General features: G+C 33.5%; 15 protein-coding genes, 1 long non-coding RNA gene and 1 pseudogene across 17 annotated transcripts in view; 4 read left to right on the top strand and 13 right to left on the bottom strand.

Annotated features, from left to right (window-relative positions):
- Positions 1–22,089: 22,089 nt before the first annotated feature.
- LOC115702967 (DNA-directed RNA polymerases II, IV and V subunit 3) lies at positions 22,090–25,217 on the bottom strand. The gene is made up of 3 exons (XM_030630442.2): positions 24,567–25,217; positions 24,004–24,241; positions 22,090–22,611 (listed from the first exon to the last, which is right to left on the bottom strand). The coding sequence occupies exons 1-3, from the start codon at positions 25,010–25,012 to the stop codon at positions 22,339–22,341; spliced, it is 957 nt and encodes a 318-aa protein (XP_030486302.1). The 5' UTR covers positions 25,013–25,217; the 3' UTR covers positions 22,090–22,338.
- A 2,742-nt stretch (positions 25,218–27,959) lies between these two features.
- LOC115702528 (uncharacterized) lies at positions 27,960–29,960 on the bottom strand. The gene is made up of 2 exons (XM_061105916.1): positions 28,868–29,960; positions 27,960–28,735 (listed from the first exon to the last, which is right to left on the bottom strand). The coding sequence occupies exons 1-2, from the start codon at positions 29,958–29,960 to the stop codon at positions 27,960–27,962; spliced, it is 1,869 nt and encodes a 622-aa protein (XP_060961899.1).
- Positions 29,961–35,103: 5,143 nt separating this feature from the next.
- LOC115702589 (uncharacterized) lies at positions 35,104–37,300 on the bottom strand. The gene is made up of 2 exons (XM_061106840.1): positions 36,112–37,300; positions 35,104–36,020 (listed from the first exon to the last, which is right to left on the bottom strand). Exons 1-2 carry the CDS (start codon positions 36,926–36,928, stop codon positions 35,242–35,244), a joined length of 1,596 nt encoding a protein of 531 aa, XP_060962823.1. The 5' UTR covers positions 36,929–37,300; the 3' UTR covers positions 35,104–35,241.
- Positions 37,301–37,313: 13 nt separating this feature from the next.
- Positions 37,314–40,528, bottom strand: LOC133032087 (uncharacterized; annotated as a pseudogene).
- Positions 40,529–41,828: 1,300 nt separating this feature from the next.
- On the bottom strand, positions 41,829–44,296 carry LOC115702636 (uncharacterized). The gene is made up of 2 exons (XM_061106838.1): positions 42,951–44,296; positions 41,829–42,864 (listed from the first exon to the last, which is right to left on the bottom strand). Exons 1-2 carry the CDS (start codon positions 43,996–43,998, stop codon positions 42,086–42,088), a joined length of 1,827 nt encoding a protein of 608 aa, XP_060962821.1. The 5' UTR covers positions 43,999–44,296; the 3' UTR covers positions 41,829–42,085.
- Positions 44,297–55,221: 10,925 nt separating this feature from the next.
- LOC115702530 (uncharacterized) lies at positions 55,222–57,066 on the bottom strand. Its single transcript, XM_061105619.1, has 2 exons — positions 56,203–57,066; positions 55,222–56,107 (listed from the first exon to the last, which is right to left on the bottom strand). Exons 1-2 carry the CDS (start codon positions 57,032–57,034, stop codon positions 55,329–55,331), a joined length of 1,611 nt encoding a protein of 536 aa, XP_060961602.1. The 5' UTR covers positions 57,035–57,066; the 3' UTR covers positions 55,222–55,328.
- A 1,571-nt stretch (positions 57,067–58,637) lies between these two features.
- On the bottom strand, positions 58,638–63,644 carry LOC115702968 (cyclase-like protein 2). The gene is made up of 7 exons (XM_030630443.2): positions 63,125–63,644; positions 62,209–62,253; positions 61,981–62,053; positions 61,618–61,715; positions 59,654–59,724; positions 59,055–59,192; positions 58,638–58,887 (listed from the first exon to the last, which is right to left on the bottom strand). Exons 1-6 carry the CDS (start codon positions 63,537–63,539, stop codon positions 59,067–59,069), a joined length of 828 nt encoding a protein of 275 aa, XP_030486303.2. The 5' UTR covers positions 63,540–63,644; the 3' UTR covers positions 58,638–58,887; positions 59,055–59,066.
- Positions 63,645–70,300: 6,656 nt separating this feature from the next.
- LOC115702969 (probable LRR receptor-like serine/threonine-protein kinase IRK) lies at positions 70,301–71,831 on the top strand. The gene has a single exon (XM_061106837.1). The coding sequence runs from the start codon at positions 70,590–70,592 to the stop codon at positions 71,739–71,741; it is 1,152 nt and encodes a 383-aa protein (XP_060962820.1). The 5' UTR covers positions 70,301–70,589; the 3' UTR covers positions 71,742–71,831.
- A 5,294-nt stretch (positions 71,832–77,125) lies between these two features.
- Positions 77,126–78,651, bottom strand: LOC115702998 (ADP-ribosylation factor 1). Its single transcript, XM_030630474.2, has 5 exons — positions 78,189–78,651; positions 77,942–78,012; positions 77,717–77,836; positions 77,480–77,598; positions 77,126–77,346 (listed from the first exon to the last, which is right to left on the bottom strand). Exons 1-5 carry the CDS (start codon positions 78,334–78,336, stop codon positions 77,235–77,237), a joined length of 570 nt encoding a protein of 189 aa, XP_030486334.2. The 5' UTR covers positions 78,337–78,651; the 3' UTR covers positions 77,126–77,234.
- A 145-nt stretch (positions 78,652–78,796) lies between these two features.
- On the bottom strand, positions 78,797–80,584 carry LOC115703001 (stress enhanced protein 1, chloroplastic). Its single transcript, XM_030630476.2, has 4 exons — positions 80,395–80,584; positions 80,207–80,302; positions 79,241–79,419; positions 78,797–79,112 (listed from the first exon to the last, which is right to left on the bottom strand). Exons 1-4 carry the CDS (start codon positions 80,441–80,443, stop codon positions 79,008–79,010), a joined length of 429 nt encoding a protein of 142 aa, XP_030486336.2. The 5' UTR covers positions 80,444–80,584; the 3' UTR covers positions 78,797–79,007.
- A 4,630-nt stretch (positions 80,585–85,214) lies between these two features.
- On the top strand, positions 85,215–89,577 carry LOC115702973 (sodium/proton antiporter 1). Its single transcript, XM_030630448.2, has 10 exons — positions 85,215–85,536; positions 86,147–86,320; positions 86,450–86,578; positions 86,828–87,004; positions 87,159–87,265; positions 87,677–87,797; positions 88,074–88,135; positions 88,243–88,545; positions 88,690–88,984; positions 89,077–89,577. The coding sequence occupies exons 1-10, from the start codon at positions 85,303–85,305 to the stop codon at positions 89,200–89,202; spliced, it is 1,728 nt and encodes a 575-aa protein (XP_030486308.2). The 5' UTR covers positions 85,215–85,302; the 3' UTR covers positions 89,203–89,577.
- Positions 89,578–95,454: 5,877 nt separating this feature from the next.
- LOC115703006 (D-3-phosphoglycerate dehydrogenase 1, chloroplastic) lies at positions 95,455–98,608 on the bottom strand. The gene is made up of 5 exons (XM_030630479.2): positions 97,852–98,608; positions 96,854–97,230; positions 96,660–96,770; positions 96,479–96,574; positions 95,455–96,288 (listed from the first exon to the last, which is right to left on the bottom strand). The coding sequence occupies exons 1-5, from the start codon at positions 98,393–98,395 to the stop codon at positions 95,617–95,619; spliced, it is 1,800 nt and encodes a 599-aa protein (XP_030486339.2). The 5' UTR covers positions 98,396–98,608; the 3' UTR covers positions 95,455–95,616.
- A 6,779-nt stretch (positions 98,609–105,387) lies between these two features.
- Positions 105,388–106,745, bottom strand: LOC115702378 (probable carbohydrate esterase At4g34215). Its single transcript, XM_030629848.2, has 3 exons — positions 106,569–106,745; positions 105,933–106,474; positions 105,388–105,844 (listed from the first exon to the last, which is right to left on the bottom strand). Exons 1-3 carry the CDS (start codon positions 106,702–106,704, stop codon positions 105,641–105,643), a joined length of 882 nt encoding a protein of 293 aa, XP_030485708.2. The 5' UTR covers positions 106,705–106,745; the 3' UTR covers positions 105,388–105,640.
- Positions 106,746–109,933: 3,188 nt separating this feature from the next.
- LOC115702990 (probable carbohydrate esterase At4g34215) lies at positions 109,934–112,665 on the bottom strand. Of its 2 annotated transcripts, XM_030630463.2 has the most exons (3): positions 111,911–112,665; positions 111,380–111,621; positions 109,934–110,269 (listed from the first exon to the last, which is right to left on the bottom strand). In XM_030630463.2, the coding sequence occupies exons 1-3, from the start codon at positions 112,475–112,477 to the stop codon at positions 110,266–110,268; spliced, it is 813 nt and encodes a 270-aa protein (XP_030486323.2). In that variant the 5' UTR covers positions 112,478–112,665; the 3' UTR covers positions 109,934–110,265. The 2 variants fall into 2 exon arrangements, with proteins under 2 accessions (XP_030486323.2, XP_030486322.2); XM_030630462.2 differs by having other exon boundaries at positions 109,934–111,621.
- A 7,999-nt stretch (positions 112,666–120,664) lies between these two features.
- Positions 120,665–123,210, top strand: LOC115715181 (uncharacterized). Its single transcript, XR_009685284.1, has 4 exons — positions 120,665–121,249; positions 121,607–121,744; positions 121,838–121,923; positions 122,839–123,210. It is a non-coding gene; the product is annotated as an uncharacterized LOC115715181 (long non-coding RNA).
- A 531-nt stretch (positions 123,211–123,741) lies between these two features.
- Positions 123,742–127,528, bottom strand: LOC115702970 (probable LRR receptor-like serine/threonine-protein kinase At4g37250). The gene is made up of 2 exons (XM_030630445.2): positions 125,517–127,528; positions 123,742–124,570 (listed from the first exon to the last, which is right to left on the bottom strand). The coding sequence occupies exons 1-2, from the start codon at positions 127,183–127,185 to the stop codon at positions 123,891–123,893; spliced, it is 2,349 nt and encodes a 782-aa protein (XP_030486305.2). The 5' UTR covers positions 127,186–127,528; the 3' UTR covers positions 123,742–123,890.
- A 14,248-nt stretch (positions 127,529–141,776) lies between these two features.
- Positions 141,777–143,294, top strand: part of LOC115702989 (protein TIC 21, chloroplastic) — a 5,191-nt gene continuing 3,673 nt past the window's right edge. The window contains exons 1-2 of the mRNA XM_030630461.2: positions 141,777–142,336; positions 142,657–142,914. Coding sequence (XP_030486321.2) covers positions 142,022–142,336; positions 142,657–142,914 — 573 coding nt within the window. The 5' untranslated portion in view covers positions 141,777–142,021. The remainder of the gene's footprint in view (positions 142,337–142,656; positions 142,915–143,294) is intronic.

Below are 143,294 nucleotides of genomic sequence, written 5' to 3'. Positions count from 1 at the left end.
TAGTCCTAGAGGTGGCGGCACTCTTCCATCAACAGACTTCTCGAGGTTCATCGTTACTCCCAAAGGACCCCAAAAAGATGCTTTCTCCAACTCGGAGGTGGTCTACATAGATAAGGAAGAAGCAACCCCACTAGAACGCAAGCGAAAGGACAGGCTGTTGTCTCTGGATCCTCAAAGAAATTCAATTCATCCAGGACGCCTTTTGAGAGTACTGATGATCCAGGAATCCCTTCTTAAGCAACTGTTTTTTTGCGTATCTTGTCCATCCCTTTAACTCCTGTGCACTTGATGAAGCTCACTTGCAGCTCCAGATAGCCAAGCACAACTTTTCTATTGATGAGAAAGCTAAGGGAAATGTCGAAGTGAAGGCTTTGAGGACATGGTTCATGGACAACCAAATGGTCCTCTTTGAGGGGAGTACACTGGCCGGGTATGGGACTTGAACTTGGATCCCATGACAGACTCATTCTCCAACTTCTTGGAGTCTTCCTTGGCTCCCTTTGCATCAGAAATAATGAGCTATTTTGTCTTTGACTTAGTCCAACTTCCTACCAAAAGATTTGCTGCCTGTGCCTCATCCAACCCAATCTACCAGATTCATAATATGAGTGTAGTTCTAATCTCGGTGAGTCCTTGTACATCTTGTGTAAAGCCCGCTTAGTTTAATTTGGAAATTAGCAGTTAATTATGATTAATTATGAAATTATTTATAGCCATTTAAATAATTATTTATACTGTTATTATTGAATTCTGAGATGCATTTTTATGTCAGTTAGTAGTTTTCATAATTTTGTATTTCCGGTGTCTGGAATACATGGAACTCGGTGTTTGGCTCAGTAAAATCACAACTTAGTATGTTAGTAGATTGGGACGGTTTATTAGACATTGGGAATGTCGGGAATGGCCGGGAATTTGGAATTTCCCAAAATACCCCCTTTAGTGTTAGTTATGCTATTTTAGTGAGAAGGGGCAAAATGGTCATTTTGCCCCATTGTTATTTTGTCCTTTTGTGGAATTTATGTTGTGAAAATATGTGATTATGTGGGTTTATTATTTATTGTGTTGGCTGAAATGAGTTAATAAAACCATTATTTTATCCACTTTTTCAAAAAATAAGAAATTGAAAAAAAAAGAAGAAGCATATCTCTCTCTCTCTTCAAACTCTCTCTCTCGTTTTTCCCTTAAGAACCCAGCTAGGGTTGGTGAATTTGCTGCTTCATCTATGGATTTCAATCAAATTCTTTGTGATCTTTAATCTAGGTAAGGTCCTTAGCTCTTTCCTTCTTATTTTCTTGAATTGTAAGAAAAGAAATCATGCATGTAATGGAGTTTAGGCTTGTTCATTGTGGTCGTGGTTGTTTTGTTGTTGATCTCTCGAAATTAGAATATGATTTAGAATGTTGATTCAAGCAGGATTGTGTTGGTGATTTGTTGGTTTTATCAAGCTATGAAATTTTTACTCAAAACTATGTTTTTTCAAAGAAATTGATGAATCAAATTCTTTGCTCTTATTGTTGTTGCTTGTTGTTGTTTTCTGAGATTATTTTATGCATATCTAGGAAGATTTGAGTTGGTTTGGATGCTTGTTTGTTAGATTTAACCAAGTTTGAGTTTTGAACTCAAAGCTTGGAGCTTTAATGGTGGATTTTGATTTTGTGCATGAAGCTTTGTTTTATCACTTGGAAAATGTTTATTAGGGTCTAATTAAAGGTGTCCGGAAAGTTTGGTTGAGTTTGGAAACGTTTTGGTTGGAGAATTGATTTTTGTGGGTTTTCTCAGTAAAATCAGCTGTCCGTTTTACATTGCTTGTAAAACCGATTACTTGATTTTGCAAGAGGGTGAGAAATTCCGCTTTTCTCAACCGGTCGTTTCGTGCTAGTTTCGGGTTTTCAAAGCGCTTTGTTTTCTCGCTAGTTTGGGGTATTTTTGTATTAAGTTACAGTAGGTTAAGTTTGGTTTTAAAACCTTTGTCCCCGTTGTGTTTTAGCGTGTCACTTATCGATGTTGTGATTTTTACTTGGTTAGAGCCCCGTAATCCGCCGTGCGCAGTTCCACAGTTGACCGCACACCCGACCCGAATCCGAGGTAAGATTAGTATAACAAGATGCACATGTAGATTACATGTTTAGCGAGCATGTAGGAAGCCCGTTAGATTACATTAGTTATGTATGTTGGATTCGAACCATCCAACCCCGTCACGTCTAAGATGCCGGAGTATGACGACCAGAATGGAGTATGACCGGCTCGACCGATCAGCCGACACTTGGTTGGTGGTTCAACATCATTGACGTATCCCGTCGGTACAGCCGGAGTATGACCAAGATGGAGTATGACCGGTGCGCCCGATCAGGTGGATATAGTAACACGTCGGTACAGCCGCAGTATGACCAGAATGGAGTATGACCGGCTCGACCGATCGTGTTGTTACGTGTCAATAGTACCGTCCCTATGAACGTTCGTAACTCGGCACCATGTTGGACATGACAAGAAGTGGCTCGCACCATGTTGGACACGGCGGCAGCACGGACTCGCATCGTGTTGGACACGGACGAGTTAGTGGTTATGATCGTGGTATGGGCGTCTGATCATAACCGGGATTATGTATGAGTATTATTATGCTTTTCTTACTGAGTCTGTCGACTCACAGTTCTACGTTTATGTGTAGGTAAAGGCAAGGCTAAAGCTGATGGACCGTGAGCGAGCTTGTGAAGATTGTACATGTCGGGGCGGTTAGGCCTGGAGCGTACGATCATCCGGGTCGGGCCGAGGCCGATTTTGTGGATCGGTCGCTAGGCGACATTTATTTTGTGTATCAGTTAAACAGTTAAATCTTTTTGTAAATGATTTTATAATCGGGATCCCGAGTCTTTTGTAATATTATTTTATAAGTTTAATTAAAAAGCAAAAATTTTAATTAATCACGTTTTTCCATAAACCTCGTTGATTAGCAACGAGCAGCACAGTATGTTTAAAAATCACGTAATACGCCTATGTTAGTTAGGGTGTTACATCTTGCTACTTGTTTACTTGTTATTTTATTTTGCTAACTGTGGTGTTCAAAATAAACAGATTATTGTTGCTGAAGCCGGCCCCCTATCAAAGACTTTAATAGATCAAGGATATGTTGTTGTGGCTCAAGGTGGTATTATACTAAGGTGCTCAAGAAGTTCAAGGAGGTTGAGGAGCAAGGAGAGGTACTTAGTGACAAAATCTTGGTGGAGAAGGCACTATGGGAACATGACCAAAAGGCTGTAGATGAGGCCAAGTCTACTCTTCGCGAAGCTCAAACCCATCAAGTCTATTTTTTGTTAAATGAGTTATATTTTAACTTTTTATTCGTATTTATTTGCATCTCCATTAGAGATACTCTAAATAATCTATATCCTTTTAGTTATAAGCCACTAAGGCTAGCAGGAAAAAAGAAAAAAATATGAGTTCAAACCCTAAACTGTAAATTGTAATATTATTGTGCAATACTCAACAAAAAAAAAAAAAAAAAAAAAAAATCCTTTTAGTTTCACCTTTAAATCCTTACCTAGCTCTTGTTAATTCAGTAAGTACTTTCTTTAACTTTTTTCTCTGTTCAATATTTGCATAACTATTTCAAAGTAAGCTTCCAAAAAAAAAGTACATAACTATTTGTATTTTTTTATGGAAGATTTTTTATTTATTTTGGAAGGTGGAGTTATCATCTTATCATCTCGAAGGGTGAAATGCTAATTTTGTTATGCATGTGATTTTCACATGGCATTAGCTGTGTGCATGGTCAAATATATTTGGAAGCATCTAATTCAATTTTTTTTAAACTGTTAGTGGATTAATTTATCATTTTTTATGCTAAGCATGGCTTCAAAACACAGTAAATCAGGATAATAATAATAACAATAATTATAATATTAATATATAATTAAGGGCAGAATACCTCGATAGTCAATTTATATCATATCAAAGTCTTTACAAGAATGAGTGTGCCGTTATTGTAATTTGTTATTATCTTTTACGACTTTTTAAGTGGGCAAAATTTTATTATATGATTTACCAAACACATTTTGCGGTCAAAACTTGTCCTTGTCCAAATTATTATAGTATATAGTCATTCTTTATTTCATTAAAAAAAATAGTCATTCTTTAGTACGTAGTTGGTTTGTGTATTTGCTCATTTAATAAGATTTTTGCTTTTAAATTAAGATTTTTGCTTTTAAATTTTGATATGTAATAAATTATGTTTTTTTGAATTTTGTTGTTCGTTAAAAATTCTCTTGAATTATTGAGATTGTTGAATTTAATGATTTTTGTACAATTTTATTTAATTTTAGTAATTCGGTAATTGTTACTAAATTATGCTTCCCAGACTTTAATATCTATCAAATCATGTTTTTCAAACTTTGACATGTACCAAATCATGCCCCTTAATTTTTATTCATGTTAGATTTTCTTTACTAAAGTTAGATAAAAATTCTTATATCTAATAATTTCAATAATTCAAATGAAATTTTTAACGACCTTAAAAGTTCAAAGATGTGCATATCAAAGTTTGAGAGATAAATATCCTAATTAGCCTAAAATTAGTACACATAAAAATTATAGGCTAGATAGGAAAACATGACATTTCTTGCTTCATTCTCATCCCAACTCAGCCACTTATGTTTCCTAAAACTCTCTTATATTGTTTTCCTTAAGGATGCACACGGAATGGAGAATTGGCGGGAAATGCTCTCCCGTCCCCATTCCCACCCCCACTTATATTTTTCATCAAGAATGGGGCGAAGAATCATATTGGAAGCGAGGAGGCAGGGAATCCCTTAATAAAAATTTAACTATATATAAATATATTAAATTACATAAAAATTAAAATGTTACAAATTAATTATTCAATAAACTAATTATTATTCAAAACACAACTTAAAAATTATAAAAATGATAATAATATAAAAAAAATACAAACATAACTTACAAATTATAAAATATTATTAGAAATATAAAATAAAATACTAAACGGATGCCTTTTGAGATAATTAGTGTGATCTCCGTTCCCGCCTTATTTAACATTCCGGGAAATAAATAATTCCTGTTCTTGTCCCATTCTTTATTTAGACGGAAAATTCTCGTTCCATTAGGAGCGGCTTCCGCGGAGCCATCCCCATACAAGAAATATGAATCCTTACTTATACATATTAATTAAATTTAATTATGTACTACTTATTGGATTAGAGCAGAGGTAAAGTAATGTGAAAGTTGGTGATACCCCATTTGTACAAACATAAAGTTTAAATTCCCTTGGCCATTCCTATGAGTGGAGATTCATTATGCTCATTTCAGTGGATTCTTTTTATTTTTAATTTTTTAAAAAGGAAATGTTTATAGCAGATTCTTCTATAGGGTATCTTCACCTTAATCCTTTCATTTGTTCTCTTTGCTTTTCTTTTTAACCTTCATCTTCATCTTCTTTTCATTTTAATTTATTTTTTGGGATAGCAATAAAAGGAAAAGTTTATATTGCTTTATTCACGTGTTATATGCTAATATATTATTTTATGTAATCGATGAAAGTATACAGTACATGCAAATACAAGAACCCATTAAAATTAACACTTTTCCTATCCAAAGACAGAAAACCCTAAACAAATAATTTTGCACACTCTTTCTAGTTTTTTATATGTTAATTACAACTTCTTCTTACAATCTCTTAATTAATGTTTACATTTGAAATCACATGGCGTAATATTTTTTTTCATAACGATATTCGTTATAGTTACAGTATCATTCCTGTAAATATTTGAAATTTTTTGAATAGTTTACAATGTCAAAAATAGAGTTCTTGATATTCCAGTTTATCACACGCGTTCAAAAAATTTCAAACGTATTTTCAACACAGTAAATTATGAGATTTTTTTTTTAAAAATCTCCAAGAATAATATAAGTATAACAAATACTATTATGAAAAAAAATTCGACATGTATTTTTCGAACACGAAAATTAACTAAAAAATTATAATAAAAGTTTAATAACACTCCTCTTTCTATATAAACACATGTTACTATAGCCAAGTCTTAAAATTGGATATATTTTTCTTTTGGACATATTGCTAAAATGTAGTGAATGAAGAGGAGGGAAAAAAAAAAGTAGCAACCTAGCCTTGCATATTTTAAATAATGCTTTTTATTATGACTTGTGCTAGACCTACTCACCTACATTAGTTAAGTTATGTAATTTTTACCAATATATATAAAAGTCTTTCAAAAAAAGAAAAATAAAAGAAAGAGTAGAGAAGGAAGTAAGGAGAGAAAGACATTATTGGGTTTTTTTTATTTATTTATTTATATATGGTTTTGGTTGAAATTTGATGGAGCACTCAAACTCAACCGATAAAAGGCAAAAAGGCAAAAGGTGGGAGTGATTTTGAATTTGGGAGACAAAATCTTTGATTTTGGGAAGATTGTCTATGTGGTGGTCTTTTTTCTTTCTTTCTTTCTTTTATTTATTTTTTGAAATTTAATAATAAACTTAAGATTTTTAAAATTTCAAAATTTCTTTTTCCTCTTTTTGTTTCTCTACTTTAAGGTTGGTAGAGTACAGATGGTATAGTAGATGCATGCTAGTAGTGATGATGATTTCATGAAAGAGAAAGAGAAATGTGTTTTCAAAGGGAAACAGCTTGCCACCAAAGACCAAAATCCATATATGAAGAGTGAGTTTGGTCCCCACACCAATAATTGTAGAATAATATTATGGGCTTTACTTAAGTTTGCCCAACTTAAAAAAATTTAAAAATAAACTTTCTTTTTTGACTTAGTCTCTTTCTCTTTCTCTCTCTCTCTCTAAAAATCTCCCATTCTTTTTCTTTTCTCATAGTAGAAGCTGTTCATCATTAAATAAAATCACATGACTATTTCAATTTTGGACCAAAATACCCTTTTCAGTAAAAATTTCTTATTCTTCTTCTTCTTCTCTTGGTTACTTACAGCTGTATTAATTCAAAGGAAAGAAAGGACCATACGAGCTTGTGGGTCCCTTTTCTCTCAAAGAGATTTTCTTTGTAGAAGTTGAAAATTACTTCCCATGCAGTGACGAGTGACTCTTCACTCTAGTGCTACTGAAACACATGAAACTCAGCTTTATTTTCTACCATTTAGCTCGTAAAAGTAAATAGTAAAAAAAAAGTTATTGTTCTTCATAGGCAATTTACGAAGCATCATGACATGGGTTGATGTCCAACAGATAAAGAAAAAAAAAAGAGAGAGAAAATAAGCTTTGTTTTTTGTTCTTGAAATTGTATTTTAAAAAATGAAAAAATAAAAAAAATAGTTTTTAAAAATTTCCAAAATACAAGTCACGTTTTATTGATGTTTTCTAAAAATAATTTTTATTTTTATTTGTATTTTTTAAAAGTACTTTAATACTTACAGACTCTTATATGAATAGGACTCGACCTGACTCGGACTTATATCCGAACTCAGACTTGGATCCCAAATCTTGGCCTTGGACCCAGATCTGGATCCCGACACCGAACCCAAACCCCGAATCTAGACCCGTACCTGACCGCATACCCTAGTTTTGTATCCAAATCAAGGCTCAAAGCCCGATGTTGGACCTATAACTTTGGACTCAAATCCTAGCGCTGTACCCTGAACCCTGGCCTTGGCCCTAGACCCCAGACCCAAACCCTAGCCCTAGACTTGGAGTCGTACTTTGGCCCCGACCTTAGACGCGGACCCCTAACCCTGACCTTGAAGAGAGAGAAAGTGGTGAGAGATAAAATGAAGAGAGAAAGTGATGACAAAGAAAATCACCTAATGATAGTGTGAGAAAATAATGAGAGAAAAAATAATGTGTGAAAATAATGAGAGAGAGAAAGTGATGAGAGAGAAAATGAGGGGTGAGAAAGTGATGAGAGAAAATAATGAGAGAAAGTGATGTGATAGAAAATAATAAGAAAAATAATGTGGGATAAAAAATAAAAACAATCAAAATTCTTGTATTTATTTTTGTAATTTTGCTTTTTTTTAAAAATAGCAATCCGCTCCTAATTGTTGATAAGAGCCTTTTAGGCTCTAAAATTGTTATTTTTTTCATAATTAGATGATGTTATTTTTTTGGTAATTTTAGTGTTTTTCATCTTTTTTGAATTATTCGAGTTTTGGAAGAAAATTGATTTTTATGAGTAAAAATTAATAGATTTAGTATTTTTAAGGCTAGGTGATGTTAGCAGATGAAATGACGCGCCAAAATAATATTTTCTTAGAGTTTCATAAGTCCATGAAAAGTCAAAACCCGTGGAGTGTCGCTACAACGAAGGTTGAAGGTTTGCCGCAGCAAGCGAAAAGAAAAAATAAAAAATAAAGAAAAATGGATTGTTGCCACGGCCACAAGAAGGCTTCGTCGCATCGAGGACTCTGTTGCCGAAGCGAAGGGTCCTGCTCATCGCGGCGAGGAGGCGATTACTGGAAAAATTCAAATTTTATCTTTTCTTTAGTGAGATATTTTCAAGCATTATAAATAAGACTTTTAAAGTACGAATTTTAGAACTTTTTAGATACGAAATTGAGAGAGAAACTCAGAGAGAGAGAGCAAGGAAAAGACGGAGATTGCGACTTTGAGTGTTCTTCATTATAGTTTTTTTTCTTCTCCTTAAACTCTTACTATTTATTATGGTTTTCATTATAATATCTAGTTCCGAGTAATTTCTTTTTAGTTAAGAGTTCAAAACTTAAGACATGAATTTTTAATTTCTATGATGAATGTTAATTTTTAGTTTCTATTATATCAAACTGCTTCTATTTTTCTATGTTCAATGTCATGATTATTATTTTAATTTTGTTTAGATGATCACTAAACTAAGTTTTACTTTAATCTATTACCATTTTAGGATTAATATTCACCTAATTCAAAAATGTGTCAGCAATTCTCCAAAAGAATTTTTCTCCAAAGTGTAACGATCCAAGAACTTTTATTATTATTTACACTATCGACAATACAAGGATTAAGCGGTGTATGTTAGATTTGGGGGCCTCCATTAATGTTATGCCTTTCTATGTACTCATTCGCGAGCTCCCATGATCTCGTTTTGATAATATATCAAGGTTCTTGAACTAAAGGACGATGTCTCATTCTGTGTTTTTGACTAATTTGGATTCATTGGTTGAATTATATTTTGGGATTTGAGTAATTGATGGCAACATCCCAAGTTGATTATCAACCTAGGCGCTAGGCTCTATTTCTAGGGGCTCGGATTTATAATTATCTCCCCGAGTTGGCTTGAATCTTAATTATTCCTGATGACAGAAAATATACTCGAAGCACTTTTTGGTGAACTTAATTAGAAACAGCCCAGGTTGATAATATTTCAACCTGGGTGCTGGGTCCCATTTCTGACTAAGGGCTTTACTCAAGGCGAAGGAATTGATTACACTGAAATCTTCTCACCTGTAATTAGGGGTGTGCATAAATCGATCCAATCCAATAACAACTGACCGATCCAATCACAACCGACCGCCAAACATTGGATATCCAATTGTGATCAGATCAAATTGGATGCTATTTTTGAATATTCAATTGGATCGGATGTTGGATGGAGTGTCTAAAAATCCAATACATCCAACATCTAATTAAATTAATTAGTATTTTCATTTAGTTTGGATGAGTAATTAGATTTTATAATGTTATACGTAAAATATATATATGTATACATAAAAATTAACATTAAAATTTTACTCTTTTTTTCTTAGATTACATGGATCCAGTCTAATCCAGTACACATTGGACCTAAAATATTGGCGGGATCTGATCCGATCTAAAAATACTAGTCTAAAATATTGAATAAATTCAAGTTGAACCAATAAATATATATGAAATATATCCAATGGATATTGGATCGATTGGATGACTGAAATTAATTAGATCGGATCAGATGGTAAAATATAACATCCAATATATAATTGGATCAGATCTGGATGGGTCTAAAAATATTGGATGCGATCCAATAAACACTCTTACCTGTAATAGAGTACGAGATGATAATATTGATGTTGTCTTTAGGAGCCATTATAAATTATGCCTATGACAAAAAAAAAAAAAGATTATTTTATAAAAATGATGTTGTGTTAAAAAAAGTGTGGGAATTTACAGATATATTCTTTTAATTACATATATAATTATTTATTTTTATGTGGCAACAATATAATTATAGGACCATATATATTGTATGTAGATGGGATCATATTATGCATGGTTGAAGATTAGACATGTCTATAAAAATACAAAGAGTAGTAGGGGAGGAGTAATAGTTTTGAAACGCGGACCATGCATGTCTTACTATGTTTGCCTGGTTGTCTCTTAATTGATAATTATATGTAATCTTTAATTTCCATTGGATGATTTGCATTTGAAAATACAAAATGTGTACTATATCTCACCCAACATAAAAGCGTAGCCACAAACAAAGCCTGAATTTATAGATAACGACCTGTTATAAGCCCCAAAAAAGCGTTTATATATTTTTACCATTTTTTTTAATTTTATTTACAGAAAATATACGGTATTTTTATGTTGAACTCTTGTTAATTTGTTATTGATTTTTTTATTATATATATATATGTTATTTTTTGTTATTATTTTGATGTTATTTAAATGTTACTTTTATATAGTTTTCTTGTTGTTTTGATGTTATTTCTATAAAAAACCGTAAAAAATATATATATATAAAAAATTAAACGTAAAAATGTAGTTTTTTTACAAAAAATTATGCCTTATATAATTATCCTTATAATTTATGCACCTTTGCAATTAAACCATTATTCACCACATTACTTAAACAAGTAACTTATAGAATAAATACTTAAATTTAATTTTTAGTTACAGATAAATATTAATTAAGTTTAATTTTTTTTTGTTGATTATTAAGTGTTACGTCAATAGTCAATTGTGAATCCTTAATTAGTCAAAATCATTAATTTTATTTTATATTTAAAAATGGCATGTGCATATAACATGTCGTTATATTTAAAAATGATTTCATACTTAATCATCAGATACTTAAAAAAAGTTATAAAAATATAATTTACTACCGTCAGTTATTTATCTGTGAGAATTAAATTTAAGTATTTAAGCAACAAATTATTCTAATTAAACCATTTTTTTTATACTACATTAAATTTTGAAATTCAATAATTTTTCCATGAAAAAGGTTTGTATTATATTGATTATAATTATAGCCTATCGTACTTTGTATTTATGGATGTTAATTTTAACTTATTAATCGAATTTAGTGTTCTATATATATAAAAAAAACTTCATATAGCATATTGCTTATATAAAAAAATCGTGCCAATAGGGTGCTCAACATCTTAAATTGTCATGGTTGTTGTAATTTAGTGTTAGGTTATTTTTATCTAGCTATATTTTAATTTACATGTGATATGTATCTAAGGTGTTGCATATTTAAGTTTCTCCATTTAGAGTTATTCTAAAATTCCTATTACAATTTCTTAACTTTTGTGTTCTAAAACAAATGTGAGATATTTTTTTCGACGACGATGCTCGTTATAGTTATAACATCATTCTCTTAATTTTTTTTTTAAATTAATTTATAGTGTCTATAATAAGTTTGTAAGCACTCGTAGTAAATTAGAATACTGAAAACTCTATTTTAAGTACGATAAACTATTCGAATTTTACAGAGATAATATTATAACTATAACAATTATCTCTATAAAAAATATTCTGACATATAATTTTAAGCGCAAAAATTAACTAGGAGATTGTAATAAGAAAATATAATTATAACACCCCTATATTAATTGGTATGGTGTTAGTTTGACAAATTTTTCCACAATATAAATGTGACAGTCAGTAGTCCCGTGATCTGTAAGGGGAAACACCGGGTAAGCTGTGCAATCCCACACCGCCTGGGGAAGGTCAAGTGGGATGATTCTGAGACTGTGTAGGTATGGGATTACACAGTTGAAGAGGGCTTAAATGGATTGATTGATACTACCTATATCAACAAGGTGCATCTTGTTTTTCGGTAGCCCATCTCGAAAGAACTCCATAGTTAAGCGTGCTTGGCCTGGAGCAATTTCAAGGATGGGTGACCTCCTGAGAAGTTTTCCTAGGATGCGTGCGAGTGAGGACAAAGCACGCTGAAAACACTCGTGTTGGTCTGTAGGGTCAGTCATCAGTCCATGAAGCAGCCAGAGTGACGTACTCGTGTATAAGAGCCATTCATTCCGTGGGTGTAAGGACCCAATGGAGGCTTGAAGCGGGGACGTTACAATAAAACACATTATTGATATAATGAAAATGTATTGAATATAATTAATTAAATGGTCGGAGGCCTCAGGGGGCTGTGACAATGGCATATGCAACTATGAATGGCCCCCACAGCACCCAACCCCAATGCACTAGTGTCACATATTTATATGTATATATCAGAAGCCTGATCGATGAAGCTGCACAAAAAAAATGCACATCCAATGCGTGAACCATATAATTGTGTGGAAGCCAAAATCATCCCTTTACTAAGCTACTCCTTCACTTGGCTTGGCCCCTGCAAATATTATCTCTTCTCTTAATTACTTACCAACACTTGTATGTAGTACAATTGATACTATACCCAATTGGCATCCAATGTGTCTATATATTATTATTGTTATTATGTTATTTTCCTTTATCTCTCTCACTGGTCACAATCTTGTCAAAATGCCAAAAACCCAAACCCATATATCAGCTCGATCGGACTCCCTGTCCTCTTCCTGGGCCCAACCTCATATATATATAATCACTTGACTGTATCTACACATATATATATATATTTTCATATGGAAAAACACTTTTGAGTTATGTTTGTATACATTACAACCTGTAATGTTTTTTCCATCAGTACAAGTCGCTGGGGTGTGATAAATAATAATGTAATAATGCATGTACGTACGTGTCTCTCTCAATGTGTGTAGGCCATATATAATTCTATCAAATCTAAATTGATTATATGATTTATTTTACAATAATAATATAATATTTATTTAAATATTGCGGACATATATATAGTTATTGCTGTATATAAGCTTGGAGAAATATTTAGTGTATATATATATGAGCTAGAAGCCGTACACTTACAAAATATGTGATAATTAAGTTGGTTGTTTTTTTTGTAGTGATCATAGGCTTATAATTTTTCTTGAATATTTGATTAATTTAATTTATTAATAGATTTTTATTACTTGTGTTTTCTGTGATGAACAGTGGAAAATATTGTATAGGCAATGGCAGATTTAGGATTTAAAGTTTGAGGACATAATTATATGTTTTTGGTGAGAATTGAACGACCACTATCATGTATATATATAATCCAACTTAATTATTACACTAAAATTAATATTATATCTATAAATATTATCTTTTATTACAAATATATATCGTAATTAACTAAAATAAATATATATTTTTTTTTTGATATTTTTTTTCAAAAGGGGACTGTCGCGCCTCTTTTATATGGGTCCGCTCCTGTGTATAAGTATAAAGTTAGAAGAGAGATGAAGCTGGAGCCAGGCTGTGTAATTAAATAATGTGAGAAATATATGTATATATATATATATAGGCCAACAAACGTACTAAATGAACTGAGCTCAAATTGTTTTGCCACACCACAGCTTTTGCAATCTTTTACTTGTTATAAATATATCTCAATAAATAATGGAAGCTCATAAAAGCTTATACAAACTTGTAAATTCAATGTGATTTTTCTTCTTCTTCTTCTTATTCTTAGAGAGATTTTAATACTCTATTTATGATTTATTTGAATAATTAATAATAAAGGTATTGTTTGAGATAAGGGGGAAATTGGAAAAGTAGCATGAATTGATTATACATCATTATACGAATATACAAAAATTGAATATTGTATTTATTGCTGTTCATAGTTATAACGTGGTCCTTCCTTATAGAGTGAAATTATTAATAAATAAATTGTAACTAAATGAATGAAGTTTTATCTTGTTTAAGTAGAAGAAATTGATTGGTGAGAAGAACTTTTTAGAGAGAAAGAGTGGGGTCAAATGTAGTGAGAGAAGAAAAGGACAAGAGAAGTATTAGGTGGTTGGTTTTAGGGATAGAGATGGGATGTCCTAAATCTGAGAAACTGCAAGCATGTCTGGCTTCTCAGACAAAGATTTGGGTATCTTTTCACAGGCCTACACACTCACCCAATTCCTATCTTTGGACCAACATATTTTTTTTATAGCCTCTACAAATTTGTCTTTTCTTTTTGTTCTGCCTCATCATACCTATACCATACATAAAGTCAAATTTTATTATTCTTATAAACTTCTTTTTAGAAGAGTGTAGAAAGATAGTATGTATAAGTATAAGTGAAGTTCATTAATTAGTTCATGTAAAGAAGAAAAAGAGAAAAAAAATGCATTGGTAATAGAAGCACAAATAAAGCTTATTAGATCATGGGGCTGGTGGCGGCGATATTGGTTTAGTAGACTCACCTATGCTTATGGTTAGAATGTGGAAGTGTAATTAAGAAAGTATCATAAAGTGAAGTGTGTGATAAAATTTATCAAGTTCCCTCTCAAAATTAATTCATAACGAATGAAGTAAGTTAATAATTATATATTAGAATGTAAATACGTGGTTAAATTATAACACAGTAAAACTTCTATTTAAGAATACTCTATTCAAGAATAACCTCTAATTTGTTATAAAAAAATCAAGTCTCGATTTGGGCCAGTTATAAATAAGAATAACCTCTAAAATGTAATTAGTTATACATTTTTTAAGTCCCGTATTAACAAAGTATACCTCTATATAAAAATAATTACATCTTAATAAAATATATACATGTATTTTGTAAATTTATTTATGTAAAATTAATAATTTTATTTTAAATTATAATACATGTATGAAATTATATTTACTCTAAAATATTTCTATTATGATATAATATTAATGATTATTTATTGTTATTATTGTTACATTGATATTTTCTTTGTTTTTTAATTTTTTTATAGTGTAACTCTATTTAGTTATAACCTCTCAATTAGAATATATTTTATTTGGTCCCAAGTGTATTCTTGGGTAGAGGTTCTACTGTATGTGAAATTTAACATTATTTTAATTTTAAATTTAATTTTTTTAGAAAATATAAATAATACTTATAATAATATGACACATCTCCAATACATGAGTAAAAAATGTATAAAATTTGACACAAAATATAATAAAATAATATATTTAGCACATTTTGTTTTTGCAATTGTGCTTCAATACATAATATCAAATTAAGATTCAAATTAACACAAAAGTAAAAAATAATTATTATTAATGATAATCAATAAATTAAATATATATTTAAAAAATAATGGCTAATTAAAAAAAATGCATTTCTCTTTTAAAAATCAACTTTCATTAATCAAAGCAAATTAGCCAAAGGATTGTAATTGAGGGACAAAAACAAAACACTAAAATAGGCCACTTGAAATATATAAAACAAGAACTAAGTAGAAGATAACGAATAACTTTATTTGCAAATCATTTAACAAAATGTAAAATAATGTTATTAGTCCACAAGAAACTTCAAGAGTCCTAAACTAAAAGTCCAAACTCAGAAAGCATAAAAATATCACTCTAAATTGCTTGAACAGACACAATAATGAATTGGTTTCTAGAATCATGCTTATTCATCATTCAAACTTAACACTTCCTTTATTTCAATCTCTAGATTAACAACACCAACTCTATCATTCGAGAGAGCCTCAATGACCAACCCATCATGAACTCGAGCTAAGCACCCAACCCCAAACTTCCTTTCCTATTGAAAAATTTCCCTGTTGACATTAGCTTTGACCAGATTAAGAGAAGGTGAATTCCAGTGCTCTTAAGCCATATTAATTGCAATACCAAAAAATAATGACAACCCTTTACGATTTTGAGCTCAAGAATACTGATCAAGAGAGTTTCTAGCTAACTGAACTACAACATTTGCAGAGAAAGTTTTTTCATTCTAAACTACATCATTTCGCACCAGCCAAATAGACCACATTATCATAGCAACCTTCTCCAATTCACCCACACCTGCCTGATTATATTTTTAATAAAAACTTAATACTTTTGTTAACTTTTTACACCTATAATAATAATTTTCCCCTTAATATATTGGAGCAAATTTGTAAATTTAGTGCAAATATAATATTTTCTCATTTTTTGAGCACATTTAGCACAAATTTTATACCATTTATTGGGATAGTCTAATACTAAATGATGTGGCATTGTTTTTTAAAATAATAAATTTCCGTTAATAAAACTATTTGATTAAATTTGGCTAAAAATAATAATTTTTTGGTGTAATAACCCTCATATATGACAATCTCCAATGAATAATGAAAATTTTAGTGCTAAATTTAGCTAAAAAATAAATGAATGTTATATTTAACTTAAATTTTACAATTATGTTCCAAATGCATAAAGGTAAAGTAATCTATATTTCAATAGAAAAGTATAAAAAGAGTTTTTAAAATTGTCAAAATTTCATTGGAAATATATAAAAATTATATTAAATATATAAATAAAAATATAAATGTCATTAATTACAATGAGTGGCAAATGAGTAAATAAAAAGTAATATTTATTGTGGTATGAAATTTAACTCATATATGCTACATTTTGTATTAAATTTGTCATAACTTTTAGACTATCTCTAATGGATGATGTAAATGTTATACTAAATTTAGCTCAAAATCAATGCTATATTTGATTAGCTAGGGGTAAAATAAAGAGAAATACTTAAAGATATTAGTGGTGCTTAACACATTTCTCAGTGTCATATTGCTATTAGTGCAATTAAGTATATATTCTCATATAACTTAAGATAATATTATCTAGATAATATCGCTAACTGATTGTAGAACGCCACCTCTAGATGGTGCTAGACACCACTGGTGTCAAATAACAATACTCTAAAATAAACTTTATTTTAAAAGAAAGTTGTAAGAAATATCAATAAAAACATTAAGTTTTTATTGAATGTATATAAAATTATATTAAATATATAAATAAAAGTATAAAAGCATCTTCAATAGAGTACTATAAAGATTGAGTATATGTATGTTTTAGCACATGCTCATAAAATTAAATTCTAATGGTAGTGTATAATATAGTTTAAATTTGACATAAAATATAAAATAGACCAAATTTTATTCCACACTAAATATTACTTTTCTATTTACTATTTTACTACTCATTAATACCTTTAATAACTTTTTACATCTTATTTACGAGAAATGCTAAAAGGCAACACTGCTGGTGCCTGACACTTTTCTGGAGTTCATATCGTTATTGGTGTAATTAAGTATCAAGTCTCATATAATTTAATTTAATAACTTTTAAAGAGCATCACTAACTAATTGTAGGGTGACACCTCTAGATGATACCAGGCATCACTGATGCTTAATAACAATGCTCTTCATTTACATATTTAATAGAATTTTTATACATTTTTAATCAAAATTTAATGTATTTATTGACTTCTTTATACATTTTTATCAAAAATAAAGTTGATTTATTCCTAATGCATCAGAGTATAATTGTAAAATTTCAGTTAAATATAACATTGACTCATTTTTGAGTTAAATTTAGTATAAATTTTATACTGACTATTAGAGATGATCCAAAAAGCTATTAGTTATATTAATGAGTCACAAAATAGTAAATAAAAGTGATATTTATTGTAGTGTAAAATTTAACTCATGTTATATTTTGTGTCAATTTTGACACAATTTTTAACCTGTGTTAAATTTAGATTATTTTTACACTACTATTATAATTGTATGAACATATACTAATGTGTATATATATATATATATACTATATTATAGCACTACATTGAAAATACTTTTATGTGCCAAATTTAATCACATTATACACTACTATTAAAATTTAATTTTCATGGGCTAAAAAAATGCATGTACAACACATTTATATAAGTCCATTAGAGATGTCAACTAACAATTTTTGCTTTTAAATGACTATGAAGAGCACAAGTTCAAATTTTAATTAATTTTGATTGATATGTTACTGAATATTATAAATATATTGCTTTTTTTTTAAACAATTTTTTTTTTCTAAACTAAATATATCGAAACTTGAATTGCATATGTCTCATATGAGGGCCACAAGTAATTAATTTTGCCAATAATTGGGTCCACGTAGAATAAATTGAAAGCGAAAAACCTCTACACATATACAACTTTATTTTTTGGTCCCAACATCTTAGTTAAACAACATTAAATATGGAAAATGGACCCTTCCTTTATTTATTTAATTTTTTCTTTTTTTTTTTCAAAAGAAGGAAAAAAAAATAGTATGGAATCATAGAGTTATAAATGTACATTAAAAATTTACTGCATACCCATTTAAGAAGGCATTATTGCTTAGGCTGACATGTTCACGAGTCCAGCAAATCATAGATAAATAAGAAGAAGAGATTGAACCATTGAAATAGTTTCGAAAACTTATGTCTTTATCCCTAAAGATGATGAGTAGTAATTAATATGCCAAGAAATAAATAATAATAATTGAGTTGTATTATATGTACACTTTAAAAAAGCATATTCAATGTGAAATTGTATTGTCCCAGAAAAGAAAAGAAAAGAAAAACATAAATTTGCATAGGAATTTAAAAGTTGTTCTTCTTTATTGATTGTTTTTTTTTTTTCACTTGGTAATTTATTTTATTCACTCCATTGGCAATAGTATACAACTTTACATGCTTTAATTTTCTACTAAAGTTAGAAAGAAAAACAATAAATAAATAAATAATGGATGCTAAGCTAGTTAGCTAAATTATAACAAGTAAGTCAAAAATAGAATCACTGTGCCCCCACATAGAAAAAGGTATTAATATCAAGAGATTGGATCAACCCCATTTTCTCATTACTTCATTCATATTCTTATAACATATATAGAGTTAAAACAAATAAAGATATAGAAAATGATAGTGACTTTACAATAGTAATGTCTCCAAATATCTGACACCACATCCACATGTAGTTTTGAGAATGGTAAAAAATGAAATAAAAAAAAACCCCATGATATTTGTATACATTTAAATAGGAAAAAGAAAAAAGAAGTATGGGTTTTTTTTTATAGGTAAATTGTTTAGTTTTTTTTTTTTAGGCTTTGGTCCTACAAAGATAAGGAAACCCGTGATTATATTCATAGTACATATTATTGAGTACCCCTCTTGGTTCTGATCTTGATGATTTATGTGTTAGCCAAAAAGGTCTAATTTGTGACCAAGTCTTACAATTTCATGGATTTAGTAATTATTGTTCAATTCTTTGTGTGTAAAAAAACTTAGATTTTACCACATTTACTTCTTGTTTTAGATAAACTATAAGTTGTTTATCATTGGAAAGAAGTAGCTTGTAAAAAATATGTGGTGAAAAGTGAGCTGAGTGTGCTTGGTAAAGAATTGAGAAAATGTTTCACCATGAAGTGAATAAGTAAATAAATATATATAGTTTAGAATTTTACAGTAGAGAAAGTTAAAAAACTGAATTGATCAAGATTGGTATTGTTGTTCCTTTAAAGGAATGAAATGAATTAAGTTGTGGTGATTCTCGTGAACAATAATAATTTGAGAAAGTATTGAGTGGCTCTCGCAATGGCCTACCTCTTAAACCAGTCCAAAACCCATTCAATCACATTTTTAACCTATTACATCAACAACCTTATTTTGTATCTAAAATAACAATGGTGGTGAATTTGATCATCTCTTGTGTAGATTCAAATAAAATAAGGTGAAATTTTATGGTGCACTCCTTTTTTGTTTTCCACATCTACATAATTTTAATTTTTTTTATATGACCATGGACAATATAGGTTATTTAAGTTATCTTGTAAATTTTTAAAAAATTTAAAAAAATTGAACGTGCGGAAAAAAAAATTAAATAGTTTCTTGCCCGTTCGTTTCTTTTATTTTATACACGTGTAAAATAAATCGTTTGAGAATTAGTTTTTATAAGCCCATTTATACCTATTTGATAAATAAGCTGGCCCGTTTAGGTCCGGTATGGATCTGGCCCAACACGAATAGTCTGTACTTATGGCTGGGTTGGACTTACTTTAAAAGTATGGGCCAAGCCCAACCCAACCCGTTTCATAAAATGAGTTAGGTCAAACTCACATAAAAAAGTAAACTTTTATAAAAACGGGTTGGGCTGGATCGAGCCGCCAAATGTACAACTTTAGGGTGAAGTATTACATTTTATAAGGTTAAGGTAGCTTAGCCACCAATTACTCGATATTTATCTATAACTACACATAAAGTAAATATATTTTAGCCAAAATAAATACAAATTTAGATATTTCAGTTGTAATTTTTCTTATTTAATAATATTTTGAAGACAAACACAAGTTTTACTATTCAATTTTTATGTAGATTTATTATTATTTTAATTATAATAGATTTCAATAGATTTTTAAATTTTTAGTCAATTAATAGTTTTTTTTAGATATAGATAATTCATGTTTTTTATTACTTCATGATTTAAAAAACAAGGAAACCCAAGTAAAAATTGGAGTATTTAGGTAAATATGAAAAACATAAAACTAATTTACATAAATATGATAAAGAAATTGAATAAGAAAAAATATGACATTTAAAATAAAAACTTAAGATATATAAAATATGCCACTTTGAATTACCATAAAAAATATTAAAATTCCTTTTATATTTTTTTTTTTAAATAAAGTAAATGAAACTACAGTGATCGTCGGAGTTGTCACTAGAGCCAAAAAGTTGTCGGATTTTGCTGTCAGTACCGGAAAAGTCACTAGAGTAGCTGTCGGTGTCGGAAAAGTCACCAGAGTTACTTCAGGTACTCGAAAAGTCATCAGAATTGGTATTGTCGCTGGAAAAATCAACAAAAAAATCACTAAAAAACTAATTTCTTCGTCAAGAGCAATGGTCCAAAAGGGTGTCCCATTGAATTGTAGCCTCAATATTCGGAAAAGAATCCAACCATTCCTCATTCTTGAAAATTCTATCAAGCTTTGAAAAAAAATTCTAATTGAGTTATCTTACTTATTTGACCAAGTAAAGAAAGAACTAGAAGAACACATCTCATCAGCAAAGTGTAAAGCTAACCAATTTTGAGCACCCACCATTTCTTCCACAGTAGCTTCCCTACCACCTACTCTGTCCCCAAAATCAAAAAATGTATTGAAAGTCCCCCATGAGAAGCAAATCCTACCTTCTACCACTGCACTAGAATAGCTATTCCAACCAAAAAACTCATTTGACAACATCCCCTTAATCTTCTCGTTAGATAACTTGGTTTCTAATAATGCTACCAGTACCAAACCAACTTTTTTCACTCTGCAGAGATCCAAAATGAAACTTTGTTTGGTCCTTTTATTAAGTACCCTAATGTTCTAACACACCACATTGCAAAATTGTATTAGTAAAAAGCAGAGAATGTGTCTTTCTATTCAAAGTTAAAAAACAAAAATTTATTTATTTATTTGTGATAAAAGTACGAAAATATTAAGCAAACTAAAATGTAAATAATAATAATAATAATAATAATAATAATAATAATAATAATAATAATAATAATAATAATAATAATAATAACATTTTCATACATTTACTTAAAAAAAATGATTTGGTATTCAAATTGTTAGAGTAAACAATTTAATACTTTATTTAGTCATAAATTTAGGCATAATTCAAGTTCATATTTTTCATTTTTCTTATAACAAACATATTAAAGAACTCTGGTAAGAAACAAGCAAAATTAATTCGATATTTAAATGTAGAAAAGAAAAAAGCATGAGAACTTTTAAAAACATGCATTTGTTTCATGGTAGAGGCACTCAAAGAATCCCATCAAGAGAGAAAAAAAAAATAAGAAAGAAAGAAAAGAGAGAGCAAGTTGGATTTGGATAAGGTGTGAAAGAACTATTTTGTAAGAAACCCAGATAAACAACATCCAAGATTGTCATGTTAGTTATCCCAATTGGAAGAAGATGAAATTGTTCAGATCTAGAGGCAACATTTAAACTCCCATAAAAGTAGGCTATCTATCGATGCAAGCCATAAAATATGTGGATTCATCATTCATTGCCCATATGTTTTTACATCAAAGTGATAGATAGCAAAGCCCCCCATTGAGATGTCTCGCAGAAAATAATTAATACCAAAAGCACAGAATAAGTACATTGCAGTTGATGAAGCATAATCTATGAACAAAGTTCCACAACGCAAAAGGGTGTCAGCTGAATTTCCATAAACCTACAAAAGTCAATTGAAAACTTGGAACCAGCGGGATCATATCATCCTCCTCGCAAGTGAGCACCCAATTCGCCAAATTGATCATCAGCCTCTACTGTATCATCTGAGAGACGTACTGCGTCAAGCTTTTGTTTCAGGATTTCAATGGCATGAATCACAAGCTGAGAAGCTTTAACTGCACCGGTTGTCTCGACAGTGAAAATGAAGCTATCTTCTTTGGCAGTGATATCAACAAGCCCAGGTTTCCCCATAGCTTCAGCTTTTTTGATCACTTCATCATCGTAAGTGTACGCCTCAGCATCGTACACACACACCTAAAAGGATAATTCAACAACCAATTTAATTGCTTTATTAAATAATGAAAAAGTTATATGGCTATGCAGAATAATTCAAGTGAAAACAACTACGACAAACGACAACAATATGCAAACAAACCGATGCCTCCTAGTTGGCCTAAACTAGCGGGAAATATAATTCAATCATTTTACCAATCTACTCTCACAAGTCCACAATATTTAAAATTTGTTGCTCCTGATTATACTTCAAAAGACAGACTGGAAGCTACTGTGAGCTTGCTAGAACATCAGAATTGGTTTCCCCTATAATTTCCTAGGACAACAATTTTCCAAATTAAGTGATCAAAATACTGCAAAAATCTGGAAAGATGACAGGTGTTGCTCAAATATGACTCATTTCTCAAATAGTTGTGTTTAAGGAAACATCATCAGCAGAGACCCAATAGCAATTTTAACTTAGAAAGAATAGCTAAAAATGAGGGCAGAAGTAGAACCAATTTTTAAGGAAGTACATTTAAATTGAAAATAAACAACTATCAATTACTTTTCTCAATACCTCACACAAGTAAGAAAACATCATTTGAGTCCCAATAACAATTTTATCCTTCGGAATGAATAGCCCAAATGAGGGAAGAAGCAGTGAATTTAAGTGTTTAAAATGAATACTGTTCTCATCATGAAAATATGTAATTTTTAAGCCCACACAACATGTGATGTTCTGTACAAGCTCCTACTTTTGACATGTATCTAAACCAAAATTTTGATAGAACGCTATAGATAGTATTTCCTGCCAGCTAATACTTTTAAAATAAGAACAACACTACATGTGGAAATTTATGTCAGCTCCTACGTTTGGTATAAGTGTTAAAGAAAATTTGAAAGAGGATTGACTAAACTCAGACAAGTTCGATAAGATTTTCTCATGGCAATCAAAACCCAGAGGGTAATTCATTATGAAATCATGGGGAAGAGAATTATTATAATTGGTACATTTCAACAAGAAGACATCTTCACAACTAAAGTTAAATGCACACATTGCACAGTGGAAGGCCTCTAAAACTAAATACGCAAGACTACCACATAGAAAATATGATTCTCCACTTCTTCTATCACCTGATTCCACTAAACTAAACAATGAAACTTATGATCATGCAACGCAAGTAAAACCCAGTACTTTCATTATTTCATAATACAACTAATTAAGTATAGCAGTAGGCATATGGCTACAAAAACTGAAACGAAATTAATATTTCACACAAAAGCCTCTCTAACAGACCCTCTCCAGGGGAACGATTTCATTAGAAAAAAAGTAATGAATTTTGACATTGCCACAACAAAACATTTTAAAATCCAGTTACTACAGATAACTATAAAAATAGAGAACAATGACAAAAGATACAAGCAGGGAACCTGATGGGTTTCGGGATCAAGCTCAAATACTCTGGTGGGGCTACTTTCAACCCAACTTCTTTTCTCCTCCAGCGTTAAAGTTTCCATCAGCTCCTCATTGATTCTGATGTCTGGTTCATACATAAAACTAACAGTTGCCGCAGGCGACCACTTTGCATGATCTTTGCCAATCCCTTTTCTGGCTATGGCTCTTAGCCTCAGTTCTTGTCCACGACGTAACTTTACAATGATAACCCCCCTTCAACCACAAAATATCCAATTGAAAATATAAGAATAGTTACATCGTAACAAATGTAAATCGAAATGTTTTCCAGAAAATACATTTAAAAATGAAGTCACCCTCTTCACATTGTCTGTATTTAGTTTTTATAGACAATAATAATATTGAAATGCACAAAATTTTAATCACACAAAATTTCATTTTCCCCTTTTGCTATGGAAAGGGAAGAAAAAAGGAAGAGCATTCAAACTGTAAAGTACAAATATTTAGGGCAACTATTAGTAGAATATACATCTATGTACACTGAAACATATTGGAAAAAAGAGAGAAAGCAGAAGAATACCTATTCTCGTTGGATTCGTTACCAGCTGAGTCAGAGAAGTCAACTGGGACAACGGTGTGGTCAGGGGTGACGAGGTCCTTACTGGTAACATCTAGGGTTCGATCTTCAATGCACCTGCAGCGAAGAGTAAACTCGACAGAGCAAAACTCACACTGGCCATCACCATCACAGGCGTCGCAATCACGTGAGAAGCGCATAGACATGGCGCGGTCACTGGTGAGTGGGATGAGGCCAAGACGGTGGGCAATGAACTCGTCGTTGAGAACGGAAGAGTTGACCTCGATCTCCACGAGGTCAATAGCAATGGTGGGCACCTCGGCGATCATTATGCGACGGAGTGCGTTGGCCATGCTGGCGTCGGTGTCTCGGAGCTCGAACTTGAGGTAATCGTCCTTCATTTCTCGGATCTTGACCTTGGGAAACCTCTGGTACGATTTTCCTTCCATAATTTTGGTGATGGTGGAACCCTAAGGGGTTCGAATTAGATTTCTGAGCTCTGAAATTGGGAATTTTGTGGTGTGTGTCGTACTGAAAAGGGTTCTTAAAACCCAAACAAAGGGTTTTGGCCTTTCAATCGATTACCACGACGTGTCACTTAAACTTAAAGCTGTCGTTTTGACCTTCAACAAATGTTTGATTTTTACCTCTTTCAAAAAAATATTTAATACTGAATAATATTATGCACTTTTTGAGTTAGTTCGTTACGCGAAGTCGTATTGTATTAAATAATAAATAATATTATATTTAGATAAAGTAATGTATTGTATTAGTTATTACGACCAAAATTTTTAATACAATGAATATTGTATTATTTAACATAATAACAAATAGTCCGTATTAACTTATATTATAATGTTTACAAAGAATTTGAGGTCAACACCAATCTCCGACGTGGACCCAACTCGAGACCCGAACCCAAACTCAGGACCCGGTACCCAAACTCGGGACCCAGACCTAGACTTGGACTTGAACCCGAGACCCGAACCCAAACCAGGAGCCAAACCCCAGACTTGGACCCCTGACCCAGACCCGAATCTGAACCCAGAACCTGGGACCTGAACCCGAACCTAAATTGCGGGACCCGAACCTGGACATAGGCCCAGACCCGAGACCTGAACACGAGACCCGAGATCTAGACCCAAACCCGAACGCGAGACCCAAACCCAACTCGGACTCGGGACCCAGACCAAAACCCAAATCTGAACCCGGACTTGGACCCTAGACCCGAGACCTGCGACCCGTGCCCAAGACCCCGACCCGAACTTGGGACCCAGGACCCGGACTCGAACCTGGATCCAGACCCGTAGTTGGTGTTGGGGTCGAGTGTATTGAAAATATATTATAACGCCCTTACACAATCTATTAATACAAGTCAATACCAAACATAGTATTGTATTAAATAATACTAATACAATATAATATAATACAATCCAACACAATGCAATACAATACGACATACCAAACGAGCCCTTTAAAGATGTACCGATACATTGTTATCTGTTTTGAAATTTAAGAGGATTTTTAAGCTAATTTTTTTATTGACATCTTACACAATTTTAAGAAATTAAAAAAAAAATTAATACGCCAAAAATAAGTTCAAATTGTCTATTGTATTTGTACGTGTGACTCTTTCATTTTATATATGTGTAAAATTAGATTGTTTGAATATTATTTTTTACATTGTAAATTATTCTAAATTTTTCAAAATTTTACAATATATCTTAAATAATTGTAACATACAAAAAAAAATAGACTATATTTATCCTAGATGGCGAAACAAATAAGTACACCTCTTTTAGAGGGATGCAGAATCATCATATAATATAAATAATAAACAAATACTTATTTGGTTAAATAGCAGAAGTACCAAAGTTTTGAGTTTGTAAACGACATAAACCTAATAATTTTTTTAGCGGCATAAGTACCCAATGTTTGTAAAACTATAATTTTTCTCTAGTTTCGTAATCTATTTTGATTTTATTAAAAGAAGATTTTGAAGTAACTGTACATGTTTTCATCCACACTGAATTATTTAGAATTTATATGTCTTGTTTGTGACAAGGGTAAATACCATTTTAAACCCTGTGTTTTGTAAAAGTTACCATTGGACCATCTGTTTTGTTAAATGACAAAATGGACCATATATTTTCTAAAATTGTAAAAATAGGACCATTAGCTCAATTTTTAACAATTTTATTTTTTAATATAATCAACTTTAAGATAATTTCTAACATGAACCGATATAGAAAATGTAACTAGTTTTGTCACAACATCTCTAGATCAGATTATTATTAAGTTTTATTTTGACAAAAAATCAGTTCAGGGTCCTCTTTGTATAATTTTGGAAAATACAAGGTCCATTTTGTTATTTAACAAAACGAATGGTCCAATTGATAACTTTTATAAAATATAGGATCTAAAATAGTATTTACCCCTGTGACAATAACATAGCTTGTACTAACAAAATTGAAGGAAAATTATTATAGTTTTACAAACATTAAGTACTTATGCCGTTAAAAAAATAATTGGGTCTATGATACTTATAAATTCAAAACTTTAATTTCTTATGCTGCTATTTATCCAATTTATTTTATTTTCTAAACTTTGTTATAAATAATATTCTGCAGCCAAATTATTAGCGACTTAAATATTTTCCTCAAATTTAAATATTAATAATTTATGGGACTTTAATTAGATTTTATTAGATTTTTATTAAATAATTGGCAATTTTATTTCTTACCACTATTATATTTTATACCCCAAAATTTTACTACTGCCACATTGTGCTCCTAGAATTTTTGTTAAATAGAAGAGGCACGAGTTGTTAAATAAAAAAGGGTAAATACCATTTTAGACTCTCTGTTTTACAAAAGTTACCAATTGGACCCTGTATTTTGTTAAATAACAAAATGGACCCTGTATTTTCTAAAATAGTATAAATAGGACCCTGAATTGATTTTTTGTCAAAATAAAGTTTAATTATAATCCGATCTAAAAGTGCTATGACAAAACTGTTTACATTTTTTCTATCTGTTCGTATTAAGTATTGTCTTCAAGTTGGTTGTATTAAAAAAAAAAGTTGCAAAAATTAAGCTCAGGGTCTTATTTTTACTATTTTAGAAAATACAGGGTCTATTTTGTCATTTAACAAAACACAGGGTCCAATCTGTAACTTTTGCAAAACACAGGGTCCAAAATGGTATTTACCCAATAAAAAATAGAATAGATAAGAACTTCTATTTTCTTATTAATATTATTTTAAATAAAATCACATAAATTTATCTTTAAGAGAACAAATTACATTGAAAAGCTCATTGATTTTCTATAGTTTATAATTACTTTATTTGCTATAAAATGAATCATTTCATTTGTGATCATACAGACAAGTCCATCTTATTTCTTACAAACAACTCCTCCATCTATTCCACTACCACAACTTAAGCTTGGTAGATCTAAATCTTCCAATATATTTTCTTCTTTACTATTAATACCCTTAAACCTTGCAACAACACAATCAGTGGCAAACAGATTTGAAGTTTTGAACTCTTTATCTCCTCCCATTATAGGCATTTTGGCCCCAACATTAACAAGACTCTTGTAGTTTGGCCTATATGTTTGGCCCAACACACCAGTTACTTTGCTACTTAAAGATAAAAACTTGAATCCGAGGTCGAGATGGGCAAAAGTATCATCTTTCGTTATACCATAATTGTGAATCCTTGAGTCCTCTTCAGTTATAGGCACAACTTTTGCTGTGATTCTAAATATTCTTTCGAACCCAACTATCACATTGTTAGTGTCATCATCTCTTATAACAGAAATGCTTGGGACATTACTCGATTGCCATCGAGCACCTTTAGATTCTGATAGCGTAATTGGCTCACCATCGAATGAGATGAAGAGACGATCAACTGAGTCATCCCATCTATCTGTTTTAAGTGCGCCAATGAATAATTGGTGCTTACCAAAGAGAATTCCAATGGATTGAACCCAAGTAAAGTCTCTTTTCATATTTAAGTTATGTTTGCCAATGAAGTGAGCATTTATATGAAGGTTTGAATCAGATAACAGGCAAAAGTCGTGATCTTTCTTGCCATGGAAGTAGAAAGTGATGCCATCTCCACCTATGAAACGAGGATCTTGACACACTGCTCCAGGTTGATCACATTCTGTATTTGGACAAAAGTATATAATATTATCAAATCTGGATTATATATACAAAAAACGGTTTTACTTTATGAGAATAACATGCATTAATTAAAAGAATTATTTAATTAAAAATTTTCTTTTGAGAGACTTACTACAAACTGGCTTGCATGTTACACATTCGACCTCACATCCACTAGGGCAAGAGTTGGGACATACATGTTCAGTATTGTAACATTGAGGATAGTTCTTGTTCCTACATCTAGCCCTCTTAACACCATCACCATCAGATTGGGTTGGAGGAGGATAAGGCGTATGAGGTGTTGGTGATGATGGAGATGGATTCAATGGTGATGGTGTGGTTGGTGTTGTTGGAGATGGAGTAGGGTTAGGTGGTGTTGGAAAAGGTGTTGTCGGTGAGGGTGTTGTTGGACTAGGACTAGAGGGTGTTGTAGAAGGTGATGGTGTTGGGGGTGTTGGATAAGGTGTCAACGGTGGTGGAGAAGGTATTGTTGGTGATGGTGTTGGAGAAGGTTTTGTTGGTGATGGGGATGGAGTTACTGGTGGTGATGGTGTTGATGGTTTGGGGGGTGTTGGATAAGGTGTCGGAGTTGATGGTATTGGAGATGGTGTTGTTGGTGATGGAGTATTAGGAGATGGTGTTGTGGGTGATGGTGTTGGGGGTTTTGGAGAAGGTGTTGTGGGTGATGGTGTTGGGGGTTTTGGAGAAGGTGTTGTGGGGGATGGTGTTGGGGATTTTGGAGAAGGTGTTGGGGGTTTTGGAGAAGGTTTTGTGGGTGATGGTGTTGAGGGTTTTGGTGAAGGTGTTACAGGTTTTGGAGTAGAAGGTGATGGTGTTGGGGGTTTTGGAGAAGATGTTATTGGCGATGGAGTAGTAGGGGATGTTGGAGGATAAGGTAATTCTGGGGTAGTGGTTGGAGGTGTTGGAGTGGATGATGAAGGAATAGTAGGAGGAGTGGGATATACTGGCGGAGAGTTTGTATCAGGCAGATTAGGGCTTGATGCCCCAACACATATCGGTTTGCAAGAAACACACTCAACAGTGCACTCGTCAGGACAAAACTTGGGACAAACATGTTCCAAATTATAACAATGCTTGTACATTTTTGTCATGCATCTTGCATGGCTTGGGTTCTTAGCGATTCCAGGAGGTGTTGCTTCCACCACTACTTGGAATAGCACCAAGATGAGAATTGAGATTGTGAGATGTGGGCTATGTTGAGCCATATTTGAGACAACTTTCTCTATATGCTTTGCTTTGGAAGTTTGTGTTAGTGTGATAATTTTCATTACCGATCAGTTTCCTTTTATTTATAGTCCCAAAAGGGAATGTACCTAGCTAAGAGGACTCTATGCCTTATAGTTCGGATCATAACAACACAAATACTACAATATAATAAAAATGGTTTCACGTGGTTTTCTAAGAAAGTCAAACCATATATATATATATCTTGACCTCAAATAATATAGATTTTGTTTTTCTTGTATCATATATTTTAGTTTAGAGTTACGTTGTTTTAGTCTTAAATTAATTGGTATCACTTGGGAACCAAGACTACACAAAATGATATCACTTTTAGCAAATGCTACGACTCTTCTCTTCGTTAACAAATGCATCTAAATTGAGAAATGTTAAAGGACACTAGTAGTGTCTAGCATCTTTTTAAGGACACTAGTAGTGTCTAGCATCTTTTTATGTCAGTATCGCTATTGGTTCAACTAAGTATCGGATCCCACATAGTTTAATATAATAATTTTTAGTCAGTATCGCTAATCAATCGCAACGTGACATGTCGAGAAGGTGCTAGGCACCACTAGTGCATAATAACAATGCTCCATCTAAATTATATTCAATTTATTGGGAACATAAGCTAACAAATTAATTATATAATGTATATATGCCGATTAAGACAACCATAATGGACCTGGACATGGATTGTGAATTGTGATGATAGAATATATATTACATTATACATTCTGTGGTGGTTCTTAGTTGAATTATTTTCTTTAACATTAATGCACTCTTATATTATCTAGCTATCTCTTCATTATCTGCGCTTGAATATGTTACGCCAAGTGTTACCTTTACAACTAATAATCATTTTTTATGGACTAGCTAGAGCTCATGATATGATATATGGAAAATCACAAACAACTTTTAGAACCAAACCAATGAATGATAATAAGTATTAGAGCATATTAGGCACCAGTGGTGCCTAGCACCTTCTCGACATGTCGCATTGCGATTGACTAGCGATACTACCTAAAAACTATTATATTAAATTATATGGGACCCGATACTTAGTTAAACCAATAGCGATATTAACACATAGGAAGGTGCTATGCACCACTAGTGCCCTTTAGCATTTCTCTAAGTATTAATATAGATGGTACCAATTATGGCTAGATATATCCTCACTTTCCAGTTTCCAATTCCGCAAATTATAATATATCTCTCAAGTATATTCCGCACCAGGTAATACTCAATATCTTCACACTTAATGATTGGTTAGTGATAATATTCTCTTCAAGTTATTTTTTTAAGTTATATAGGACCCGATACTTAGTTAAACAAATAATTATGTGATACTAATTAAGAAAGATACTAAACACCAACAATATACATATTAGCAATTCTCATTTATTTAATATCAAGATAGATGTTATTTTTGAATATGTTACTTATGTATGTACATATAATTTGGTTCTTTATATATTTGAAAGTAATTGTGTAATTATTAGAATAATAATTACATAATACAGTAATTACACTTTATTTTCAAATATAAAATGTGTTTGGATGTGATTGACAAAATAATGTGTTTTAGATATGCAGATCCCACATGAGAAATTGAAGCAAACTTACCACCTATAGTAATTTGGTGATTACCATGATACGGTGTTGCAGAGTCAACGGGATTCAAATCTAGGGCGAAGTGATGAGAAGATTCAGAGTCCATATACCAAGCGAGATTAGTGATGGCATTCGAGAAAGGGGGAGTGGGTAACAAAGGAGAGGGTTGGATGAAGGTTGTGTGTGTTGGATTATATTTTACCAATATCTAGATTTACTAACAAGTATATTTTTAACATCCTAAATATGAACTTCTAAAACGATGAAAATTAAACATATGTAAAGTATGAGAAACCTTACATTGGTTTCAGCAGAATTAAATGACTCATTCCACTGAGATCTCTAACCCTTGTTCCTTTTCTCTCGTAGAGTATAATCAAGATCTGAGCCAGACACTCCTTCAGTTGTTTATATTCTTCACAGTCTTACACACTATGATTGAGGACTAATTTTGTATGGCTGGGCATGTACTCAATCACCAAGGCTCGAATTTTAATGATGAAGAACACTATAGGATTTCAAAATATTATAGAGAGAAAAAAAAGTCTTAAAATACTAGTTGTCCGACAGAATGAAAACTAGGTTTAGTAGCATTAGTTGGATAATGAGACTATTCTTTTCTTTTTATACTAATTCACTTAGGGTTAGGATTGAATTATTTGGAATAAAAAATGATAAAATAATAGCAAAAATAAGACTATAGTGGTCGGCCATATGTGGGCCCAACACTAGTTATATTTCTGCCATTTATCTATTATTTCCCAAATACCATATTTTGCAATTCTAATCGTATAAATGCCAAAAATATTTATTTGATAATTAAAATTAATTATCAAATAAAATTATCATTTATATTATTTATTAATTAGACTCCACAAAGTCTCTTAATTAACAAATAAATCCTAAAATCTTATTTCTTCACAATCAAGCCATATCTTAGTGAAAAATACATAAACTAGACATAGTCTAATTTTAGAATTATAATTGATTAATTAAAATTAATTAACTGCGTCTTACAAGCAGTTTGTCTCAACTATATATAACCGAGCTTCCAATAAGCAGATCTAGAAATTTACCAAATAAATTCTTTAACTTATTAATTCCTCCTTGCACCACTATAGATTTGGAATTGCACTCTCAATTATATAGAACGCTCTATATGTTCCACGAAATAGATACGCTATGAGATTATATATTTGTTATAATCCTAGTAATCAATGATCCTCTATAGATGATCTATATTGAGTAGGGACAAATTTACTGTTACACCCTTCAATGTATTTTATCCTTAAAACACTTAGCTACCTATAAATGATATTCTAGTGAAATAATATAATCACTGAAATGAGTACTCAACCACTTATCTCTATTAAGCCAAGCTCAAAGGAAATCATTGTTTCACTTTTATGTCTAGATAGAAACTATAGATTTCGTATCTATGATTAGCGCTCCCACTCAATTAAACTACCATGTTCTTAATCTATATGTCACGAGAAGAACCATTTGGTCAACTTTAACGAACCGATTTAAGAACACAAATAATGCAACTGAACTAGAACCTAACCATCTCAGGATTGAGATCACTTGATCTAAGATCAACTAGATGATATTGAATTGAATAGATATTACGGTAAGTTTATTATATCTGATTCAAGTTCAATATCGGTCCCTTCTGATGCATACTCCATTCATCCAACCTAAGCTTACTTTAACCAATGCCCTGGAAAGGACATGGCACTTATCCATGGTGCAAGTAAACTACATTGTAGATTATCCTATCAGTCAAATCATGTGTACTGATAAATTATAGGAATACATTTAATCACACAATCTTGATTACTTTCCACTGTGTTGAGAATACAATAAACAAGAATATCAGTGTGATAAGGATTTGAATGAACTTATAAATCAAATAAATAAATAGTCACATGAACCAAATAACACATTAAATAAGTAATAAAAATAAATATGTTTCCTTATTGATAATTGAATAGAAAATATTACATTGAAATAGAATTTTATTTAGGACACAAAGTCCAACAGTATGGAGGGTGGATGTGGATGGAGTGGCTATTGTGGCTGTTGTTGGGTGAAATAGGCATTGAATGGGCGTGGGGATTGTGCTGATGGTTGAAAGCCAGTGTGATGGTAACACATCATGGCAGTGTGGCTCATTTTAAAACAAATTTGGCATTTGGGTAGTCTTGTTTGTGGACAAGAACTTGAAGAAAGCCATGGATTTTGGGATCTCGGATGAGATTGATATGGACTTTGTGGGTTATGAAATGAGGGCAGTGTAGATGGGAAATTTTAGTTTAATTGAGGAGGATAACAGAAAGTGAAGGGAGATTGTTGAGAAGGTGTTTTTGGTCTCTGTTTTGGAATAAAGAAAAATTGGCTTGAAGGGAGCTAATCGATGCAACTGCTATTTCACGTTCCAGGCGAGCTTCATAGCTTAGTAAAAGAGCGTGAACTTCTTCAACAGTGGGTTTGACAGGTCTGGTCAAGATCGGAGTCACAAAGACATTATACTCTCGTTTTAGACCATTTAAAAGGTAAGTCAAATGATCTTGGGAAGAGATTGATTCATCAACATATGCGAGGGTGTTACAAAGTGATTTTAGCTTCTGTAAATATGTTGAAGCAGTAAGACCTTCTTCTTCAAGTTTTGTAAGGCTATTTGAAAATCTGAGCTCCGAGCAAACAAAGCTATTATTTATGTTCTCTCAAGGGAGACCCATATTTTGCAGTTGTGTTAAGACATACTATTTGTTGCCCAAGCATGGAATCGAAGATGGAGGCGTAGAGCCAACTCATGAGATGTCAATTGTAGCGATGCCACACTGTGAATGTCGGATCCGTCAGGTTCGAAGTTGGATCTGGAAAATTGTGAAGGACAAGCAACAATATTGTCAATATAACCTTCAAGGCCATTGGCAATGATAATATTTGGAATTTTCATTCTCCAAACAATTAGAATCATCAAGTTTGACTGAAATGGTTTGGTTAAATGCAGGGAAGTTTGAAGGTAGAGAAGAAAAAGAGGGTGTCGAGAAAGTAAGGGAGGAGAAGATGGGTGAGGCGACTGCATTACTAAGGTTTTGTGAGTTAATGATGGTAGGATTTTGAAGGAGATTTTGGGTATTTTCATCTTCCATTTGTAGGGTAGAGCTAGTACAATTTATTGATGCCATGAGGAGCTGTTTGGCTCTGATACCATATCAGAAGAAAGCAATTATATTTCTATTCATTGAAGAGAAAAGGTACACAGTACACATGACACCACATAAGTAATACTAAAGGCCAAATATCAATTTTTATTACTTATTTCTCAGAATATAAAAATCTCCATACATTTCCACACCAATGATCACATTTGATAAACGTCATAAACTAAAATGCAGAGAAAATAATTTGTAGTACAGAGAATATAAAAAATTTGAACAAATTAAACAATCATAATATATAAATAAGAGAAATACATAAAAACTTATTTCATTCATATTAATATTGTTTAAAATAAAATTATATAAATTCATCTCTAAGAGAACAGATTACACTGAATAGTCTCATTGACTTTCCATTTTATGTAATTATTTTATTTGCTGAAAAATGAATATATTACCATTTGTGACAATATAGAGAAAATCAATCTCATTTCTTGCATACAACTCCTTGTCCGTTTATTCCACTACCACAACTTAAGCTTGGTAGTTCTAAACCTTCCAAAGTATCTTCTTCTTTATTGTTAATACCCTTAAACCTTGCAACAACACAATCAGTGGCAAACAAATTTGAAGTTTTAAAATCTCTTTCTCCTCCCATTATAGGCATTTTTGCCCCAACATTCACACGACTAGTGTAGTCTGGCCTATATGTTTGGCCTAACACACCAGTTACTTCATTACTTAAAGAGAAGAACTTGAATCTGAGTTCGAGATGGGCAAATGTATCCTCTTTCGTTATACCATAATTATGAATCCTTGAGTCCTCTTCAGTTATAGGCACAACCTTTGCTGTGATTCTAAGGATTCTATCAACCTCCACCATGACATTATTAGTGTCAACACCTCTTACTACAAAAATGCTTGGGACATTGTTGGATTGCCACCGAGCACCTTTAGATTCTGGTAGGATAATTGGCTCACCATCGAAGGTGATGAAGAGACGGTCAACTGAGTCATCCCATGTATCAGTTTTAAGTGCGCCAATGGAGAGTCGGTGCTTACCGAAGAGAATTCCAATTGATTGAACCCAAGTGAAGTCTCTTTTCATATTTGAGTTACGCTTTCCAATGAAGTGGGCATTTATATGGAGGTTAGAATCAGATAATAGGCAAAAGTCGTGATCTTTCTTGCCATGGAAGTAGAAAGTGATACCATCCCCGCCTATGAAACGAGGATCTTGGCACACTGCTCCAGGTTGGTCACATTCTGCATTTGCCAAAAAATATATAGTAGTATTAAAGAAATTACTCTTTGGTATAAGAATTACTTAATAAAAAATCTATTTCGGGAGACTTACTACAAACTGGCTTGCAGGTTACACAGTCGACTTCACATCCACCAGGACAGGCATTGGGACATATATGTTCAGTATTGTAACATTGAGGATAGTTCTTATTCCAACATCTAGCCCTTTTGACTCCAGCATCATCAGATTGGGTTGGAGGAGGATAAGGTGTATGAGTTGTTGGTGATGGTGGAGATGGAGTAGGGGTAGGTGGTGTTGGAGAAGGTGTTGTTGGTGATGGAATAGTGGGGGATGGTGTTACCGATGGTGATGGTTTTGGGGGTGTTGGATAAGGTGTCGATGGTGATGGTGTTGGAGTGGTGGGAGATGGCGTTGATGGTGTTAGGGGTTTTGGAGAAGGTGTTACAGGTGATGGCGTTGGGGGTTTTGGAGTAGAAGGTGATGGTTTTGGTGTTTTTGGTGACGGAGTAGTAGGCGATGTTGGAGGATAAGGTGATGGTGTTACTGGTGATGGTGATGGTTTTGGGTGTTTTGGAGTAGAAGGTGATGGCTTTGGGTGTTTTGGGGAAGGCGTTGCGGGTGATGGAGTACTAGGGGATGGTTTTTGGGGTTTTGGAGTAGAAGGTGATGGTTTCGGGTCTTTTGGGGATGGTGTTGCTGGTGGTGAAGTAGTAGGCGATGCTGGAGGATAAGGTGATGGTGTTGGGAGTGTTCCAGATGGTGCTGTTGGTGTTGGAGTAGTAGGTATTGTTGGAGGATAAGGGATTTCGGGGGTAGTTGGATAAGGAGTTGGAGCTGCAGCAACCATTATATGGTGTAGCCCTAAGAGGAGGGCTACAACAATGAGATGTGGGCTATATTGAGCCATTTGAGATAACTTTCTCTATGTGCTTTGGTTTAAGGGGGTTTACGAGTGAGTATGATTTTTCATTGTTGAGTCTCCTTTATTTATAGTCACCATGGGAATGTACCTAAGATGACTGTTTGCCTTCTATTTCGGATCATAATAGCACTATCTCAATATATAATATAATTTCAAGTGGGAATTTGTGAAAGTCAAACCATCTTCACCTTAAATATTATGTATCTTTTATCTAGTTTTAAAGTCATCTTAAATTGAAACTGACATCACTTGGGAATCAAGACTACACAGAATGAAACTTTTAGCAAATGGTACGACTCATTTAGTCTTTAACAAATGCAACTTGATATAATTCTCAAATATGTTGGGACAATAAGCAAAACAAATTAAATGTAGGGATATTGGCGGCTAAACCACCTGAACTTTACGGTTTGTAACACTTAACCACAAAAACTGAATTTTTGGCGGCTAAACTACCTAAACCTTGGTTCCGTTTTGCTCTGCACACCTCCGTCTAAAAATCACAGTTAAGTGCCACGGTGGACTGCCTACGTGTACATACTTGTACACGTGGCAAGTTTTTAGTGGTCCACGTAATATTAATTTTAAAAAATAATTATTAATATTAAAAAATAAAAATAAAAAATCAGAAAATAAAAATTAAAAATATTTTTTTTTTACTTTTTTTTCTTTTTCTTTTTCCTTTTCTTTTCTTTTTTTTTTCTTCCTCTTTCTTCTTCTTTTTCTACACAACTCCCAGCTCTCTCTCTCTCTCTCTCGTCTCACCAGTTAGGGGCAGCACCAAAGTCAAAAGCCATGGAAGGAGTATTATTCCAGAAAGTATTCCGGCAGGGAAATCACTCAAATTCATAAAGGTAAAATTTAAGTTTTCTATGTAGATTTACATGAACAAACTAGGGCAAAGAAAATCCAGTAAAACCAGATTAGCATAGCAACAAACATTCACATCAATTACTTTTCAATATTGAAAACTTAAAACTAGCCATCCCAATCAAAAGTATTTTATATGAATTTAATGTTGAGGAGTTTACCAACCAAAAATTAAGGCTCATATCTGGTAGCCTCCACCGCGAGCATTCTCATCTTCTTGAACATGAGCGGTCAAGTAAACCCTAGGGAAGTCAGAATCATCGAAGGTCTTCTCCTTCGTTAACTTCTCGACATCCACCTTCTTGAGGACAGTGCGTCTGATCGGGGGACGGTTTCGGCGCTGGTTTAATGTCATCGACGGTCTCAGGATCGGAGGTGGGCACACAGGCCTGGAGCTTAGTCGTCGCCGGACACTCCAGCCGGTACTCGAGAGCATTGGGAACAACCAACCTGTATTCGGGGCTCGCGCAGGGCCCAGTTATCTCCCATGGCTTCTTGAAGTACCGTTTCAGTGTTTGTATAAGAGAAGTGGTGAGACGAGACAGAGAGAAAGATAGGGCTGGGAGTTGTGTAGAAAAAGAAGAAGAAAGAGGAAGAAAAAAAAAGGAAAAAAAAAAAAAGAAAAGAAAAGGAAAAAGAAAAAGTAAAAAAAAAATATTTTTTAATTTTTATTTTCTGATTTTTTTAATTATTATTTATAATTATTTTTTAAATTAATATTACGTGGACCACTGAAAACTTGCCACGTGTACAAGTGTGTACACGTGGGACCCCACCGCGCACTTAACTGTGATTTTGACGGAGTGTGCGAGCAAAACTAACCGGGTTTAGGTAGTTTAGCCGCCAAAATTTCGGTTTTTGTGGTTAAGTGTTACAAACCGTAAAGTTTAGGTGGTTTAGCCGCCAATATCCCTTAAATGTATGTATGTATGTATATATGCCGATTAATTAAGACTTTCTTTATGAGCTTGAATATGTTCCACCAACGTTTACTCATTTTTTTTTAGGACTGAAGCTAAGCTCATATGATATGGTAAATTACAAGCCATTAGGACCATGAGATGAGTGGTATAAGTTAATTATAGATGATAAACTATTATATATTGGTCTAACATGGCCAGATCGATTCTCACTTTCCAATTCCTTTTGAAGCAAATTATACGTACATCACTTCCTACCCAAGTATATAAAGCATTATATCTGTTTTCTTCACAAAAAAAAAAAATAAGTATATAAAGCATTATTTTTCAAAATATATATATAAAGTATTATTTAAATATTTTTCTTTTGAAAATAAGCAATTTTTAAATATTAGTTTGATATCATGATCTATTTTTCTTTTCTGATGTGTTTAAGTATATAGAAAATGACTAAGCTTTTATTTTTACTTATAATAATTAGAAGTATAAGATAAGTATAAGTTATTTTTATAGTTTGGATAACTATTATATAAAAATTTTATTTTAATAAATTTTTTTTGAATATCATTAAAAAATAATCTTTTGTGAGTAAACTAAGAATTATTTAAATTATTTTAATTTTATAAATAACTTCTCAAAAGTCCATTTAGGAGAAGCTACAAATCCTAACTTTTTCTAAAATAGTTTTTAAATTAAATAATATTTTATTTTTTATATCCAAACACTCTTAGAAGTAATTTTTTATTCTAAAAGCTAAAAAAGAACTTATAAAAACTAAGTCAAACAAGGCCTTATGTTTAGTTTAGGAGAAAAGAGGAAAAAAGAAAATAAAAGAAAAATGGATAGAAGATTTTGTTTGGTAACGAAGAAAGTTGAACAAACGGAAAAATAGACAGAAAAATATTACTGGGTCCCAAAAAAAATTAATTTTGAGAATTAATAAAACAAACACATTAAACTAATATAGTGAGTGGGAGAAGGAATAAATGTCAATGTAACCTAGGACATCCATTATTGATTAACACCGAAGGAGTATAGACTAGTCTCGAGACGGCTTAAATTTCATCTCTCTAAGGAAGGTATGTGTCTATACTATTGTTCAAAGTTGATCTCTTGAATAAGATAAGAAGAAGTAATAAGATAAGAAGAAGTGATGTATTTTAGTGTGACACCGACCCTTAAGGCGGTGTACTAAGTTAAGTCATAGAATCTAAAATAATGGTTACACTCACAAAGTGTAACTAAGCTTCGTGTGGTTAGTTGTTAACTTGGTCAAAAAGCAGTATTTTATATATTAAAAAGAAAATATGAGACATTTAAATTTATTCAAAATAACAAATATGAGAATTGTCTCATATCAATGAAATTGACTCGATACCGACCATAAATCGGCAATCAATTGTCAAAGAGTTTTATCGTGGAATAACACTTAAACAAAATTTTATGTATTTTACTTGTATGTGCTCATGAATCACGTTTATAGACTTATAGTAATTTTGAAATGATATTTATTATTCAAGTATAACCATTATATCATTTTATTTATTTCAAAAATATCTACTATGTCAAATTCTTTTAATGTTTTACTAGCAATTGAAAAACTAATCTAATCTGAGTGGAAATCTAATCTGACATAATGATGGTTTGTGAGAACCACAAAATTTTTTCTTACTGAGTTGTCTTTGTAAAAAATTATGCATTGCACATGATTACGCTAATGTATGAGGCAGAGACACATGAGTCTATCGTAGACAAGAGGACTCAAGTTAGCATTATTCTTGAGTCGCTCACTCATTGTTTCAAAGTGTTCACGATAAGCTGTGTAATGAACAAGTTATAGTTCAACATGACTCTATAGTTGAACGAGTTGATTATGTTGAAAACCTTAACAAAGATAAGTCCAAGAAATGTGAGTCAAACAACATTAAAGCAAAGTTCATCTCTCTTTCTTATTCGAATAAGAAAATGAAACGGGACGGTAGGGATAGCAGTAACAAGCCCAAGCCGAAAGGCAAAATGGCACCTAAAGCCAAAAAGAATAAAGTCGGCCCTAAGTCTAAAAACAAAAAGGTAAAAGACAATTGTTTCTATTGTGGCAAAAAATGTATATTGTGATTGGAAAGGTGATAAATTTTTATATTGTTAAAATGTTATTGTAATTATTTTGTATTGTTATAGATTGTTTTTAGTTGTTATTTGTAAGTTTGAATTGTTTGGTAACGTTTAATTAGTTGTTATGAAATTTTCATCATAAATTTCAATGCTTTAATTTATGTGATTGCTGATTATTTTGATAGTCAATTCATCTATTACTTTCCTTAGAAAAGAATAAAGAACATGAGATATCTCGAAAAAACTCTCAAAGATGGAATCACCGTACATATATTATTGCTATAAATTCTGATTGCATGCATACATAATTTTGTTTTGTAATAAATTTTAAACTATATAACAGTACTTTTTAGAGTTTGGATCAAAAAAGCATAACAATGAATTCAAAGATTTGTTATCTTTACAATGTGAATATTGGTTAGCAAACTTATTAATTACTATATTATATAATGCTTTTTTTTTTTTGTGTGTGTGTTGTAACATATTATTAGACTTAGAATTTTCTTTTTTTGTGTTGTAACATATTATTAGAATTAGATTTTTTTTCTTACATATTATTAGACTTAGATTTTATTTTTTTTGTGTGTCGTAGCATAATTGTGGTAAATTTTGTGTATATGTATATATATAAACTTGTCATTTTTTCAAAATATAAGTTTATAAAAATATTTTTAATGTGTGTTACAATAACATTAATTAAATAAATTAAAATATTAACTACAAAACATTTAAATTAGAATAAATATAAATAAAAATATATTAAACTAAACAAATTCCAATTCATAAATATAAATATTAATTTTATAAAAAGTAAAATAAAGACATATATGCCTTCGGTTAAAATAACCAAAGACATAGATCCCTCGTATGTCTTCATCATTTATTTCAATACTTATGTCTTCGCCTTAATAATCATTTGTTCCAACAAAATAATCTCGAAGATAAAATGGGTTTTTCTAGTTGTGGTAAAAAAAATTATTTGTAGTAGCAAGAACATGTGATATTGAACGTAAGTGAACAAATTAAACAATCATAATAGTACTATAGATAAGAAAGATTGATAAAAACTTATGTCTTTCACATTAATATTATTTAAAATAAAATTATATAAATTCATCTTTAAGAGAACAAATTACACTGAATAGTCTCATTGACTTTCCATGTTTTATAATGACTTTATTTGCTGAAAAATGAACATCAATTACCATTTGTAACTGTATAGAGGGAGTGATCTATCTCATCATTTTTTGCAGACAACTCCTTGTCCGTTTATTCCACTACCACAACTTAAGCTCGGTAGATCTAAACCTTCTAAAGTATCTTCATCTTTATTGTTGATTCCATTAAACCTTGCAACAACACAATCAGTAGCAAACAAGTTTGAAGTTTTAAAGTCTCTTTCTCCACCCATTACAGGCATTTTTGCTCCAACATTCACACGACTCGTGTAGTCTGGCCTATATGTTTGGCCTAACACACCAGTTACTTCGTTACTTAAAGAGAAGAACTTGAATCTAAGTTCGAGATGGGCAAAGGTATCCTCTTTCGTTATACCATAGTTGTGAATCCTTGATTCCTCTGCAGTTATAGGCACAACCTTTGCAGTGATTCTAAGCATTCTATCAATCTCCACCATGATATTGTTAGTGTCAACACCTCTTACTACAAAAACACTTGGGGCATTGTTGGATTGCCATCGAGCACCTTTGGATTCTTGTAGGATAATTGGCTCACCATCAAAGGTGATGAAGAGACGGTCAACTGAGTCATCCCATGTATCAGTTTTAAGTGCACCAATGGAGAGTTGGTGCTTACCGAAGAGAATTCCAATTGATTGAACCCAAGTGAAGTCTCTTTTCATATTTGAGTTACGCTTGCCAATGAAATGGGCATTTATATGGAGGTTAGAATCAGATAGCAGACAAAAATCGTTATCTTTCTTACCATGGAAGTAGAAAGTGATGCCATCTCCACCTATGAAACGAGGATCTTGGCACACTGCTCCAGGTTGGTCACATTCTACATCCAGCCAAAATTATATAATATTATTAAATTTAGCTAATACATATATAAAAAGAAATAATACTTTTTGTGAGAAAACTTACTACAAACTGGCTTGCAGGTTACACAGTCGACCTCACATCCACCAGGGCAAGAGTTGGGACATACATGTTCAGTATTGTAACATTGAGGATAGTTCCTATTCCAACATCTAGCCCTCTTAACTCCAGCATCGGATTGGGTTGGAGGAGGATAAGGTGTTTGAGTTGTTGGTGATGGTGGAGATGGAGTAGGGGTAGGTGGTGTTGGTGATGGTGGAGATGGAGTAGGGGTAGGTGGTGTTGGTGACGGGGTAGTGGGGGATGGTTTTGGGGGTGATGGTGTCGGAGTGGTGGGAGATGGAGTTGGGGGTTTTGGAGAAGGAGTTGTTGGTGATGGAGTAGTAGGAGATGGTGGAGGATATGGTGATGGTGTTGTGGGTTTTGGAGAAGGTGTTGTGGGTGATGGTGTTGGGGGTTTAGGAGAAGGTGTCGTGGGTGATGGTGTTGGGGGTTTTGGAGAAGGTGTTGTGGGTGATGGTGTTGGGGGTTTAGGAGAAGGTGTCGTGGGTGATGGTGTTGGGGGTTTTGGAGAAGGTGTCGTGGGTGATGGTGTTGGGGGTTTTGGAGAAGGTGTTGTGGGTGATGGTGTTGGTGTTGGGGGTTTTGGAGAAGGTGTTGTTGGAGGATAAGGTGACGGTGTTGGGACTTTTGGAGAAGGTTTTATGGGTGATGGAGTACTAGGTGATGGCTTTGGGTTTTTTGGAGTAGAAGGCGATGGCTCTGGGTGTTTTGGAGTAGAAGGTGATGGTTTGTGGGGTTTTGGAGAAGGTGTTGGTTTTGGGGGTTTCGGAGTAGAAGGTGATGGTTTTGGAGCTTTTGGGGATGGTGTTACTACTGGTGGTGAAGTAGTAGGAGGTGATGGTGTTGGGAGTGTTGGAGAAGGTGTTGTTGGTATTGGGAGTGTTGGAGAAGGTGTTGTTGGTGTTGGAGTGGTAGGTGTAGTTGGAGGATAAGGAATTTCTGTTGGATAAGGAGTTGGAGCTGCAGCAACCATTATTTGGAGTAGTCCCAAGAGGGCTACAACAATGAGATGTGGGCTATATTGAGCCATTTGAGACAACTTTCTCTATGTTCTTCGCTTTAGGGTTTATTATGAGTACTGAGTGTGATTTTTCATTTCCTGACTTTCCTTTATTTATAGTCACCATGGGAGTGTATCCTAAGATGATTGTATGCATGCCTTCTATTTCGGATCATAAGAATAACACTCATCTCAATATAAAATTGGGTTTCACGTGGCACTTTGTGAAAGTCAATCCATTTTCAATAATTCATATATATAGTTTTAAAAGTTATGTTGCGTTCGACTGAAATTGGCATCACTTGGGAACCAAGACTACACAAAATAATAACACTTTTAGCAAATGGTACGACTCGTCTATATATTAATCTTTAAGAAATACAATTTGATTTTATTCCAAATATGTATATATATATAAAGAAATATCTTACATTAATTATCTTCTGTTACTGGGCTTGAATATATATGTTCCACCAAGTCCAAGTAATTGAAGTGTTACCTTTACAACTTTTAATCATTGTTTTCTGATTAAAGCATATGGTATGGGAAATCACAAGCAATTAGAACCATGAATGAATATAAGTTAATTATAGATATGATATTATTGGTTTAACATGGCCAGACCGATCCTTACTTTCCAATCCCATTTGAAGCAAATTATGTATCACTCCGCTGCCCAACTGAAGCATTATTTAACTATAATTTAATTCTGGTTATTGTTATTTTTTTTGTTTGAAATGTACGTACTCACATATAATTTGATGGGTTTTTATTTAAAAATATATTTACAAAAAAAAATTCAAATTATTTAATAATTACATAATTCACCATAAATATATCTTTTTATCTATAATATATCTCATATATTTTGTAATCAATTAAGTGAAGTAAACATGTAGTCATTAATTATAAAAAAGTTGCTTCATTAAATATAAGAGTCCCTTGTTTCATTTTTTTTTTTTTTATATTTTTGTTTATTAATTTAGCATTCATAATAATGTATTAATATATAATACTTAAAAAATTCAAGAAAAAAACGATATAATTTAAACAAATGAATAAAATTGTATACTAACAAAATTTTGTTTATATTAATTAATATCAATATTTAATTATTATAATTATGTTTATATTATAATTTTTAATGTATTATGTTTATTATAACAATATTTTAAAAAGTATTAATGATGTAATATTTTTTATTATAAAATAAAAGTTTATTATCTATTTTTAAATAATTTATTACAATTGTTTTGTGTGGTAAATCAGAAAAATTATATTCCTCAAACAATAATCAATTACAAACACCAATGCCAGCAAAACTATTAATTACAAATTGTTTTTACGCACTCTCTTCAGTATTGGAACCTTGTTGTGGCCCCAAAGAGCTTCGATTCTTGCCTTGCAAATACAATAAACCGTAACAGCCACCATACAAGTATAGACTTTGCGCCTAAATCTGTTTTCATTTCAACTTTTCACCCAGTTAAGCAGCCCCTGAATTCAAGTACTACCACCCTTAAAACCAAGTTAATCTTTAATTAACAGCTTCAAGAATTTTCTTACTATAACAGCAATCAAAAAACAAATGCTTACAAGATTCCACTTTATCCCTGCAGATTATCATCTGAATGATCAAGCTTCACACAAATAACAACAATGGAAAACTGATATTGCATAACTTCCATGAGAGAAAACTATTTTTAACAGATTTTTGGTATGAGCAACCTTCTTCCAATACCAACTCGCATCCCTCATACTCCCACCAATCTTTATCTTTTATATAAACCGAGTTTACCCATTTAACCCACAAGTTATCTTTTTTTAAAGAAGTAACCCAAACATGTTTTTCTATAGCACCAATTTCCACAAGGCAATATCCTTGAAGCCTAAACCTCCTTGCTTTGTAGGCTTGCAGAGACCTGACCAAGCCACTTTTTCGAGCCCTGAAGACTCCTCCTTTTCTGTCCAAAGGAAGGGACAACAAATTTGAGTTGTTAGAGAGTCTCACATTGATAATGTGTTGAAACTAAATACCATATATAAAATGTATGGGCTACAACTACTCCACTCATCGCCAATTAACCCCATTCACCTTATCTTAAATTTTAACATGAGCAATTTTCTTTATAGTTCTTTTCGGCATAATGATTAGTTGAGACCAATAAGCATTAAGGACAGAATTAATAAGAACAATTCTTTCAGCATAAGATAAGTTTTGAGAGCTCCATGTTCTAATTCTAGTAGACATTTTTTCTATCAAGCACTCACCGTAAGCAAAGGACAACTTTTTAGAACAAATTTTCATGCCAAGATACATAAAAAGAAACGAACCTCTAGCAAAGCCAGACAAGTCTATGATTCTTTCAGCCTCCACAAAATTCTTACCTCCTAGAGAAAGCTTCTGATTTTCTTTTGCTAGCACCAAGAACAAAAGTTGTCCAAAAACAACTTCAACCCCTGAAGAAATAACAACATGGCAACTTTAAAATAACTCTTACAAAAGAGTAAAAGGCCATCCGCTAAACACATATGTGTGACATTGAGTCTTTGACGTCTCATAGGGAAATTGAAATAAGCTATGTTGGTAATTTTATCTAAGATTTTGGAAAGATACTCCATACTCATCACAAACAAGAGAGGAGACATTGAGTCTCCTTGCCTTAATCCTCTTTTTGATTGAAGGTATCCATGAGGAGTACCATTAATCATGAAACAAAATCTAGGTGTGGAGATGCAAACCATAATCAGATTAATGAACTTATCTTGAAAATTCAAGGCCTCCATTATTTTCAGGATAAATTCTCAATCAATAGTATCGTAAGCTTTTTGGAGATCAATTTTGAAAAGGCAAGCAAATTTAGCACCTTTCCGTTCATAGCCACACACAAACCAAAGTGGCTTTGTGAGCGATTTTTCTTCCTTTTACAAAGCCACTTTGGTTCTATGAAATAATACTCGGAAGAACCTCTCTAAGTCTGGCACAAATCGTTTTTGTAGCTATTTTATAGATCACATTGCAATGGTTGAGAATATTCCCGTATGTATAGCCACTGAGTCTATAAATTTGCTACTTCAAAGGATAATAACATTGTTTAAGGTGCCATGACATATTATGGCATGATGGATGAAATATAAGAGCTAGATTATACATTGTTCTGAATTGCCCTTTTAAAATATGAATAGGTAGACGTCAATGTTGGAATTAGGACTGACGAGTTTGAATTTACTTTGATTGATCTAAATAAGAAAGGAAGCAAGAACGATCCTCGTCATGGCTACGTACCAAGCAGTGCAAGTATTTTACATACCAGATCCAGATAATGGTAAATGGTCTATTATTTTATCGACGCCAAAATGAAAGTTTGTAGAGAATAAAAATAATGGTAAAAATGATCATTTAAGTCATTATTGTTTCATTGTTGGACAACAGGTCAATGAACAAATTTAGGATGTTCATCATGACATTGACATGGACAATGATGAATACAGAAAAAATGATATCGGGGAAGGAATTTAAGTTGACTGTGATTTGATCCAAAAGAAATGATATCGAGGATTTAACGAATAAAGGAGAGTATTTCAAGTTCTTTGACCTAGAGCCTCTCAACACCAACAACGACAAAAATAAGCAAAAAAATTGTTGACAAATTGGTAGAATGGTTGAGTGCAATGAATCATAAATCTTAGATGTTCTTCACTTCTTGGAATGTCGGGTAAGTACAACTACGTACTATCTAAGGACTATTTAAAATTTAATTTCATTTTTTTAAAATTAAAACATAATACTTTCTTATTGATTTCTTAGGAAACATTGAATGCTTGAGAACGTTTGTGCAGGGAAGATTATTCATTTTGGATCCTTTAAAAGGACATAAACGCTACAAAGATACTTTTCGATTTTCCTTTTCAAGTTGAATTTTATTAAATTTATACTAATTAATTGAATCTAATATAAATTATTGAATGTAGGGCATTTGAAAAGGTCGGTGGGTGGTTCCAATGAGTTACTGAAACTACATCTTCGGTTATTACAAAATAATTGAAGACATAGGTAGAAAGATCGAAGACGTAGGGTATTTACTCACTCGATTTCCATCTTCGACTCCACCTATGTCTTTGATTATTTTGTAACAACTGAAGAGATAGGCCCCTCATACGTCTTCAATGTTTTTGGGACCTATGTTTTTACCTTAATAGTCTTCGGTAGCAAGATTTTTTTAACAGAATTAATAAACTAGTCTAATAACTGAAGATAAAATCTAATTTTCTAGTTGTGAAACCTCGTGATAGTCATTTGCTCTCGATCATTGCTCCTAACATAAAAATAACATAAAATTATACAAATGTCATCTCCTCTCGGTCTCGATCAATATACAACTAACATAAAAATATTCTTATTTTAAATGCAAATATAAATTATTTTATAAAACAATGTGTTTTAAAGTAAAGTTGACCATAACAAGGTTTCATGATAAATTTTTTGAAAATAAAAATTATTATAAGTAAATAATATTTTCATTTTTAAGTTTTATTGCACACACCTAAAAAAAATAGACTAATTGGCCAAGACAATACCTCGATCAACCATAAAAAATGCTAATTTTAGGACAATTAAACCAAAATAACATTTTCATGCGCTTGTGGGTTGCTTGTTAGATAATGAGGTCTTTTTCGAGACAAGACTAATCTCCAATGCAAACTAATTGCAATTTGTCATTCAAAATCTGGATAAAAAAAGTTACAGCCAAGAAAAAAGGGTTTTATACCCAACTTACATGAGAAAACCAGCAGAAAAAAGACAATTCAAAGGTAAAGAAAAACTCCCAGCAATTCCCTCAATGGTTTTCCATCTTAACAAACTCTTGTAACCACTTGGGTCTTACGCGCACTCTAGGTTCACGCGCCTTATCTACGCCTGCCTCCATGCTTTCTCTGGTATCGTTGGAGCTTGGTGCGTTCCTTGGCTGCAATTCGATTGGAAGTTCTTCCTGCTGCCAGCCTCTTAATCGATCCACTATCACTTCTTCCTTCAACTGGACTGGGCTAGACAATTGGGCTTGGGCCGGCCCAACACTGCTCCCCTCTTCGACAACAACCTTGTCCTCAAGGTTGACAGCTCCATACATTTGCTCAAATTCAGCGAGATCCTCCCAAGTCGCATCTTCCATGGCACTTAATGACCATTGCACCAGCACTTGTTGCTGCCCTTTGTGCATTCGTGAGGAAAGAATCGCTAATGGTAGCATGACTGGTTTGTTGCTGACACTTAGTTCTGGAAGAGAGTAGCAAATCGGTGGGTTTGGCCCATAAAATGGTTTCAGCACCGATACATGAAATGTGGGGTGTATTCTACTGCCTTCCGGTAATGCGAGTGTATATGCCACAGGTCCAACTTGAGCAACAATGGAAAATGGGCCAAAGTACCTCTTAGAGAGTTTGGGATGTAACCGTTGAGCCACTGTAGCTTGCCTGTATGGCTGAAGCTTCACGAGAACCAGATCCCCAATTTTAAACTGAATGTCACGGCGTTTCTTGTTTGCTTGTTGTGTCATTCTATTTCTGGCTTGCTGCAGATTGGTAGTTAACTGACGTAGTATTGCATCTCGAGTAAGTAAGTCCTCCTCTACTGCCTGGATTCTTGTGATGCCTCTGGTGTAAGCTGGGATAGTAGGGGGAGTGCGACCATAAACAGCTTGGAATGGAGTCATACCAATTGCTGAATGTTGACTAGTATTATAGTGGTATTCCGCCCATGAGAGATATTTACTCCACATCTTCGGGTTGTCAGCTGTAAATGCCCTCAAATATTGTTCCAAGTAACGGTTGGTAACTTCTGTTTGCCCATCTGTTTGTGGATGATAGGAGGAACTCATCTTCAACCTTGTTCCCATCAACTCAAACAATTTTTTCCAAAAGGCACTCGTAAAAATTGGATCACGATCTGAGACAATCGATCTCGGCATACCGTGTAACTTAATGACCATGTTAGCAAACAACTCCGCCACTTTTGTTGCTGTGTAGTTACTTGGAAGAGCGCCAAAGTGGGCATATTTAGTAAAACGGTCCACTACCACCAAGATGTTCGAAACTCCCGCTGATTTCGGTAACCCGACTATGAAATCCATGGATAAATCTTCCCAAACTCTTTCGGGCAGCTCTAAAGGTTGCAGTAAACCATATGGTGTTGTGGGCGAATACTTGATCATTTGACATATAACACATCGTTGGACAAACTTTTGCACTTCCGTTCGCATTCCAGGCCAAAAAAAATTTGCACTCAAACGAATGAAGGTTCGATTAGGTCCTGCATGACCCCCCATCGGTGTTTCATGAAACTCACGCATGAGTTCTTGTTTGAGATGAGAGTTGGAGCTAATCCTGATGCGATGTTTGTAATAAAGTAACTCGTCCCTGACTGTGAATGGTGTATCGCGAAGCTGACCCTTCTCCCACTGTTCATGTAATTTTCGGAGCTCTGGACAGGTAGTATTTTCTTGCCTTATTGTTTCTAAAAGTTCAAAAGAAGCTGCGGATTGAGCTGCTGCCAAGATAGAAACTGGACCCTCAAATTGGCGAGATAAACCATCTGCTGCTGAATTCGTTCTACCGGTCTTATACTCTATTGTAAAATGGAATCCCAGTAATTTCCGAAGAAATTGTTGTTGCTCAGGTGTTTGGATCACTTGGGTGAGTAACTCCTTCAAACTCTTATGGTCTGTTCTTATGACAAACTGGCGTCCCAACAGATATTGTCTCCACTTAGTGACCGCTTCTACCACTGCTCTGAGCTCTCGTAAGTAAGCCGATGTGCCCAGAAATTTTGGCCCCAGTTTTTTGCTAAAAAATGCTATCGGATGACCCTCTTGCATCAACACTGCGCCTAAGCCCACATTCGATGCATCAGCTTCAATGATAAATTGTTTGGTGAAGTCCGGCAGTGCCAAAACCGGCGTTTCTGTCATGGCTGTTTTCAGTTGTATAAATGCCTTCAAAGCCTCTGCTGTCCAAGAAAAATTGTCCTTCTTTAAAAGCTCTGTCAAAGGTGCGGCAATGGAAGCGTAATGTGCAACAAATCGGCGGTAATAACCCGTCAATCCGAGAAACCCACGTAGCTGCTTGAGTGTTTTCGGTTGAGGCCATTGAACCATGGCTTCAATCTTGGATGAGTCGGCTTGCACACCGTTGGCTGAAACTAAATGCCCAAGATATTCAATCTGTGGTTGAAAGAAAGTGCACTTGCTAGCCTTGGCAAAAAAACAATGAGTTCGTAATAGCTGAAACACCATCCTCAAATGTGAAACGTGCTCTTCCATTGACTTACTGTACACCAAAATATCATCAAAGAAAACAATAACACAGTGACGGAGGAGAGGCTGAAATAACCGGTTCATAGTGGCTTGGAATGTAGATGGCGCATTCGTGAGGCCGAAAGGCATGACGAGAAATTCATAATGTCCCTCATGAGTGCGGAACGCTGTTTTGTGAATATCTTTCGGGTCCATACGGATTTGATGATACCCTGCACGCAGATCCAATTTCGAAAAAGTGGTAGCACCTCCCAACTCATCTAATAATTCGTCTATTGTCGGAATAGGGAAGCGATCTTTGATAGTAATATTGTTGAGGGCTCGGTAATCAACACAGAAACGCCAGGATCCGTCTTTCTTTTTTACAAGTAGCACTGGGGAAGAATAAGGGCTGTTACTCGGTCTAATAAACCTCCACTCCTCCATTTCCCGAACCAATTGTTCAATAATGTCCTTCTGAAAGTATGGGTAGCGGTATGGTCTGACATTTACAGGTTGTGATTGTGGCTGTAGAAAAATTCGATGGTCCGAACTGCGGTGCGGTGGTAGTGTTTTTGGCTCTGAAAAAATGTCTTCAAATTCAGTAAGTAAGGCTCGACCTTGTTCGGGCAGTGTAGAATCTATCTTCATTATCGGTTCTTCTGTTTTGTGATCCTCCGGGGAGACAGCTGCCAGCAAAAACACATCTCGCACGTCTCCATCCCGAATTAGTGTGTGTAATTTTGAAATGGACAGCTGCTGAGTTGTTGGAGCAGACGATCCCGCTAATTTCACCACCTTCCCTTTCCATTCAAATTCCATTGTCAATGCCTTGTGGTCATGAAGACAAGGGCCCAATGTTTGTAACCATTGCATACCAAGCACAACATCCAGTCCCCAAATTGGTAACACAAACAAATCTACAACAAACTTATGTCCTTGTAAGCTTAACTCAACTCCCAAACAAACCTGTGAACACCATAGAGAATTTCCATTTCCCATATATACTTTAAATTTTTTTGTGTCAGAACACTGTAATCCCAGCCGAAGTGCCAACTCTTCTTGAATAAAATTGTTGTTACTCCCAGTGTCAATCAATACTTCTAGCGATTCAGAACCGTGTTGAGCAATGATACGAAAAATACGAGGATTGGCAGCATTAGAAAGTGCATTCAAACTGACCTCTTCAGCCACTGTTTCAGAGCAATCAGAGAGAATCTCCATAGCCGTTTCGATGTGCGCATCCTCCTCCTCCTCCTGGGCACACAGTATGAGCACCCGATTCTTACATTTGTGTCCCGCACTAAATTTCTCATCACATGTGAAACATAGACCCTTCTCACGCTTCTCCTTAAGTTCCGCTGGAGATAATCGTTTGACCGGTAATGCTGGTTGATGTGCCTTAGGAATCGGTGATGGTGTGATAGTTGTGGTTGTAGCTGCCTTCGGTGATGCTGGAAAGCTGTTCTGAATTGAGGGCGATGGAGTAACTCTCGGAGGCCATTGAGGGCGATATCCATCACCACGAGCTCGAGTGAGGATGTCATCATGGCGATCCTCATATAGTTGTGCCTTCGCCATGGCGTCTGCGAGATCGAATGGTTTAGACAATAATAGTTCTCTTCGAATTTCTGTTTTCAGGCCCCAAACAAAGTAATTCAGAAAGTAGTGATCGGGAACACCCGAAATCTGAGTCATCAACTGTTCAAATTCCTCCCGAAACGTCGATACTCTCCCTGTTTGCACCAACTTAGCAATTTTTCCCAGTGGATCATCATAAATGGATGTGCCGAACCTCAACCGTAATGCTCGCAAGAACGACTCCCAATCTGCGAATCCGCCCCCCTTCTCCATCCATTGATACCAAGTGGACGGAGTTCCTTCAAGATGAAAAGCAACCATAGCCAATCGCACAGATGGATCCACCTGATGGAGATCAAAGAACTTGTTCATCTTATAAATCCATTCTTCGACCCCTGCCCCTTCGAATCTGGGTACCTTGACCCTCATCACTTTCAATATGGAATTCACCTCACGAGTCTCAGTGTTGGAATTCGAACGGTGTATGGTCGCCGACTCTGTTGCGTGATTGGAATTACCGAATTCCCCCTGTGGTTTAGACGCTGAAAACTGAAGCTGGTCCACACGAATATCCAAACGAGCCACCTGTTCATCCAATTTCTCAGATACTTTGGTGAATTGTTCTTCGGTATGCTTGTGGAGGCTGGCCTCCAAGGCTTGAATCATTGCTGCAAGTTCCTCGTTCTTCATGCTGAAAATCAATGAAAGCACCAGTGTTAGATAATGAGGTCTTTTTCGAGACAAGACTAATCTCCAATGCAAACTAATTGCAATTTGTCATTCAAAATCTGGATAAAAAAAGTTACAGCCAAGAAAAAAGGGTTTTATACCCAACTTACATGAGAAAACCAGCAGAAAAAAGACAATTCAAAGGTAAAGAAAAACTCCCAGCAATTCCCTCAATGGTTTTCCATCTTAACAAACTCTTGTAACCACTTGGGTCTTACGCGCACCCTAGGTTCACGCGCCTTATCTACGCCTGCCTCCATGCTTTCTCTGGTATCGTTGGAGCTTGGTGCGTTCCTTGGCTGCAATTCGGTTGGAAGTTCTTCCTGCTGCCAGCCTCTTAATCGATCCACTATCACTTCTTCCTTCAACTGGACTGGGCTAGACAATTGGGCTTGGGCCGGCCCAACATTGCTCTTTTGCTCGTTCTTGCTAGTCTCATTCTAGTGTAGATGTTAGAAGCTAGACTAAAACTGAATTCTTTTCTTGGTGGCTGGATCTATCAAGCTGGGTAGGAAAGGGTATGTTAGAGGAGGCAGCTATGGTTGCCTGGGGTATTTGGCAACCAAGGAACAGAATAATTTAGAATCAAAAATCTTTTGCGGTTGCTGCTATTGTTTTCTCATCTAGACACTCTCTTGATTAATATCGTTTTGCTCAATCTAAGAAAGATGATCCTTTACTGTTATTTCAAGATAATGATAAAGTTTTTAAACATTGGTCCACACCTGTTATTAATTATATCAAGGTCAATGTCGATGGAACACTTTTTAAAGAGTGTGGGTGTTTCGAGATAGGTGCTTGCAGTCATGATGGTAAGTTGATTGTGGCTTTTAATAAAGGCTTTGAGGGTCGAGTTCAACCTGAAGTGGCAAAAATTATTGGCATCAAGAAAACTCTTTGTTGGATTGATCGTTTTTCTAATTGGAAAAATGTCATCTTATAGAAATTGATAGCTTGGTTTGTGTTCAAGCTATTCTGAGTTTTGTTTCTATATGTCTTTCTAGTTTAGTCTTATTGTTTTTTATTGTAAGACTTTGTTAAAGCGTTTGTCTCATATCTTTTTATGTTTTTTAAATGATCTGCTAACAAGGTCGTTTATTATATGCCGCAGATTCTTATTTTTTTCCAAGTCGTACTATTCAAGAGTCTTTTGTCTCTTGGCTAATTTTTCAGTTAGTTTAATGAAAGTTGATATCTTTATTCATAAAAAAATTAAAATATTTTGCATAGGAATATTTATATTTATTATTACATTTATATATAATATTACTATATTAATTTATATATAAGTTATCTATAATTTTTAATTTTATTGTATGAGTAAACATTAAATATTGATTTTGTTTTTTTATTTATTTTTAATTGTGAATTGATTCATCTCTAAATTAAGGGCGGTTTTGTATGTTTTTATAAGCACAAAGCCAAAAGGTGTCCTAATATGAGTTTCACTTCCTCTTTTAATGATACTTCTCACATTTGACTAAAATGATAAATGACCAATGTAAATGAACAAATTATACATCACATGTAAAGAAATTAGCTAATCTAATCGTATATAAGAGAGATAGAAAAAAACCTTATGCCTTTCTTATTAATATATTGCTTAAAATAATATATATATATATATATAAATATATATAAGTTCATCTTTAGGAGAACAAATTACAATGAATAGTCTCATTAACTTTCCATATTTTTGTAATTACTTTATTTGCTGAAAAATGAATATTACCATTTATGAAAATATAAAGAAAGTTCATCTCATTTCTTGCAGACAACTCCTTGTCCATTTATTCCACTGCCACAACGTAAACTTGGTAGATCTAAACCTTCCAAAGTATCTTCATCTTCATTGTTGATTCCATTAAACCTTGCAACAGCACAATCAGTGGCAAACAAGTTTGAAGTTTTAAAGTCTCTTTCTCCACCCATTACAGGCATTTTTGCCCCAACATTCATACGACTCGTGTAGTCTGGCCTATATGTTTGGCCTAACACACCACTTACTTCGTTACTTAAAGAGAAGAACTTGAATCTAAGTTCGAGATGGGCAAAAGTATCCTCTTTCGTTATACCATAATTGTGAATTTTTGAGTCCTCCTTAGTTATAGGCACAACATTTGCTGTAATTCTAAGGACTCTATCAACCTCCACCATCACATTGTTGGTGTTAACACCTCTTGCTACAAAAATTCTTGGGACACTATTGGATTGCCACTTAGCACCTTTAGATTCTGGTAGGATAATTGGCTCACCATCGAAGGTGATGAAGAGACGGTCAACTGAGTCATCCCATGTTTCTGTTTTAAGTGCGCCAATGGAGAGTTGGTGCTTACCAAAGAGAATTCCAATTGATTGAACCCAAGTGAAATCTCTTTTCATATTCGAGTTACGTTTTCCAATGAAATGTGCATTTATATGGAGGTTAGAGTCAGATAATAGGCAAAAGTCGTGATCTTTCTTGCCATGAAAGTAGAAAGTGATGCCATCCCCACCTATGAAACGAGGATCTTGACACACTGCTCCAGGTTGGTCACATTCTGTATTTGGCAAAAAGGATATAATATTATCAATTCTATCTTATATATACCAAAACAAATACTTTTAATAAAAAGAAATATTTTGGAAAACTTACTACAAACTGGCTTGCAAGTAACACAATCAACCTCACATCCACCAGGGCAAGAGTTGGGACATACATGTTCAGTATTGTAACATTGAGGATAGTTCTTGTTCCAACATTTAGCTCTCTTGACTCCAGCACCATCAGATTGGGTTGGGGTAGGATAAGGAGTATGAGGTGTTGGTGATGATGGAGATGGAGGTGTGGAAGGGGTTGTCGGAGATGGAGTAGGGGTAGGTGGTGCTGGTGATGGCGTTACCGGTGGTGACGGTTTTGGGGGTGTTGGATAAGGTGTCGATGGTGATGGTGTTGGAGTGGTGGGAGATGGCGTTGATGGTGTTGGAGGTTTTGGAGAAGGTGTTACAGGTGATGGCGTTGGGGGTTTTGGAGAAGGTGTTGTGGGTGATGGTGTTGTGGGTTTTGGAGAAGGTGTTGTTGGAGGATAAGGTGACGGTGTTGGGACTTTTGGAGAAGGTTTTGTGGGTGATGGAGTACTAGGTGATGGCTTTGGGTTTTTTGGAGTAGAAGGCGATGGCTCTGGGTGTTTTGGAGTAGAAGGTGATGGTTTGTGGGGTTTTGGAGAAGGTGTTGGTTTAGGGGGTTTTGGAGTAGAAGGTGATGGTTTTGGAGCTTTTGGGGATGGTGTTATTGGTGGTGAAATAGTAGGAGGTGATGGTGTTGGGAGTGTTGGAGAAGGTGTTGTTGGTGTTGGAGCAGTTGGTATTGTTGGAGGATAAGGGATTTCGGGGGTAGTTGGATAAGGAGTTGGAGCTGCAGCAACCATTATTTGGAGTAGCCCTAAGAGGAGGGCAATGAAAATGAGATGTGGGCTATATTGAGCCATTTGAGACAACTTTCTTTATGTGCTTTGCTTTGGGGTTTATGAGTGAGTGATTTTTTCATTGTTGAGTCTCCTCCATTTATAGTCACCATGGGTGTACTTAAGATGATGATTGAAAATTGGGTTTCACGTGGCACTTTGTGAAAGTCAAACCATTTTCAATAATTCATATATAGTTTTAAAGTTATGTTGCTTTGGACTGAAATTGGCATCACTTGGTAACCAAGACTACACAAAATGAAAACACTTTTATCAAATGATACGACTCGTCTATTCTTTTAACAAATGCAACTTGATTATTCCCATATGTTGGGACCTAGACATATGGATGTATACACCTTACCTTGCTTTCTATATATATCCTGACTTTCCAATCCCATTTGAAGCAAATTATGTATCACTCTGCTGCCCAAGTGAAGCATTAGTTAAATACTATTTTAACTTATTATTTAGTTTGAGATGTATGTACAAGCAGGGGCGGACCCACATTGTAGCGAGGGGGGACGACTGCAGGCGACTTTAGCGAGAAAAAAAAAATCGAGAAAAAAATGTATATATATTTTAATTAGTTACAACATATATTTGTATTAAATAGGTTAGAGGGTAAAGGTTCAAATCCCACTAACTACACTTTATATTTTCTTTTTAAAATTTATTTACGCCCCCCTGCAGGCGACTTTAGCGAGAAAAAAAAAATCGAGAAAAAAATGTATATGTATTTTAATTAGTTACAACATATATTTGTATTAAATAGGTTAGAGGGTAAAGGTTCAAATCCCACTAACTACACTTTATATTTTCTTTTTAAAATTTATTTACGCCCCCCCCCCCCCCCCTCACTTTAAATTTTGGGTCCGCCAGTGTGTACAAGAGCTCTAGAGCTAAAATAACTTAATCTTTAAATTAGAAAGAGAAGATTATAAAATTTAACTTCTCCAACAAGTGAATTAAACTTTAACTATTTTACATATTTTTAATAATTTAGTTTTGACGATGTTAAGTGTGATTCTATTAAAAAAAAATGTCGATGTAATTATAATTTTATGTACATACCAATGTAAGTTAAATAATTAACTTGGTTGGCTATTACTTAGCAGAAAACTCTTATTCTTATTTTTCTACAAGCTGTGTACTTCAATTAAAAGATTGTTTCTCTGAAGTGCGTCCTATTGTTTAGTTTCTTACTATACCAAAAAAAAAATACTAAATACTAAATATATTTATATATATAAACGTATATATATTAAAGTCAAACGGTACCAAAAGATATGTTAGTGACTAATGAAGTCAATATTAAAAAATACATAATTTCCATTTTCTAATATAATGATATCATTACAATATTTGAATGTATTATAGTTATTTTTAAGTAATGATACCTCAACCCAACATATATACGTGAAATTAATTTATATAGTATTAACATAAAAGTTTTTTCAACCAATATACACAAAGAATTTATCATTTAAAATCGACCAGCTACTCAGAATTATATGCCATGTCAAAGTGCCCATAAGTGTATTACCATCTATTTGAAACTAATCATAATCATAAATCTGAGACCATCAATTAACTCCATCTGTACATGGTCAAAAGAAAACTCGAATAACAAAAGCAACATTTTCTCATTGCAGATTTGCACAAATCCCACAATTTCAATGTTCCATTATAATTTATGTCACTGATCAGTTCAACGATACAGACTGCCTAAGATTATTCTAGTTGATAGTAGTATCCATCAAACCAGTCTTTATTTTTATTTACATGTGAAAAGAAAATGTAGAAACCAAGTGGAATATTCAGCTTCGAAGCCCGTTTGAATCGCCATGTCTCATCCAGGAGTCTAGCATTGCTTCCTGAAACAAATTTAATATTTAGTCCTAATCTCCCACATAAACTTTACAATGCCTGCATAGTATGAACAGAAAGGGCATGAAAGTTGTACAGCCAAGGATAGAGATGGTCCCTGATTACCAAGGTGATGGTTAAAAAGTATGGCCCTTGAGAAAAATGTAGAACTTACTGAGAAAGCAAATCATTTGATGAGAATGCATCTTATGGGCGATCCTTCTGCGCCTTTCAATCTCAGTGGCAAACAGTGGATAGAATAAATTCCTGGCTGAATATTATCAAGTTTTAGTCCTTCCACAAGGATGATTTCCTGCAGAATTGGAGGTGTTAGTGCTAATCTTTTCACTTATATTTACTCTTGCACCAAAAACCAATTTAGAAAAATCGGTCCTTTTGAAGAAATAAACCCATTCCTGTGGTGGAACCAATTCTTAATGAAACATAAGACCACACATTTAAATTGGACAGATATAGCACATAAATCATATGTAATGCATTTATCAGATAATCACAGTTTACTCTCATCAACTGCCCAAAATTGCAACCCTGGGTGAAATCGGAACACTATTTTGTGAAATTTCAATTTCAAGATGCAAATAGAATCAAGTGGTAAAGGATAGCAATAAAAACACCTACACAGACACAACAACCTTGAAAGTAAAAAGGTAGATGGCAAAAAGAAAAAGATTTTCATTGATAGATTAAAATGAAGTCTCAAATGATACTGATAATTTGATCATCTTAACTCTGAAGCATTAAACTCTTTCTTACCCTTTCTTTTAGAAAAACAAGATGAGAAGGAATCAAATCATCATAGGCAGCAACAGATAAGTAATCAATTCCTGCATTTCATGACAGAATTAGTATCAAATCAAGATGAATGATGCGTTAAAAAGAATAGAATAGTGAATACATCAGAAAATAGCATTACATGGATAACATCTTATATTCATAGGTCAATTTGGATAAGCCACTAGATGGTTGAAAAAAGGGATTTTGTTAATTGTTCAGTTGCCAACTTGCCATAGAAATGATAGACCTCCAATTTGTTATACCTACACTAGGCAGGGTAAATCAGGCAATTGAGATGCTTGCAGCTAGAGTCAGTTTTGTACTAGTGTGAGGTAATGGGTGCTAACATAATTCCTTATGGTGTCGTTGTGCATGTGAATTGGGGAATTTATATTCAGAGTATAGGGAATTAATAGAGCATGCAGAAATTCGACTTGTTGAGAGTTTTTCTCTAAGGGAGAGCCCAAGTCTCTTGAATTCCTGGTGTTATTGTCATTTTCCTTGAATAACAACTCCCGATTTCAGTCCATCATATTGCGTTAGGATCCCACATTGGTCAAGTATAGGATTGGTTAGTACTTACTTGGGCACCCTCCTCTCTTAGGCTAGCTTTTGGGAGTGAGTTCTACCCAAGTGGTTGTATCAAGTGGTATCAGAGTCATGCACCCTCAAGTGGGACCGACATCGCGGAAGGGGCGACTTGCGGATTAGGCCCAGAGTAGGCCACTATAGAGTGGGCCGTTGTGAACATCGACTCCAAGGGGTGTAATGTTAGAGCACTCACATCAGCTCTTTTAAAATACCTTTATATGTAATAATTGAACTAAAAATGGTCAAATGGCTCCTACATCATATGAGCTACTTTAAAGTTATTTTGAAGAATGGTACTATAGTTTCTCAATGTAACTACAACTATTCGAGCTATACTTATTTTATTATTATTTGACTCTCTCACTCCTCTCTCATACCATCTCTTTATTTATTTTACTGATTTTTCTCCATTATTTAATATAAATGTGTATTGAAAATAATAATGTTTAAATGATGTGGAGATAAAAATAGAGAAATTGATGTATGATGTAATATAAAAGTTTGAGGTAAAATAGAAAAAATAGAATTTTGGTGAGGTATTATAAAGAGTAGAATAGAAAAGTTGTTGGGAGTACTCTTAGGATCCCACATTGGCCAAGTATGGGATTGGTTAGTACTTAGTAGCATATAACTACTTGGACACCCTCCTCTCTTACTTAGATTCCTTTGTGAGACAACAAATTTTTTAGCTCGGTAGAAACAAAATGCTTTCTTAAATCTCAATTTAAAAAGATATTATGGCAGCAAGTTGTTAGAAAGAAAATATTGTATCAAAAGAAATATTTGGCTATGTTATGTACATAAGTAATGGAAAAAGATACAGATTTTTGGGAAGATTGTTGGCTTGGAGAAAAACTATAAGGAAAGGTTTGAAGCATCCTTAGTCAGATCACAATAACATAATGAGTCAATTTTAATCTTTTCTAAATCAGATTCTTTGTGGTCTGAGTACTAATTGTTAGGGATTTTCAGTTTTTTTTTATGAAAAACTTTTAAGTTATTAATGTCCTTGTAGCTTCAGATTAGAGTGTGTTGTACAATTGTAAAAATAATTGGATCATTTGTTGATTTTTAAAATTATTTCGGACAAGAATTGTCACCATCCTTATAAAATAAATAAAGATACAATATTCCATTTTTTATTTTCATTTTTTTTTTACAAAGATTTATTAGTAATTACAAGTACAAACATGACCTTGGAGAGTTCTTGCGTTTAGTTATATTTTAAGCAAACTCCACTACAATTTGATAGTGACATTACTGCTGGTTCCAGACATGCACAATATGCTTGACACAGTCTATAATCTAAATCTTATAACACCAAGAAAACAAGAAACGCATCAAGATCTTACCAACAAGTTTTACATCTGTGTTCTCCACCAACCATTTTGCTCCATCCCTCATAAATCCCACGTAGCTTGTGTCGAACTCCTTTTTAAACATAAGTCGTCTGAAATATTAACAATTTGTAAAATCATCACAGAAGAAAATTTGCCTTTCTTGTACTTTAACATTTACACATAATTGAACAAACTACAATGATTAATGAATCTTACCTTATTTTGTAACTATTTAATAACTAGACCTCGATTATCTTTAATTCAAATTTTGGGTTAATACAGCTATATGTAGGATGAAACAATCACTATGTCATTAACTGAAAACAGTACATGAGTTTCAAGTGCTATAAAACAATATTGTAACCAAAAACTTACTTGTCTGTATTTAACGTTCTGAAAAGCACACGGCGAACTCCTTTGGGAATATTTAACGACTTCATAACTTCGGCTGACGCATAAAATATTTTAAACATTGTGAAATTATTTGAAATACCTGACTATAAGAATACAATTGTGCATAAAGAAACCAGAGATAGGTAGCAAAGCTCAACAAAAGATTTATTTTTAACATTTTGAGATTATTAGTGCATCAAGTACACGTACCAGTTATATTCTTGTCCCTTGGAACATCAACCAACAATCCTGGACCTATTGGAACAAAAATATATGTCAAAATGAAATAACAAGTCAAGCAACATAATAACTTATTTATTACCATTTTTATTTTCTTCAAAAACTACAACTGAATTTAGTGAAAAATGAGTGGAGTGATGGGAAGAGAAAGACAACACAAGCCAAAAACTGGAAATAAACAATCAGAAGATGTAGTTTTTAGTCAATTAAAACAGAGAATCCCAGAAGCTCTTGACAAGTTAACATGAATGAATAACCAAAGTCCGAAAAGCTGTTGGTGTATTTCAATGCTTGCAGTTTAACAATTTGTACTATGTCCGTACTACTTGGAGTCTAGGACAAGTGAACTGCTGTAAAATCCTAATTTGAAGATCCCTGTACAGGAAGATATGACACCATAGACTATAGGAAAGAAAACAAAAAAGAACCACCTTGACTACTTATTCAATGACTAATCATAGACAAGCTAGCAATATATGTGACCTCCATTACCATAGAACATAAACAATCTAAAGTCCAGGCTAGTTCAAATACAGTAACAATCTGTACTAGTAAAGCATTTCTATCCATATGAATTCTATATAGAGCACACAAAAGTTTGAACAACTTTCATATTCTTCAATTCAAGCTCCAGTTTCACCTAATTTCTTTCCAAATTATTATGCAATACAAATCGTGACACATTTACAGTACCAATTAAATATCAGAGAAAATCCCTCTTTCCTTTTCAATCAACCAACTAAAAATGGACACAAAATTTTAAACTTTTGAATATAAATTTCATGAATCAACTTCATTACAACTAGTCAAAACTCAACCACTAATATAGTTTTACCCATTAAAATTCAACAGAAACACAAACCTAAACTTCGATCAACTAACTTACCATTAAGAACTTCCAAATCAAGAGTGTCAACGTCGAATCCAGCATCGAAGTAGTGATCGTAAACGTGTCCGGGAGCATCGACGTGGGTCCCAGTATGAACAGGAAGCTTCATCTCGGAGTTGTTGGCGATAGAACCATTCTTCATGCTCTTGGCAAGCCAGACGAACTGGCCAACTCCCTCACTTGACTCAAACGCCGGCATGTCAGTGCTAAATCGATGACTGATATCGAAGATTCTTCCATCCCCGTATACTTCCCGGCGAGTAGGGGTAAGAGAAATCTGGGCGTCGGAGAGCGAGCAATCACCGGAATTGGTGCCGGGGACAGCGGGATAGGCGTCGGTGGTGGCAAAGGAGAGAGTTGGTATAGTGAGCGCATAGGCGCAGAGTAGCAGGAGAAGATGAGCGGCTTCCATGGTAATGAGTAACCGAATGGAGATGAGAAGAGTCAATAATTGTGACAACAAATTTATGAGAGGCTATTTATGATTTTTCTTTTTCACTTTGAATTTTAATCCATAAATTAGAATTAGAAATAGGTATTTTAAAATTATTAAACTAAAAATCATTTAATATCAAAAATATTTTAATTTATATTAAAAATTACTATTTAGCAATTGACTAAGAGTATCACACTAAATTTACACCATTATTAAATTTAATGTAATAAATATTACTCCAACCTAACCACCAAAAATAATAATTGAAGAATTGTTAAAAAATATTATTAGTGTTTAGTACTCTCTTATGTGTTAATATCATTATTAGTGTAATTAAGTATCGAGTTTCATATAGTTTAATATAATAATTTTTTATGGAGTATCACTAACCAATCGCAAAACGATACATCTAGAAGGTGTTAATCTAGAAGGTGTTAAGCATAGGTGTTATGTATATACCAATGAGACTCTTTATATTTTGCATTGATCATTTTTTATTTAATTATTTTAGTCTTGAAGATAATTAAGTGTATGTGTGGAAAGATATATAACTGGTGTGCTCTATCATGCTTTTGTTTTAGTTGTTTATTTTTATTTGTTTTTGTAAACATAGTCAAGAATGATAAGATATTTTATTATGTGATTTTCTTGATATACATGCATGTGTCTTGTTTTAGGTGTTTATTTCATATCATGTACTAAAGTGATGAAGTATATTTTAATTAATATTTGAATATAATTGGATAGAGTAATAGGAGATGGGTTTAAGGGTTTTAGAAGGGAAATTTGATTTTCTATACTTAAAAATTTTCAAAATTTCCTTTTTGAACCAATACATTTTACACTATGAAAAATATGACTCTTTTTTCAAAACTCCAAAAATACCCCCCTCTATCTACTTTGTCTCTCTCTCTCGGACCGAAAAAAAAAAAAAAAAAAACATATGGTTCGATGGTCGGACCACATGGTCCGATGGGGTCCGACCAATCGGACCCATCGGACCATGTGGTCCGACCATCGGACCATGTCCATCTCTCTCTTCGTTTTCCTTAAAAAAAAAAAAAATATGGTCTGATGGTCGGACCACATGGTCTGATGGGTCCGATTGGTCGGACCCCATCGGACCATGTGGTCCGACCATCGGACCATATGTTTTTTTTTTTTTCTGTTCGGTTCGAGAGAGAGAGACGAAGAGAGTGAGAGGGGGCGGTACAGTGGGTGGGTGGTGGAGGTGAGCCGTGGTGGTGCATTTGGGGGTGGGGGCGGTGAAATGGTTTGAGCGTCGACGGCGTGGGTGGTCTGCCGTGGGTGGTCTGCCGTGGGTGTGTGGGTGCGGCACCGAGAGAAAGAGAGAAAGAAAGAAAGAGAGGCGAAAGAGAGAGAGGGGTGATGGTTTCAAATGGGGGGGTATTGTGGGAATTAAGAAAATGTTATCCCATTTTACCAATATTCCCTATTTTAAGTTTAGGGAAAAAATTATTCCTTAATGTAAGCATAGAAATTCAAATTTCCCTTTTAGAATTAATTATATTAGGGAAATTTGAATTTATATGCTTAAATAATTAAAAAATTTTATTATTATACCAAAAATTTACACTATAAAAAAACTATACTTTTTTTTTTCAAAACCCCAAAAATACCCCCCTCACAATTCTCTCTCTCTCTCTGCATCATCTATCTCTCTATCTGTCTCAGCCAACTCTCTCTCTCTCTCTCAACTCACAGTCGACCCCAACGCCACCCGAACCCAAACCCCATCCCCATCGGACCCAAACGCCACCCACTCTCGGACCCAAACGCCACCCACTCTCGGACCCAAGCGCCACCCACGAAACCTTCGGCTGTGGGACTTTTCTTTTTTTTTTTTTTCTTCGCATTTCAGAGAGAGGATGAAAGAGGTCCGATGGTCGGACCTTGGGGTCCGATGGGTCCGATTGGTCAGACCCCATCAGACCACAAGGTCCGACCAGGCTGTGAAATTTTTTTTTTCTTTCTGCGATTTGAGAGAGAGAGGAAGAGAAAGGTCCGATTGTCGGACCTTGGGGTCCGATGGGTCCGATTGGTCGGACCCCAAGGTCCGACCATCGGCTCTGAAACTTTTTTTTTTCTGCGATTTGAGAGAGAGAGAGGAAGAAAGAGTGGGTTTCAGTCCGAGAGTGGGTGGCGTTTGGGTCCGAGAGTGGGTGGCGTTTGGGTCCGATGGGGATGGGGTTTGGGTTCGGGTGGCGTTGGGGTCGACTGTGAGTTGAGAGAGAGAGAGAGAGAGAGAGTTGGCTGAGAGAGATAGAGAGAGAGAGATGATGCAGAGAGAGAGAGAATTGTGAGGGGGGTACTTTTGGGGTTTTGAAAAAAAAAGTATAGTTTTTTTGGGAAATTTGATTTTCTATACTTAAAAAACCTTAATATTTTATTCTTAAACCAATACATTTCAAACTAAAAAATATATGACACTTTTATCTAAAACCCAAAAATACCCCTCTCATAACTCAGCCCAATTTTTTCCAACCCGCATATGCATCGGACCCCATCGGACCCCCATCGGCCTCGTTGGACCGAAAAAAAACCAGGGTCCGATGGTCGGACCATGGGGTCTGATGGGTCAGACCCTATCGGACCCCATGGTCCGACCATCGGACTCTGGTTTTTTTTTTTTTTTTTTCTGTTCTAGTTCTACACACAGAGCTTCCACAACAGAACAGAGGGAAAGAGAAAAGGGTTTGGAAAGACGAAGATTTTGTAGAAGTTCTCGTGAATAAAACAATGGAAGATTATGGTGGTAAAACAACATCAATTTCATTGCTGGAGGAGTCGCCAGTTTCGATTGGAACGGGAAGTAGAGCTTCGACGGTTCAAACGCTAGCCAACATCGTCGTTTAGATTGAGGGCACCGGCGTTTTGGGTCTTCCGTTTGCTTTCCGAATCGCCGGTTGGCTTGCTGGCTCGATTGGTGTTATGGTTGCTGGACTCACCTCCTACTATTGCATGCTCCTCCTGGTTGGTATATTATTATAAATTTATGATCTTGTGTTTGTTTACCGAGAAAATTTAATTATTTGGGTATTTTGTTTTTTTTTTTTTTGTGGGAATAATGAAAGAGAGAGAAAGAGAGATACAGAGAGAGTTTGAGGGAAGGAGAGAGAAAGAGTTTGAGTTATGAAAGGGGTATTTTTGAGGTTTTGAAAAAAGTGTCATACTTTTTTTAGTTTAAAATGTATTGGTTTAAGAATAAAATATTAAGATTTTTTAAGTATAGAAAATCAAATTTCCCAGTTTTTTTATGGTGTAAATTTTTGGTATAATAATAAAATTTTTTTAATTATTTAAGCATATAAATTCAAATTTATATTATTGGTGTGCCCATCTTATTAGTACATAACAAAAGAATAGTAATTAATACTTTCAAGATAATAATCCTCACAGTAGACAAACGTACATCTTGGGATTCTTACATAAGAAAATTAACAAAGAAATCATCATATAATATATTGCATATATTACTATGAGAGACCAAGGTGAGACATACGTACGGCCTTCACATACCTAAAACCATAATAAAAAAGGATCAATTATTACAACAAGATCATGATATCAATATCATAATTTATAATTAACTACACATTTTCTTTCTTAGGGTTTACCTAACAATGAGTATTAGGAGGAATTGGAATGCGACACAGAGCGGGTAGTTGCATGGCAAGATTGCGATCGACACCAAGAACGCCCATTAGGAAAGAGTTGTTCAAGTAGTTGCAAAAACATACCAAGTTAGCGCCCCTTAGCGCATCACAACATTTTTTGGTGAGGGGCGCAGGTTGATTCTTCACTACGGCTGGTCGACATGCATTGAGGCCATCCTCACTCATGTTGCATACCCCCAATGCCCCTTCTAACATGCACCCAACAATTATTGTAGCCATAATTACTACTTTCACACCTACCAATTTCATTCCTTTCATCATTTTTTGATAATTATAATTAGTACTTTGTTATTAATGTATTTAAAAAAACCAATATGCAAGCTAAATTTTAATGTTTGGGATATGGAAATATCGTATGCTTATATACTAGTGACAAGACTCACAACCAAAACTAGATTAAACCCACAATTTTGAGATTATGTAACCTATTTTATCTATTTATAGCACACTCATTTTTATTTTATGATTTTTTTTATTATTTATTAGTCAAAATTTCGGGTATAATATGGTCTCATTGATTACTAATATAGGTTAATGATGAACTTAAATTTGTCAATAATTAGTTATTAGGTAATGGGTTGTTTAATACCAGAGTTTGATTTACTTTTCTTCGGTTGTTATAATTATGTTAATTGATGACGTGAAATCAATTAATTTTTATAAATAGTGTTTTTGTTCTTGTAATTAGTTTTATAATTTTTTGAACAAGTTATTAGTTTTGCAAATACCTAATTGTAATCTATCTAATTAAGAAGAAGAAAGAAAAAAAAAAAAAAAAGTTCACCCACCTAATGATTTTGTTGGTACCCGCCCTATTAAAGTTTATTTTTTTTTATTATTTTTTTTCTAATAAATAAGATCATTACATTGCATCAAAGAAAAATACAGACAATTGCAGCTAGCCAACTCTCAATCAAATCTATACAAGTTTGAGTCTTTGAGAGCCAAAATTGATCTATCAATCCTATTTTTGTGTGAAAAGTTTTTCTCAATCTATTTACAATCAAATGTTTTGCAAACAAGAATGACTCTATTTCTTTCAGCCCGTATGAAACAAACACAAGAATTAAAGACAAGAATATAAACTTTGGTTTGCTCACTTTGCTCCTTCTAATATAATTCAAGTTACCTTGGAAATGGTAATTATGAGAGCCAATTCTAATCCAATTCAACATCTCTTTTGTAAATCTATTGCTCAAACAAATGCCCATGAGTTTCCAACTCACTCTTACACAAAGAACACACTTCATCAAACTCTAAACCAAAGACCCTTGAGTCTATTTTTGATGTTCAACTTTTTCAAGAAGCCATTATGTAATAAACCAATTCTTTGGTATGCTAAAACAAGATTCATTATTTTATTGTATAAATACTATTATTGATTTTTAGTTTCACTAAAAAAAATACTTTTAGTGACAATTTTTTAGTCACAACATAAATTTTTTATGATTAAATTTGATTAGTCACTACAGAAAGTTACTTGTGACTAAAATATAGTAATTAGATACAAGTTGTCACTAATTTAGCTTTAGTCACAACAAGTATTGTGACTAAAAACACATTTAGTTACAATAAATTGTGATTTTTGTGACTAATATTTTTAGCCATAGACTTTTTAGTCACAACGTAACAATGGTAATTTATAAGAGTCATGAATCAAGGGCCAAAATTATCACAAAAATAAGCTGACTTGCTCGTTAATCTATACAATGCTGAGGAAGTAAAACAAACTGTCTTCAGCATCCTTGGAGGGAAGGCTCCAGGACCCGATGGATTTGGTAGCTATTTTTTCAAGATAATTGAGAGATAGTTGGTGGAAAGGTAGTGGAGGCAGTATTACCATTTCTCCAAATTGGATCACTATTGAAGGATCTGAACTCTACCTCTCTTACATTAGTGCCGAAAAGCAAATGCCCCAAAACAGTGAGTAATTTTAGACCTATAACTTGTTGTAATGTCTTATACAAAATTGCTACCAAGATAATATGCTCTAGATTAAGGAAGGTTATTCTTGAACTTGTAGCACATAATCAAAGTGATTTTGTTAATGGGAGATATATATATTTATTCCATTCCTTTGTTTGGTTGCAATTTAAAGTATTGGAATATCATTCCAATGGAATGACCTTTTCACCATTTTGGTGGAATGACTATTCCATTTTGAAATGGAATAAAAAATCATTCCAATGCAAGATTTGAAATTTTTTAATAATTTTTCTTATTAATTTTTTTATGCATTTTAAATTTTATTTCATTCCATTCCTATTTTAATTCTCATTCCTATATTTTTATTCCTCCCAGCCAAACGCCATTAAATTAATTCTAGCTTTAGAAATAGTTTCCCACTTGAATCTATTCATGGGGATAGTGTTGCATATCATAAATCTACACATGTTGTTGAACATTTTTCTATTTATACATCATGGAGTATTTGTCTCTTCATGCAGTAAATTAATGGATTAGATCTAAAATATAAAATTTGTATTTAGTATATATTAAATAAATACACTACAAGTAAAATAGTGCGGATCAAACTAGACTAACATCGCTACCAAGATCTGCATACTACTCACAGTTGTTGAGCTTTAAAAGCAAGGATACTCATTTTTTTTTTTGTTGAAAAATGATAATAAATATGTTAAATTTAGAAGTAAATTAGAATTTTATTATTACAACTAAAATCCAAAAGTTTCTTTATCAAACAATGTTAATTATAATTTTTTAGTTAATTTTCGCACTTAAAATCACATATTAAAATATTTTTTAAAAAAAACAATCATAGTAATATTCGTTATAATATTAAATTTATAAATTTTTAAAAAATTCTGAATAGTTTACAATACCCAATCAGAATTTTTAATATTTTAACTTACCACGTGTGTTCAAATTTTTTTAAATATTTTCAACACTACAAATTATTTGAGATTTTTAAAAAAATTACATAAAGTTGATAGTCTTTTTCTTTTTCATTTGGTTATGAGAAATTTATATTTATATTTTTATTATTAATTAATATATATATTTTCTTTTTTTTGATAAAATTATTTTACTAAAACTTGGTATAGTGAAAAAACATAATAAAATATCCAAAGGATTGACATACGTGTGTGTCGACCATTAATCAAAACCAATAGAATTTCAAGTGCCCTCCAGCCAGAGAGCGAATCCTGTTGACCTCTCTCTCTCTCTCTCTCTCTCTCTCTCTCTCTCTCTTCTCTTCATTCATTCACACTTTTCACAGTTCACACTCCTATATAGCTCTCTCTCTCAATTCAAAATCGAAGGCTTCTCTCTCTCTCTGTACTCTCTTCTCAAAAACCCCACCAAAATGGCCACCTTCTTCATCTCCCTCGTCTTCTTCCTTTGTTTTCTCCTCTCCACCTATGCTCTCACTTCACCCTCAGACATTTCAGCCCTCAAGGCTTTTAAAGCCTCCGTTAAACCCTCTTCCATTCCAACTTGGTCTTGTTTAGCCTCCTGGGACTTCGCCGCCGCCGACCCATGTGCCTCACCTCGCCGGACCCATTTCACCTGTGGACTCACCTGTTCTCCTGACTCCAAACGAGTTACCCAGATCACTCTCGACCCGGTTGGTTACTCTGGTACACTCACCCCACTCCTTTCCCAACTCACCCAACTCGCTACTCTCGACCTCGCTGATAACTATTTCTATGGCATTATCCCTTTTTCCATATCTTCTCTTGTTAATCTCCAAAGCCTAACTCTCCGATCCAATAAGTTTTCCGGGTCGGTTCCTTCCTCCATTACCAAACTCAAACTCCTCGAAGCTTTGGACCTTTCACATAATTCTCTTTCTGGGTTTCTTCCCAGTGCCATGAATTGGATGTCCGGATTGCGTCGACTCGATCTGAGTTACAACCAACTCAAAGGGTCGATCCCCAAACTTCCACCGAATTTGCTTGAACTCGCTCTGAAGAGAAATTCGCTATCTGGGCCACTCTCCAAATCGTCGTTTGACGGTTCGACTCAGTTAGAAGTAATCGAACTCAGTGAGAACTCGTTCACTGGAACACTTCAGAGCTGGTTCTTTCTCCTACCGTCAATTCAACAAGTTAACTTAGCCAATAACAGCTTGACAGGTGTCGAGATCTCGAGCCCCACCGCAGGACAAAGCGACGTCGTGGCGGTAGATTTGGGGTTCAACAGAATCGAAGGATACGTGCCTGTTAATTTCGCGGCGTATCCTCTGTTATCGTCACTAACTCTTAGGTACAACCGGTTACGTGGCAAAATCCCATTGGTTCTCGCCCAAAAGAAGTCGTTAAAGAGACTTTTCTTAGATGGAAACTTTTTGATCGGTCAGCCGCCAGCGAGTTTGTTCGGCGGGCAGGCGCCGGTCTCGGGCAGCTTGGGAGATAATTGCCTGTGGGGCTGTCCAGCATCCTCACAGCTGTGCCTACCTACCCAGAAACCCAGTTCCATATGTAAGCAAGCCTATGGTGGAAAACCAAAGTCTTGAAGCCTCAATATTCTTGGTCAAATATTTCTACTTATTTTATTTTTAACTCTGAGAAAATTAATAAAACAATGTATAAAATGCTTTTTACAATGTAGCAATTTGATATATATATATATATAAATATTTGTATTGTACACAGTTAGGAGGAAGAGTATATATATAATAATAATATATATTGATTCTCTTACATCTTGATCCACTGATCACTTAAACTAGAAGTTTAGTGCCAAAATTTCCTTTTAGAACATTATTATATTATCACATTACATCTCCACTGTCCACATCTAATTAAACAATTTCATCCTAGTACTTAATACTTATCTTTTATTTTCGGCCAAATTTGAATATTGATTGGTTTTTTTTATATGGTTTAAAAATTATGTGCCACTCATGATCGTAGGGTCTCAAAATTATTAATTGTAAGGTGGACCAAATATAATTAAACTAAGAGAAATATTTCAAACCTAACTAATGCTGACAAGTTTATATTCAAGGATGAAAATAGAAAAGAGCTTTCATCAATGGCTGAATTTTTCAGGACCAGTAGTGTCTGTACTCTTTTCTTAATTCTTTTCTGAAAGTATGTACTCTGTTTTTTAAATGGTCATTTTCTATATGCAATTCAAGATAAAAAGAAAACCAATAATTATGTAAATAAAATGTAAATTTTGGGAAAGAGTGACTATTATAGAGTTTTAAATTGAAAGTCAGATTTTGCATTTTGACAGACTGACACATTCATCGGGGGATTATTGTTTGTTTGTGTTTCTGAAGAGAGTGTGTGTATTACACGCGCTATTAAGAGCGTGGTGGTAAAAAAACTAATCATTTGAAAAATAAAAAATCACATTAAAAAAAATTAGAAAATTAAAAATTAAAATAAAAGTAAAGATACTTTGGTTATTGGAAAATGTGATGTCGACCAAATGCAAGCATCTTCATGTAAAAGACCGAAAGAAGATTTGCATAAACAAGTAAACAAGCAACAAGAATGAGTGAGCTGTAATAATATAACTAATCAAATAAACTCATTTTAGGCCTTGCATGGTCCCATTTATTGCTTTTGTTTTTAATTGACTTCTAAACAAATTTATGGTTATATATGCAATCATTTTTTAACAAATTAATCATAGTTTTTGTACAACTAATACAACAATAATGATCCATTTAGATCATATATTGTTACAATAAAATTCAATTTTTTTTACATGTTTTCATAGCAATAAAAGGTATATAGATTCTTCAGTTACATTACTTGTAGGATACATCTCGAGCCCCAAACGTATAGGTTCTAAAATTATAAAAATAAAATAGTAATATATAGATAAATATTAAATATTCTTATTTTAATTTAAGAGGTAGATGGATCAATTCACAATTTTTATTTTCTTATTATTTTTTAAAACATATTAAGTTAATTGTGGCAAAATCTTCAATAATTTCAAGAAATTAAATTCCAAAACTCAAATTTTTACACCAAAACCCTTAAAATTACGATAGCACGTGTACACTATGTTTACATGGACAATCCAACAAGACAATTAACAGTTAAATTTAGAGTTAAAAAATATTTAATTATTTAATTTGCTAGCAGAGTAAAACTATTGAAAGTATTATCACAATTAACTCAAAAATTTTTAATGTATAATTATAAATAATTAAATATTAGAGCTCGAGTTTTAAAAACATTCACCAAGAATTATTATTTTAATAATTATTAAACTATGTATAGAAACTTTAAAATTTTATTTTATTTTAGGTATCATATACTTTAACATCGACCCATCTTGCCTTGATTCACATAATGTAAAATAGTTATGCTTAGTGCATACAAAAAAAAAAATTATTTTCATTTTAAGAGAATAAAAAATAGTAAGAAATTGAATGATTTACTTATTTAGTTTGGGGGTATTAATGTATTATGGGTTCTTCTCCAAACAAAGTTTCATGATTAAGGTAAGATAAGAAAAGTATGAAATAGAGGAGACAGTTTATTTCCAACCAACCACTTGTTTGTCACCAATTAAAGGTAGGGACCCATTTTTGCACAAGTCAATCTCCTTCTTTATCTTTCCTTTTACTTTTTACGATTGAGTTAAAGCAAAAGAACCTTGCAATAGTTTATAATAATAGAAGAGAGAGGAAGATAGTTTTTTAGTGAACCTTTTCTTTTCAGATGAGTGGGAATTTAATTTACCACCAAATGGGAATTTTAATTCAACTCATATAATTTAATTTGACATTGTACCACTCCTCTTTCTTTCATGGTTGTTGCATTTATTAATCACAAGACATAAATTATATATAAGAGTATCAATTGTATAAGATTAGATTCTGGTCCATGCAATTTGTTCCATTATTTCTTTACATAACAAGAAGCTCGCATTTTTTTAGTTAATGAAAACTATTATTATTATTATTATTATTATTATTATAGGTAAATACCATTTTGTAAAAATTACCAATTTGACTTTTTATTTTGTTAAATGAAAATAGACTTTATATTTTTTAAAATAGTAAAAATAGGACTCTAAGCTCAATTTATAAAAATTGTATTTTTTTTTTAATATAATCAACTTTAAGACAATTTCTAACACGAGCAGATACAGAAAATATAGTCAGTTTTGTCATTACATCTCTAGATCAGATTATTATTAAGTTTTATTTTGACAAAAAATTAGTTCAATATTTTATTTGTACAATTTTAAAAAATACATGGTCTATTTTACCATTTAATAAAACAAGAAAGTCTAATTAGTAATTTTTACAAAGCATAAGATCCAAAATGATATTTATTTATTTATTTATTTATTTATTTTTTGCAGAGAACAACTATTTTTAATTTAAATATATTAAATATATGAATAATATTGTATCCTCTATAAGCTTTCAACAAACTAGTTTTGAATTGCGGATAGTATAATTATATGCAAATTTTATTGTATCCTTAATTTGGCTGGGAATGTTTGGAACCATTAAGGTAAGCATTTAAATGAGTAATATACACTACGATTGACAAAGCTTGGGTTGAATTTGAGTTTTATTTACAATTTTATTATAGGTAGATACTAGGTCACATTTGGTTTGATTATTTTTTTTAAAAAAAAAAATAATTTATGCCATTATGAAGAGGTACAACAACTATACTAAAGATGCATGTAGTTTTTAGTATTCCACCAAACTTGTTTTTTCATTTTTTTTTTCTTCTTGGTGATTTGCCAACAAATACTCGATTGTTTCTGTGTTGATTGGGTTTGGCATATTGCCTTTTAATCAACATATGGGAAATATAATAGCAAATTTTCCATTTAATTTAATGAAAGAAGCACCAAATTTTGGTAGAGTACCAAAATTAGTTAATGATTTGGTTTGGTTTTACACATCATTGAGAAAAGAGATATACTATTGGGTCATGGAGCACATGGATTTGGTTCGGCCTGCCATTTACAATTCAACTGAGTTTTTTTTTTAATAAATATAAAAACAGCAAGATGCATTCCTTCAAAAGATCTATGGTTTTTATAAGTGGGTAATTTGCAACAACATACTCTGTGTTCAATTTTTGGCAAACATGTTTGTACTTTCTTTTAATACAATTATAGATATTTGCATTTAAAAATTGAAACAAATTCTAAAAAAAAGAATGTTTTCAAGGGAGTAAAAGGAATAATATAATATGAAAATAAAATATTGTGGTGTTATTAGGCACTAATAGTGTTCAATACTACTAAAAGAAAAAGAACGTTTTATGTATAGTTTAATAATTTTTTAAAATGCCAGTATTAATATTAATATTAAATTATATCAATAATTATATTTCATATTATAATAGTATTGAGGACTTGAGGTGTGCATAAATCGATCCAATCTAATGATAACCGACTGCCAGACATTGGATATCCAATTGTGATCAGATCAGATTGGATGTTATTTTTGAATATCTAATTGGATCGGATCGGATGTTGGATAGAGTGTCTAAAAATCCAATATATCTAACATCCAATTAAACTAATTGATATTTTCATTTAGTTTGTATGAGTAATTAGATTTTATAATGTTATACGTAAAATATATATGTATACATAAAAATTAACATTAAAATTTTACTCTTTTTTTCTTGGATTGCATGGATCCAATCTAATCTAGTACATATTGGACCTAAAAATATTGGATAGATCCGATTCGATCTAGAAATACTAGTCTAAAATATTGAATAAATTCAAATTGAACCAATAAATATGTATGAAATATATCCAATGGATAGAAACAATCCAATCCAACATCCAATGGATGTTGAATCGATTGGATGACTGAGATCAATTAGATCGGATCGGATGGTAAAATCTAACATCCAATATATAATTAGATCGGATCTGGATGGACTTAAAAATATTGGATGTGATCCAATGAACACCCAATGAGAACTGACATATCTTTTAGCAATTATCATATAAATAAAAATAATTAGTATTTTTTTTCATTTCTAAGTTATGCCCCTTAGGATATATGATTTGTAAATAATACTCTTCAAAATATAAATATTATATTAACGTGATCCTTCCATCACACTCTATTCAATTTTTTTTACGAAATGAGTGACATAGTAGATGATAGTTGATAAATGAATGCAAATTATATACTTTTCACAATTTTATATGTCAATGAATAATAAAATAATTTTTTTTTATATCAATTCATATTTTTAGTTTTAGTTTTTAATCATTAATGTAAAATAAATGTGAAAAGTAATTAATTTGCATCTACTTATCAATTATCAAAGCACCATATTATTAATATAATTTATATTTAAAAAAATATTATTTACAAATGAGTTTGTAAATCTAGCCGAGTTCAAGCTGAACTGTAAATCTAGGCAAAAACTAATGTTAGTTTTAAATGTTTTTGAAGAATTTACTTTTCCTTTCATAATGTAATTTTCTTTTTAATTGTGCTTATTGGGTGGTTGTTTCATTTGGCTCTCAGATTGAAGGAAGCAAAGGAAATGAGTACAGTTCTTAGCAATCCTGCACTCCAATCTGATCCCCTGGCTGCTCTCGCTCAACACTTGGAGAGCACGCAGCCGGTTATAGAAGAGAAGTTAAAGAAAACGAACAAGAACAAGAATGAAGGGAGGAAGAAAAAGAATAAGAAATCAAAGTCTTCAACAGGACCTGAATCTGTGAATATGTTAACTGACCACTTTGCAGGACCAGCATTGTGCTTATGAGTCAAAAACAAATTATCAAATTTGTTTGATTGTAAGTTTTGCTATTTCTAACTAATTTTGTTAGATGTTACCTACCAACATTTTACTTTACATCAATCTATAGTTGAAGTAGGGGACATGTAAATTACAAAAGGTTCAAACTTCAGAATCAAACAGGACAAAACTGCCCTTTTGGAACAATAGTTTTATTAGACTTGTATTGAATGTTATACAAAAGAGTCTGTAGTTTAAGTGTAAGCATAAAGAACTGTACTTTAATCTAAATATTAGGCAGCTTTATTTAAACTATTGTTAGATTTGTTAGAAAGATTGTTAGCTAGCCAGTCAAGACCTTCGTAGAGTCCCTCACCGGAAGTTGCAGAAGTATGTTGGACCAACCTGTACAAATATTTTTACAAAAACCAGTCAAAACATCTATGCCATATACCAATGAAGGAAAAGATTAAAACCAAGTTTTACATTCAATTTAGTCAATTGTCTATAGTTTTCGTAAGATAAAGGCAGTGAGTACCAGCGACGATGACTGAGCGAGTGCAGGCTGAGTTGATTGGTTATCTCAGACACAGGCATAGCATTTGGAAGGTCCTTTTTGTTGGCAAAGACCAATAGTGTGGCATTGCTCAGTTCATGCTAAAAGAAGAAACAAAAAAGGAGCCTGCCTTAAACCATAATAAATGGGAGAAATCTAGTTCTACAGAAGACAAGTAAACAATTATATAGATTGTTTCAATCCTTTATCCAAACTTACCTCAGTTAAAATACGATGCAACTCGTGGCGGGCTTCTGAGATCCTTTCTTGGTCGTTGCTGTCGATTACAAAAATGAGACCTAGTGTGTTCTGAAAGTAGTGCTTCCACAAGGGCCTTATCTGTTTTACAAGGAAGATCATCACAAGGCTAGGCTTTGCATTTTCTTGATCAGAAAATGAACTGTGAATAGTGAAAGGAAAATGAATTCAAGCTTACCACCTTACCTTATCTTGTCCTCCCACATCCCAGACTGTGAAGTTAATGTTTTTGTACTCTATGGTCTCCACATTAAAACCTATTCCAAAAGAAAACAAAAACAAAAAGAATCAATAACCACCTTTCTAAATTTGACAAATAACTTGAAATCTAATAAACTAGTGATTTTGCTTATACACTACAACCTCTCCTCTCTCTCCCTTAAGACCCAGAAACCACAAATTTTCTGGGATTAAGTGTTCATAAATTAGATACCTATTGTGGGAATTGTTGTAACGACATCTCCCAGTTTTAGCTTGTAGAGAATACTTGTTTTTCCAGAAGCATCAAGACCCACCATGACTATCCTTACTTGATTTTTCGGAAAAAACTTCTTTGCAAGTCGAGAAATTCTTCCACCCATATCACAAAAAAGAAGAAGAAGAAAAAAATCAAATCAAAAAGGGTATAGTTGCAGAGAAGTAATTTTCATCAACAGAGAAGAACAAATACCCTTTTGTGTTAAAAAGACCAAAGAGAATATAGAAAAAGGAGATCTCTTTGGTTTCAAGCTAACACCAGCTGGAATATTAGTGTAAGGATGAGGCAAACAAGAGAATAGAATCAATTCTATACATAAAGAAATGGAGTAAGTTCATTGTTCTCTTTGAACTTCAAAACAGGAATTTCTTTTTTCTGGTCCAATTGAAGCTTTCACATAACATCATCAGCTGAGTCTAGCTGAATCTCTGTTGGTTTCTTGACAGTGAAACTAATGTAATTGAACCTTAAAAATTGTTTCCACTTTTGTCCTTACCTGAATGAATTGTAAACTAAAAGATTCTCCTAATCTAGAGCCATTATAGGATATTACATTGTGTGAATACCAAAATACCATATCATTGGTTAAGCAAGAGTCAACAGAAAAATTCAAGTGAAAATCATTCTAGAGAGGTAAATGAATTAAAGATTTCATCACCAATGTATATACTCAAGTATTGATGCTCATAGGGAAAATTAATAATACAAAATGTAACTTGAAAGTATAATTCAGAGTTACTAACTATACAAATAATGCAAAGCTATCAAGTATGATCAATTTTTGGAGGCGGATTGGAAGATGAAAACTGCTGTTAGAACTCCCACTAGTGCAGTAACAGCCAATGCAACAGTAGGCAGTGGACTCGAGAGCCCGAAATTCTGCAAAAATCAAAATATAAAACATATAAATGATAACAAACTCTTAAGATATAAAAATAATGGTTGCAATGTCGAAAGCAAACCGCTTCTATAAGCTTAGAGCGAAAAATACAATTCATGTGCCTTACCTCCAAAAGCCCCTTTCCTGTTGCTATCTCAACACTAATAGCGACTGCAAAGCCAATCATGGCGAACCGACCTAGCCATACATCCAAGCCACTCTCCTGAGTACTTTGTTCACATTTGATTGAAAATGGTGTTGCTTTGCTTGCAGCATATTTCCTTTGACAAGAAGTCCTCCTTAGTACTAGAAATAAAAGCAAGCAACTCATTTCACTAAGTGATAAACTGATAACTTCATACTTTGAACTATTTATAAGGAATTTTTAGGAAATGAAAACTCTAAGAACTTGAATACAAATGTATGTAGAAGTATCAAGAACACAGGCCGAAATCATAAATGATTCAATACCTAAACCCTTCTTTTCTTTTCTAAATTAACTTTACAACCTCTTTACAAATGACATGGTGTATAATGATCAGAGGAAAGACACAACCAATTATCTGAAATTCCTTAACTGTGGTAGAAAAAATACAATATATCAATCAATTACATAGGAACACAAATCTTCTTGGAAAACTGAGACTAGGCCAATCCTAAGGCTCAATTCTCACAAGTGATGCATCCCATCCTACCACACTAGACTACAGATAATAAACTAAACATTAGACTGATGGGGTATTTTCACAAATGGATAAAAACCCTTTTTTAGCATATAATAAGTCTGGTTCACAGAAAAGATAAAACTATTTGTAATGGTTAATTACATATCCTAATAAGTAATTCCCATTTCATAAATTTTTTTCATTTTCCTAATTGCAAGCTGCAACAAATCATGAACTTGTTACAATTCTACCCTCACCTAGAGTTTTCATGTATACCCAAAGAAAAAAACCATGTATGAAACAGTAAAACAAATATTACAAAATAAGCTTACATGGATTTTGGAGCCAGAGTCATACAGTATCACAGGGTATGATTTCTTAACAGTAAAGTTAAGAAGAAGGAAGTAGTTTGAGTTCAGAATAAGTACCAAGTGGAGACCCGGTTGCAAAGAAGGACCTTGTTTGGGCGAAGTTGGAAAGAGAAGGCCTTGAAGGAATTGGTGCTGGGCTAAAAGCGCATGCATCTGCTTAAATTCAAAATCTTTAGAAATGAATATTATTACTGTAAAGAAGAGTTGGTATATAATGGGGTGAGAAAGAGAAGAGGGGTACCTACCTCGGATTGAAACGGAAAGAGAGGCAGAGATTTGAGCTACAGCGGCCATTGTTATTGCAGAGAGTGGAGCTCGAATTCTATGTCTCTGACTATTGTGGAACTGGAAGGAAAGCTTGCCTTTGGAGCTCGAAGATGACCAAACACTATGTGAATGGGATAATGACACGTGTTCATTCAATATGCATGGTCAAATCTTTGTGGATATAACATTTTTCTTTTATTTTATCTTTTTTTTCTAAAAGGAAAAACACTCTTAAAAGGTCAATTTTTATAAAATTAAATTAAATTCCAAGTTTCATCAGAGGCTATTTCTATTTTGCATTCTAAGTTTTTTTTTTTTTAAAAAAAAAATAGTATAATTTTTATCTGACTAATCGTTTAATTCTTATTTTAATGTTTGATAATGATAATAGTGTAAACGGTCTAAATTGTACTGCATCACACTATATTTTGCTATTTAAAATTTTGCAGTGCGATTGCGATTCGAGAAATAACAATATGTGCATATATGATAACAGTGAGAATGCCATCACAATACTTTAAATTTCTATTCAAACACGAAGATGAAGGATCACATATTCATTTTCCATTCAAACTCCTTTCCCCCAACAATCTCATGCCTAAATTAATTTTCTTTTAGGTTTATGAATAACCCTACTAAGTTGTTGAAGGATCGTTTGTCACACTCAAAAAGTCGTCCTTTACGGTACCAATGCAGGGAAACAAAAAAGAAAACAAAATATTAGAATAGCAACATGATCTCGCTATATACTCTAAATACTAAAAAGATTTCATGATATCTAAAATATAGAGGGGAAAATATAGTTATTAACTGATACAACATATGTGTTGTTTACTTAGAATTTTGATTACAGTGATGTGGCAAGAATAACGACACGTGGCACGAGGATACTAGGGCGGGATTGATGAAAAATATATAAAGTTATGATCGTTGGTGTGGACTGTTAGTCATGACCAGTTGTTATGACCGTTAGAAGAGAAGTCTGATGGTCCCCTTTCCCCCTAGCTTGAGCGAGGTGGCTGCCTCCAGAGAGACGGTGGACTAACACTCTCATAGATGGAATAAACGATCACCACACACCTACAAGGTCAAATCAGTGTAGGAGTAGATGTCACTACCCCTACCTTAAATGTAATGGTATACTCAAAAGGTGATGAAGTTAGTCTAGGGGTGTACGCCTAAACCCCTACATCCTCATGGTCTAAGAAGTTTGTTCTCCTACATAAGACATGGGGGATATGGCATATTTATTATTAATTTTTCTCTATGCAAATGTACATATCGATAGCAAGTATATGCTCACAGGAGTGAGGTCGATCCTACTTTGATTGTAGTTAAGTAATAATAAATTAAACTTCCATATCTATTTGGCAATAACAAATTTAGAAGAGGAAATTAAAATATAAAGCAATAGAATAATTAAATTAGAATAAAAATTAAGAATGATTAGAGTTATGGCTATTGATTTCAATTGTATCTATCTTATATGACATAATATAATTTAATTTCTAATTACTAATTTTTATGCAATAGCATATTTACTCAAGTAATTTATAGTTGGCTAAGATATATAAATTTCACTTACATGTAAATTTTGTACTCTTGTGATAAATTTAAACATGTAAAAGACATTAAGCATGAAAATCCTAATTGTTATCCAAACCACATAGGTACTCTCGTCCTATATTAAAATTTGTCCATATTTCACTATAGCATAATCGATACTCACTTCCCAGATTTTGTATCGAAATCATAAACAATTAATTGATGGCTAGACAATTAAAAGAATTAAGAACGAATGAAATAGAAGTACATAAAAAATTGGAAGAAGAATTAAATTATATTAAAACCATAAAAAGATGTCAAAAAATCTCCATCAATACCCTAAATAACAATTTAGCTACTCCTGTTCATTGTAACAATTAGACACAATTCAAATAAGAACATAAGAAGAAAATAATCTGGGGCAGGGCAGAGTTTGTTCCATAGGGCAGGGGCAACAACACAGGCAGGGGACCTCTCTAAAGCCTAGACCAAATAAGCAGACTTTGTAGTAAATAAACCATTCGACTCTTTCAACCATACTGTTACGAATTTTATGTTTATTACGTAAGTGTACGCAATCAAGTAATATCTCACGCAAGTGAGTTCGAACCACAGGGAATTGGATTAAGTACTACTAAACTATACTTATGATTCTATTTGGTAAAATAATAAGTTTGCAATTTGAAAGTAAATAACTCAGAAAATTAAAGAGAAAATAAACGAAGATTAATCAAGATGAGAGATTAGGGAGGTGAATCCTGTTGATAAGTTACCAATGTTAATACCTAATTGCTATCCTTATCTTAATGTGAATGACAGATTATAAATTAACCTAACTCCTTTCAGATCTTTTAGGTTCTAAATAATATGTTCTCTAATTAACTTCTTAATTAAATCAACATAAAATCAGCATTAAGCAATAATCTATTTGTCACTGAGGCTATATAAATACTTTCGTTTCACATCAAAACCTAGACTATCCAAATTTTAGCATTCTCAATTCTCACTTTTCAGATTTCGAATTGAGATCATTAAACATGTAAAAGGTGATCAAGCTTGCACATGGAATTGAACACAAATATAGATAGTATTCACACATAAGATGAAGGAATGGCAATTATTTATTAACTAGGCATAAACTTAAACAACAATTATCATCCTCCCTTATTGGGAAATTTAGTTCATAATAACTCTAAAAACATCCATGATTAATTCAGAAACAAAAACAAACATAAAGAAGAAATTAAGGGTAAAAGAAAGAAACTAGAAGGTGATATCGCTCCGGGTCTTCAAGATAGCTTCTTCTCCACTTGCATCCACTATTTAGGTCTATTTCTCCTTGCTCTGACCTTCAGTGTCGTATTCCTTATATAGGGATGAGAAGTGTGCCTCTAATTGAGAGAAAAATCAAAATTAGGTCAAAACCACGACGTCCGTACCAAGTCGCGACTAGCACTTAAGCTGGTCGCGACTACAGGCAAACCTCGAAAATCAGAGGTGCTGCCAAATCTCAAAGTCGCGACCAGAGTCGCGACCAGGAAAAAGGGTCGCGACCTGGCTCTCTGGAGGTCGCGACTACTGACGCGTCTGGAGCCGAATTTTCCAATTTTTTTCCAGTTTATCCCAGTTTTCCGCCATTTGACTGAATTTGAACTTTAACACTCCGGGAACCTGAAATAATGAAAATCAAGCGTAAAACTGCCCCAAAAGACACCAATAGACGAGTTAATGCTAACTTTAAAGACCCGAAACATAGGCTAATTATAACCTAACACATACCCACCTATCTTTACCATGACTACTAGGTTTCCCCCTTTAATGATGTTACTAATAGTTTCCGAATCAAAAAAAGGTTCGGGGTTTAGGAATGTCCCAATTCCCATTATCTAAAAATAGCTTTGTAACCTTAGTCACCTCCCCCGAGTTGGGGGCAATGGACTTAGGGTAGAACCCCGTACCATGTAAAATCTACAAACTTCAATATTTCTTTAGATTTCATTACACTCTTCCAGAACCAAGAGTCCAAACTTTTAAAAGAACACTCCAAGAACGACATTCGTCTTAAATATTTAGCTCTAAGCACTTTACAACGCAAAGATTGTTCTTCATTGAGGAGGGCCCATCCCCACACTTAGCAAGCAAAGCTCGATTCATTTCAAAAGTCTTTCGAAAACCAAGACCACCCCTGAATTTTAGAAAGCATAAGCGATCCCAAGCCTTCAAATGAATACACTAATTTCCTTGATCACAACCCACTAGAAATCTCTGATCATACCATCTATTTTTTAGGCAAGTTTTTTTGAAAGTTTGGTAATTTGCATAGTGTAAATAGGCACAACAAGCCCAACTGACTTGATCAAAGTAGCACGACCAGCTTTTGAAAGAGATTTCAGCTTCCATCCATGCAGCTTCAAAACCAGACTCTCAAGAATGAAGTTGAAATCAGCATCCTTAAGCTTGGATCTAAATAACGGGAGGCCCAAGTAGTTAATGTTAGAAGTGGCCATATTGAGTCCAAGTTCTTGCATGATGCCTCTATTCATACCCTCAATAGTATTGTTGCTGAAGAAGATTGATGTTTTAAGCTTATTAGCCCGTTGCCCAGACCAAGTACAAAATTGCTCGAGGCACTGCTAGAAGCCTTTGGCCTCTGCAATAGTCGCCTTTTCTCACTAGGATAAGATCATCAACAAAGAAAAGATGTGAGAGCTTAGGCCCATCTCTGCTAAACTTGATACCTCTAACGACACCAAAGTCTAAGGCCTTCTCCAAAATACGCGAGAAGATATCAGCTGTTCAAATAAAGAGATAAGGGGATAGAAAATCTCCTCTCGTAGGCCACACTCAGAGACTAAGTCGCTCACCTTTCCTCCATTGTGGTGAATATTAAATAAAGTGGTCGAAATACACTGATGAACCTAATTGAAGAACTTGTCAGGGGCCTCAAAGTTGCTGAGTACATGATCTATAAATTCCAAGCTTAGTTTATTATAAGCTTTAATCAAGTTAATTTTGATAGAAAAAAATAAAATAAAACCAATATCACTTTATAGGATTATTCTATATATAATACATTCTACTCACAACAAATAACAATTCCACTAATTATGGTTATGCAATTTTTATTAAAAAAAGATAATAATAATTCCACTTATTTTTAACTCAAAATTAACACAGTTATTATGGTTATGCATTTAACTTATCTTTTATTTATTTATTTATTTATTTTTATAGAAAGAATAAAAAAAATCTTAATCTTCATATAAAAAGGGACCAGCTCATTGCCCCCTTCCCTTTTCTCTTCCTAAAAATCTTCCCTTTCTCAGTGTTCAGCTCCTCCAATGGCTTCCCTCTCTGTTGGGACCTATTTGCTGCCATCCCACAAGTTCAACCTACCTCCACTTTGCTCCCATTCTTCACTTTCTCTGTCTCAAACCCACTTCTCACTTCTGTCTAAAGGTTCTTCTTTGCCTGGTCTAAGGACTCCAAGGCTGCTTGGAAATGTGCTGCTGGCCCGAGCTGAGGATAAGGCCAAGGACTCTTCCTCTTCTTCTTCCTTTGACACACCGTTACAGGTTCTCCTTTCTTATTCACTTTCATGAAGAGTTTCAAATTATGAAGGTGTTTCCATTATCTTTGTTTCGCAATTTATCTATTTCTGGGTCAATGATTTTTGGTCAGTGAAATTTGGAGATTTGGGGTCAATTTGTGAAACACTGTGGCACTTTTATCAACCCTTTGAACAAATAAATTTTATACTTTTTGGAAACTGCATTTCATTTAGTGACCAAGGAGAATATTTTTTTCTTTTTTTCAGTTAAAAAAGATATATGGGTTTCACTTGAATCAATGAAAGTAGCCATAAATCAGGATTTGTTTGCTCTGCTGCTGATTTGAATTAAGTTTTGTTAGAGCTAATAGTTACTTAGCCTAACAGACATTACTAACTAACCTATAAAAACTTGAGAGCAGAGCTGAGCTAACTAACTACTAGCTCTAACAAGGTTCCAAACTTGTTGATATTAATGGAGTTAATTAAGGAAATAGCTACTATAGAAGTGTGTGTGTGTGTACTGTGATTGAACTTGATAGCATAGCATTGGGTGTTTGAATTGTATGAATCATATTATGCATAGCTACAACTGATAATAGCACTTCGAATTCGACCACTTAAAATATTATCAGGAGTTGACACCTTCTGGAACATGTGATCCCTTATGTTCGGTTGACGAAACAAGCTCAAGTGATTTTGAAGCAAATTACCAGCCAAAGACTGATTTGCTGAAAGCCATTGCAGTAGTTGCAGCAGCTGGAACAGGGGTGTTGGCAATTAACCATTCTTGGGTTGCGGCTAATCAGGTATATATCTTTATGTTGCTAGTTTTTTGACGATTTATATGTCAATTGATTGTGGTTCCAATTCCAGCTGTGTCTTATCTTCATTTTGAGTAGAAACAAAATATATGAAGAGAAAAATGTTCTATGCAGGATGTAGCAATGGCATTGTTGTTTGGAATAGGTTATGCTGGTATCATATTTGAAGAATCTCTAGCTTTCAATAAAAGTGGAGTAGCATTACTAATGGCTGTGAGCCTGTGGGTGATTCGAAGTATTGGGGTAAGATTCGTTGTGTTGGACTTTACCAAGCACATCTGATTTGCTAATAATTTATATATAGTTCCTTCTTATTCCCCATTTTAATAACAATGCATTTAGCCATCCAACAAGAAGCTGAAAAGTTAAGTTTTATTCTATATTATGATTATTATATCTCCTTTTACCTGTATGCAATGGTAATTGCAAGCAAAAGTTGCTTATGTTTATTTTAATTTAATTAGTTTCTGCTATGTTTTTGGGTTTGTGTAGGCTCCTTCAACTGAAGTAGCTGTTACAGAGCTAACACATGCCTCTGCTGAAGTCAGTGAAATAGTTTTTTTTATACTTGGTGCAATGACAATTGTAGAGATCGTTGATGCTCATCAAGGGTTCAAACTAGTTACAGATAATATCACCACTCGTAAACCAAGAACTCTCCTCTGGGTGGTGAGTGCTCTCTATTCTTTTTTTGTTTTAATATGGAGGATCACATATGTTTTCTGCATCATATTGAGTATTAAGTTCTTAGTTTCTATAGTTGTCAATTGACACTGATAATATTCTGATCATGGTTTCTGACCTGTAATTGTTGGCATTGCAGATTGGCTTTGTGACCTTTTTCCTTAGTTCCGTCCTTGATAATTTGACATCTACTATTGTCATGGTTTCTTTACTGCGGAAGCTAGTGCCTCCATCTGAATACCGGAAGTACGAGCAAACTTTGTAGTAATGTGTCTTATATGCTTGAAGAACTTTGGTGATGTTTTTATTTGCCAACTAGATTCTGAAGTTTCAAGTTTTTCTATGAAGGAAAAAAAATTATATCAAAAGCATGTGAAACTTTAAAACAAATTATCTAAAATGCAGTTTGGTTACAAAACTAGTTTTCACATTTATTCAAATTTTGTTTGAAGTATTTTTTTTATTTATTTATTGAAAAAAAAACTGAACACCTTTTACAAGGTGCGGTATGGAAGTATTAAGGGAAAAATAAGATCTTGCATGTAAACTGCTAAAAAATTGCAAATGAGTGATTGGAGTTGGAAAATGTGGTCATTAATGTCAAAATTGATGTGTCTCTTTAATAGTTAATGTTTGCAATTTGAATTTGTTCATCAGGTTTTTAGGAGCTGTTGTTGTTATAGCTGCAAATGCTGGTGGTGCATGGACTCCAATTGGTGATGTCACCACTACCATGTTGTGGATACATGGTCAGATATCCACAGTAGAGACAATGAAGGTCTAAATAAAACATCATATAACACTTCTGCATCTATTAGCATTTTGTCCATTTTCCTAATGCCAATGCAAAAAGAACTGGGTTTGATTTACATAAAAGGAGGAAAAACTACATTGCTCAAGAAACTACAGTGCCTTACAATTTTCATGTTAAAGCCAAGAACTGAAACCAACTGGAATGTTGCATGGATGTCAGAAACCTTTTCTACACAGATTGATATGTTTCAAAATGTTTACCACTCTTGATTTTGAATGACTATTCTTTATTTGACTGCAGAGCTTGGTTATACCTTCAGCTATTTCTCTCGCTGTACCGCTGGCTCTTATGTCTCTGACCAGGTACTCTTCAGGCTTTACCAGAGCAAAGCAATGAGCATTTGGTAGTTACAAATTTACACTTAATGGATTATGTGCGTTAATAATGTTTTGCAAGCTCGTCTATGCAGTGAAGTAAGTGGGAGTGGCCAGGACACTCCCAATGTTTTGGCATCTGAACAGATGGCTCCTCGAGGACAGCTTGTTTTCTCTGTAGGGATTGGAGCTTTAATTTTTGTTCCAGTATTCAAGGCTCTAACGGGGTTGCCTCCATACTTGGGTATGCTGTTTGGACTGGGAGTTCTTTGGATTCTAACTGATGCTATCCATTATGGCGAGTCTGAAAGGCAAAGGTTAAAAGTACCCCAGGCTTTGTCAAGGATTGACACTCAAGGAGTGCTTTTCTTCCTTGGAATTCTTCTGTCAGTTAGCAGGTGACTATCCAATTGTTAAATGATTGTAGCATAGATTTTAGAGAGATATGACAATTCAGAACCATGTCTCACAGGTTCGAAATTTTACTCAAGCACACAACTTGTACAATCTGCATTATTTATATTTAATTTGTTCTTATTTAGCCTGGAAGCAGCTGGGGTTCTACGCGAATTAGCAAATTACCTAGATTCTCACATTGCAAACGCCGAACTGATCGCCAGCGCAATAGGAGTTGTATCTGCAATTATAGACAATGTTCCTTTGGTTGCTGCAACCATGGGGATGTATGATGTAACTTCCTTCCCTCAAGATTCTGAATTTTGGCAGTTGATTGCATTTTGTGCTGGTACTGGTGGATCAATGCTTATTATTGGGTCAGCAGCCGGAGTTGCTTTTATGGGGATGGAAAGAGTGGACTTCTTCTGGTACTTTCGGAAGGTAATTAATAAATCACTCAGCTGATAATTTAACTACTTGAAATTTCATCATTTTTCTTGTTGGGTGACTGAGTTCACTCCTTTCCATTGCAGGTGAGTGGTTTTGCTTTTGCAGGTTATGCTGCTGGCATTGCTGCCTATTTAGCAGTTCATAATTTCCACTTATCTCTACCAACTACTATAGCAGAGGTTCCTTTCCTTTATGGGTTCACACACTAAGAACCAAGCTCTGGATGCCTCGCTAGCTTCGGACAAGGCGGTATATACTTCACCAAAAGAGTCAAACAATTCTAGGCTTCTTTAAAGTTTCTTCAAAAAAAGTAATAGAATTAGTAAATTGAAGTTTATTTTGTAACTTATGATGGAATATTGCCCTAGTAGTCCAATAGCCAACCATGTTACTGAGCATTCATTAAAATAAAGGTCAAGGGTTACTCTTTACACCGTTACACGTTTTCATATGCTTCATAAAATTGTAAGAAAGTAAGAACTGAGGTGGTGTTTGGTTTAGTAAAATGTAATTGTATGGTTATACGAATAGTAAAGAAATGTAATGGTAGTAGTAATAAGAATACTATTACGATGTTTAATTTATTTTGTAATGAGCATTGTAATTAGAATTCTTTTGTTTAATTTAGCACGGAAAGAGAATGAAATATGTGGTATAGTTCCTCTAAATTTAATGATCTCCAAACGTTATTTCGGTTATAGAAAGATAGATGTCTTTCGGAAGGACATTCTTAGAAGTCTAACTTTACCATTTGGAAGTAGTCTCGTGGAATGATAGGTGCCATTCGGAAGGGCTTTCTCAAATGCCTATTATGGCTACCTAGAATGAGTTTTTAGGAAAGGTAGCCTTCCTTTGGAAAGGAGTTTCGGATGGCCAGTTGTTTCCTCCTGGAATGGAGTCTCGGATAGTCGACTATAGCTGTTGTCTTTCCTATCTGGGAAGTAGGGATGGCAATTATACCCGCGGCTTCGGGTACCCGCCCCTAATGGGGCGAGGACGGGGGTTGACTTTTGGGGGCGGAGGCGAGTATGGGTTTAAATATTCATACTCTAGTCGGAAACGGGACAGGGCAGAGGAATAGATACCCGCCCCGATATGATATATGTACATATTTAAGTTTTAAAATCATAACTTCTAGTCTACTACAATTAAAATAACTTCATGATTTATATTTTTTATTGATTATACTCTATTTTCTTAATATACACATCATTCCACTTAAGTATTGTTTTACTTAATTTTTATGATTATTTTTTATTTAATTCTCTTTGAGACATCATTTTTATTTCAAAAATATATGTAATGAGTACCCACCCGATGGAAATCCTTCCCCCGTTGGGTAATTCTCGGCCCGTCCCCGCTTTAATTTAAACAAGTATTAGGGCGGGTATGGGGGTGAATTTAGGAAGCGGGTATGGGGGTGAATTTAGGAAGCGGATATGGGGTGGGGGAGCAATCCCCGCACCCGCCCCACCCTGTTTACATCCCTACTGGGAAGTCTGCAGCATATGCTTTGGCCTGTCTTCCAGGAAGCGTACGTCTCATTCGGAAGCACTTCACTTATGCTGACGTGGAGATATTGTTATGAGGAGTTTGTTAAGTCTTAACTAACTTAACAACTAATTATTGGTAGCCACCGACTTTGGATTCTATATCGCAGATCTATAAATACCACCAACACTTATCTTTCTAAGGTGTGATTGATCAGACGAGTTATGACTTATGAGAGGTGATCTTGAGAGAGAAAGATTGAGAGGTACAGAGAGGTACAGAGAAAAGAGATAGATTGGGCTTGAGTTTTGTATGAAGAATATCCTGTAGATGAAAAAGATTCTTGGGTAAGAGTGTGAGAGATAAACACTTTGAGAGAATCCATTGAGAATTGATCTCGGCTGTATTGTACCCTACCCTATTCTAACTCAATCAATAAAGACGATTTCAGTGGTGTTCTAAAATTGGAGTAGAGTCATAGATCACATCAATTTATAGGACTTAAACCAGTATATATCTTCGTGTTGATTTCATTGTCTTATTGCTTTACTCGTTTCTGATTTAGATACTATATTCATCACAGTTTTATCTCTGATTGTTGTGTGTGTTATTTGTTAATCTTATCATTAGTAATTATTTATTAATTAAATTTTTAGTTGATTTGAATGCACTTTAATTGTAATTTTCTTACAAAATAATTGGTTTATTGACAAAAATACCTTAAAAGGGACAAAAAAGTCTTTAATATAAGTGGTAATTTTAATTCTCATGAGATAAATGTATGTAAGATAATTCATAAAAATAGTATAATACTTATTAGAGCATTTTAATGCAGTGCTATAAAAATGGTGTATATGTATTTTTTAACTCATGTTAAGAAAAAATTAAACTTCAATGGTATTGTATAAAACCATCTCCAATAGATGGTATATAATTTGAGTCAATATAACTCAAAAATAAGTTAATGTTATATTTGACCTAAATTTTATAATAGTGCTTAAATTAATCGACTTTTTTGATATAAATGTGTAAAGTCACAAAAATATTAAATTTTTATTAGAATTATATAAAACCCTATTAAATATATAAATCAAATGTAAACAATTATTAATTACATCAATAAGTAGTAAAAGTGAAAATAATAAAAAAAAATGATTTTTATTGTGGTTTAAAATTTGACACATGCTATATTTTGTGCTAAATTTAGTACAACTTTTAGCATGTGCTAAATTTGAATCACTTTATACACTACAATTGGAATTCACTTTGGGAAATTTGACATTTTATGCTTAAAAAATGCACATGGTGTTATTTTATACACAGAAAATATACATTTGATAATTATTCTTAACTTTCAATTTTGTTCCAAAAATACCCCCCTCATTTCAATTCCCCCCAATCTCTCTAACTTCCCTCTCTCTCCTCTCTCTCTCTTCCTTTCTCGGTTTCAAGCTCACCACCGTTCCCCCTTTCGAACCTAACCCTCATTCTCACCACCGCACCATTCGAACCACCACACCATTCGAACCACCACACGCAGTCGACCCACGAACCCAGTCGACCCACACGAACCCATTCGACCCCACACGAACAGTGACGACCCACGAGACCCGAACCCCATAAGACCCACTCGATCCCAGTCGACCCACGAGAGCCACTCGATCCCAGTTGATCCACGAGCCACTCCATCCGTTCATCATCGTCCTCGGCACCGTCGACGAACCAGGTATGGGCTTCCTTTAATTTTTTTTTTTGCAATTTATCCTTTAAATTGTGAATCTGTGATATAACTGAAATATGTAGTTTATGAAAGTTTCGAATTGCTAGTTTTTGTGTTTGGGGATGAATGTAGGCTAGGGGGAATTGGTTTCTCTGGATTTTGGTGTTTTGTGCGATTTTATGCGACTTTAATGCGATTTAATATTGAATTCAAGTTTTTGTTAGGGATTTTGAGCGATGTTATGCGATTTTGTGCGATTTTTGTGCGATTTTTGCTAGCTTAGATAGTTTCTGTTATATTATGCGATGTTTATGCGATTTTTGGCGATTTTTGTGCGATTTACTCTGAACAATGGGTTCTCTGTTATATTATGCGATGTTCATGCGATTTTTGTGCGATTTACTCTGAATAATGGGTTCTTTGTTATATTATGCGATGTTCATGCGATTTTTTGGCGATTTTTGTGCGATTTACTCTGAACAATGTGTTCTCTGTGATATTATGCGATGTTCATGCGATTTTTGGCAATTTTGGCGATGTCTCATCTCCTACCCCTACATTATAGACGAGCTACCTCTAAGGTTGCACCACAAACGGAGACCAGGTAAATCTCTCCTTTTTTTTTTTAATTTAAGTAATTTATTTAATTTTGCACTCCATTATGAATTACTGTTGCTAATATTTACTAATTTTTTAATTTGTAGTGGCGATTGTGGAGTGTTTGCCATGGAGTACATTGAGCACTGCATGCTGGAGCGATCGTTAGAGCTAGTTAATGATGATAACATGCTCACCTTTAGACATAGGTGGTGTGTAGACTTATTTTACTAGAACTTGACATGGTAGTTTTATGTAATGTTATGCCTTGTATTATATTATATTATACTGTGAAATGTGTAGACTTAATGATGATAAACTCTTACAATTGTATTATATTATACTGTGAAATGTGAAATTGATCAACTGTCGCACATATATCGCATACAAATCGCAAATATTATCAAAGTTGAAATAATAACTTGCTTAGCTCGCTAAAAATGTCGCACATACATCGCTTAGAAATCGTAAAAAGTAGACAGTTAGTATATTAGGCATGTTACCAGTGAAATCGCCAAATTCTTCTTCACTTTAGTCACAAATAGTGGCAACAAGTTGTCCACACTCATTTTTGCCTTCATGCTCAAGAACACTCGTAGTTGACTATCTTTCACTAAAACCTCAGGTGGAAACTTAGTGCCTTTCATGTACATGTAAAGAACTTCTAACTTCAATTCATACACCAAGGGGTCCACCTCCAACTCCTCATGCAAAACTTCACGCAACTTTTTCAGTGTATAGTCAACGTCCAATATCAATGTCTTACTTTTTGAGGAATCAAATACCCAGTTGAAACCCTCCAAAGTCCAAACGCCATCATACAGTACAGGCACAAATACAGATGAATCTGTCCCAAAGAAATACAAACAAACTTACATTTCAAAATCAGCATACTATATCGCACAGTAAATCGCACAATATCGCACAATATCGCCTTAAGCTAACATAATATAAACCAGTTATGATGTCGCACAATAATCGCACAGAAATGGAAAGTCATCGCATAATGTCGCACAATATCACATAGTCAACAAAATCGCATAACAATGCACAAAGATCGCACATCAATCGCCAAATATTACAATCGCACACATAATCGCATTCAAATCGTACAAAGTCGCCAAAATAAATCGTTTCATCCCTAACCTTGGATTGCTCATGAAATCGCAAACAATATCGCACAAAGTCGCATAAAATCGCAAAAAATAAAAAACCCGTAAAAATACAAGACTGTTTAACAAACCCTACCTCGATTTCAAGGACACAAAAACCACAAATTACAACTAATTACGTTCAGATCCATACAATACAACAAAAAACAACATTATTTACTAAGAAAAACACTTACCCATATGTTTGTTGAGTGTGGTGGATGTTGAGGGTGGAAATGGTGGTGTGGGAGCTCATTGTGGTGGAAATGGCGCAAAGCGAGCCGTGGACCTCGAGGGTGAAACTGGCGGCCGGTAGTAATAGAGAGAAAAAGTGAAAGAGAGAGAGAGAGAGAGAGAGAGAGAGAGAGAGAGAGAGAGAGAGAGTAGTGCGAGAATAGAGAGAGAGAGAGAGAGAGAGAGAGAGAGAGAGAGAGAGAGAGAGAGAGAGAGAGAGAGAGAGAGAGAGAGAGAGAGAGAGAGAGAGAGAGAGAGAGAGAGAGAGAGAGAGAGAGAGAGAGAGAGGCACGAGATGGAGAGAGGGGCTGAATTTTTTGATTGTAGGAGAGAGGGGCATTTTGGGGTTAAGATTAAAAGATTAGCATAGTTAACAAACTTTTGTGAGGGTGGCATAAAATAACACCATGTGTGTTTTTTAAGCATAAAATGTCAAATTTCCCTTCACTTTTATGAAGATGAGCTAAAATATATATATGCACCACACTTTTACTCCATTGAGATGTAGAATATAGTCTAAATTCAACACATGCTAAAAGTAGTGTCAAATTTAACACAAAATATAACAATAGTCAAATTTTATACCACAATAAATATTACTTTTTAATTTACTTTTTGCTAATCATTAATATAATTAATAACTTTTTCACATTTTATTTATAATTTAATAAGATTTTTATTTACTTTCAATTAAAGCTAATTTTACTTCTAATACATTAGAGCGCAATAATATAATTAAGATCAAATATAACATTAATTTATTTTTTAAAACTACATTAGTTTTTTTAAAAAAACAAATGGGACAAATTTAGCATAAATTTTGCATCATCCATAGGAGATAGGGATCCAAAGAAATTCATTACAAAAGCTAAAATGACAAACCAAACATTGTAAACCAAACGTGCTCTAAAAATTCTGATTTGTAATTAGAAAAATGATATAAAAGAGTTAGTTTGTTTAAAGTTCAATCAACAGTGTCAGTGATGAGATTCGTTTTGGCTTGCTTTACCTAAGTATCACTTTTTCTGCATAGACTAATATTTATACAAAAATACTCCACTTTTCTAGGTACGTTTTTGAATCTCACGTTGCAGACAATTATTAAAAAAAAGGTAGTGTCAATAGATTTCGTCTATTAAAACTAAATAATAAAAGATCATTGGGATTGTATATTGCCTAGTGCCTACTCTGCTCCCCAGTTTTTTCTTCAGAAGAATCGAGATATAGACACCAATGAATAGATTCTACCATAACCAAAGACCATAACATTTTTAAAAACACAAGCTCTTCATTGCAAAAGTTTGAATTATTCCCCTCAACTAACATCTAACCCCAGAAGGAAAAAAGAGAACCAAAAAATTGAAAACAATCAAAATCGGGCTAAAGATTTCGAAAACAGGAGAAAATTGTTGAAACAAAATAGGGGCAAATTACAGCTTGAGGAAAACGAACTCCTCGATGGCTGGAACATCACCGATCTTCTTCAAGGACTCCTTGCTGGGTTGATCGTCCACACCGATTGCCATCACTGCCTGTTTTCTTGGAGCAATTCTTCCGACGCTCATGAAACTAACATTAACATTTTCCTCTCCTAAAATGCTTCCCACTGTTCCAATCATACCGGGTTGATCGACCTGTCTGCAGAGAATTAAACTACCTTCCATGCTCACATCAACCTCAAATGATCCAACCCTGGTTAGATGAGCGATCCCATCTTTAACACGTCCCTCCACCTTAATTTCTCCACTCTCTGATATGGCACTGGCAAACTTGGATTCCACATTGGCAATCTGGACCTGGATGAAATCCAATGGACTCTCAGGCGAGCCATCTAAAATGATTCGCTCTTCGGTTATTCTGATCCCTCTCTGCTTGGCAGTGAAATCAGCATTGACCAAATTGACAAAGACACTGGATATGGGCTCAATGAGACCCTTGGTGATCATGGCACGAAGCAATCTAGTGTCCAGGTCATCAGGTGCTCTAGCTGAGGCGTAGGTCACTTTTACACTCTTCACACCACTTCCTCCTGCTACTAACTGGACAGCCAGTCTTCCAAGCTTCTCAGCTAGTTCAACATAGGGCTTCAATTCAGTCAGAACCTGCAAAAAAGAAATCGAAACATTGATAAGAAACAATTTGAAAGAGCTACAACATGACACCACATAGAATGATGACACTGGCTAACATGTGATAAAATACCTAACAATTCCCACATTAGAAGTTTTATATATCTTGCACACACATTCCCAATGAAGAAAATGTTTAAAGAAAACAAAAGAGAAACAATACCTCAGCAGGAACCATTGGTGCATTGACTGCAGTGGCAGCAAGCTCCCCTTTCAAAGCTCCAACAACAGCTTCAGCTATTTCAATAGCCACTCCTTCCTGTACATCGATTTGAAACATTAAATATAACAGGATGAAAGGTATAATAAGCAATAAATATATTCAATTAGATTATTTTAAAAACCTGTGCTTCCATGGTGCTGGCACCAAGATGAGGAGTTGCTGTAACATTCTCATGCAGTATCAACTTGCTGTCTTTAGCTGGTGGCTCCACTGTAAAAACATCAAGTGCCGCCTGGAAAAAAAAATAAGAAGATAAGTGTTACCTTTTACTCAACCCAATTTCATGTATTCATTTCTGACTTGGAACACACATACCTGTGCAACAATTCCAGCATCGAGTGCTTTCACAAGAGCATCTTCATCAATGACACCACCACGAGCAACATTCACAATGCGGACTCCCTTCTTCATTTTCGCAAATGTTTCGTCATTGAGAACCTTCGATGTGGCAGGAGTGAGAGGCATGTGCAATGAGATGAAATCTGCTTTAGAAATAGCTTCATCAAAGCTCACAAGTTCCACACCTATTGCACGAGCACGGTCTGCTGGAGCATATGGATCATGTGCAATAACATGCATACCAAGCCCCTTAGCTCTCCGGGCAACCTCAGTGCCAACTTTGCCAAAACCCATCACTGCAAGTGTTTTCCCAACAAGAGATACACCAACGTATTTGTTCCTCTGCCACTTCCCTGAATTGACAGAATTATAAAATAATTAAGAGGTTGTTTCTACTAAATGAAGCCCAAGTCACAAGGAACGCTCATCAAGGTTAATTAACAATTGACATGTAAAAAAAGCACAGAGAAATGTGGAATATTCTACAAAACAAGGTATCTTAATCAGTTCATTGGGTTTCTCCAGTTTCAATATTGAAATGAAATAGGATTCCATACCCCAATGAAAAAAAAGCATCGCACAATATACAGACGCCTTACATCAGAGTATTAGTTTACGACTCTGTCTTCATAAACAAGCATCTACTAAAAGACGAGCTACTACAACCAAAAGCCAAACAAGTGCTCCCTTTCTACAGAGATTACATCAACTCGAAGATAAATAATAATAAATAAAATAATCTTGCATGCTTTCCAAGAGAATCTTTTGCGTTTAAGATCTGTCCTTTACATTTCACTCTTCACAATACTAAAAGTATTTTTCTCAGTTCAAAAAGAATTCAAAGATTATCAAATAAATCATGCCTTCAAACTGTTTAACAAAATGCATCAAAGTTCGAATATTAATAACAATGGAATAGGAAAGACCAGAAGCTCGACAAAAAAAAAAACAGATGGAATAACAAGCTTACTGACCAGCTTTCACGGAGGCATCAGCTTGCGCAACATTCCTAGCCATAGCTGCCATGAGAGCGATACCGTGTTCAGCAGCAGCAACGGTATTGGCAGTAGGCGCGTTCACCACCAAGCAACCATGTTCGGTAGCAGCAGCCAGATCCACATTATCAATCCCAACACCAGCCCTACCAACCACCTTCAACCGTCCACCAGAAGACTCAAAAACCTCGCGGCTAACCTTAGTCCCACTCCGCACAATCAGCGCATCACAGAGCGAGATCTTGGTACAGAGCTCCTCAGGGGTAAGATTATACGAGCAATCAACATTAGCAAACTCCTTGAGCAGATCAAGCCCAGCCGCACCGAGCTTCTCAGCGACGAGGATCGTAGGCTTGGCATCAAGACCAGCGGAGACAATCAAAACCAGGCGACGAGACTGCTGGCGCCACCGGGGGTTGAGCGAGACGGAGAAAGCGGAGGAGAGAGGGAGCTTGGATGAGAGAGAAAGGGAAGCGTTTCTTAGTGGGTTGAGGCGGAGGGTTTGAGAAGTTGAGGCAGCCATTGGAGGAAGTGGCGGTGGCGGCGGTGGTGGAGAAAATAGAATATGAATAAGCAGTGAGAAAAGTGTGTCCGTAGTTTTATAGGCGGGGGTTGAGAGGTTTGGTTTGGTGGTTTTTGAGGGGAAATGAAAATGAAAATGCACGCGACTTGGCGCGTGAGCTGCAAAGTTGGTAAAGAAAGAGAGCGAAGAAGATGGTGTGTGTTTGTATTGTGTGGGTTGGGTTTTTCTTCTCCAATAAGATAGGTTCGGTAATGTAATGTAATAATAATATGTTTTCTAAACAAATAAAATAAGAAATAGGTTTCCTAATGAAATCACTCCCGTTTGCTGGGCACGCTTTCAATCACATCTGTATTTATTTTTAATATCTACCTAATGTTTAATTACCAAGGTAAATAAATTAGAGAAATCTTAAGGACCCTTATGGGAGCATTGCTATTGAATACCAAATGTTATTTAATATTTCTAAACATGTATTTTGTGATTGGTTAATAATATTTTTTAAAAATTACTACATTAAATTATATAGGACATGATACTTAATTAGACCAATAATAATATTAACATATATAAAAGTGATAATCACAACTATCGGCTTTTAGCATTTCTCGCATTTATGGTATAATTTAATATCAGGAACTTTTTATGTAGTGATTAAAATTACTCATAAGTGTATAATTTAATATCAGGTCTTACTTATTTTAATTTAATAAAAATTATAAAACATCACTAATTAATTATAAAAAAAAATTATCATAAAAATATTAATCTTAGACATCTTAGTGTCCCATATTAATCTTATTTATTTTATTTTAATAAAAATTATGAAACAACACTAACTAATTATAAAAAAATTATATCATAAAAGTATTAGTCTTGGACATTTTAGTGTCCCGTATCACCCTCTATTCAAAATGTAGTGTACTTTTTTCATGTACTTTTCTTTTCTAACAATCTTTTTCATACTACTTTCTTATTTTGTGAAAATAATATTCTAAAGAATATTCTCTTAATTCTTTTAAAAACAAAAGTTATTTCCATAATTAGTTTAGTTCTTGAATTAAATATATATTAAATATCATTTGACTACATTAATATATCTAATTAGTTATTAAAAGACTAATATGGATTTTGTCACCAACTAAATTTTGTTTCCAATTTTTCATGTGGTTAAAAAAAAAAAATTATTGAACTATTAATATTATTGAATTTAAAAAATTTTGTTCAATTTTACTAACGGGCGCCTACATAGATAAATATTTAAGAGATACAATTTGATACATATCAAACTTTAATAGACACAATTCTCTCTCAAAAAAAAAATCAATAGATACAGTTTAGTATATAGACAATCGTCGTATTAAACCAACAATAGATATGCATGTTTGCTTAGAGTTGTACTAATAAATTTGTTATAAAGTATGATTAATCAATTAAATTAAGATACTTTGTTATAAAAATAATTATTTAATTTTGTGGATACATGTAAATAATTATTTTAAGTTAATATTTTAATAAATGAATCAAATTTAGATATTTAAATTTTTTTAAAAAAAAAATTAATTAATTAATTAATTTAACGGTGTTAATTTTAACTGTCAATTTTAATGGAAAAAAAAACAATTAAACCAACCATTTAGATTAAATTACCAAATTTAAATGATATACATATAGTGTTCCATATGTATATATAAATAAATTACAAATTATAGAACTGCTATGCTAGACCACTTAAACTAAGACAAATTATAATGTAAGTTATTTTAGTGTAAAATGTGGAAGCACATCATTAGCGTAGTGTACAAGTTGTTCAAAGTTTGAATTTTTTTTTTCTTTTCTCTTCTAATTTTAAAAATAAAAAAAGTATATAATAAGAGTAATTTTTAAAGAGCCATTTATAATATATATAATAAATTATTCACAAAATGAAAAATTATATGTATTTTTTCTAAAGCAAATAAATAAGTTTTATTAATGTTATCTCAAATTTTGCATAAATAACGTGCATGTACAACCTCCACTTTAAGTTTCTATTGGGTTGTGCAGACTAATACGAGTATTTTCAGCGTGTTTTGTCCCAACTCATACGCATGATGTGCCTTGTTGATATAGGTAGTATCAATCAATCTATTTAAATCATCTTCAAATAGCGATGTGGGATTGCTAACTACTGACTATCACAATCACCCCCTTAAGGGATTCGATGACGTCCCCATCGACCACACTTTTAGTTGGGTCAACGCAATCTGGGAAAATTTCCCAAGAGGTCACTCATCTTGGCATTATCCCTAGGTCAAGTACATTTAACCGTAAAGTTCTTTCGTGATGGACTACAAGAAAACAAGGGGCACTTTGTTGATATAGGTAGTATCCATCAATCCATTTAAAACACCTTCAATTGTGTAGTCCAATACCTAAACAGTATCAGAATCATCACACTTAACCTTCCACAGGCAATTGGGATTGCACAGCTTACCCTAAGGTTGAACATCAGCATGTTGGCTGGGTTTCGAGTTCGCGGGTTTTTGGCCTAAAAAATGGAACCTGAACCCACCTGTTCAAAAGATTCGGGTCCACGAGTTTGGGTTGGTCAGATCAACTCTCGATGAATGTTTTTTATATCACCAAAATTCTTTAGAGAAAAAAAAAACATTTCAAATCCAAAGTAGAAACGTAAATCTAATAATATAAGTAAAACTTATGTTCATTGTTCATGAAAATCATGAATGATGAATATGATAACAAAAACTAAAAGTATCGAACTAAATTGTGACTAAAAATTCAAAGTCCATACTCTATAGTCCATCCATACATTCCGTACTAGTTATTGTCCACCATAATCCATACATACGATATATCTATATCCATAAAAATGTTTAAATTCAAAAAGTGTTTGTAAATTTAATGTCCATTTGATATAAGGTATAAGCATTTATAAAATAATAGTTATACACTAATATATTATATACATACACACATAATTTTAAAATTTTCATTTCCTATCTAATAGATAAAATAAATAACAGAAAAAAAATATAAAAAAATCATATTTATATCTTAATTTTTACTTTCATCGTTACACATATACATATAATTTTTACTAAAATCTTTTATAAAAAAATACATTTTTTTTATCTTATTTATATATTAAATTTCTTTAAAAAATGGACCTCTAGATGAAAAAAAAAAGTCGTTCGGGTTCGTGGGCTGGTATGGGTCCAATCTGAACCTGCAGGTTAATAAAAATCATACCTGAACCCGCCCAAAAGAGTTGATCAGGTTGGACCCGACCCGCCTGTAAGGAACTGGTTTTCCCAAACAAATGGGTTGGTTGGGTCGGGTTTGGGTTTGGGTGGGTTGGCCAGGTCCGGGTCAAACCCGACCAAAATGTTCAGTCCTAGCTTGCCTCGTATTTCCCTTTATGAATCAATCACAGGACTACTAATTGTCACAGTGGCACTCAGCAAAGTGACACGTGTTGAACATATTTTGACCTGGGCAGAGCATATCTCTCTATTATACTATCCAGATAGAGTCTAAGCCGAATTGATTAAAATCTAGTCCTTCAATGACTATCATCCGAATAGATCGCCAAACCTTATAGCACGTCGATTAGACATGTGTGTCAAACAGTGCCATTTGCCAACTAAAAGTACGCACTAAGTGAAGATCTTTAGAGATATTTTTCTTAACTTCTTCTACAATTATAACTCAATTAAAACTATATTTTCGCAAGATTTGATTATGAAGTAGAGAAATTCGTGGGATTTCACATTTGAGTTCCCACACTACTTTATCTTCTTTAATATCAAGATTCACATTTATTGTTGTTGATTATTGAGAACAGACGCTCTACACAAATATTTGTACACTTTTTGAGACGTATCGAGAAACTCACTTGGGCGGACCTTGTGATCTTAATAGTTCTTCATATTAATACAACTAAAAGAGAGTAAGCTATTACTGTTATAAGGGGTTGAACTTCTATAAATATCGTGTGTCATTTATTATTCTTATTTCATCATTGATTTCTTTACAATTACTAGTACTTTAAAGAGTATCGTTGGCTAAAAGCGAGGTCAACATTTTAGTGCCTTCATTAAGAGCATTGAAGCATTTTCTAGCTCTCATCAACCTACGATTTTCAATCCACTTTTGAATCGGCAATCATGGTTTTGACAAGAAGATCCTTGTCGACTGAACTTCGTGATCCTATGGTGATGGACCCCAATTGTTGAGAAAATGACACAACGACCCAATAGGTCTGCAATTGAAACGAAGAGTAGAGGGACAACTCAGCACGTTGTATTCAACAATATTATTTTTTTTATTAAATAGAATATTCTTTTTTCTGTTATAAATATTTCTATGCCAATCATGAGCTATCAATGGACAGATGTACCTATCTAGAATCTTCCTATGTAAAGTTTTCTTATATAATGAAACACACCTCCTTAATCTCGAATTGAGCTGAGCAAATATCATTTATTATTCTACTATTTTATGTATATTTTCAAGTTGGTATTAGAGCTCAATTTTTGGCGTGCGTCGAGATTCATGGAGGTTGTATCCACATATAGAGGTTCAATAACTGGTGGAGATATAATCACACCTTTCACAAGTTAAAACTTAGCTTGAGGTGTGATTATTCTTTAATTCGGTAGCACTCTAAACCAGTAGTTCATTTTGATGCTGGATCCTAACAACTTTTCACTATAGAAGATAATGGTTTCAGCCACTGTTCGTGGGCCTCAATTGGATGGTTACCTGAAGGGAACTCTATCCGAATTGTTGGAGCTCTTACCATTAGCAATAAAACTAGATGGTACTATCAGTTTATTGTGTAAGAGAATTTTGTCTTTAACAATGGATCGTGAATGATCAACTTTTGCTATGGTTATATAGATCATGTTAGCCGATACCCTAAAAGTTTTTCACGTTTAAATTAATAAATTCTCATGAGATTTTATATGCTATATTAACGAGTTTATAAGAAGGGTAACTATTAAAAATATATATATAAAATTAAATTATGAAAATACTAAAATATATTATAAAATATAACAAAAATATAAATATTATTGAAAGTTGGCCCAAATAAATTAAAAAAAGTAAATCATAAATTTATAAACATTTAATAAATTTCAATGTAATTTCTCCATATTATTAATGGCCACCACCTATTAATTTTGTCGCGGAGCAAAGCAAAGCACCAACCCCCGCGTTTGTAAATCACGCACCAGGACCCACGTGGAATAATTCCACCGGAGAGCAAGATAAAAAAAGATCTCCTTTTATAAGTATCTGTAGGTGGTTGGGACCCACATAACATTTGGCCTATGGGGATTGCGTTCGGGAGCTGGTCAGAGTATTTGACTCTTTATTTGTATTTTGCCCGAAAACAGTCTACTTACTTCCCTAACTAAATGAATCTCTTTCTTCAATACTGACTTCTTCACTCCAACATGTATTTACTATGAGTATTAGTGCTGCTTAATGATTTTAAATGATTATTCTTTAAAAAATTATTATATTAAATTATATGAGTTTAGATACTTAGTTGGTTCAATAACAATATTAACACATAAAAAAGTACTAGACACTATTAGATGTTGGTTGGCTTTACAGTTTAAAAACTGTTTTGTATTTTTTAAAATTAAAAACAGTTTTTAAAAACTAATAAAAGTCGTTTGACAAAATTTTTTAAAAATTGTTTTTTAAAAATTGAGTTTTAAAAACTAGAAAATAGAAAACATTAAAATATTGTTTTCAATTTTCAAACATAATTTTTTTTGTCTAACATATTATATTTTATATTTTGCTCACATACTCGGATCCTAGACCCGAAACTATACCCGAACCTAGACCCAAATGGATTAATGTCATGGTATGGTGCTACAATATTGATTTTTTCGTAAGAAAAAATCTAAAAACAGTTTTTAAAAATTTGTGTCAAACACCATTAAATTTTTAAAATGACAAAAAATTATTTTCTATTCTCACTTTTAAAAACACAATTTTAAAAACTAAAAACTGAAAACACAGCCAAACAAGCTCTTAGTAATCTTATTATTTACTTTTGCCTCTTTTCTGCATAAGATTAAAAACAGTTTCTTCTATTAATTTATAAACAATATTATTAGGTACCAGTAAAGTCTTGTACCTTTAAATATATTGTCTTAGAATTGGTTAGCGATACTTTTCAAAATTTATTATATTAAACTATACGAGATTCGACACTTGATTAGAATAACAATATTAACATAGAAAGAGTTAAACACACTAGTGTGGTTTAACATTTCTCTATTTTTATATATGTAAACTGACTATGGATTTAGTGCGCATGTTGATGGTAGATTCTTATACACAGAACTCGAAGCATGACTTTGGAAAGTTTAGTATTGGTATTTGAGATTAGTAGGGTGTATTGTGTATTATAGATTAGGGAACAATCGCAAGCTACTAGCTAGAATGTAATATTTGTACTTTTAACGATTTAACCTATGTTTGTCAAAATATGGTAATAATTGTAAATGTAATTTAATAATTACAAATTTAAAATCTACCAGTTCTATAACTAAACTAGAATTATACGATTCTTACATTAAACAAATTATAATTATAGTTGATATCTCACCTTTCAGAAGTCAAAATATAGTTTAGATCTAACTTTTTAAATATGTCCCAAGACATAATAAGAAATATGATCATTGTAATGTCATCACCACAAATGAAGCAACAAGACTCTTGAGTTCTAGAAAAAAAAAATATGACTACAATATCTAATTTATTAAATTTACAATCAAATTAATTATTCTTTAACACTAAAACGAAATATCACAACTCTAATATACGATCAATATTTATAACACCCGTGTACAAATTATATCAGGTTTAAGTGTTCATACAATATCTAACTACAAAATAAGTCATCTTATTATTATTCGAGTATTTGATTCTTCACGTGATAAAGATTATCAAATAACAACTTATTCATCTTCAAAGTAGATCACTAAATCATCATTATCATAAAATATAGGAATTATACTATATCAAATAACAATATAAATACATTATTATTCTCAATGATCTCTCACATAATATTAATTATCAATCATATTTCGAATTGAGCTTTTGAGAATTACAATTTTCTATATTAAATATAATTAATATTCAAATCTTCAAAATCAATGTAATACAATTGTAACAATAGAATTTGTAAGGGTGAATGGATTGAATTTGATCCTAACATTGGCCAAAGTTGGAAAGGTAAGCTTGAGCCAGTTTATGGCCCAATTCAACCTGGGCCTTAGTGGTTAGGTGGAGATTATCAAATTTGAGCTCCAATCCCTTAGCATCAACACACACAGCATTTGCGACCTTCATATTCAATTGCACTTCTCTTAATTTCTCCACTAATATCTTATCCAACCCTGAATTTATTGCCACCTGTAAAAATCAAATCAACAAAATAAAAAAAAAAAATCATTTAAAAGAATTATCTCAGAATTATACAAAACAAAATTTGATTAATCACCTGAATAATTGGAAGTGAAGGCAAACAAAGATCATCACGAATATTCTGAATAAGCCTCTCCATGTTCCCCTGGTACGCCACAACATCCTCCTCCGATGACGTGTCACTCTCTCCTTGGTACCACAACAACGCTCGAATCTCACCTCCTCCCTTCACGCTCTCTTTCGCTCTCTTTATCATATCTTCGTAGAGGTGTTCTCCACGCGCCCATTCCTTAATGGCCGTTCCACCCACAGCGCAGGGCACAAGGCCCAGTGGGCCTAATTGGGCCAAATGGGCTCTCACTGCGTTAGCGAACGCCATTCCAGGCCCAACCCCACAGGTCTTGTTGGTGTCGATGTCTGCGTGGAGAGGCTCACGCGCGGTTTCCCAATGGAGCTTGGCGCTTAGGCGGAGGATGTGACGATCGGGTTGGCATTCCGGCGGAACGACGCCGTCCCAGATGAGGTTTTGGTTAACTCCTCCGCGGCCTGACATGTTGCTCTGACCCGATAAGATGAAGATTTGCTTATTTGGTTTGTTGATTTCTGAATTGGCGAAGCCTGGAAGGAGGAGAATTAGAAGGAAAAAACAATGGGAGAGAGTAATCATATTATTTATTTAAGGATACAGTTAGTTACTAACTAAAACACTCACTGATTTCTGGGTTATTATGGGTGTCTGAATTAGATGTTTCCGTGGCCATTGGTAATGGGTGATTGGAATCTTTGAGTTTTGGGGTCGTCTCTGAGCTCAGATCTCTGGTAGTGAAGACTTTCCGTTTTATATTCATTTAATTATTTTAATAAGTAAAGTAAGTAATCGAAATATGCTGAATTTAAAAGAGGCTTTCTTATTTTTAAGAGCTTTTCGGGGTTAAACACTTTTAATTATGGTTTTAATTATTTAAATTTAAATTTTAACGGCAAAATTTTTCAAATTGCTGAATTAGTAATAAATTTAAAATATCATTTGTGAAAAATAAAATGTACACATAAACAATCTAATAATTAATTGTGAAAAATAAATAACACTTTGAATTTTTCAATTTATAAAGTTAAGTACAAATAAAGTAATAGTAACAAGAATTGAATTGCAAAATTATTAATTTTTGAAGTTTGAGGTTAATTATAATTTTATTTTTAATAATTTCAACCTTTGTGGCTGGGAGTGGGAACTAGATGGTAGATCTGTCTAAGCTTCTTTGTCTAGCTAGTTGCTAATAATAAAATTAAGAAAGATTATAATCTATCAAATATATCCTAAAAAATAATACTTTGGATTAATCTTATTTTTGTGAGCAGTAGTTGTCCAGTTGCTACAAGACTCTTGGAGCATGTGACATTATTTTCAGTTATTTTTTTTTTTTGTCCAAAAAACAAATTTAGATTTCTTTTTTTTTTTTTTTAAAAAGAAGACCTATTTATTTAGTTAATATTTTTGAAAAATAGTTTGTAGATTTTTTTTTTTTTTTTGTTAATCTTCAATAATTCAGTTCCTCACACACATCTGGATACATACACCGACTCAGATTTAATGAGACCTCGACATGACTTCAAATTTCAACCTAGACCTTAAGTTAGATCCTAACCCCGACATGAGGTTAGATCTTGAATCCTAATCTCAAAGCCTATCTTGAGACTCGGACTCCAATCTTAACTCCAGACCTTGACCTAGATTCATACCCCAACTTGGACATTAATCCTGACCCCAACTTGTGGAGGTGTACCCTCTCTAAGATCTGTGATTAGAAAAAAATTTCATATTGAGGACACAAGTTGCTCTCTATGTGGTACGAGGGAAGAATCCATGGAGCACTTGTTCCTTTCCTGTGATGTGGCTTTTCACTTATGGCGATCTTCTTCTTGGGGTATATATCCCGTTTGTGATACAGGCATCCGAGTTTGATATTGGGTCAAATTCATTTAGAATCTAAAGCACAAAGGAGTCCAAGTTGAGGATGTTTTCTTATATGCTTCGATTATTGTGGATACAATTTGGAGCAGGTTCAGAGCCACAGCCAAGAGAAGAGTGGCCATGGCCCCCCCAAAATATTTTAAAATTCTATGTTATATATATAAATATTTATAAAATAAAATATGTATAAATAAAAAAAATTAATAATAAATAAACATATATAATATTTATAGTTTAAATTAAGTGTTCAATTTACTAAAAATAATATATATTAAATTTTAATAAAAATAAAATAAAAATTAATTATTTTTTGAAAGTGAATTAACTTTTTAAATTAAATGTACGGTCGAAGGTAAATAAAATAAGACAATTGCTTATTATTTTTTTTTTCTTTTCTTCTTCTACTATTTCTTTTATTTTTTTTTACCAATAAGTGAGTACACCTATTATAGTTAGATTTTTTACACTTCAACTCAAAAGCACTCATTAATTGATAACTTTCATCACTAAAATAGAAGTTGAGATTTACGATCTCCTCTAATTTGTTAGATTTTGTTAAAATTATTTTATTCATATAATTTTTTTTGTTCTATAAAATATTTACCAAATTTAAAATTTAATGCATGTCTTAATTAAAATTGTAGTAATATTCTCAATTTGGATAATATAAAATAGAAATTTCAATAATATAATACTTTTTGTTTTATTTTCACATTTTATTATAGATAATTTTGGTTTTAAATTTTAGTATTGAATATAAATATATACTATAAAAAATTTATTTGATACTAAATTAAAATTTGGCCCCCCTAGCATTCAAGTCCTGGCTCCGCCCCTGATTTGGAGGGTGCGAAATGATAAAGTCCGTAATAATTGCCCTGTTGACATGAAAAATGTGTTAATGAAATTTGTATTTCTTAAGTTGATTTGCATGCTTCTTTATTCCCTAGTCCTGCTCCTCATCTTAAGGAAGCTTGGTCCCCTCCCCCAGATTAAGCTAAATTGTGATGTAAAAGTGGGATTTAACAATATGTGTATTGCAGTTGTTGCTAGGAATAATCTTGGCAGAGTGATTAGAATTCAGACGGCTCGAGTGGATTTCTCTTATGTTCTTTGCGGAGAAGCTGTGGCATGCTGCTTGGCTGTGTCGGTTGCCTTGGATATCGGGTCCAAGTGTGTTATAGTGGAGAATGACTCGAGGGTGGTGATCAATGCTATCAATGGGAAGGAGTCTTGTTGGGCATTGGTAAACTACGTCTCTTTTTGTACTAAGTCTTCTCCCTCTTTTATTAGCTGTAATTTTCTTTTATTAGTCGATCTTGTAATTTTGCCGCTCACAATGTGGCTAGATGGGCGTTTGCTTATCAGATGTTTGGATCTATCCCGATCTCTATCTTACTGGAGAACTTTTTATGTAACGACCATGAGGTCTATATATTTGAATTAATGATAAAACGCTTATTTCAAAAAAAAGTTAAATTTCGAACTTGACCCAGCACTTAACCCCGAATCCAATGACCTGATACCAAACCTCAAACTAATAGCTTAACTCGAGCCTGATCCTGAACCCTATAACCAAACTTGAAGTGGGACTTCGACCTCAAACAAAAGATTACGATGATTAAAAAAGTGGAGAAAAAAATTGACAATTTGTTTTTAATCAAATTTGAAAAATATTTTATAAAAATAATACTACTTTTTTAATAAGTAGCAAATTATGGTTAATTCAAACAATGATCCAATAACAAAGATGAAATCATAATAGGAAGTAGGAACATACATCTCTCTTACTAGCTCAGAACTTCACGAATGCCCTTTTACTTGTCTTAAAAAAATAAATATTTTAGTTTTAAAGTTGAAAAACTATTTTTTTTAGTATTTATCATGCTATCAAAAGGTGTTGTTAGAGTATGATTATTTTACTTTTATTAATGTCATTCTTTATAATAAAATTGATTAATCTTACTTATGTTATATCATTAGAGTAGAAATATCCTCATGTAAAATCATATTATTCTGAAAAATTTATTATTGTGTGATGCTCATAAAGATTCTAACACTTTCTTTTTGAAAAATTTATTATATTTATATATAAACATAACTTATTAAATAGCAAATTCAAACATTACTAATTTTATTTGCAAAATAAATATATAATTACAATGTTTACTTCCATTATCTACTTTTCTACATAACAATTCTTAATTACCAGTGTTACCACAGTAATAATTCTCTAACTCATAATCTTTTCAAAGTTACAAATTAAGTTTCCACACAATGTAGAATCCTTCTAACACACTCATAACTACAACTAGTCTACACAGCACACACTCATTATTTTATAACTTAATTTTTGGGGCTGTAGCTTTTAGCAGTGGAAGCTAAGCTATACCATTACCAAATATTAAACCCCAAAGTAACAACCTCAAACCACATATCACCTGCATAATGCAAAAAACTTATTAATTAGTTCTATATGAAGAGAGAGATTGGCAAAAATTAATAAGATTATAGGTTAGAGATAAAAATATATAAGAAAAAAAATTAATACCTAATTTTTGGTAGAGAGAATATAACGAAATAATAATAATAATAATAATAAAATACAATTAAATAATAATATATCTCTAGCAGTTACATAATTCCATAACTGCTATCATAAATACAAGGGTCCTTTTTTACAATAATTTTATTGATTATCGTGTTAGTGTATACAAAAATCAGAAAATTTTATTTAAAAACAAAAAATTCTATAGCTTAATTTAGAACTATAAAGTTTCGATGTAATATACAAAATAATGTAAAGGTTTAGAAATAATAATGGTAAAATCTTTAACTATAAGTTTTAGACATAATGTTGTTCTTGAATACCAGTTCAAAATAAAAAAAACCTTTCATTAAAATTCTGAAAACATATCTAAACAAATAATAATAAGAAGAAAAAGTCTAAATACATCAAACTTCACAATAAAAAATAAAGTAATTTATAATATGATATAAATACTTAAGTTTAATTTTTATTTAAATTTAATTTTTGATAATAATAACAACTAAGTTATATTTATAGAATATTGTAAAGCCAATAACCACTGTCTAAAAAAATAATATATGAATAAAACAATGACTTGACATCTATTAGTCAAATACAGAAAATAAATTATTTATTAGTACTGTAAAAAATTAAACTTAACTATTTATCTATTTATCTATGTTGATAATTAAACTTAAAACTATTTATCTATACTGATAGTTAAACTTAAATGTTTATCTCGCACATTATTCTAGAAAAATATAATAAGAATGTAATGAATTATTTTTTATCTTAACCTCAAAATAAATATAACAAAAAGAATACAAATACTAAATTGCATTAAAATCAATGAAATCCCCGAGATAAAGTTTTTATCTTATAACCTCTAAGTCATATAAAATCATATTCTTGTTCTATGTGTTAATGGTAATTTGGAGTTTCTAATTATAAAAACGGGTAATAAAGAAACAAATAGGAAAAACCAACAAATCCCAAAAGTAAAAGTGTAAAAAGTGTATACATGGACTTTGTTGTTGTTGCCTCAGGTTGGGATTGATACTGAGTTGGCCCAAAGTTAGAGAGATAAGCTTGGGCCAATTTTTGGCCCAATTCAACCTGGGCCTCTGTTGTTAGGTGGAGATTATCAAATTTGAGCTCCAATCCCTTTGCATCAACACACACAACATTTTCCACCTTCATATTCAATTGAACTTCCCTTAATTTCTCCGCACAGTTCTTATCAACACCGGAAATTATTGCTACCTGTAAAAATTAAAATTAATAAAATGTATTACTAATCCTGTGCCAGCTTAAAAAGATGATATATTTATTTAGTATATTTAAGAATATGCCCGTCATATATTTTTAAATTGACACTTAATATCTAAAAAACCTGTAACAAATTAGATAAAATATTTTTGCTACTATTTTTTTTAATTAAAATTATATGTGTAATTATAATAAATATTAAAAATTTGCAGTAAATATTTTAATTTTATTATTAAAAGAATTAAAATAAATTTGGTTATTCCAATGTTGGTATGACTATGACCTGAATGATTGGAAGTGAAGGAAGAGAAAGATCTTGTCGAACATTCTGAATAAGCTTCTCCATTTTCTCCTGATACACCTCAACTTGATCCTCCGATGACGTGTCACTCTCTCCTTGGTACCAAAGCAAAGCTCGAATCTCACCCCCTCTCTTCACGCTCTCTTTCGCCCTCTTTATCATATCTTCGTAGAGGTGTTCCCCACGCGCCCACTCCTTAATGGCCGTTCCACCCACAGCGCTGGGCACCAGGCCCACTGGGCCGAACTGGGCCAGATGGGCTTTCACGGCGTTGGCGAAAGCCATTCCCGGCCCAACTCCGCAGGTCTTTTTGGTGTCGATGTCTTTGTGGGTAGGCTCATGAGCGGTTTCCCAGTGGAGCTTAGCGCTCAGTCGGAGGATCCCATGGTTGGGTCGGCACTCCGGCGGTACGACTCCGTCCCACTTGTGATTTTTATTTACTCCGCCTCGGCCGGCCATGTTGCTCTGACCGGATAAGATGAAGATCTGCTTATTTGGGCTGTTGATTTCTGGGTTTTGGTTGTCTGAAACAGATGTTTCCGTAGCCATGGCTAATACTTACTCGAATCTTTGAATTTTGGGCTCGTGTCTGAACTCAGATCTTTGGTGGTCGGAAGTGTTTGTTACAACTTTCCTTTTTATAATATTGTCTATACAGTGTGATGTGATCTATAACACGTTGTCTTCTGACATTGACTCATTGGTACATTTTCTTTAATAGTAATAAGAATGATTAATGTTAATTTTTTTATTTTTAAATTTTTAATCACAAACATAAATATAAAATTTATTTTTATTTATGTTCTATAATAATTTTTATTTTTCAATTTAAAAAAAAAAACCAAAGTGCATTGTGTAAATTTTATTGAATTCGGGTTTGAGGTCGGGACCGGGGCAGGTCTAAATCTGGGCTCCAAGGTCTAAGTTGGGGTTGGAGTCCAAAATATTGATTAAATTTAAAAGTATTTTTTTTTTAAAAAAAAAAAATTAGATTCTTAATTAAAAAATTAAAAATTAAAAACAGTTTTATAAAACATGGTATAAGAAAATATTTTTACTTTTCTAATTTTAAAAACAAAAAACTGATTAAAAAAGTGTTACTAAAGGCACCCATAGTAAAACAGTTCTATTATTAGCAGCTGTAGTAATTAGTATTTTTTAGACGTCATTGTAATTGATTAGCTATATTTTTTTAAATATTATTATATTAGATTTAATATTTAGTTGGATTAATAAGGATATTAACATAGTAAACACCCTTATTATTAATGTGTTACCCTTTAATATTTCTCAATTTAGTATTATGAAAGTGTGAGGTTAATTATGATTTGCTTAAAATGAACATTTAAGTGATTTGATAAGTAGTTGGGTCAGTTGATGTGTATTTGAGTCCACCTAACATTGTTGTCGTCATGCGATCTTTCAGGGTCATGTGATGAAATAGGATTAGGATTTAGTTTCATGTGTGAAGATTGAGAAGCAGAGAAAGAGAGAGAGAGAGAGAACACAAGGAATGCTTTGAACTCTTACCTCTACACTGAGGCAATTTCCTTTATTTATAGAGAGATTTCAATACAATTACAAAACAGAAATTCTGTTACATAACAGAATTGATAAAAGGCAGAAAGAAAGCAAACACATACCAACAAACTAATGAAACAGTAATAACAGTAAAAACCAATTTAACTAACTTGGTTATCATCCCCCCTCAAACGAAAAGGGGTAGAAACCACTTTAAGTTTGGACTTCAGATATTTAAACCGATCTTTAGGAAGACTTTTCGTAAAAATATCAGCTATTTGATCAATAGTAGGAACATATCGCACTTCAAGTTCTTTGTTGAGCAATTGATCACGGACAAAATGTTGGTCAATCTCTATGTGTTTGCATCGGGCATGAAAAATCGGGTTGGCAGCTAGAGAGGCTGCTCCTTGATTATCAACCCAAATAATGGGAATGTCAGCTAGTGCAACTTGCATTTCAGTGAACAAGGAGCGAAGCCATTTGATCTCAGCAGCAGTGTTAGCCAACGCACGAAATTCCGACTCTGTAGATGATCTGGCCACAACGTGCTGCTTTTTAGCAGACCAAGAAATAAGGTTGGGACCTATGAACACGGCATATCCTCCAGTAGATTTTCTATCGTCAAGGCAGCTCGCCCAATCCGCATCGGAGTATGCAACAAGAGACATACGAGAAACTGGTCTGAGTAAAATACCATCAGAAATGGTACCCTTTAAGTAACGCAATAGGCGTTTGCAAGCCTCCCAGTGGACTGTAGTTGGGGCATGGATAAACTGTGACAATTTGTTGATGATGTATGCAACATCAGGTCGTGTGAGCGTCAAATATTGAAGGGATCCCAGGGTACTTCGATACAGAGAGACATCATCAAATGGAGATCCTTCACTGAGAGATAGTTTGTGAGCTGTAGAAGTGGGACTAGCACAGCTTTTGGCGCCCTCAAGATGAACTTTGGTAAGTAAATCAGTGATATATTTGGTTTGAGACAAATAAAGACCTTCACTATCCCTGTGAACTTCAACACCTAAGAAGTAGTGCAAAGGCCCCAAGTCTTTGAGAGAAAAAGCAGAGTTGAGATCAACTATTAGCTTTTGAACCAGTTGGGAGTTTGGACCTGTGACAAGAATGTCATCGACATACACCAATAAAATAATCAAGGTAGAACCGGTTCCATGAATAAACAGTGAAGTATCAGCCCTTGATGCAGTAAAACCCCAATTAAAAAGTGTAGTTTTGAGTTTATCATTCCATGCCCGAGGAGCCTGCTTTAGGCCATACAATGCTTTGTGAAGTTTGCACACATGATGAGGTTTGGAGGGGTCTTCAAAGCCTGGTGGTTGAGGCATATAGACTGTTTCTTGAAGAGTGCCATTTAGAAAAGCATTTGCCACATCCAACTGTCGAATTTCCCAATTGTATGAGATAGCAAGAGTAAGAACCAACCGCACTGTGACAGGTTTAATTACAGGGCTAAAAGTATCTTCATAATCAATCCCTGGTTTTTGAAGATATCCTTTAGCTACAAGGCGAGATTTTAACCTGTCCAAAGTTCCATTCGCATTGAGTTTGACCCTATGGACCCATTTGTTGCCTATGAGATGCATGTGAGGCTCATAGGGAACAAGTGTCCAAGTCCCTTGAGAAGTGAGGGCTGTGAACTCATTGTTCATAGAAGCAAACCAACCAGGGTGTTTAAGGGCAGATTTAAGTGATTTTGGTTCAGTAGGCAACAAGGATTCAGGCAGTCTGTGTTTGGTAGCTAAGTAAGCTTTAGGCTTGTAAATTCCATGTTGAGATCGAGTGATCATGGAATGAGTTCTTACAGGTGCTGTAGTATCAATGGGAGGAGCAACTACCCTGGTTTCTGGTGCAGTAACCTGACTGGGAGAATTCGAGGTTGCTGGTGGAGAATGCACAGATGCAGTAGCATGTTCATGACCAACACCAGTAGGAGAATTAGTCCCAGTGGACAGTGTGTCATTGGTTGGCTCAGGTAAAATTGATGGTGATGCAGATCCAGACATGATAGAAACATTATGCATAGCATTAGAATGAGTCATATCAGATGCAAAGTTTGTAGTAAAAGTAGCAGTTGGATAAGTAGTTGGTGGAGATTGTACCTGAGAGTGACACTGAGTTGAAGTTGCAGGGAAGACATGCTCGTTAAAAACAACATTTCTTGCAATGAACATGCGGCCAGCTTTATTTTCACAGAGATACCCTTTGTGCTTGGGGGAGTAGCCTAGGAAAAGGCACTCTTCAGACCTATAATCCAATTTGTGGTGATTGTAAGGTCTTAAGTGGGGAAAACAAGCACATCCAAACACCTTTAAAACACCATAATCAGGAGCTTGCTGAAATAGACATTCATAGGGACTGAGGTTGTTTAAAACAGGGGTAGGCATTCTGTTGATAGAGTATGTTGCACACATAAAGGCATGCCACCAATAGGACATGTCGAGACCAGATTTAGCAAGAAGAGTAAGACCTGTCTCAGTTATGTGGCGATGTTTTCTTTCCACTCTCCCATTCTGTTCATGAGTGTGAGGACAAGAATTTTGAAACCCGATGCCTTGATCTCTCAAAAACCTTTCAAAAGCACGATATTCACCCCCACCATCGGCTTGAACCCTTTTAATAGGCAAATTGAATTGCTTTTCCACTAAGCTTTTAAACTGAATAAAAATCTCAAAAGATTGGGACTTAACTGACATAGGAAAGACCCAAGAAAAACGACTAAAATCATCAATGAAGACAATATAGTACTTGTAGTTATCTTTTGAAGTGATGTGGGATGGCCCCCATACATCAGTATGGATAAGGGCCAGGGGCTGATTTGCACGAGAAGTGGACAAAGAAAAGGGAAGCCTGTGACTTTTTCCCTGTTGGCAGGCATTGCAAAACTGCAGGCCTTTAAGGCTATGAGGAATATTAGCTTGAGACAACATTTTAGTGAGTGTAGAGGATGAAGGATGGCCGAGTTTGCAATGCCACAGGTTAATGTCAGTAGACAAATTAGAGTTGTACACAAGAGCTTTATGTGAAAAACACAAATCAGAATCAGTATTTTTATTAAAAACTGTAGGATTACAAGCTTCTTGAATACAAGATTGACTACAAGATTGACAGAAAGATTGCTTAGACTGTAATGAGCTGCAAGACTCAACAAGATGACATTGAATTGAAGTGCCAAACAAGCCCGAGCCTTCATCTCCAAGAAGATAAAGCCCATCTTTAAGTGTCCCTTTGACAAGAACTGCTCCCGTTTGCTTGTCCTTGACAAAACAACACGTTTTATGAAATTCAAGAAAGACATTATTGTCGTTAGTAAGTTTGGAAACACTAACTAAATTTTTAGTTATGGAAGGGACATGCAAAACGGATTTTAAATGCAAAGGAGAAGAAGACTTAGAGGGAATGAAAGCTTTACCAATATGGGAGATGACAAGCTTCTTACCATCACCTACAGCAACAGTTTCTTGTCCAGAATAGGGTGTGGTGGTGTCAAGAGGAGCCTCACTATAGGAGATGTGATGAGTAGCTCCAGTGTCCACATACCAACCTTGATCATCACCAAAATCAGGGATGGTTTGAGCAACAAAAGCTGAAGGATCATAGTCAAGAACATGTTCAGTAAGGTGAGCTTGTGGGGAAGAATTGCCAACAACCGATTTGGGGGTTATCCAATTTTTGTCAAACCTGTAATGACAGGTTGGAGCAGTATGGCCATAGCGCATACAAACTTGGCACAATGGTCTATTTGGATTGTGAGATCTGGTGTATTGAGATGGATGAGGAGGTTTTGAGGGAATTCTGGAGAAGGAATCAGAGGAGGGACTTCTGCCATTATTGTTATAAGGTCTATATCCTCCATTTCTTGAACCAAAAGTGAGATTTGCTGCCATCTTTGTTGAAAGATCCATCATTGTAGTGTGGCGTTCGAGTCTTGTTTCATGAGACATTAACAAGGCCTGAACTTCTTCAAGAGAGAGATTGTCACTTCGAGATGTAATTCCCGATACCACGGAGTCAAACTCGGGTCCAAGGCCATTGAGCAGATGGAGAACCAAATCAATATCAGAAATAGGATGACCAGCTACAGCAAGAGAATCACAAAGAACTTTGATTTTGTCAACATAATCTGAAATTGATTGGTTACCTTTATGCAGATTGGACAATTGGCTCTTGAGTTGAAGCAACCTAGCCTTGGACTGACTAGAGAACTTTTGTTCCAGGGCTTTCCAAACACCATTAGAACTGGTGTAACTTGCGACTGTGCCAAGAATGCCTTCTGTCATCGAAGACCTGAGCCAAGAAAGAAGAAGCTGATCTTTCTTGCGCCATTGTTGAAAAGCAGGATTCGGATTACCATTAAGGAGAGATCGAGGAGGAGATTGGTCAGTGAGAAGAATCTCATCGAGTTCGTGGCCAATCACCGTGGGAAGAACTTGAGACTTCCAAGCAAGGAAGTTAGTGCGATCGAGTTTGATGGTGAGAGAGGACGTGAGAGAATGAGAGAATGGATTCCACGAAGGAGCTGCTGTAACAGAGGGATTAACGCCAGAATCGGAGACACCAGCTGGAGACGAGTTGTCGCCAGAGGAAGCCATTGACAGAGGTCAGTGGCTCTGATACCATGAAGATTGAGAAGCAGAGAAAGAGAGAGAGAGAGAACACAAGGAATGCTTTGAACTCTTACCTCTACACTGAGGCAATTTCCTTTATTTATAGAGAGATTTCAATACAATTACAAAACAGAAATTCTGTTACATAACAGAATTGATAAAGTGCAGAAGGAAAGCAAACACATACCAACAAACTAATGAAACAGTAATAACAGTAAAAACCAATTTAACTAACTTGGTTATCAATGTGAAATGTCGGTGAAGTTAAGAAAGATGTTGTTTTTCACCAAGTTTAAACCAAAGTTTGGTCCAAACAATATCGTACTGTGTTCCCTACCAAGTATTAGATCAGGTTTGGTAGTTAGTCTTAGTTACAGACATGCACAGTTTTAGTTCCAATTTACGTCAGTTCCAACTTAAATCAACTACTTTCTGCAAATATTAGAAAACCAATCTCTATCCTTCTTGGAGGCCTTCATGGCATTACAAGACAAAGCTTTTGAAACCAAAGTACATCATTTTTAATGCACAAGAGTTGCAAGAACCGCATACATTATGTTTTTCGGGACTTTACTTAACTTTTTTGCTTTACTAACCCAACGGATCAACTCTTTAAGTTCCAAGGAGTAACATTTCCATTCCAACCAACTTTTGATTTCTTTGAGGCATGCTCTACTATACAGGCAGTTAAAAAATAAGTGCAGCAGCCCCACAAAGAAAACAATCTTGATCCACTAATATGTTCATCTTTCAGTAATTGTCTTTTGTTCGAATTCTCTGCAACAAGACTAGCCATAACACAATTCTTTACTTTGGAATACTAAGTCTATCCCAAACCACTTCCAAGTTACTTTTGTAACTGGTTTGATACTGTATTTTGAACCAGTAAAGGTCAGAAAATTCGTTGGAACTTTAAATGCATCTTTGACAGTACCATTACATATTAGTTCTCTTTTTTCTTTTGAAGGGCTACCTTGTATTTCTCTCCTTACTGTATTGGGTTAACCTTTTAATACAAGATTAGACTATTAGGTATCCTTTGAGATCACTTGGGGAATTAGTACACATTTACCTTGGAAGTTGGAAGCATTATATTTAGTGGGACTTGTGTTGGTTCAGTTGCTGGCTCTGATGATTTCTTTAATACCTCCTGAAAATTAGCTTGATATGCCATTTAGTAATGATAAGAATTACACATAAATTTCACACTTGGAATAATTGCAAGTAATGTGTTTTATATTGCTATTTTGTGAATGAAAGGTGAGCTTATCTATATAATTATTATCTGGACCAATTTGTTGAATTGAATCTAAAAGCTTTTAAGTTCTTCAGTGTTAAGGGAATTCAATTATACTGTTTGTCTGTTAAAAAAACAAGGAATGAGAAGGTGGAATTCCAAAAGGATCAGTCTCATATAGATTAGTGGCTGGATTGAATTCTTTCATGGGAGGGCTCAAAAAATCATCAGAGACTTATCTTGACTCGAATCTAGTAATTGCTTCTCCTTTTGGACTGGGTATGTTCTCATCCTGTTCCGGTTAAAAAGACTTAATCTTACTTCAACCTACACACACTCAGCTCGGCCACCCAGGGTGTGAACTTGCCTCATATGTTTTTTTTTCTTGAGTAAGTTGAAAAATACAATCACATTTATTTTTAATTTTATATTTAATTAAAAATATCTTTTTTTATATGTATTGTACCTAAAAAATACTGACATAAGAAAGTCACATAGAGATTTTAAAGTGATAGGAGTAAAATTAGTACAATATTTAAAAAAAAAGTAATAGACTTTAGAAAAGAGAGTAAAAATCAAAGAAGACAACATAAAAAGAGTATAGAGTGTAATTTACTCTATGGTCATACTGATTTTCTCATGACTGTCATTTCTTCTTATTTTACCAATTTTTAATGGGCTTACATTACACGGGCCTTGCTGATTTTCTCTTACGTGGGCTTTTTACAAAGAGCTTCTTGCTTAAGTAAAATTGCAAACAACGCTCTCTATGGTCATACTTGTAATCAAGTGCCTTGTATATATCTTTATATATTAAAAGTGTCTATTTAACGGCATTTCTTGGTTTAACAGAATATACTTTAAAAATAAAAGAATATTCTGTTAAATTTAACGATGTTAGTAGGTTTGATCCTCCCGTTAACTTTCAAAAATATATAAATAATTAAACCCAAAAAATTAATTAAAAAAAATCATCTTAGCCACATATCTCTCTAACATAACAAACCTTGCATCCCCAATCTGAAAAATTATTGGGTGATTTTTTATTTATATATAATAAAATATTTGAGAACAAATATTTGAGTATATACGATTGAGAACAAATGGCGACTGAGTGACTTTTTTAATTTATATTATTTGAGTATATACGATTGAGAACAAATGGCGATTGAGTATTACTTGTTATAGTCGTAGGGGTTTTGATCAGAAATAATGGTAGATGAAGCGCGTTCCCTCAAATCGATGAAGCCAAGGATTCATATCCAATCAGGCGACATCAAATCTGGCGCATTCAAATTCGAGAAGTATTTGCCTTTGGTTTTATCAAAATGTGATCTTCCCCCAAGACCCATTCATGGAACAAACCCTCCCCAAGAATCTCAAATCCATATGCCCAACTTCGACGCCTTCACCTTCCAAGATCTCCGAACACCTAACATCATTAAATTTCTGCGATTGAGCTGCAAATTGAACCAATCAGACGAATTTAGATGAGGTTAGTGCTAAGAAATTTGAATTTTGTCATGGAAAATTCTAGAATAAAAGCTGACATTCCAAATCATTGGTGGCGAAACTTGAACTATTCGAGTTCTTCTTGATGTATGTCATCCTTACTGTGATCTTTGTTGAAGAATTGATTTTCCATGTAATGGTGATGTGTCCGATTGAACTGTTCTATTTGGCTTGTAGATTTGTCCCATTTTTAATTCTAAACCATTTGAGCCGAGTGGGTCGAAGTACAACAGAGTCATTTGGTAAGATTTATTGGTCCGCTTGGTCGATTCGTTCAAGTATAACACAGTGAGCAGTCGATTAGTCGAGGCTCTTCAATACGATGGAGCACAATTGCTACAGTTGGTCTGATTCGTTCAAGGTCAGGACGATGAGTGGTCGATTGGACGAGGCGAGCGAGTCGAACTACAACAAAGTCGTTCGGTAAGAGTTTAATTTCAGATTGAGCTTCACTGTTCAGTGTATGAATAGACTTTTTAGTTTTTCCTCTGCAATGCATTCCCTGTTAGAACACTCTCTTGGTGTATATTGGTTAGCTAGGGAAATTTTTCAGAAGCTAAAAACTTATGTTTTTCTTGCTTTCTAATCATTTAATGTTTGCAGTTCAAGCTGAAAAAAGATTTTTTTTCTCTTTTTGTTTTTCTTCACGATTTAAAGCTTGATAAACTAAGTAATAGGCACTCTTGTAATTAACTTAAAGCTTATTGTAATTATGACTGAAATAGCTTATTATTTTTCTATTTACTTGACTATTTGGCCATGAACTTGTGTTTTGGCCAGGTTGCAGGCGGTGATGGTACGGTTGGTTGGGTATTGGAATGTCTTGTAGAACCTAACAAAGAGAGTCGAAATCCAATTTCTCCCATAGGAATAATTCCACTTTGTATAGAAAATGACCTATCTAGGAGTTTTGGCTGGGTAAGCTTTCTTCTCTTGAATGTTGAATTATGTAAATTATTGCTCTCCTTGTCTTGTTGAGCATTGATTGTTTGGATTGGATGTTTTTAATAGGGTGGTTCTTTTCCTTTCGCATGGAAATCAGCCATTAAAAAAACACTCAACAAAGCTACTACTGGTCAAATTTGTCATTTGGATAGGTAAATGTTCTCTTCTTGTTATTCAATTAGAGATATGGTCTTGATTTGATGGCATTATTGAATTCTTCTGTTAATGTGTTACCACATATGTAGTCTTTATGTCCCGTCATCTTCAAGAGTTTTTTCATATCTCTAATTTCAGTTTTTCTTGCTGAATTTGTCATTGTATTGGTCTTTAGATGTAGGTATTGGTGAGGATTGTGGTTTATGTATAATTTTGATTTTTAATTTAACGGTGGAATGTTATTATTGATTTTTGGTGGAATGTATATGTAAGACCTCATTTTTATCTCATACTTCAATAGTGATATTTGTGTGCATTCCTTTTGTTATTTTGTGTTGGAATAGTTCTTGTATCAGCTGATTATTGGAAAGTATTGCTTTCAAGGACTATAGTTAATTGTATAATTGTTTTATTTCATTGTGCATATTATATTCTTCTTCTGGTATGTTTTAACAATTGTAACATAGAAAGGTTTTTTTATTTTTTCTTACAGTTACACAATTGTAATGGAGTTGTAAGGAATTTTTTTTATTAGTGTATGATACAGGGTGATGAAAAATAACTTGTAGACCATCAAAATTAATGATTTTGTAATTTGTATTTAACTATCATTTTATGAAATGAGTAGTTATGGAGATGCTTTTTTTTGTCATTGGTAGGACATTTTGTGATACTTGATTAGACTTGAAACTATTTGATAAGAGAATTTTTTTTCTCTTGTTGTCGCACTAGGTTCTTTAGAGAATATGTTAAAGTGCTATGAATTCATGAAGCAGTAAGACAACTTTCAAAGATAGTGCATTTGAACTTATCATTTAAAATTTAATCATTTGATCCTCCCTAAATAGTTATTCTACTACTTGCAACATTTCAGTGAAATCCTTATTTGAATTGTTTTATTTTTGTTTCAGGAACATAGTTTTGGTCAAGGTAGTGCCTACATGTGCTATGTTTTATTTTATGTTTAGGTTTGATAGATTCTCTCTACACTTATTTACGGTAGAAGGCTGATATGAATTTCGATGACGCAATTGACAAAGTTCTATTGTCAATCCCTGGAGAAGTTGTGGATCCGCCTCACTCTCTGAAGCATACAGAAGAGTGTGCTCTTGATGAGGTTGAAAATTTACAATATTATTTTTCTGTTTACTTAACTTTATTGTATGATTCTTACCTGTATAAAGTAATTACTAATCTGAGCCATTATATGTGTCATGAATAAAAAGGATGTATTCGTTAAATCGAGATGAATTATAAATAAGAGAAAAGTTGATTAAATTTTATCCTTAAATATCTAATGTCAAAGTATATCTTGCAACAATTTTATTTTGGGGATGTGATAATCATTCTTTGCATTTGTTTTCTCCTTTTTAGCTTACTATATAGTTACATACGTTTATAGTGATTATCGCTTTGAAAAAATGACCTTTAAACAAATCCTTCAATCAATAGTTTTTTTAGCCCTTTTATAGTATATTTTCCTTATTAGCTAAATTATTACATTTGGTATCATTATACTATTGGTTTATTGGTTTATTATTAATAACAATTTACATATCATAAATTTGTAGAAACAACTATCTTACACTAACCAAATACACTGACACAAATTTAATTTTTATAAAAACAAGTCGTCCATATAATCATTTCCTTAGTTACATAAACAAAAATAAAAAAAAAAACTATAAAAACCAACCCTTAAATAAAATTAACATTTACGTGGCTCGGCACGTAACTCTCAACTAGTAAATAAATAAAGATCAATGACATTTGGTTATAATCAGTCAAACTTACCACCGCTTTCTCACAAATAATTTTTATCAACACATTTCCTTCTTTTTATGCAATGTCCAAGTCAACAAAAAGATGAAGAAAAAACAAATTACAGAGAAAGAAATTAAAAAAATGAAATAAAGCTTTTAGCCTAAGAAAAACTTTTGTTGTGGCACAAATTAATACATCATTAGTGTTCCAAAGAAATGAAAGTGAACTTGTCCAACACTTGGAGGGCTTCTTTCATGGTTGGTCTCTTTTGTGGGACAAAAGAAGCACATTGAAACCCTAATTTCAAGCATGCCAGCAAGGCCTCCTCCTTGTACTCTACCTCACCTCTCAGCCCAACATCAACCAATCTCAAAACCCGGCTCTTATCCTCAACCATCGAACCGGATCCGGTCCATTGCCCTAATTCCCGGTCTGAAAAAACCCGCCCGGTTAGAAGCTCAAGTAAAACAACACCAAAAGAAAACACATCCCACTTGGGATTAGGCTTCAAATTCTTCATAGACTCAGGTGCTTGATAAGGAGACACACCCGCGGCAGCCAAAGATGATGATCCCGGGCTACCACCAAAGGTGACATCATATTGGCTGTCGCGGGTGGCAGTGGAAGCCGATTTTAGGCTTCCAAAATACCTAGCCGAACCACTCTTGTGAGTACTAGTTCCGGGTGGGAGAATAAGGCGATCTAGGCCAAAATCACTAATTATGGGCTCCATTTCATTGTTTAAAAGTATATTACTTGGTTTAATATTGGCATGCACATGTTTCTTCTCGTGGATGTAGCTTAGCCCTCTCGCAATGCCTCTTGCTATCTTAAGCCGAATTTCAAGCGGTTGATTACATGGTGACGACCCCGCTCTTCCTGCATGAATCATAAATGTTCATTAGATCAACTATATATAATAAATTTATGTATAGAATTTACTAGAAAAGTTCTTTGAAATAATGAATGTATTTATATCTTTATATATAAGTTTTTCAAATAATTTGATACTTTTTGTTTGCCACTAGTGAATAAAGAGATAAAAACAAAAATTACTTTTGGGTAAAGCACCGCCTTAGAGAAATAGATTTCAATTATTTTTTGGCAAGTTTCCCATGTGATCAGGGTGGCCTGTGATTTGGGTGGGTGTACAATATGTACAAATTTTTACCATAAATAATAGCAATTTAAGGAAAACAGAAATGTTACTTTATTCACATATGGTATCCGATCGTAGTGAAATGCTATAATTTTCTATATTTCTTATTGGCTCCAACAACTTATTTATATGGCATGATCACGTGCTGTAATGACTATTTGCCAATATTTTTAAAGTAGCTAAGTACGTAGATTGAGAATCACTTTATATATATACACATATCCAATTTATCTACTTATGCATACTAATAAATCATTTAAGTAATTGCCAAAAGAATCCTATGATATAAACTAAAATGATATCCATTTTAGCCCTGGTAATATGCATTTCTATTTTCATTTTTAGCATTACCAGTTTACATAATCTCTGATAAGAAAAAATACTAACTTAAGACATAAAAGCCTAATAATTCATGATAACAGAAATTTACAAATATACCATAAACTTTACTTAAAAAAAAAAACAATCTTAATAAGTTTTAAATTATTGCCTTTTAACAATCTTTTCAATCCAAGAAAGAACAGGGAACACAAAAAAACGGCGCATACTAGTCAAAAGAAGCAAACTATCAAACATGCAAGACAAAAGGCCGCGTATCTTAGCAAAACTTAAGTAATTTTTCTAACATACGCTTCAAAAAACAGAGTAAAGTAGTAAGAGACTTACGGCTGCCGGTGTTAGCGAGGCTGCCATTGGAGACATACTCATAGATAACAAGCTTCTCATCGCCCCAGTAAAACCCACGAATCCGAACCAAGTTCGGGTGTCGGACCTTCGATATGGACCTAACTTGGCTCTCGAAATCTCTCATCCTCTCCCCCTGACTTTTCCCGATTCTTCTCACCACCACCGCAGTCCCATCCTCCATTAAAGCTTTGTACACAATGCTTTCTCCGTTTGCCCCCAAAGTATACGCCGAAGCTTTAAGCAGAGTCTCCAGCTCCAGCCCCGGCGACTGGTCATCGTCAACTGTAACCAGCAACCCTCCATTCCGACTAGGCCCAGTACCGCTTACTGGTTCTCTGTTTCTCTCGTCTCCGTCACTGTCTGAGCTAGTCTCTTCCGATGTCTCTTCACCTTTAATCGTCAAGCAAGACCATGTAGAGGCTTTAATGGTGTCAGGGTCGTCCTGTTTTCCGCTATAATAACCCGTTTTGTTTCCATGGTCGGAAGTAGATTTCGTTAATGAATCAAGATGTTTCCTTTTCCGGCTTTGGTAGACGTAGAGAATCACCATTGCTAAGAGAGCTATTCCAGCTAAGTCTCCGACGACTATTCCGACTATTGTACCTGGTTTTAGCCCTGTCTGCTGCTGCTGTTGTTGTGGCGGAGCTCCGTTTGAAGCTGTCACCGGAGTTGAGTCGATTGTTTTGGGTATGGCTGCAATGGCCGGAGAAGAAGTAGTGACATTAGGTTCTTTAGACAGACTCGAAGGAATTGTACAGAGATTTTTTAATGGCTTTCCGCAAAGATTAGAGTTTCCTGAGAAAAACTCTTTTTTCTGAGAAAGCAGAGAACTTGATTCTGGTATTGCTCCGGTAAGATTGTTAAACGAAAGATCAACAGTAGCATTAACCGGAATTAGTTTGGCAAACTCCAATGGTATATTCCCTGAAATCTTGTTATAAGAAACGTTCAAAAATCTCAAACTCTCTCCACCAAAATCCGAAGGAAGAGACCCATTAAGCAAATTCGACGACAGATCTAATACTTGAACCTTACTGAACCCACCGGGAACTTTACCAGAAAAGTAATTACTTTTCAGGGAAATAACGGTTAGATTCTGCAAAGAAGTAAGGTTTTGGGGAAGTTTTCCGGCAAAAGCGTTGTCAGAGAGATTCAAAAACTGAAGACTTTTAAGACCAGAAACAGAGTCAGTAAGTTGACCAGATATCACATTGTTAGAGAGAGAAAGCACTTGAAGCTCAGAGGCGTTGAAAATGGTGGAAGGTAATGACCCATTAAAGAAATTGTTGGAAAGATCAAGGTGACGAAGGTGTTCAATTCGTCCCAAGTCAGGTGAGATCGAACCCAGAAGTTGGTTATTAGGGAGGACCAAGCTGGTGACTCTGAACATGTCCAGTGTCCCAGGTGGACCGATTTCTGAGCAAGTGATTCCTTTCCATAAACAAGGTGTTTGGTCGTAGTAATTCCAGGTTTCCAAGGCTGAAAGAGGGTCGTTTAAGATTAAATACTTGAAAGAAAGTAAGAAAATTCCGTCTGAATTGAGAGCTGTAGTAGTAGAAGAAGAATGGTGAAGAAGATGATGAAGAAGGAAAAATGATGAAGTGACCCTCCACCAAAAATGGAGTCCCTTAATGGTATTGAAGCTCATTTTTTTCTGAAACAGAACTTGTTCTCCGCATGGTTGGATACTAGTTGTTCATGGTGTAGAAAAAGAGAGCTTGAGAATGAAGATGGTGACCAACTGCAGTTGTTTGTTGTTTGGGTCACCAAATCAACTGAGTTAAGTAAGCAGAGATTAGCTGGGTTTGGTTTAAGCTCCAAAGTTGGAGCAGAATAGAGAGAATCAAAAGATCATAAAGGTCACTATTATGGGTATTGGAGAAGTTGTGGAGAGAAATAGAGAGAGAGATACTTTAGAGGATAATTAACAAAGATAGCAAATGCCAAAGGCATGTTGTTGTCTTTAACTGTTGTTTGCTAATTGCTTTGTTGCAGTAAAAAACATTGGGAAAGTCTATACCTAATATCTGGTCCGCATTTAGAAGAGTTTCTTAATATTTAATATGTGTAATTTACGGTATAAATACCTAAATTTAACTCTTATTTGTAAATAAATATTTAAGTTTAATTTTTTGCGGTAATAATATTAAGTTATAATACTAGTTGTCAAGTGTTAAGTAATTGCCACGTGGCAATTCTTGATTGGTCTAAATCATTAAATTTTTATTTTTTTTAAAAAAAAATTAATTTAAATATACTAATAATAAAATGACAGGTTGATAATGACTTAACATTTAATGGTCAGATACCTATAAAGTTCTAAAAATATAACTTAGTATTATTTCCGCCAAAAATTAAAGTTTAGGTATTTATTTACAACTGAGAGTTAAACTTAAGTATTTATGCCGCAAATTACTCTTTAATATTCTTTTTTTATGATTGTTTACGTTATACTTATTTAGAGTCACCGATAAATTTTTAAATTTTTTTGAAGAATTTACATAAACATTACTATTTTCTTATACGTATAGTGGCTTTTGGAAGCACATTTTTAATCGGTATTCTAGTTTTAAAATTGAAAAGCAAAAATATTTTTTAAAATCATGTTCTATAAAATTGTTTTTACTTTTTTAATTTTTTAATTGAGAATCAAAATTTTAAAAATTTTGAAAAGAAAAAAAAAATCACTTTTAATATTTTTTTAAACAATTTTTTTCTTAATCAATATTTCGGATTCCGACTAGATCCAGACCCAGACCCAAACCTGGCCCTAGCCCTGGCACCGAACCCAGTCCCTGACCCAAACTTGGACTCGATCTCGGATCTAGACCTGACTTAAATAAAATAAAATATAAATATGAAAATAAACTTTACAGAACACACTTTTATTTCCTATTTTAAAAATTTAAAAATAAAAGTGGTTATAAAATATATTTTTGTTTTTCAAAAATAAAATTTTACTTTAGAAAATGAAAGTATTACTAAACGGCATCATAGTAAACAACTATTTTAACTTTATTTTTAACACTATAAATTCTTCAGAATTTTTTAAAAATTTATATGTGGTCTTAAATAATTACAACATAAATTCTTAGTATAAAAAATTACAACGTAAAGAATTATGAAAAAAAAATTAAATTTTTTTCTTAAATGCCAAAACATATAAAATAGTCTATCAAAATATATTTTTAGAGGTGTAGTAATATAAATTATTCTTGGGTTAAATATTATTTTGGACTCTGTGTTTTACAAAAGTTACTAATTGGACCTTCTGTTTTGTTAAATAATAAAATAGACTATGTATTTTCCAAAATTGTACAAATAGAATCCCGAACTCATTTTTTGTCAAAATAAAATTTAATAATATTCTGATATAGATATGTTGTGACAAATCTGATTACATTTTCTGTATCTGTTCGTGTTAAAAATTATCTCAAAGTTAATTACATTAAAAAATAAAATTGTTGAAAATTGAGCTCAAAGTCATATTTTTACTATTTTGAAAAATATAAGGTCTATTTTATCGTTTAACAAAACAGAGAATCCAATTAATAACTTTTACAAAACAGAAGATCGAAAATATTATTTACCCAATTATTTCCAATAACTTATTGAAAGAAACTTACTCAACTAGAGAAATATAACATAGTAAAATATACATAACTTGCAGTGGCTCTGCCAAAAAACTCTCAGTGAACTCTTTTTGTGTAAACTTTAATTTTTTATTATTTTTGTTTTGTTATCAGAGGTAAACTGAGATGAAGGAATCTTATATTGCTGGTAGCTAGAAGACATGCCAGTGAGTTGGAGCCCATAACAAGTTAAAGTAACAGCCAACTTCACCCTCCTATCGAGTACTACAAAATCTTACAAATTTTTATCATACTCACTCAATTTCTACCATTTGGGCTTCACTTTTTCTTGACAGTAGGGACACTGGTCTGGGAAATTGGCCCTCGTGATTTTAGTAGAAAAATATGGATATATAATAAGCCATACCAGCATAATATTTACATGAATGGATCTTTTTTTATTGCCTATTCCATACATAATTGGTAGTATTGTTAATATCATGGAAAAGCAGCTTACAAATGGAATTTGATCAATTTATATTTTATAACCGAGCATGTAAATGTGTAAGAAATGGTATGGAGTAGTTGGAATTTGGAAAAGATTTATAAGAGAAAAACTTGAAAAAATAAATAAATAAATAAAAGGAAGAAGGTACAAATTTTTAATTTAGGTAGTGCAATGGGCCAATAGGTGGCTTTTTAATTGTTTTTCTCGTGAAAATGTGTTGGGTTTGCTGCTATGAAATGTTATGCTTTCCGTTAAAGTCTATTATATTATAACGTTCTCAAGCTAATCCACTTTACCAAATCTCTCCTTTGGACCATCACTCCCTAAAACCATTCATTCAATACATTTATATTTTATAGTAAAGTATTGCTATAAAATACCTAACTATTTAGTATTATGATAAAATGTCGCTTTATAATTAGTTAATAATTTTTTATAATATTTATTGAAATAAAATAAATAAAATTTAATATTTAATTACCATAGCAATATTACAATTGCTAACACTATAGTCCCCTTACTATCTTCTTTACTTTTTTTCCAAGTTTGGTTTTCCAAATATTCCCTTTACCGTTAATTGACTCTAGACATGGCAAGTTTTGGTTGGACAACCCAAGTTGGTGGGTCATATACTACTCATCAACTCATGCATTTCCATACTTTTATTTTAGAGAAATACGTACTAAAATGTATTATCAGTGTTTGACAAAAAAAAATATTATCAATGTTTAACACCATCATCAATCTTATATTGTTATTAATGTAATTAAGTATTAAGTCTCATATAAAATAATAAAATAAATTTTAAAAAATATCACTGATCAATCGTGAGTCAGTACTTATAAAAAGTATTATGCTCAATACTAATGCTATTTATTTTATTTGATTGCTCGGTTATCTTATTATATTCATGTGTTTTTTCATCTAATTTAAGAAAATATGATGATTCTATTAAAGAATTGCAAAAAAGAATGAGTATAAGAAGCCTAAAATATATTTCAAGAACAGTATAAACTATGTCCTACATAAAATTATATTATATTTATAGACAACATCGTCACGAGTCAATGTAGCATCATTAGTCATAGAAAGAAACAAAAAGGAAAATCTAATTAAAAGAAACTAGAGTTAATTTTATTAATTGTTTAAGGTAAGAATCTTATTATCTCGAATTTTTGTGTAACCTAGCTCCTAATTTTCTCAACTTTTAATAATATCATGTATAGATACATAAAAGAATAAAAATAAATAAAAGGTATTTTGATTTTTAAATTGTCATCTATAAGATTGTGCCCTCTAAATTATTAGCAATAATAAATATTCTTCTTCAATTTTAAATATTAGTGAATATGGGTTTTCTATTAGAGTACTTTAATAGGTTTTTTTTTTTTTGTTAAATATTTAATAATTTTACTCCCAAAATATGGCTAATATCGTATTTTGCCCCTTAAACTCTTACTACAGCCAAATCTTGTCTTCATTTATTAAAGAGGTACACTTTGGCAATGATCAAAATTTGGACAACAAAATATAATAGTGATCATAGTTTAAAGGGTAAAGTTACTCCTTATCTTACACAAAGCTTATATTTCACTAACGGCGATAGTTCAGAGAAGATATTTAACATCAATAATAATTTAAGAGACATAATTTTCTCAATCAAAGTTCAAAGGGAAAACTACTTATCAATTTTTTTAATATGTACATAACGGTCTACATTCTAGCTATAGTAAGCATTTTACTAGCTTTCGAAAAATTCTAAAATAATTATAATACCAAAAATTAGAGTTAAAAATAATCAATTTTACACGTATAAATATTAGAGTACAAGAAGAAAATAGTTAGTTAGACAATTAGGCCTTTAGCTTTTAGTCTTCTCTTGTAACTGTTTTTTATTAAGCTAGCAGTCTTTTCTCTTCAGCTACTTCTATTGTATTATGTTATGAAGATTTAATATAAATAAAGATCAAGGCCATCATTGTTGGATTGAGCAGTCTATTTTCATCTTCACTTTGTCTATTTCTCTTTCTCTTTCGTTTTCTCTCACTGCTCAAAACAACTCTATTTTCTTAGAGTTTTTTCATGGTATCAGAGCCATGTCTGATCAAAGACCCATTCCACATGAACTACAAAGAGCACAACATGAACAGTACGATACAACTCGAATGGCTCTTCCCGTACAATAATTTGCTTCTTCTAGAATTTTCGACTAGATCGTACGAACTACACAATTTGGAGATCTTTAGTCCTAACTGTTGATATGCCCATGGAGATGTATGATCTGGATGGATACATTCTTGGATTACTTCCAACATCACCAGTTATACTCTTGTTGTAATATTCCTAATAATCTAGATCATCATGATATTTGATCAATTTCTTATATATTGGCTCATGAACTCTGAAATTGAAAACATGCTTGGGCATGTTATTTATTGTTGTACTTCTGTTGAGATTTGGAGCACCTTTGCCTCACTGTTTGCCACAAGATCAAGAGCAAGACTTTTGCAACTAAGAGGGTTTACTTCAATCCACCAAGAAAGGACCACAATCAATTGAAGAATACATTCTGAAAATGAATGATGATTTCATTCCTTATATTCTTGGAGGATTGGGATCTGAATACAAAGCTGTGGTTGTCAATCTCACTTCTCGATCTGAATCTCCTAGTCTTCTTTATATTATTTACAGTTTATTTATAGTTGTCGTGAGGTTAATTTCTCATTATTTTTAGTTGTTTTTTTATTTTTTGTTAAAGAAAATATATTTTTGTAATTTAAAATTTTTATAAGTGTAAAATTATAAATAAAACATAAAAAATAAGTATTTTTGAAATTCATGCAAGTTTTGATGCATTTATTATATAGCTCGCTATATTTATCCTCGGTTAATTTCTACCAGTGGCATGATATAGCTTGTAAGAGAATTGTTAAAAGTATTATTGGTGCTTAGTAGCTTTTTTTGTGTCATACTATTATTGATGTAATTAAGTATCGATTCTATATAATTTAAAAAAATAATTTTTAAAAAATATTATCGTAAAACACTATCTATAGAAAGTAATTAATACTATTAATAAAAAAAATAAATAATTATAAAATAACACTACTCTTTTTTTTTTTTTGAGAGAAAGGGAGCCCACTAGACAGAAAGAAGCTCGATAAGATTACAGGGGTCATCTCCAATCCAGATGGCTACTTCATCTAACCCTAGAGCTCGATGCGCAAGTTTATCAGCCAGGGTGTTAGCCTCGCGACGGACGTGAGACAGCCGAGCAGCAGGGAACTGAGACAAAGTAATCTTGATTTGACGAATAAGGTCACCAAACACCGAAATGTCTTCTATATGGCGAGAAAGGGCATCAGTGATGGCTTTGCAGTCCGTTTCCACCTCGTGGACCAAAAAATGCTCTGTAAGGCACCAATGAAGCATAGAGAGGAGGGATTTTGCTTCCAGAGTAGAGACCGATCCTCCTCCGAAGTGAGGCTGGGCCAGGGCAGCTACCACCAAGCCTTCGCTGTTTCTAATGATACCACCGAAGCCCGCTTTCCGGTTGACCTTGGAGACTGCTGCATCCACATTTAGCTTGAGATGACCTGCAGCTGGGGGGGACCAAGACGGTTGGACCAGAATCTGACCAGGGCAGGAGGAAGGCGCAATAGTCTGCTGAGTGGAGTGGTAGTCTTCCAGGAAGCTTTGAGCCAAGTTGAGGATTGCATGATCGGGGTCGGGTGCTTGACCTTTAAGGGCTTTGTTCCTGTTGAACCAAACAAACCAAGCAGTACAAAGAAACAACTCGACTTCTTTTTTGGTTAGAGATGTAAATATCATATCAGCAATGTCATGGAACAAGATCTCAGAAGAATGAGTAAAAATGTAGTGATAAAAAGGCGTACCTTTCCAGACTCTTCTAATGCTCCGGCAGTAAAATAATGCATGTGAGACAGACTCTTCCGACATTCCACAACGGTCACACTCCGGGGAATTAATGATTTTCCTTATGGCTAGGTTTTTTGCAGTGGGGAGGGTTGAATTTGTGGCTCGGAAGGCAAAGTGTTTTACCTTGGCAGGGAGGGCAAGGTGCCATAGGTTTTTCCACCAAGGCGAGGGGGAGGAGGAGGAAGGTATGTCCTGGGGGGGAGTGGAAGCAAGGCTGAGATGGTAACCGGATTTAGCCGAATAGACCCCTGATTGGGAATGTTCCCATATGAACTCGTCGGGGTGGGGGTTCAGGGGGAGGGGAATGGAGAGGATTTGCTCGACCACATGGGGAGGGAAGCATCTTTGCAAGCTAACTAGGTCCCAGGTAGAAGAAGGGGAAATGAAAGAGGCTACTGTATCGGGGACAGGGGCAAGGGTAGGGACCTGGCGAATACCCGGGATCCAATGATCACGGATCGTGGAAGTGTTCTGCCCATTTCCAATTTTTGAGATTAAACCTTTGTGCAACAACTCTTTTCCCCAGCAAATGCTCCGCCAGACAAACGAAGGTGAGTGCCCTATCGAACTATCAAGAAAAGATGAGTGAGGAAAGTACCTAGCAGACAAGACTTTTGACACCGTTGAGTTTGGCTGTTTGAGGATGCGCCAGGCTTGCTTAGCAAGTAAAGCTTGATTGAAGTGGACCATGGAGCGAAAACCTAAGCCTCCATCCTTCTTGGAGCGACAGAGTTTTTTCCAGCTTTGCCAGTGAGTTTTAGGACGGTTGTTATCATTGACACCCCACCAGAAATTGGCCATAACAGATTCAAGAGAGTGGCAGGTGGCAATCGGAAGACGAAAGCAAGACATCGAGTAAGTGAGGATGGCTTGAGTTTGAGTTTGACTACTCGAGTAGTTAAACCACTTCAATATTCTTTCGCAAGAAAAATGTGCCCGTGACTTGTCGTGAGGCGACCAACTAAAACTAAATAGTTATATATATTTTATTTTTACTTCTGACAAAAAAAATAGTATATATTACCATATGCAATAAATAAATAAATAAATGGATTCGACAGTTTATGTAATCGGTGAAAGTTATTACTTTGGTAAATGGATTCGACCATATATATACACGTTGTCATACGCCAATCATAACCAAACCAAATTCTACATAATATTATACGCAAGAGAAATACTAAAGGATACAAGTGGTGTCTAGCACCCTCTTCCGTTTCGTTATTGATTCAATTAAATATCAGATCTCATATTATTTAATATCGTTAACAATCGCAATACAACATGTCAAGAAAGTACTTGCTAGCTAGACACCAATAGTGCCTAATAGCAATACTCTATACATAATATTATTAGTATAAAAAATTGATGAAACCTTATATTCTAAGCCTTGTGAGGTATATGGTATGACTTGATATTGGAGATGATTAATTATTGTTCACTCGTTAACTCATATATGAAGACTGTAAATAAGTAATGTGATTGCACATATATTAACCATATGAGAAGAAAATATAGAAACAAAGTTTATATATAGTGGTTCATCCTAATAATTAATAACATAATTTACTTCTGCTTAGTCACTTAATTTTCATAAAGTTACTATTTTCTATCATTTCTATCTATTCATACTTATTTTGTTTATTTATAATAAAAATAAAATTATAAAATTTTTACAACAATACGTACTTTTTAATTTATTTTTATTTTTTAATCTCACTAATATATAATTTATTTATATACAATTAAAATACTCTTGACCCTTCAAGATTAGATCAAATTGTATTAATGATGATATTAGATTAGAACTTGTTATCAAGATTTAACAATTATAAATGTTTTTACTATCAGAATTCCCTGCTCTAATAATATATAATATTTCTCATGCTTTATCCGAGCCTTATGGCTAGAGTTGGCTATATCTATTTTGTTCAACTATTTTCATCAACAAAGGCATATTGATTCTCGCCTTATTTGGTCTTAGACAAATATATATACATAGGAAATTCATATCATGATCACATCCTTGTTTTATTAATCGTATTATTTACACTAATATATACATGCTCACTATATTATATACAGTTTTATGCTTACAAATACATTTATTTTTTAACAAAAATAATATGTGATATGTTGATTTTTATTGGTGGGGAAATAAGATGAAGAGTTTTGGAGACAAATATAACGTGGGTCGACCGTTTGTGTAATCAACTTTCCTTGCACTATACTATATATGTAGTACTATACGTCCGTGATGAGATGAGTAATAAAACTTGTCGGGGGTCTCGTGAACTTTACACCACGTGTTAACTCATTATTAGTAGTCTAATTTTCTGTACTAACAACTATACTAATCTCAATATTAAAATTAGAGAAATGCTAAAGCCTAGCACTAAGTATCGTTTTTGGTCTAACTAAGTATCGTGTCTCATATAATTTAATATAATAGCTTTTCGATAGTATCGCTAATCAATCGCAACGTGACATGTCAAGAAGGTACTATAGGCATCACTGATGCATAATAGCAATGCTCTTAAAATTAAGAGGATTATTATTAGGCACCGGTAATATTTGACACTAATAATAGTGAATAATTTTTATGAATAACACCTTACAATTGGTTAATAATAATCTTTAAAAGCGTTTTTTAAAATTTATGTAAGACTCTATAAAATTACATAAATAACAGTACGACACCAATAATAATTTATTTTAGCATTTCTCTAAAATCACTCGTTAAATAATTTATAATAATTTTTGTACTTGTTCGGTCTCATCGGATTATTTTATTTACCGCCTATATACATAGGCCTCTATTAGATTTAGAATTAGATTTTTAGATTGACCTTCATGCTCTTAAAAGTAATGATATTTCCATTACATAGTACGATCCTGTAAAAAAACCAGAACAATGGAATGGTTAAGCATATTGGATGCCCAAAATGGCATAGTATTTAGGAAAAAAACACTTAGATATTTAAATGTTTGAGTTGTAATAATTTAAATATTTTAAAGTACTAAAATAAATAAGTAAAATAAGATACTTCTACAATGCACTTTTAAAAGGGATCCATCATCGATACACTCTTATTTCAACATATGAGATGATTTTTTTAGTTCAATTTTTTTCACAGTCATATACGTTGTAATTATTTAAAATATTTTGCAAAATTTTAAAGAATTTGAAAAAATATAACATGCTAAAAACATGGTTAAAACAGTATGTTACACGCGAGACTCTTTTATTTTATACGTCTGTGAAATAGATTGTATGAACCTTATTTTCGACATGTTAAATTATTGGGAGCTTGGTTACAAAAGTCATCGTCTCTACATTATTTGGAATAATACTACTTTGTAGACTCAATTAATTGATTTAATAAGTCAAATATAATTCTAAAATGAGACTATGTCTTATTTGAGAATGTTTACTAAGTTTGGACAAATTTGAGAAGAAAAGAAAGATAGAAGTGTATTTGTTAATTAAGACACTTTGTGAGTCTAATTGATAAATATATTTAAATAATAGGGAAATTTGCCGCAAAAGTACTTAAAAAGTTTACTATGATGCAGATTAATCTCCAACCTAAAAAAACAGCGGCAGTAGTCATCAATGTCACATATTTTGTAAGTCCATTAGTCCTAAATTGACAGATCCGTTAAATTATTCATAACTGACACGTGTTGAGTCATTATTGGTCTATATAATAATTTTAATAAAAAATAATTAAAATTAAAAAATTAAAAATATATTTTAAATATAATTTCTTTTTTTTTTCTCTTTCCTCTTCTACCTCTAGCCACACCCGACCCCTCTTCTTCAATTCTTCTTCTTTTTTTCTCAAACTCTATTCTCCCATAGCTATGGAAGAAGTGTGGAAAGACAAGCATTTAAGCCCCGACCCCAACTCCAAAGCCCCAAAACTCTCTCCATCTTGGAGCTCGACGTTTTTCGCCGCCGACGAAGTCTCACCATTAAAAATGGAGGCCACCATGGGCCTCGACGTCATTCTCTGGAGGCAAGGCCACCATGGCCTTTGAGTTTCAAACCACGAGCTCTGAGGTTCCCGTAGCTCCCTTTGTCGTTCAGTTGCCGTCAAAAGCTCGTCAAAGTAAAAAAATCTGAGATCCATTGAGTAAAACGGCTTTCAAAAACATATTCTACTCGTAAAGATCTTTTAGATCTGGTCTATAGTTTGTACAAGCTTCACCTTCGACGGTAGACGGCCACCGTACGCGGTAGAACTCCGGTTAGCTCGGAGACCGGAGTGTGGCTGGAGATAGAGGTGGGTCGGGGTCAAGGTGTGGCTCGAGGAAGAAGACAAGTTAAGGTGGTGAGGTTGGAGTAAGAAAATGATTATGGGTGGTGGGGGTGGACTGCTAGAGGTAGAAGACGAAGGAGAAAAAAGAAAAGAAAAAAAAATTATATTTTAAAATATTTTTTAATTTTTACTTATTTTTCGTTAAAATTATTATTTGGACCAATAATAACTCAACACGTGGCAATTATGAATAACTTAACGGATCCGTCAAATTTAAGACTAACAGACCTACTAAAAATGTGACTTAGAGGACTATTGCCACTATTTTTCAAGATTGAGAATTAATCTGCATCATAATTAATGAACTTTTTAAGAACCTTTGCTGCAAATTTCTCTAAATAATAATTTTGTTTGATGATTATTTATAATTATTAAATAAAAAAAATGAATATTTAAATTAAAAGATTAGAATAAAATGGCAAAAATCAAAGCCATAAGGTTCAATAGTGAATTTGATTATGATTTTGGACTTACTATCTTTTTGTAGCCCAATTTAATCTAATCTTAGTCCAATAGCTTATGTGTGTGCTAAAAATACTAAGACCCTAATCAAGAAAAGCTTTATCTCTATTGAATTTGAATTCCCTCTACTCTCTCATTAGAAATCAATTTTATAGTGTATTGAGTATCAGCCCACTCTATTCAATGTGGTATTCAGATCTCTCTGTAAAAGATTGTGCAGAAGCCGACTTTGCAAATTCATGAAAGGGATCTAAGTTCATTACTTAGCAATACCCGCTACCGAAAAGAAATATGAGGTTAGAGTAATTAAACGGAAGAAGACATTTAATTTTGTTACAACTAATATAAAGATTTCTAATCTTCTACATGTTATTTGATAGTATTGTAATTTTTATATTTTATGATTGTAACGTCTCCGCTTCAAGCCTCCATTGAGCCCTTCACCTACGGACTAATGGCTCTTATACACGAGTTCGTCACTCTGGCTGCTTTCTGGATTGATGACTGACCCTACAGATCAACACAAGTGTTTTCAGCGTGCTTTGTCCTTACTCACACGCATCCTGGGAAAACTTCCCAGGAAGTCACCCATCCTTGAAATTACTCCAGGCCAAGCACGCTTAACTGTGGAGTTCTTTTGAGATGGGCTACCGAAAAACAAGATGCACCTTGTTGATATAGGTAGTACCAATCAATCCATTTAAGCCCTCTTCAACTGTGTAGTCCCATGCCTACACAGTCTCAGAATCATGCCACTTGACCTTCCCCAGGCGGTGTGAGATTGCACAGCTTACCCGGTATTTCCCCTTACGGATCACGAGACTACTGACTGTCACAATGATATTAGATTATTATACGATAATAAAATTAAGATCTTGTTATAATAAGTTCGAACAGTTACAATTATGTCCTGTCACAAATTCAAAAGTGTTATAATTGTTATAATATGAAGCATCATCAGTTTTAATTTGCTGTAATAGTTCACTTTGCTCTATTTGTATTTTAATTTGGTCATATATTTATAGTTCACCTCTTTACTCTTAACTTCTCAGAAAGAAAATCTCTCTCATCTCAATAACCCATAAAAACTCATGAAAAAGAATAACAATAATAAATTAGCCAAAAATGGGACCAGAGTTATCACTTATCACTTTTGACGGATCAGTAGGGACTTAGTTTAGGGAGGATGGACGAGCTACCAAAGTTAGACATTAAGAAATCTCATATAGTCGCCAAAATTAAACATTTAATACATCTTCCCTCACTTTTTTACATTTTGTTTTTCCTAATTTTATTAAAAAAATATATTAATTACTTAATTGTTGCCCTAGAACAAGGCCGACTCAAGCAATTTGAGACCTTGAGCGAAAAATTAAAAAAAAGATTATAAATTTTAAAATAGACAAGAATTTTAGAATATGTGTATTGGGATCAAAAGATTTTATTAATTTTTTTTTGTAAGGGTATATTTATTCTTATGAACATTTATTATGTATACTAAAAAAATAGTCTTTTCATATAAGGGGTCTTCTGCAATGGCCCAAACTGCTATATGTTTCGACCTAACATTTATGTTGCATTTGATTGAGAGAAATGAAAACATAAGAATTTAATAGGAATATGAATAGAAATAGAATGGAATAAATTTAAAATACATTAAAAAATTAATAAAATTTTTTCAAAAAAATTTCTCATATTGTATTCGAATGACCTCTCTTTTTATTTCAAAATAGAATAGTCTTTTTACTATGGGTGTTCATATAATCTGCGATCTGTAGTTTCAAACCCCAACCAATTCGGACCAAACCATTTGAGACTGGACCAAATGAATCTGGTGTGAATGATTCGGTCATTCCAAACTGTTTACAATTCTCTTGTTCGGTCACGATTTTAAAAATCTTAGTAGCGGTTCAAACCAAATTAATCCGTATAATTATTTTATACATACTTAATATATATTTTTTTAGACAGAATATTGATATTTAAGAACAACTTTAAGTAAAATATTGATATTGATTTAATATTGTTATAAATATATTTTTTTTATTGTTATTTATGTATCATAAACGTATTAAAAGTAAAAAAATTACCGAAAAAATAAACAATCACTCTAAAAAATTTAGAACAACTTCAAAATACAAACCATACCAAACTAATCTGTTCTTGAGTGGATTGGTTTTGTTTGGTTTGATCACTTAATTAGTCTGGTTTAGTTTTGAATTTTTTTAAAAAGGTAATACTTAGGGTTGTTCATTAAACCGCTCAAATCGCTCGTATCGCAAAAAAAAAAGTGGTTTGAAATTATTTGCGGTGCGGTCGCGATTTGAATTTTTCCTAAACTACGTGATGCGGTTTGCAGTTTTGAATTGATAATATGCGGTTCAAGCCGTACTGCACCACATATTATAAAAATATCAATTTTATGTTTATTTAGGTCCAATATGTGAAGATCCAGTCCATAGCCAACTAATTATTGTATTTGTTGAAACTTGAAACTTTTTTTCATATTTATTTTCAAGTCTTATGGTATTTTTGATAAGTGTTGCTCAAGTTTTTTTGTATTTGTGATATTTAATTATTTAGTAATAGTCCAAACTGCAAAAACTGCACTGCACCGCACTATTTTTTGCGGTGCGATTTCTTTGGTTTTTTTAGTTTCGCAGTGAGAGTGCAGTTTGAGAAATTGGAAAAACTGCATGTGCGGATTAGTTTGAAAAAATGGTCAAAAATTACACCACTAGCACCGTGAACAACTCTAGTAATACTGGTTTGGTTTGAAAAACTTAAAATCCACACCAAACCAATCCGTAAACACCCCTACTCCTAAATTAAAACATTAACATACATGCAATTAACTATTTTACTATTTGAAGTTTTTTGCCATACTTATAATATTTAAATTGTAATATAATAAAGTCGTTCATTTTAAGGAACTCAACCACCCCGATTTACGTGGCAGATTCAGATTGGTCGGCAAATTTGAATACAAATTTATTGACCAACTCGCATTCGCCACGTGAATTGAAGTGGTCGTGATCTTCGGGATGAATAGTAGGATTCATTGTAATATAATAGTCTTATAATAATAATAATAATAATAATAATAATAATAATAATAATAATAATATGGGTAAATAGTGACATAAGTACTCAAAGTTTTAAGTTTGTAAGTGGCATAATCCTAATGTTTATTTTTAAGTAGCATAAGTACCCTATATTTGTAAAACTGTAATTTTTCTCTAATTTCTTCAGTACAATTTCTATTATTTTCTTATAAGGTTTATATTCTTGATCATTGGGTTTAGATAGTATTAGTTTCTTCTAAATATTCCTTTAATATATTCAAAATAGAGTATGTATTGATAAAATTAAAGTAAAATTATAATTTTACAAATATTAAATAATTATGCCGCTAAAAATAAATATTAAATTTATTCTACTGACAAACTTATAACTATCACTAACTATCACTAATAACTTGAAAGCCCAAAAGCATAGAGAAGAAACCATCCTTTCTTGAAAAAGCTAAGCTAAGCTAAGCTCAACAGATTCACATTCACCTCCGTCCTCGGAACTGGCTGGGTTCCAACTTCCAACCTCTCTCTCTATCCTCTCCGCCATTACTGAATTCTAACCCCAAAACCCAAACTCTACCCTAACCAAAGCTTCTTTTCCGCTATGCAAACGCTACTTTTACCGGCGGGTCGTACCGGCTTCTACCCAGCAGCGGCTGACTCCTTCGCTCCAAATCTTCCCCGACGCTCCGGGAGACCAATCTACCTCAACAATCTCAGACTCCCTTCCTCCAATTCTCTCTTTTCTACCAAGACCAAGACCTTCCACTCTTCGTCTTCGTCTTCGTCGTTTCTTTTAGCACCGCAGCTGCCGGAGAATAGGAGAACACCTCTGTCGTTCGCTAATTTGAGGGCCACTTCTTCGTCTACTCCTATCACTTCCTCAAACGATGAGTCTGAGAAGGCCAAACTTGCTCAGGTTCAGTTCTATTCTACGATTATCTGCATTTTTTGTTAAACTGTTTGATCTCGATTATTGCATTTTAGCTAATTTTATGATTCGGAATTGTATTAATTTCTGTGTTTTGGTCGTTGTGGGTAATCAGTAATACGATCAAATGTTACTATGTTAGTGTTTTTTTGCTATCAAAAGGCTTGAAAACGTATACAAAAAAGTTTTGGGAATTGTTTGTGAATCAATGCTAAATTCGGTGTGGTGTTCTGATGATTGGTAATTTACTTCCCCATTTTGAATTGCTTTAATCGAATTGAAGAAAATGAATGGTTATTGTTGTGTAGGTGGCGAAAAGATTAGAGAACACTTCTAGGTATTTCAAGAGATTAGGAGGTTTAGGGTTTTGGGGGCAGCTAGTATGCACCATTGTAGCTGCTGTGATTCTTTCGTTTTCAGTTGTGGTGACTGGCAAGGTCACATCTCCAGCTACGTTTTATGCTACTGCTGGTGGGATTGCAGCTGCTTTCATTTCGGTATTTTGGTCATTCGGTTACATTCGGCTTTCCGATAGGCTTCGAAGAACTGCAAATGATCCATCAAAGGTATTGTCAAGTTGCTATTCTCTATGATGCTTCCTAGTGGATTTGATAATGCTAAAATATGAGATTGCTTGTTTAGTGCTTTAGATGTTTAACTATTTGAATCCTTTCAAATTTGATTTTACTACAATATATAATTGGTCTTGTCCTTCCCGCATTGTGTTGGATTTGGAAATTAATTACTTTAAATAGATACTATCTTTATAGCATTAACATGATAATGATGAGGCAGCAGCAGCAACATTTGGAGAAATATATAAATTCGACATGATGGTATAGGAAACAAAACGAATCATTAGACTATGTGCTGCAAAGGCTTTAGCATTATTTTTTATAAAGGCGAGCCAGTATATGATTTTTTTTGTTGTCTAATGGGGTTGTTT

This window comes from Cannabis sativa, chromosome X (assembly GCF_029168945.1).
Source record: "Cannabis sativa cultivar Pink pepper isolate KNU-18-1 chromosome X, ASM2916894v1, whole genome shotgun sequence".
Taxonomy (NCBI): Eukaryota; Viridiplantae; Streptophyta; class Magnoliopsida; order Rosales; family Cannabaceae; genus Cannabis; species Cannabis sativa.
This window is presented reverse-complemented; position numbering and strand designations above follow the sequence as displayed.

Coding starts and splice junctions, on each gene's coding strand:
- LOC115702967 (XM_030630442.2), bottom strand. CDS start 25,012: ATGGAAGGAAAATCGTACCAGAGGTTTCCCAAGGTCAAGATCCGAGAA. Junction 24,242..24,566: donor AACGAATCCAACGAGAATAG/GTATTCTTCTGC, acceptor TTGTGGTTGAAG/GGGGGTTATCATTGTAAAGT. Junction 22,612..24,003: donor TTGATCCCGAAACCCATCAG/GTTCCCTGCTTG, acceptor TTATCCTTTTAG/GTGTGTGTGTACGATGCTGA.
- LOC115702528 (XM_061105916.1), bottom strand. CDS start 29,960: ATGGCTCAACATAGCCCACATCTCACAATCTCAATTCTCATCTTGGTG. Junction 28,736..28,867: donor AACATGCAAGCCAGTTTGTA/GTAAGTCTCTCA, acceptor GTCCAAATACAG/AATGTGATCAACCTGGAGCA.
- LOC115702589 (XM_061106840.1), bottom strand. CDS start 36,928: ATGGCTCAATATAGCCCACATCTCATTGTTGTAGCCCTCCTCTTAGGG. Junction 36,021..36,111: donor AACCTGCAAGCCAGTTTGTA/GTAAGTCTCCCG, acceptor TGGCAAATGCAG/AATGTGACCAACCTGGAGCA.
- LOC115702636 (XM_061106838.1), bottom strand. CDS start 43,998: ATGGCTCAATATAGCCCACATCTCATTGTTGTAGCCCTCTTGGGACTA. Junction 42,865..42,950: donor AACCTGCAAGCCAGTTTGTA/GTAAGTTTTCTC, acceptor GGCTGGATGTAG/AATGTGACCAACCTGGAGCA.
- LOC115702530 (XM_061105619.1), bottom strand. CDS start 57,034: ATGGCTCAATATAGCCCACATCTCATTTTCATTGCCCTCCTCTTAGGG. Junction 56,108..56,202: donor TACTTGCAAGCCAGTTTGTA/GTAAGTTTTCCA, acceptor TGCCAAATACAG/AATGTGACCAACCTGGAGCA.
- LOC115702968 (XM_030630443.2), bottom strand. CDS start 63,539: ATGGAAGCCGCTCATCTTCTCCTGCTACTCTGCGCCTATGCGCTCACT. Junction 61,716..61,980: donor AGAACGTTAAATACAGACAA/GTAAGTTTTTGG, acceptor TTAATATTTCAG/ACGACTTATGTTTAAAAAGG. Junction 59,725..61,617: donor CACAGATGTAAAACTTGTTG/GTAAGATCTTGA, acceptor CATGAAATGCAG/GAATTGATTACTTATCTGTT.
- LOC115702969 (XM_061106837.1), top strand. CDS start 70,590: ATGGCCACCTTCTTCATCTCCCTCGTCTTCTTCCTTTGTTTTCTCCTC.
- LOC115702998 (XM_030630474.2), bottom strand. CDS start 78,336: ATGGGTGGAAGAATTTCTCGACTTGCAAAGAAGTTTTTTCCGAAAAAT. Junction 77,837..77,941: donor ATGTGGGAGGACAAGATAAG/GTAAGGTGGTAA, acceptor CTTGTAAAACAG/ATAAGGCCCTTGTGGAAGCA. Junction 77,347..77,479: donor TCGCTCAGTCATCGTCGCTG/GTACTCACTGCC, acceptor ATATTTGTACAG/GTTGGTCCAACATACTTCTG.
- LOC115703001 (XM_030630476.2), bottom strand. CDS start 80,443: ATGGCCGCTGTAGCTCAAATCTCTGCCTCTCTTTCCGTTTCAATCCGA. Junction 79,420..80,206: donor TGCAACCGGGTCTCCACTTG/GTACTTATTCTG, acceptor TTTTATTTCTAG/TACTAAGGAGGACTTCTTGT. Junction 79,113..79,240: donor CAGGAAAGGGGCTTTTGGAG/GTAAGGCACATG, acceptor TGATTTTTGCAG/AATTTCGGGCTCTCGAGTCC.
- LOC115702973 (XM_030630448.2), top strand. CDS start 85,303: ATGGCTTCCCTCTCTGTTGGGACCTATTTGCTGCCATCCCACAAGTTC. Junction 86,321..86,449: donor CTTGGGTTGCGGCTAATCAG/GTATATATCTTT, acceptor TGTTCTATGCAG/GATGTAGCAATGGCATTGTT. Junction 87,798..88,073: donor CCACAGTAGAGACAATGAAG/GTCTAAATAAAA, acceptor ATTTGACTGCAG/AGCTTGGTTATACCTTCAGC.
- LOC115703006 (XM_030630479.2), bottom strand. CDS start 98,395: ATGGCTGCCTCAACTTCTCAAACCCTCCGCCTCAACCCACTAAGAAAC. Junction 97,231..97,851: donor TGATGCCTCCGTGAAAGCTG/GTCAGTAAGCTT, acceptor CTGTCAATTCAG/GGAAGTGGCAGAGGAACAAA. Junction 96,575..96,659: donor CCAGCACCATGGAAGCACAG/GTTTTTAAAATA, acceptor ATCGATGTACAG/GAAGGAGTGGCTATTGAAAT.
- LOC115702378 (XM_030629848.2), bottom strand. CDS start 106,704: ATGAATATAAAACGGAAAGTCTTCACTACCAGAGATCTGAGCTCAGAG. Junction 106,475..106,568: donor CCATAATAACCCAGAAATCA/GTGAGTGTTTTA, acceptor TCCTCCTTCCAG/GCTTCGCCAATTCAGAAATC. Junction 105,845..105,932: donor CTTCACTTCCAATTATTCAG/GTGATTAATCAA, acceptor TGATTTTTACAG/GTGGCAATAAATTCAGGGTT.
- LOC115702990 (XM_030630462.2), bottom strand. CDS start 112,477: ATGGCTACGGAAACATCTGTTTCAGACAACCAAAACCCAGAAATCAAC. Junction 111,622..111,910: donor CTTCACTTCCAATCATTCAG/GTCATAGTCATA, acceptor TAATTTTTACAG/GTAGCAATAATTTCCGGTGT.
- LOC115702970 (XM_030630445.2), bottom strand. CDS start 127,185: ATGAGCTTCAATACCATTAAGGGACTCCATTTTTGGTGGAGGGTCACT. Junction 124,571..125,516: donor CCTCGCTAACACCGGCAGCC/GTAAGTCTCTTA, acceptor TGATTCATGCAG/GAAGAGCGGGGTCGTCACCA.